Below are 144,179 nucleotides of genomic sequence, written 5' to 3' on the forward strand. Positions count from 1 at the left end.
TAAATGAAACACTTATGTGAAGCACTTTATATTACAAAAAACAATGAATGCAAGTTACACAAGTGTAACTCTTGGTTTTGCCTATTTCTTGCGGCGTTGTTTCCTAGAATCTTGCATTACTTTTTTTCATTTATAATGAAACACTTAGTAGAACTCTGTATTGAAGCACTTGCCTTGATAAAAAGAATAGTGCAATGTATTGCATCATTACACATTTGCTGTTATATCTTATTCAATGTTTGCTGTTTTATTCATTCACATTAGACACACTATCTGATGATCAAATGTGCGTAAATCACAGAAAAAAAGGTTATTTCGGGGGAAAAAGGAGTTCATAGGGCCCTAATAAAGGGCCTTACTGCCAAAATCCTGAATAATCCCTTTAAACCACATTAGGAGACGTTTTGGGTGTAGTTACCCTTTAACCATGAAGAGTCTATGCCTGGGGGGGTTCTACTAAGCAATATAGAATTGTTTTATGGTCATACTAAGGTTATTTTTGATATTTCATTTGGAATTTTAAAACCCCTTATAGTATCAAAAATATCTATATTTTTGTTATATGTATTTAACTCCTTATTTTTGGCACTAAACAGTCCCTTATCCCTTTTTTAAAACTGGTACCGGGGACTTTGAGATGAGCAAAACAACCGACATGTACATGTTTGTGAGAGTCTCACTTTTGCACAGAACGGTCATATTAGTGTGTAATCCAAACTATACGGACGCTCCAGACAGAAGTTGGCAGATCGGCTGTACCGACTTCAGATGAGTTCCAAGACGCTCCAGACGATTTTGTGAGAATACTGATTTTAATGATGTTTCATGGTCTGACAAACACCACTCTAGCTCTGCGAAATAGGCAGATGCAGTGAATTGAGACGCAGCCAATGCAACAAAAAAAAGACAGACTACATGACCAAAAGTATTTGGACACCTGCTCGTCGAATATCTCATTCCATTAATATGGAGTTAGTCCACTGTTTGCTGATATAACAGCCTGCAATGTTCTGGGAAGGCTTTCCGTTTGCCACAAAGTCCCGTCATTGGAACTAAGGGGCCTAGCTCAAACCATGAAAATAAGCCCCTGACCATTATTCGTCCTCCACCAAACTTTACAGTTGGCACTATGTATTCGGACAAGTGTTCTCCTGGCATCCGCCAATCCCAGATGTGTCCAGTGAACTGCCAGATGGTGAAGCGTGATTCATCACTCCAGAAAACTCATTTCCACTGTTCCAAAGTCCAATCGAACTTTACACCACAAATGCCGACACTTGGCATTGTGCATGGTGATCTTAGGCTTGTGTGCAGCTACTCGGCCATTGCTCCCGAAGAACAGTTCTTGTGACGATGTTGCTTCCAGAAGCAGTTTGGACAGTTTAGAACTAGTGAGTGTTGCAACTGAGGACAACTAGGTGGTCCCATTCTATAAGCGTGTGGCCTATCACTTCTTGGATGAGCCGTTGTTGCTTCTAGACATTTCCACTTAACAATAACAGCACTTACAGTTTACTGGGGCAGCTCTAGCAGATTAGAAATTTGATGAAATTACTTATTGGAAAGGTGGTATCCTTTGAAGGTGCCACGTTGAAAGTCACCGAGCTTGTCAGTAAAGCCATTCTACTGCCAATGTTTGTCTATGGAGATTGCATGGCTGTGTGCTCAATTTTATACACCTGTCAGCAACGGGTGTGGCTGAAATAGCCAAATACACCACTTTGAAGGGGTGTCCACATACACAGAGCATTCGGAAAGTATTCAGATACGTTAGACTTAAATTAAATTCCTCAATCTACACACAAAACCACTGCAAAAAGAGGTTTAGAAATTTGTTCAAATTCATTAAAAACACAAATCTGAAATACCTTTTTTACATAAGTATTCAGACCCTTTGCTATGAGACTAATTGAGCTCAGGTGCAACCTGTTTCCATTGATCATCCTTGAGATGTTTCTACAACTTTATTGAAGTCCACCTGTGGTAAATTCTATTGATTATTTGGAAAGGCACACACGTGTCTATATAAGATCCCACAGTTGACGTGAAAGTTAGAGCAAAAACTAAGCCATGAGGTCGAAGGAATTGTACGTAGAGCTCCGAGACTGGATTGTGTCGAGGCACAGATATGGGGAAGGGCACCAAAAAAAATCTGCAGCATTTAAGGTCCCCAAGAACACAATGGCCTCCATCATTCTTAAATGGAAGACATTTGGAACCACCAAGACTCTTCTTAGAGCTGGCCGCCTGGCCAGCCTGAACAAATTGGGGAGAAGGGCCTTGGTCAGGGAGGTGACAAAGAACCCAATGGTCACTCTGACAGAGCTCTAGAGTTCCTCTGCGGAGATGGGAGAACCTTCCAGAAAGACAACCATCTCTGCAGCACTACCAATTAGGTGTTTATGGTAGAGTGGCCAGACGGAAGCCACTCAACAGTAAAAGACACATGACAGCCCACTTGGAGTTTGCCAAAAGGCAAGAAACAGGTTTCTCTGGTCTGATGAAACCAAGATTAAACTCTATGGCCTGAATGCCAACATCACATCTGGAGGAAACCAAGCACCGTCCCTATGGTGAAGCGTACTGGTTGCAGCATCATGCCGTGGGGATGTTTTTCAGAGCCCGGACTTCAACCCGATCGAACATCTCTGGAGAGACCTGAAAATAGCTGTGCAGCGACACTCCCCATCCAACCTGACCAAGCTTGAGGATCTGCAGAGAAGAATGGGAGAAACTCCCCAAATACAGGTGTGCAAAGCTTGTAGCTTCATACCCAAGAAGAATAGAAGCTGTAATCGCTGCCAAAGGTGCTTCAACAATGCGCTGGGTTAAGGGTCTGAATACTTATGTAAATGTGATATTTCTGTTTTTACTTTGTCATTATGGGGTATCGTGTGTAGATTGATGAGGGGCCTCTGCATGACTCCGGAGGCGCCGCAATTGTCATAACTGCCATTTGGAGCCAGCGACCAGATTTTTGGATGAATTGGCTTTTAGTCTAAATTAGTTCACGGAGATAGGGGCATATTTATTTTTATTTCAACCTTTATTTTTTAACTAGGCAAGTCAGTTAAGGACAAATTCTTATTTTATAATGACGGCCTCTGCATGACGCTGGGCCAATTTAACGCCCTATTGGAATCTCGATCGTGGCCGAGACACAGCCCGGGATCGAACCAGGAACGGCATTGAGATCCAGTGCATTAGACCGCTGCGCCACTGGGAGACACCACTCGAAAGTTTGGAAGTGTAAGTGTATACTCGTCTGACGTCATGATACTTTATCAGTAGTGTCCACCAAATTTGAGGGTTGAGGGGGGATAGGGTGTGTCTTAAGTGTTTAAGTATGACGAGTATTCACTTGTAGGGCGAGGGGGGAATAAATTATTTTTAAATGGACCGCCCTTGCCCGGACATTTGTCACTGTTAATCCCGCGATGATTGTGTTCTCAGCCACCGGTAGCTTGTGTGAGCTTTATATGCGCTACAGTCAATTATGATTGCATGTCTAATTATATTAACAATATAATTATTAATATGCCTACTGTATGATAGCTAGCAAATTAATTAGCTAACTAACGTTAGCCTGCCTAGTTACTTCTGAAGAAGGAAAAACTTTTATTTCTACAATTTCCAAAAGCTAACCAAACATTACTTTTATGAGTCTTTTGTGCATTAGTTGCACAATTTCTAACTTATTTACATTAGTTTTTACTTACACTTGTATGTTGACTACATGTTGAGGTTTTATGTTTTGGCATAATTTTCTTAGCGGATGTACAATCATCGCGAATTGAATTATGGGGCGTTTCAGGCCCTGAAGTGAACATAATTGTACACTCGCAAACTCCATTAAAAACGAGGGCTGAGTGGCTTACTTTGCATATTTCCCTTGCTTGGCTAATCATTTGGACCGACGACATATGGCCGAGGGGATACCCCCAAGGGCTGAGGGTTTAGGGCTGTCTACTTTGAGTTTGAAACGCAGTCCGAGTTCATATCCAAACCCCCAACCTCCCCATACACTGATCATCTTACGCTTTCATTTCCCTGAGTCCACCCCTCACCTTGTTTAGGCTGAGGTTGTTTTAACTCCCGTTTTGTTTTGCGACTTTGGGACCGTGAAAATCTCAATATTACTAAGTCCATTTAATTATTATTATTGCATGCCGGTAAACGTACACATTTTGTTGGCTATTAATTTAAGGCAATAAATTGGCTAGCCTAGCTCATCTGGTTAGTGGTTCAAATAGGCCGATTATTAGCTAACTACCGGCATGCTACGTGTAGGCTAACGTTAGATAGTCTCCCCCTTGACTGTGCCTCAATGCTGTGTGGGACGGCTATGCTAGCTAACGTTACTTCGCGTGGCAAAGAAGCCGTCCGCAACTCATCAAGCCCGTGGCATTTTAATGTGTACGGGATCCACACACCATCTCCATTAATTTACAGTCTCTTACCCGTGATATATTCGAACACTTCGGTGTCAATTTCGGGAAACTCGCTCTTCAGAATATCCACGTATGTCGCCATGATACACCGGCTCTTCCACAAGAACAGCGCATGTGCACACAATGTGCGTCAAGGCATGTCCGCAAACTATGCATTATGGGTATTGTAGTATTTAATGCGATTTTATGATCTCAGCTTTACCTCCCTCCACCTCTAATTTGTGTTTGTTCCCTTCACCTCTAATTTGTGTTTGGTTCCATCAACCTCTCATGTAATGACATCAACGTTCATTATAACTTAACTAATATAGATCACAGCCCGTCGTTTCGAATGGAAACAAATTAGTAATAGTTGGCAGAACAAGCACGAGCTAGCTAGATCCTATTGCCCCGTTCTCAACCCAGGTAAATACAGTTTCATGTTGGATATTCGCCTGTAGTTTTCCTTACTTCCACCAACAGCACTTAGGGACCGTCAACATAGTGACAAATCAAATTTTTCAAATTTCAATAGCTGTTTAACCATTACTCCTAACACTCAAAACTGGTTGTAGCTAACCTGATGGCATAGACACACATTGCACACCCTTTAGTTTGTCCATTTTCATGTCACAAGATTTTAAAGGAATTTTTCAAAATGTAGAATTTCAATAGCTCCTTGGTCATGTGACCTGGTGACTTCAAACAAGGTTCAGAATGTCCACTCAGTGGCGCTACACATTGCACACCCTTTAGTTTGTCTATTTTCATCTCACATAATTTTACATGAATTTTTCAAAATGTAAAATTTCAATAGCTCCTTGGTCATGTGACCTAATGTCCGCTGACAACCCTTCTATATTGCATACTCTTATTTGTGTACTGTAAAATCACGCGGCGTAAGTTAAATTTTTCATAGTTTCAAATTTGCAATAGCTCCTTGGTCATGACAATTGCACACCTAAGAAGCATACAGTGGATATACACCCATATTGCATAGCCTCTAGTCATGTATCTTCTATATTGTTGTACATTAATATTAGTTTGACAATTAGGGGGTTCAGTCCAGTGTTGTGTTTCCCCTTCTCTTTAATATTTATGTACAATAATTGGTAGTTCTAAGTACTTATTTTCCCCCCCACCACAGTATTTAACAGTGGTACACAATAGGAGAGAGACAGATAATATCTCCTTTTGTCGTTAATATTAACCATAAAGGAAAAGGGCAAAGTACGAGAGTCATGCTATTAATTGTCCAAAGCAGGGTTGGAGAGTGAGCTAGTGAGGTAGGCTGCAGTGGGTTTGCTGGTCAATACATATACTGAACATGTAACCATAGTAATGGTGGCCAGTAAATCAATGAATAAAAAGGTAATCTTGACAAATTAAACAGAAATTTTAGACCTTTAATCTTTTCCAACATGTCAACAGACACTTAACTTCAATTAAGTACAAAACATTTTACAGTGTTAACTTTCTCTTTATCCCTGGTTGAGGTACATTTCAGAGGCTCTTCAGTGTGGATGGGGTATAGCATACATTTTCAACAACAAAGACTGCACTTCCAGTTTTTGTTCTTTATTCTGTTGAACTCTTTTGTCTTCATTCCTAGGCACAGCACATGGAACCACCGTTGGCATGCAAAACATTCAATCTAAAACAAAACAAAGTTATAACACGTTATAAATAATATCAAATATCAATGCAGTATGACGAATTAGCCATCCATTGTATGATATCATAAATTGTCTTACATGCCGTCACTGTTGTCAAAAGATTATAAACATGTTAAATAAAGTTACAAACCCAGTCAGTCTTTGGGCCACATCCAGGTTCTTCATCAGGGGCACACATGAAGCAGTTGTTGGCTTTGTTGAACTCTGAAATCATAGGCATGAACTGAACATATGGCTCTCCCACACAACTACATAAAAAATAAAGAATTTACATTTACTTTGAATTAAATGTCATTACATACCAGACATTTTTAGTATATACTCAGCCATTTCTTTTCGCAGTTGCTCCATGTGTATTTGAAGCTTCCATATCAATTTGGGAGGGGATGTTGGGGAAGATCTGTAAAACTTCCTTGGTCATCTACACCAAAAAATAAAATAGAGTTTTTGACCTAATTGTCACATAACAGCTAAAAATTAATTATTGAAAATCTAACTATCAAACCTGCATTACAAAGACTCCACAGCTGAAGGTGTCCTGCTGCATGGTGTGAGTTATTTCCCCTCCTTTCCCCTTTATATCCGCCCAGTCGTCTTTTCATTGGCAGGATCTTCTCATTTTTAAGTATTGTCTTTTTTATGTAAAAATAATGGAATTCTGATTAGTTATAGGCAAATGTATAAACAAGCCAAACTTGTATGCTGTTTACCGTAATAACTGTAATCTAATAGGAATTTATTAGTATAGGTAATTTCCTTTATGCCCCATTCTACACACAGCCTAAATTATAGGCACTGAACCATTTACAGGACAATAATAAAAGTAGCATATCCAACCCTATCACATAGTGAAAAAATGTAGAGAGTTTGTAGACTTTAAGAAAAAAATATTAAGTGACAGTTTCATCAGTACGTGCTTAAGGAAAGTCATATCACAAAGATCACAGATGACAGTGCTCACCAAGTCCATGACAATAGAGAATGAATTGTAAGCACCAAAGTGTGTTTGTCAAAATAATATCTGAAAATGTCAGCTGTTGAACATAATACTTCTATTTGCTATAGCAATTTATGATATATGCAGTTGAGGAATATTCCATGTACCAACACTACATGTAGGATGGACATAAGACATTCCCACATACAGTATTTTAAAAATGTTTTATTTCACCTTTATTCAACCAGGTAAGCCAGTTGAGAACAAGTTCTCATTTACAACTGCGACCTGGCCAAGATAAAGCAAAGCAGTGTGACACAAACAACACAGAGTTACATATGGAATAAACAAACCTACATGCAATAACACAATGCAAAAGTCTATACACAGTGTGTGCAAATTAAGTAAAATTCGGGAGGTAAGGCAATAAATAGGCCGTAGTGGCAAAATAATTACAATTTCGCAAATAAACACTGGAGTGAGATGTGCAGAAGATGAATGTACAAGTAGAGATACTGTGGTGCAAAGAAGCAAAAACATATAAATAACAATATGGGGATGAGGTACTTGGATGGGCTATTTACAGATGAGCTACGTACAGATGCAATGATCTGTGAGCTGCTCTGATAGCTGATGCTTAAAGATAGTGAGGGAGATATGAGTCTCCAGCTTCAGTGATTTTTGCAATTCGTTCCATTCATTGGCAGCAGAGAACTGGAAGGAAACGCAGCCAAAGGAGGAATTGGCTTTGGAGGTGACCAGTGAAATATACCTGTTGGAGCGCGTGCTATGGGTGGGTGCTGCTATGGTGACCAGTGAGCTGCGATAAGGCAGGGCTTTACCTAGCAAGGACTTATAGATGACCTGGGGCCAGTGGATTTGGCGACGAATATGAAGCGAGGGCCAGCCAACGAGAGCATACAGGTCGCAGTGGTGGGTAGTATATGGGGCTTTGGTGACGAAACAGATGGCACTGTGATAGACTGCATACAATTTGCTGAGTAGAGTGTTGGAGGCTATTTTGTAAATGACATCGCCGAAGTCGAGGATCGGTAGGATGGTCAGTTTTACGAGGGTATGCTTGGTAGCATGAGTGAAGGATGCTTTGATGCGAAATAGGAAGCCAATTCTAGATTTCATTTTGAATTGGAGGTGCTTATGATGAGTCTGGAAGCAGAGTTTACAGTCTAACCAGACACCTAGGTATTTGTAGTTGTCCACATATTCTAAGTCAGAACCATCCAGAGTAGTGTTGCTAGGTAGGTGGGCAGATGCGGGCAGCGATCGATTGAAGAGCATGTATTTAGTTTTACTTGCATTTCAGAGCAGTTGGAGGCCACGGAAGGAGAGTTGTATGGCATTGAAGCTCTTCTGGAGTTTAGTTAACACAGTGTCCAAAGAAGGGCCAGAAGTATACAGAATTGTGTCATCTGCGTAGAGGTGGATCAGAGAATCACTAGCAGCAAGGGCGACATCATTGATGTATACAGAGAAAAGAATCGGCACGAGAATTGAACCCTGTGGCACCCCCATAGAGACTGGCAGAGGTCCGGACAACAGGCACTCCCATTTGACACACTGAACTCTATCTGAGAAGTAGTTGGTGAACCAGGCGAGGCAGTCATTTGAGAAACCAAGGCTGTTGAGTCTGCCGATAAGAATGTGATGATTGACAGAGATTGACAGGGTCCTGATTGTCTAGCCCAACTGATTTGTAGGGGTCCAGATTTTGCAGCTCTTTCAGAACATCAGCTATCTGGATTTGGGTGAAGGAGAAATGGGGGAGGCTTGGACAAGTTGCCATGGGGGGTGCAGAGCTCTTGACCGGGGTAGGGGTAGCCAGGTGGAAAGCAAGGCCAGCCGTAGAAAAATGCTTATTGAAATTCTCGATAATCGTAGATTTATCGGTGGTGAGAGTGCTTCCTACCCTCAGTGCAGTGGGTAGCTGGGAGGAGTTGCTCTTATTCTCCATGGACATTACAGTGTCCCAGAACTTTTTGGAGCTTGTGCTACAGGATGCACATTTCTGCTTGAAAAAGCTAGCCTTAGCTTTCCTAACTGCCTGTGTATATTGGATCCTAAACTTCCCTGAAAAGTTGCATATCGCAGGGGCTATTCGATGCTAATGCAGTACGCCACAGGATGTTTTTTGTGCTGGTCAAGGGCAGTCAGGTCTGGAGTGAACCAAGGGCTATATCTGTTCCTGGTTCTACATTTTTGAATGGGGCATGCTTATTTAAGATGGAGAGGAAAGCACTTTAAAAGAATAACCAGGCATCCTCTACTGACTGAATGAGGTCAATATCCTTCCAGGATACCTGGGCCAGGTCGATTAGAAAGGCCTGCTCGCTGAAGTGTTTTAGGGAGCATTTGACGGTGATGAGGGGTGGTCGTTTGACTGCAGACCCATTACGGGCGCAGGCAATGAGGCAGTGATCGCTGAGATCCTGGTTGAAGACAGCAGAGGTGTATTTGGAGGGCAGGTTGGTTAGGATGATATCTATGAGGGTGCCCTGTGTTTACGGAGTTGGGGTTGTACCTGGTAGGTTCCATGATAATTTGTGTGAGATTGAGGGCATCAAGCTTAGATTGTTGGACGGCCAGGGTGTTAAGCATATCCCAGTTTAGGTCACCTAACAGTACAAACTCTGAAGATAAATGGGGGGAAATTAATTCACATATGGTGTCCAGGGCACAGCTGGAGGCTGAGGGGGGTCTGTAACAAGTGGCCACATTGAGAGACTTATTTCTGGAAAGGTGGATTTTTAAAAGTAGAAGCTCGAACTGTTTGGGCACAGACCTGGATAGCATGACAGAACTCTGCAGGCTGTCTCTGCAGTAGATTGCAACTCCACCCCCTTTGGCAGTTCTGTCTTGGCGGAAAATGTATAGACATACATAGAGGCATTTTTCAGCTATGATTTTACCATTCAGAATCCAGAATGGATATGACAATGGGGCCAGCACAGGATGTAATACACCCTTACAACAATCTACTTTTTGATCTTCCTGACTTCTTATCTGGTAAACTGTTACTGTGTGTCAAGAAAAGAGCCCCAATTAGGGGTTAGTGTACTCCAGTAGAAAAGGGCTAGTTTAGATTAAAAACTATTGCCCTGTGTCCCTGTTCATAGGGGCATGAGAGACTGGTCAGTGGTAGAATTGAGTTGGCACTTTATTGGCCCAAACACCCATAGACAAGGTTAAGGTTACTCATGGACAGTAATTAGTAATAAAAACATGTTTGCATTGATGCATTGTGTCTTCTAACTGTCCAAGAATAGGATCCAAAGTGTTAGGAAATATTTTTTCCCATAAATACAAAGGAGGATGTCTCTCCTCATACCTCTGGCACTTTAGTCAGACTGCCAGACTGTGCACCACAGAGCCAATCAGGAGAGAATACATACAGGTCAATGGTGCCAATTGAAAGTCAAGGGGTGTGTCTGTGCCTTTTGGGTTCCTCTCTCTTTACAGAGAACCCCTGTGGTTCAAGTCTGCTCTGCGCATGTCTGAAAGTGACAGAGCCAGCAGCCAAGAGTTTTTCACAGTATGTCATAACAAAGTATTACACTTATGAATGTATGTAAAATGCTAATATGTATTAGATCCAGTACAATGGAATAACTAAGACCTGAATTTGAATGCAGCGTGTTCCGATTCCTCTCTCTCCTTCTGTCCAGCAGGGTCAACCAAAAACACTTGGCCTGATGGTTCATGCAGATACTGGGGAAGCAATATAGAAATGTATTGATCCCTTAAATTATTTTACTATTAAATCATTCAAATCACAACCCTCATACCTCTTCACAAAAATGTACCTAAATCAATTTTGGAAAAAGGATTTTGCTCACAAAAGACATAGGAATTTATTTTCCCAGTTAGAAACAGTAGGCCATGCATCAATTAACTATTTTCATCAGAAAAACGAACCCTCAAATACAATATTGCATTTTGTAAATTGTCTGCAGGTGGCTTGTTGTGAATGCACTCAAATATCAAGTCAAGATCAGGTTATGTAAACTGGGTTCTAATACTCAACGTAGATTTGTCTTAATGTACAGTATATGAAAGTGATGCTATGAAAAGGATTCTTCCACGTTATCAAGCTCACTGTGACTGACAAATCACTGCTTATTACTGTGATTAAAAAGAGCATATGAAACATTGTTTTTCATGAGGCCTACCTGTGCGCCTTCCTTTAAGCACCTCTGTTCGAACACCTCTCCTGTCCTTGATCCATTCCACAAACAGCCATTTGTGGATCTTTTCAGTGTCCGTGTGAAATATATATATTTTTTAAACACCCATGTAAAATGAAGGCCTGCAAAGCTTACATATTTAAGTCTAATAGCATGAGATGAAAGTAGACAAACATCAGAGTGTGCAATATGAAGGTATAGTCAGTGGACATTCTGAACCTTGTTTGATGTCAGTAGGTCACATGACCAAGGAGCTATTGAAATTCTACATTTTGAAAAATTAATGTAAAACCATGTGAGATGAAAATGGACAAACTAAAGCAGGGGTGTCAAAGTCAAATGGACGGAGGGCCAAATAAAAAAATCAGCTACAAGACGAGGGCCGGACTGTTCGAATGTTCATTGAAAAATTTTTAAATGACGCATATAGTCTAGTGAACCTAATTGAACCTACTGAAAACCTAACAAATATATTACAATATGATCAGATAAATAAAGCAATATTTTCTTATGGCTCTGTCAGTAATCTTTAATTTTCAACAGACACAAAAGACAAATTTCCTTTATATAAATATCCCCATAACATGAACATTAAATGAAAGAAACCGGTATTCAAGGCACCATCAGTAGACTATATTTTCTATTTTAGCAAAAGTGGGCTAAATTTACTTCAAAGAAAAAACAATAATAGCAATTTTCTATCATCCACTCAACTGAAATATTTTTAAAATATAATTGGATTGAAATACAAAAAAATAAAGTGCAAAAATCTATTAATCAAAAACAACACTTTGTTTAAGGAGAAGTAACATGCAGTGAAAACAAATATTACATTTTAACTTTTAAACTTGAACTGAGTAAAAACTCTAAATATGTGATTGCACAGTAATGTTCACTTGTTTGAGGTTGAGGGTGATACTTGGTGGTGTCCCATCTTTTCCACAAGTTCATCAATGTTCGGGGTAAGGCTCTGAGCTGAAGAAATCCTCAGAATTGAGTGGAGGTGTTCAGCAGTAAGTCGACTTCTGTGTGATGTTTTGTTCAGGTTCATCAAAGAAAACAGTTGTTCACACAGGTATGTGCTGCCAAACATAGACAACGTTTGAGCAGCCTGGATGCGCAGCTGGGGCATTGTGCCGGGGAGGAAACGGGCGAACTCCGCAGCACCCACTGCCGCATATTTTGCCCTCAGTGCATCATTGCATTGGAGGTCAATCAACTCCATTTGGAGGTTTGGTGGTGAGCTTTCCACGTCAACAGCAAATGGGTTACCGAGCAGTTCCAACCTGCTTTTTTGTGCTTCAAAGTCAGCAAATCGGCGTCGAAAGTCAGCGGCAAGCATACCTATTTTATCAGCCAACTGTGTGCTCGGGAACGCACTGGTAGAGAGCTTCTCTTTCATGGTCTGGCAGCTGGGAAAGTGGCTCAAATTTTCTTTCCGCATCTGCGTCTCCCACAGAGTCAGTTTGGTTTTAAATGCCTTCACTGTACTGTACATATCAGAGATGACACGATCCCGACCCTGCAGCTGCAAGTTTATTGCATTCAGATGACTCGTAATGTCACACAGAAAAGCCATTTCACACAGAAACATTTCGTCTCGGAGTTGTGTTGTGTCTTTCCCTTTGCTGTCCAAGAACAGACAAATCTCCTCACGAAGCTCGAAACATCTTTGAAGCACCTTTCCCTGGCTTAGCCATCGCACCTCTGTGTGATAAGGCAAATCACCATGCTCCGTTTCTAACTCCGTCAGAAATGCCTTGAACTGGCGGTGATTCAAACCTTTGGCTCTGATAAAGTTAACTGTGCGCGTGATGATGCTCATTACATGCTCCATTTTCAAGGCTTTACCGCACAACGCTTCCTGGTGTATGATACAATGATAAGCTGTCAGCTCACCTGTCGCGTTTTCCTCTTGCATCTTTTCCCGTATCTTCGCCACCAGTCCGCTCCTGTGTCCACACATCGCAGGTGCTCCGTCGGTTGTCAAACCCACGAGTTTTTCCCAAGGCAGCTCCATCTCATTTACACATCTTGACACCTCTTCATACAAATCATGCCCCGTAGTTGTGCCATGCATAGGACGTAAAGCCAAAAACTCCTCTGTCACGCTTAGGTTGGAGTCCACTCCGCGGATGAAAATTGACAACTGGGCAATGTCAGAAATGTCGGTGCTCTCATCCACAGCCAAGGAATATGCAATAAAATCTTTTCCCTTTTTCACAAGCTGCTCTTTTAGATTGATGGACAACTGGTCTACTCTCTCGGCAATGGTGTTTCTGCTCAGACTCACATTTAAAAAGAGTTGCCTTTTTTCTGGGCAAACTTCGTCACAAACTTTAATCATGCAGTTTTTGATGAAATCCCCCTCCGTAAATGGCCGGGCTGATTTAGCGATCTCTTCTGCCAAAATAAAACTGGCCTTTTGTAGCCTTTGTTCCATGTCCATATTCTTGTTTTTGTCCGCGTGTTTCGTTTCATAATGTCGTCTCAGATTATACTCTTTCAGTACCGCCACACTTTCTCCACACAGAAGACACACAGGTTTTCCAGCTACCTTCGTGAACATATACTCCGACTCCCACCTTGTTTGAAACCCCCGGTTCTCAGTATCCACCTTCCGTTTTGCCATTTTTGATGGGTATCTGAAAGTTAATTTTACTGTGATGCTGACGACTGCTGTGCCAATAAATATTGAAATGAAGCAGCCTACTGCTCGGTGCGTCACCTTTGCATTGTGGGAAATGTAGTATTGGTGCGTGTAAAAGATCTGCGGGCTGCCGGCTTGCTGCGGGCCGGTTCTAATAATAAATCAAGATCATCCCAGGGGCCGTAAAAAACCTTCTTGCGGGCCGGATGTGGCCCGCGGGCCTTGACTCTGACATATGTGAACTAAAGGGTGTGCAATGTGTAGGCCCACTGAGTGGACATTCTGAACCTTGTTGGAAGTCACTAGATCACATGACCAAGGAGCTATTGAAATTCTACATTTTGAAAAAATATTTTTAAATCTTGTGAGATGAAAAATGGACAAACTAAAGGGTGTGCAATATAGAAGGGTAGTCAGTGGACATTCCGAACCTTGTTTGAAGTCACCAGGTCACATGACGAAGGAACTATGGAAATCTGAATGTTTAAAAAAAGTTTGTACTTTGTTTACGCTCCTTAACTAATACAACTTGGAATACAAAATGCTGCTCACATTTGCACATGTTTATTATTAATGTCCAGATCTTGAAAATAAGACCTGTGCAATTGTAGCGGGTCTCTTATGTAGCACATGAGAACCAAGAAATGAAAAGCGACACCACGGCTGTCTTTTAGGCTTTTATGTTGATCTGCCATAGTATTGTGAAAAGACAGGACAGGAACACATCAGTCTCCAATGTACCATCTGACAACTTGTTCTACACAGGAGCATGAAGAAAGGTAAAACACATATCCTGTCTCACATCCCCAATACATTGCTAGGTGCTTTCAGTGTTGACAGTACCAAAATACAACAACTCATGTACAAAAACACTGCAACATAAACAAGTTACAACGTGAAATCGCCTCTATTCCATTCAGACCGTAGAGGACCAAACTACATCTCCCATAATGCAACGCCAGCACCAGTCGGCCGCTCAGCTAACCGTCTGCATCACAGAAAGGCATGCTAGCTAGCAACAGCAGCACTTTTAGCACTCTGTAAACTATATTAATAACAACAATAAAACTCTGAAAGTTACATGTTTCAATAGTCTCACACTCCCTTATAACAATATCCATGGCATTAACCTTGGGATGTTTTATTTATTTCACATTATGGACTTCTACAAAGGAGTAATCTGCAACACATAGCTTTCTCTCAGTGTTTTCTCTGACTGAGGAGAACGGGAGCTACGGGTAGTGCCAGGGTGTTAGTAGGAGACACAAGCACCCTGATGAGAGTCCAAATACAGTGCCTTGCGAAATTATTCGGCCCCCTTGAACTTTGCGACCTTCTGCCACATTTCAGGCTTCAAACATAAAGATATAAAACTGTATTTTTTTGTGAAGAATCAACAACAAGTGGGACACAATCATGAAGTGGAACGACATTTATTGGATATTTCAAACTTTTTTAACAAATCAAAAACTGAAAAATTGGCCGTGCAAAATTATTTAGTTAATACTTTGTAGCGCCACCTTTTGCTGCGATTACAGCTGTAAGTCGCTTGGGGTATGTCTCTATCAGTTTTGCACATCGAGAGACTGAAATATTTTCCCATTCCTCCTTGCAAAACAGCTCGAGCTCAGTGAGGTTGGATGGAGAGCATTTGTGAACAGCAGTTTTCAGTTCTTTCCACAGATTCTCGATTGGATTCAGGTCTGGACTTTGACTTGGCCATTCTAACACCTGGATATGTTTATTTTTGAACCATTCCATTGTAGATTTTGCTTTATGTTTTGGATCATTGTCTTGTTGGAAGACAAATCTCCGTCCCAGTCTCAGGTCTTTTGCAGACTCCATCAGGTTTTCTTCCAGAATGGTCCTGTATTTGGCTCCATCCATCTTCCCATCAATTTTAACCATCTTCCCTGTCCCTGCTGAAGAAAAGCAGGCCCAAACCATGATGCTGCCACCACCATGTTTGACAGTGGGGATGGTGTGTTGCTTTTACGCCAAACATAACATTTTGCATTGTTGCCAAAAAGTGCAATTTTGGTTTCATCTGACCAGAGCACCTTCTTCCACGTTTGGTGTGTCTCCCAGGTGGCTTGTGGCAAACTTTAACCGACACTTTTTATGGATATCTTTAAGAAATTGCTTTCTTCTTGCCACTCTTCCATAAAGCCCAGATTTGTGCAATATACGACTGATTGTTGTCCTATGGACAGAGTCTCCCACCTCAGCTGTAGATCTCTGCAGTTCATCCAGAGTGATCATGGGCCTCTTGGCTGCATCTCTGATCAGTCTTCTCCTTGTATGAGCTGAAAGTTTAGAGGGACGGCCAGGTCTCGGTAGATTTGCAGTGGTCTGATACTCCTTCCATTTCAATATTATCACTTGCACAGTGCTCCTTGGGATGTTTCAAGCTTGGGAAATCTTTTTGTATCCAAATCCGGCTTTAAACTTCTTCACAACAGTATCTCGGACCTGCCTGGTGTGTTCCTTGTTCTTCATGATGCTCTCTGCGCTTTTAACGGACCTCTGAGACTATCACAGTGCAGGTGCATTTATACGGAGACTTGATTACACACAGGTGGATTGTATTTATCCTCATTAGTCATTTAGGTCAACATTGGATCATTCAGAGATCCTCACTGAACTTCTGGAGAGAGTTTGCTGCACTGAAAGTAAAGGGGCTGAATCATTTTGCACACCCAATTTTTCAGTTTTTGATTTGTTAAAAAAGTTTGAAATATCCAATAAATGTCGTTCCACTTCATGATTGTGTCCCACTTGTTGTTGATTCTTCACAAAACAATACAGTTTTATATCTTTATGTTTGAAGCCTGAAATGTGGCAAAAGGTCGCAAAGTTCAAGGGGGCCGAATACTTTCGCAAGGCACTGTATGTCCTTAAAAAATGAATAAAAACGATTATCTATGTATCTCTCCATGCCCCGTCTCATGTCCTCACCCCATTCTCTCCTACCTTCAATCATTTCCACATCTACACTTGGTTTCGGAAACAGCCATGGAGGAACGTTCCCCAATGCAATTGCCAGCCCTATCTCGCTCTCCCCCAGTCCATATTCTACAACTTTCTGCTCAATTGTTCACCCGTACGCCCTCTGCTTACCCACTCCTCGCAGGATGTCCTTTTGAACTCCCTTTTAACCTCGCCAAGTACGCTAATCCAAGTTTGTCCCACCTTATTCTCAGTGGCAGTTCCCCACTATCCACCTGCAATGCCTCAACAGGTGTCGTCCTGAAGGCACCCACACACAATCTCAGGGCCCTTGACTGTATCCTATCGAGGCGCTGTAGTACCGTTTTGGCTGTCGATTCATATACAAAGCACCCATAATCCTTAAAATGACCTGATCAATGCCCCAATCATATTCTGCCACTGAGGTTCAGCACCTTCCTACACTTCCATGTAAGACTCTCATCAAACCACATATCTAAATACTTAAACTCAGACACCATACCTATATCAATATAATGTATTTATAAAGCCCTTCTTACATCAGCTGATGTCACAAAGTGCTGTACAGAAACCCAGCCTAAAACCCCAAACAGCAAGCAATGCAGGTGTAGAAGCACGGTGGCTAGGAAAAACTCCCTAGAAAGGCCAGAACCTATGAAGAAACCTAGAGAGGAACCATGCTATGAGGGGTGGCCAGTCCTCTTCTGGATGTGCCAGGTGGAGATTATAACAGAACATGGCCAAGATGTTCAAATGTTCATAGATGACCAGCAGGGTCAAATAATAATAATCACAGTGGTTGTCAAGGGTGCAACAGGTCAGCACCTCAGGAATAAATTTCAGTCGGCTTTTCATAACCGATCGTTCAGAGTATCTCTACCACTTCTGCAGTCTCTAGAGAGTTGGAAAGAACAGGTCTGGGACAAGTAGCAAGTCCGATGAACAGGTCAGTGTTCCATAGCAGCAGGCAGAACAGTTGAAACTGGAGCAGCAGCATGGCCAGGTGGACTGGGGACAGCAAGGAGTCATCAGGCCAAGTAGTCCTGAGGCATGGTCCGAGGGCTCAGGTCCTCCGAGAGAGAGAAAGAAAGTGAGAAAGAGAGAAAGAGAGAGAGAATTAGAGAGAGCATACTTAAATTCACACGGGACACCGGATATACAGTGGGGCAAAAAAGAATTTAGTCAGCCACCAATTGTGCAGGTTCTCCCACTTAAAAAGATGAGAGAGGCCTGTAATTTTCATCATAGGTACACTTCAACTATGACAGACAAAATTACAAAAGAAATCCAGAAAATCACATTGTAGGATTTTTAATGAATTTATTTGCAAATTATGATGGAAAATAAGTATTTGGTCAATAACAAAAGTTTATCTCAATACTTTGTCATTGCCAACAAAGGGTATTTAAAACAGAGGTCAAACGTTTTCTGTAAGTCTTCACAAGGTTTTCACACACTGTTGCTGGTATTTTGGCCCATTCCTCCATGCAGATCTCCTCTAGAGCAGTGATGTTTTGGGGCTGTTGCTGGGCAACACGGACTTTCAACTCCCTCCAAAGATTTTCTATGGGGTTGAGATCTGGAGACTGGCTAGGCCACTCCAGGACCTTGAAATGTCCTGGTCCCTTTGCAGAAAAACAGCCCCAAAGCATGATGTTTCCACCCCCATGCTTCACAGTAGGTATGGTGTTCTTTGGATGCAACTCAGCATTCTTTGTCCTCCAAACATGACAAGTTGAGTTTTTACCAAAAAGTTATATTTTGGTTTCATCTGACCATATGACATTCTCCCAATCTTCTTCTGGATCATCCAAATGCTCTCTAGCAAACTTCAGACGGGCCTGGACATGTACTGGCTTAAGCAGGGGGACACGTCTGGCACTGCAGGATTTGAGTCCCTGGCGGCGTAGTGTGTTACTGATGGTAGGCTTTGTTAATATGGTCCCAGCTCTCTGCAGGTCATTCACTAGGTCCCCCCGTGTGGTTCTGGGATTTTTGCTCACCGTTCTTGTGATCATTTTGACCCCACGGGGTGAGATCTTGCGTGGAGCCCCAGATCATGGGAGATTATCAGTGGTCTTGTATGTCTTCCATTACCTAATAATTGCTCCCACAGTTGATTTCTTCAAACCAAGCTGCTTACCTATTGCAGATTCAGTCTTCCCAGCCTGGTGCAGGTCTACAATTTTGTTCCTGGTGTCCTTTGACAGATCTTTGGTCTTGGCCATAGTGGAGTTTGGAGTGTGACTGTTTGAGGTTGTGGACAGGTGTCTTTTATACTGATAACAAGTTCAAACAGGTGCCATTAATACAGGTAACGAGTTGAGGACAGAGGAGCCTCTTAAAGAAGAAGTTACAGGTCTGAGAGAGCCAGAAATCTTGCTTGTTTGTAGGTGACCAAATACTTATTTTCCACCATAATTTGCAAATAAATTCATTAAAATCCTACAATGTGATTTTCTGGATTTTTTTTCTCATTTTGTCTGTCATAGTTGAAGTGTACCTATGATGAAAATTACAGGCCTCTCTCATCTTTTTAAGTGGGAGAACTTGCACAATTGGTGGCTGACTAAATACTTTTTTGCCCCACTGTAACAGACTGATCCTACCCCCCTGACACATAAACTACTGCAGCATAAATATTGGAGGCTAAGACAGGAGACAGGCTGAGCCATTCCCACCTTTAACCTTCCTCCTAGAAAATACCAAGCAGGACTTGGCCACAGACATCCTAAAACCTTACGTTAGCGACCAATCTTCCACAGCTTCTTGAATCTTCCTCATCACATATATCACATTCCCACCTCTCTTCCATACAGCCCCATCATCAGCATACAAGATCACACTCACCCCCTGTCCCACCTTTTTATATATATAATCTATCATCAGGGTGTACAACACCAGACTAACCATACTTCCCTGAGGAGTATCATTGTCCACTTCAAACCTCATTGACAATTCTGACCCCACCCTCACCCGCATGACCCGATCAAACAGGAAGTCCATGATCCAGTTATACAGACATCCCCCAATGCTCAACTACCTATCCCTCCACATGGTATCGTAAGCTTTCTCAATGTCCAAATACACAACACTCATCACCTCTTTTATCGTCAGGGCCTTGGCCATCTCTGTACTAACTGTCACAAGGTCATCCATGGCAGACCTCCCTCTACTGAACCCACTCTGTGCTACGCTCAACAAACCCCTAACTTCCAAGATATACAGTACATCATCCTACTCACTATCATCTATTCCATCAACTTACACATATTGGATGTCAACGCGATAGGCCTATGACTGCCCGGCCATCGGGATCTTTACCTGTTTGTGTACAAACGGCAACACTGCATGTTTCCACCCAGCAGGTATCACCCCAGTCCTCCACACCTAATTATACAACCCTAACACTGCTTCCAACACACTGTTCGGTGCATGCTTAAGCATCACATAACACACCCTATTTTCTCCAAGAGCAGTCCACCTGCATCCCTCCATCACCCTTGTCATCTCATACATAGAAAACTCTGCATCCATAACTTTTCCTAACCCCCCCCCCTTTTTTTTAAACGTCTCCTTGCACCTTTAACTTTTCCCTACGATCCTTTTGCTCTCATCACACAGGTGCTCACATCTATGAACCGCTGCAAATGCACCACAAAATATGTTATCAACAATCAAAGCCAACACCGTCTGATTACCCCATAGTTGCCTATAGGTAGTTTTTTTTTCTTCTGTGGATTTTTTCATGGTGGTGGTTGGATCAGAGACGGAAGGTCTAAATCCTACCCAATTGTCTCGTCTCCCTAAGGAAACAAAATACATAATTAAATACTACATCCCCTGAAGATTTCCCAAGCAGTTCACTTAATTAATCTCGGCTCTTCAACCCCATTACTCCTCAAATTTTATAACAAATAAAATTAAATGTTATTTGTCACATACACATGATTAGCAGATGTTAATGCGAGTGTAGCGAAATGCTTGTGCTTCTAGTTCCGACAATGCAGTAGTAATATCTAACAAGTAATCTAACCTAACAATTTCACAACAACTACCTTATACACACACAAGTGTAAAGGAATGAATAAGAATATGTACATAAAAATATATGAATGAGTGATAGCCGAACGGCATAGGTAGGATGCAGTAGATGGTATAGAGTACAGTATATACATATGAGATGAGTAATGTAGGGTATGTAAATATTATATAAAGTGGCATTGTTTAAGGTGGCTAGTGATACATTTATTACATAAATATGGCAAGATGCAGTAGATGGTATAGAGTACAGTATATACATATGTGTCAGAGTTGTGTGTATAGGTGGCAGGGAAGTCAGGCGCAGGAGAATCAAACTTAGTGGAATGGAGTTATTTAATGACTTTAAACAAAACATAACTCCAAAACTAATAATAATATAAAACAAAGTGGGTACGAGGACCCGTCGCACACCAATACAAACAACACGAAATCTGAACAACAAACAATGTCTGACAGAGACATGAGGGGAAACAGAGGGTTAAATATATAACAGGTAACATGGGATACACATACACATACACATATATAACATGGGATTGAAACCAGGTGTGTAGGAAGACAAGACAAAACCAATGGAAAATGAAAAATGGATCAATGATGGCTAGAAGACTGGTGACGTCAACCGCCGAGCGCCCCCGAACAAGGAGGGACATCGACTTCGGCAGAAGTCGTGACAATATGAGATGAGTAATGTAGGGTATGTAAACATTATATAAAGTGGCATTGTTTAAAGTGGCTAGTGATACATTTATTACATCAATTTTTCAATTATTAAAGTGGCTAGAGTTGAGTCAGTATGTTGGCATCAGCCATTCAATGTTAGTGATGGCTGTTTAACAGTCTGATGGCCTTGAGATTGAAGCTGTTTTTCAGTCTCTCGGTCCCCGCTTTAATGCACCCGTACTGACATCGCCTTCTGGATGATAGCGGGGTGAACAGGGAGTGGCTCGGGTGGTTGTTGTCCTTGATGATCTTTTTGGCCTTCCTCTGACATCGGATGGTGTAGGTGTCCTGGAGGGCAGGTAGTTTGCCCCCGGTGATGCGTTGTGCAGACCTCACTACCCTCTGGAGAGCCTTTGCGGTTATGGGCAGAGCAGTTGCCATACCAGGCGGTGATACAGCCCTACAGGATGCTCTCGATTGTGCATCTGTAAAAGTTTGTGAGTGTTTTTGTTGAATAGCCACATTTCTTCAGCCCCCTGAGGTTGAAGAGGCGCTGCTGCGCCTTCTTCACCACGCTGTCTGTGTAGGTGGACCATTTCAGTTTGTCCGTGATGTGTAAGCCGAGGAATTTAAAACTTTCCACCCTCTCCAATACTGTCCCGTCGATGTGGATAGGGGGGTTATCCCTCTGCTGTTTCCTGAAGTCCACAATCATCTCCTTAGTTTTGTTGACGTTGAGTGTGAGGTTATTTTCCTGACACCACACTCCGAGGGCCCTCACCTCCTCCCTGTAGGCCGTCTCGTCGTTGTTGGTATTCAAGCCTACCACTGTAGTGTCATCTGCAAACTTGATGATTGAGTTGGAGGTGTGCGTGGCCACGCAGTCGTGGGTAAACAGGGAGTACAGGAGAGGGCTGAGAACGCACCCTTGTGGAGCCCCAGTGTTGAGGATCAGCGGGGTGGAGATGTTGTTACCTACCCTCACCACCCGGGGGCGGCCCATCAGGAAGTCCAGGACCCAGTTGCACAGGGCGGGGTCGAGACCCAGGGTCTCGAGCTTAATGACGAGTTTGGAGGGTACTATGGTGTTAAATGCTGAGCTGTAGTCGATCAGCAGCATTCTTACATAGGTATTCCTCTTGTCCAGATGGGTTAGGGCAGTGTGCAGTGTGATTGCGATTGCGTCGTCTGTGGACCTATTGGGGCGGTAAGCAAATTGGAGTGGGTCTAGGGTGTCAGGTAGGGTGGAGTTGATATGGTCCTTGACTAGTCTCTCAAAGCACTTCATGATGACGGAAGTGAGTGAAACGGGGCGGGTCAATTTGCTCATTTACCTTATTCTTTCTTGGGAACAGGAACAATGGTGGCCCTCTTGAAGCATATGGGAACAGCAGACTGGGATAAGGATTGATTGAATATGTCCATAAACACACCAGTCAGCTGGTCTGCGCATGCTCTGAGGACGCGGCTGGGGATGCCGTCTGGGCCTGCAGCATTGCGAGGGTTAACATGTTTAAATGTTTTACTCACGTTGGCTGCAGTGAAGGAGAGCACGCAGGTAGCGGGCCGTGTCAGTGGCACTGTATTGTCCTCAAAGCGAGCAAAGAAGTTGTTTAGCCTGTCTGGGAGCAAGACATCGTGGTCCGCGGCGGGGCTGGTTTTTCTATTGTAGTCCGTGATTGACTGTAGACCCTGCCACATACCTCTCATGTCTGAGCCGTTGAATTGCTACTCTACTTTGTCTCTATATTGACGCTTAGCTTGTTTGATTACCTTGCGGAGGGAATAGCTACACTGTTTGTATTCGGTCATGCTTCCGGTCACTGTCACGAGAATTTCTATCTCAATGTTCTAAATTAACTATTTTATAACTCTATCTGTATACTGGAGGTTGTAAAGCTCCAGTTGTAAGAAACAGACATATTCCCAGCATACAAAGGATCAGATCTTTATTCAGAGAGCGCTCTGCCCCCCTAGTGTAGAGCAAGTCTTTTTATACACACACACACAATTTCTTATCATAAGCTTCTCCCTGCTTAGAAAGGCAGTATTTTCCCACCACCCCCATACATAGTTATCTCGTCTCACAGTTGCACCCCGCTTGCATAGCTACAAAAGAATACAATGCCCTAGTTATAATTCTTACCAAGCTACACACATCATCAGATTATATTCTTATGATTCTAACACATTTCACACAGTTATACAGGTTCGGGTTGGAATATCTTAGTCACTACCTTAAACATATAAATTATTCTATCAGTCACCTTGCCCTGATTAAAAGCAGTGGTTCGCGCTTTCAGTTTTGCGCGAATGCTACCATCAATCGATGGTTTCTGGTTGGGGAACGTTTTAATAGATGGTGTGGGTACAACATCACCGATGCACTTGCTAATAAACTTGCTCATCGAATCAGCGTATTCATCAATGTTGTTGTTCGACCTTATGCAGAACATATCCCAGTCCACGTGATCGAAGCAATCTTGAAGCGTGGAATCCGATTGGTAGAACCAGCGTTGAACAGAGCTGAGCGCGGGTGCTTCCTGTTTTTAGTTTCTGTCTATAGCCTGGGAGCAACAAAATGGAGTCATGGTCAGCTTTTCCGAAAGGAGGGTGGGGGAGGGCCTTATATGCGTCGCAGAAGTTAGAATAACAATGATTTAGTGTTTTGCCAGCCCGGGTCGCGCAATCGATATGCTGATAGAATATAGGGAGCCTTGTTTTCAGATTAGCCTTGTTAAAATCTCCAGCTACAATAAATGCAGCCTCAGGATATGTGGTTTTCAGTTTACATAGAGTCAAATTAAGTTCTTTCAGGGCCGTCGATGTGTCTGCTTGGGGGGGAATAAACACGACTGTGATTATGATCGAAGAGAATAGCTCTCTTTCCTTCCCATATTTCTGGCACTGAAATAGAACATTTTCCACTGGTCTCCCGAATGGCACAGTGTTCTAAGGCACTGCATCGCAGTGCAAGAGGTGTCACTACAGACCCGGGTTCGATCCCGTGCTGTATTACAACTGGCCGTGACTGGGAATCCCATAGGGCGGCACAAAATTGGCCCAGTGTAGAGCGAGTTAGGGGAGGGTTTGGCTGGGGGGCTTTACTTGGCTCATTGTGCTGTAGCGACTCCTTTTGGTGGCCGGGCGCCTGCAGGCTGACCTCGGTTGTCAGGTGAACCTTGTTTCCTCCGACAGATTAGTGTGGCTGGCTTCCGGGTTAACCAGGCGGATGTTAAGAAGCGTGGTTTGGCGGGTCATGTTTCGGAGGAAGCATGACTCAACCTTCGCCTCCCGAGCCCGTTGGGGAGTGTCAGCGATAAGACAAGATCGAAACATATCGAAAAACGTGTTCCATTGTCTCCATCTCCTCCTGACAATGAACACCCTCCCAGTCGGATGTTTCTTCGCCAATTTCAATGTACTATTGAGCGTTCTGGGTCCCAGTCTCAGCCGTGTGATTACACTTCTCTCTCGGCCTGATGACCTCCCTGACCCAACATTTTCCTGAATCTTAAACAGGTATCTTCCCTTTCCCTCCCTTTTCCACAACAACTCTTGCCATTTGTTTTAACCACTGTTTTTATCAACCCCTTGACTTCTCCTTTACTGATTGACAATTCCATCTTAACAATAGGATGTTTAAGAGCCTGCTTGGTGATACCATTCACCTCCTCCTTCCCTTCTACTCCCACATGAGCTGGTACCCAGAGGAACATCACAAATACTGTCTCACCCTATATAAGCACTGAAAAACCACATACAATTCATCCTGTCAAAAATATATTTAAGCTCATCACTGCTGTACAGGAGTTGGGGCAGGTGACTACTCTGTCTGGCCTCACCTCCTCCACCCAATCTGCAGCCAAGAGTATGGCCTTCAACTCCATTGTGTAAACAGGTAAATTATCCGTTTCTCTTTTTGTCACTGCCACCTTAAACACAGGATGCATCAGTTTTGTTCCTAAACAACCAACCCGTAACTAGAATCCGTGTTCATTGAGGTCATTTACAAAATTAGACTGATTGGCCAGATGGTGGCGCTATAACAAGAGATTGAAAATGCTTAATTTGACAGGTCAAGGGCCTAACCCCGTTTGACCTAAAGTCATTAAATTTGGTAGATGTGTTCCTTGTGAGGTAAGGGACCAATGTTCCAAAGACCAGGGACCAATAAGGTTCGCCATGATGAATTTTCCGCCATTTTGAATTTTGTGAAAAACACTTAAAACGCTACCAAAGATTTTTACAACTGTTCTGTCTGTGACGGTACTCTTCCAGCACCGAATGTCCGATCTGCACGAAAGTTTTCACACCCCGTGACTTTTTCCACATTTTGTTGTGTTACAGGCTGAATTGAACATTTATTCACCTTTGATTTTTTTTGTCAATGGCCTACACACAATACCCCATAATGTAAAAGTGGAATTATGTTTTTTGAAATGTTAACAAAAAAAATTAAAAGCTGAAGTGTCTTTAGTTAGTAGGTATTCAACCCCTTTTTAATGGCAAGCCTAAATAAATTCAGGAGTAAACATTTGCTTAGCAAGTCACATAATGAGTTGCATGGACTCTGTGGTGTAATAGTGTTTAACATATTTTTGAATGACTACCTCATTTCTGTACCCCACACATACAATTATCTGTAAGGTCCCTCAGCTGAGCAATGAATTTCAAACTGAAGTGCAACCACAAAAAAAAGACTTTGATATCCTTTAGAACAGTAGCCTCGGTTTTTCTAATGACTGCCTTGCCTGGTTCACCAACTACTTTGCAGACAGAGTTCAGTGTGTCAAATCGGAGGGCATGTTGTCCGGTCCTCTGGCAGTCTCTATGGGGGTGCCACAGGGTTCAATTCTCGGGCCGACTCTTTTCTCTGTATATATCAATGATGTTGCTCTTGCTGCGGGCGATTCCCTGATCCATCTCTATGCAGACGACACCATTCTGTATACTTCTGGCCCTTCCTTGGACACTGTGCTATCTAACCTCCAAACGAGCTTCAATGCCATACAACACTCCTTCCGTGGCCTCCAACTGCTCTTAAACGCTAGTAAAACCAAATGCATGCTTTTCAACCGTTCGCTGCCTGCACCCGCACGCCCGACTAGCATCACCACCCTGGATGGTGCCGACCTAGAATATGTGGACATCTAAAAGTACCTAGGTGTCTGGCTAGACAGTAAACTCTCCTTCCAGACTCATATCAAACATCTCCAATCTAAAATCAAATCGAGAGTCGGCTTTCTATTCTGCAACAAAGCCTCCTTCACTCACGCCGCCAAACTTACCCTAGTAAAACTGACTATCCTACCGATCCTCGACTTTGGCGATGTCATCTACAAAACAGCTTCCAATACTCTACTCAGCAAACTGAATGCAGTTTATCACAGTGCCATCCGTTTTGTTACTAAAGCACCTTATACCACCCACCACTGCGACCTGTATGCTCTAGTCGGCTGGTCCTCGCTACATATTCGTCGCCAGACCCACTGGCTCCAGGTCATCTACAAGTCCATGCTAGGTAAAGCTCCGCCTTATCTCAGTTCACTAGTCACGATGGCAACACCCACCCGTAGCACGCGCTCCAACAGGTGTATCTCACTGACCATCCCTAAAGCCAACACCTAATTTGGCCGCCTTTCCTTCCAGTTCTCTGCTGCCTGTGACTGGAACGAATTGCAAAAATCGCTGAAGTTGGAGACTTTTATCTCCCTCACCAACTTCAAACATCTGCTATCTGGGCAGCTAACCGATCGCTGCAGCTGTACATAGTCCATCGGTAAATAGCCCACCCAATTTACCTACCTCATCCCCATACTGTTTTTATTTATTTACTTTTCTGCTCTTTTGCACACCAGTATCTCTACCTGCACATGACCATTTGATCATTTCACTCCAGTGTTAATCTGCTAAATTGTAATTATTCACCTACCTCCTCATGCCTTTTGCACACAATGTATATAGACTATTTTTTTATTTTTCTACTGTGTTATTGACTTGTTTATTGTTTACTCCATGTGTAACTCCGTGTTGTTGTCTGTTCACACTGCTATGCTTTATCTTGGCCAGGTCGCAGTTGTAAATGAGAACTTGTTCTCAACTAGCCTACCTGGTGAAATAAAATAATACAAATAAAAACATGGGCAAGTTATTAATTACACTTTGTATGGTGAAGCCTAGTGGTTAAGAGCATCAGGCCAGTAAAGGAAAGGTCACTGGTTAGAATTTTGCCATTCTGCCCTTGAGCAAGGCAGTTAATCCACAACAACAACTGTTCCATGGGCACCGGTGACGTGGACGTCGATTAAGGCAGCCCCCCGCACCTCTCTAATTCAGAGGGGTTGGGTTAAATGCAGAAGACACATTTCGGTTGAATGCATTCAGTTGTGCAACTGACTAGGTATGCCTTTTCCCTTTCCCAATACACCCAGTAACTACAAAGATAAAGGCGTCCTTCCTAACTCAGTTGACCGAGAGGAAGGAAACCGCTCAGGGATTTCACGATGAGGTCAATGGTGACTTTAAAACAGTTACAGAGTTTAATGGCTGTGATGGGAGGAAACTGAGGATGGATAAGAAAATTGTAGTTCCTCCAAAATACTAAGCTAATTGACAGTGAAAAGAAGGAAGCATGTACATAATAAAAATGTTCCAAAACATGCATCCTTTTTGCAACAAGGCACTAAAGTTATACTGAAAAGAATGTGGCCAAGCAATTCACTTTCTTCCCCCTGAATAGAAACTGTTATTGTTGTGGCAAATTCAATACAACACATTACTCTGTGCCAATCTCCATATTTTAAAGCATAGTAGTGGCTGCATCGTGTTATGGGGTATGCTTGTAATCATTAAGGACTGGGGAGTTTTTCAGGATAAAAATGTAACGTAATGGAGCTAAGCACAGGCAAAATCCTAGAGGAAAATCTGGTTCAATCTGCTTTCCACCAGACACTTTGGGAAGAATTCACCTTTCAGCAGGAAAATAACCTAAAACACAAGGCCAAATCTAATCGAATAAATAATACACTGGAGTTGCTTACCAAGAAGACAGTGAATGTTCCGGAGTGGCCGAGTTACAGTTTTGACAAATCTACTGGAAAATCTATGGCAACTCCTGAAAATGGTTGTCTAGCAATGATCAACAACACATGTGACTACTTATGTAAATGAGATATTTCTGTATTTCAATACATTTGCAAAAATGTCGAAAAGCATGTTTTCACTTTCTCATTATGGGGTATTGTATGTAAATGGGTGAGAAAAAAAATATTTCATCCATTTTGAATCCAGGTGGTAAAACACAACAAAATGTGGAACAAGTCAAAGGGATATGAATGAATGAAAACTTTCTGAAAGCATCTATGGACAAAGGTCTCTCAAAACACAATATTTTCCAGACTTGTACCTAAAACAACATCATTCGTGGGGGTCAACATGTTTACTGTTGACCAATAATAATTCACATGGTCTGGCACATCAATGCATATAAATCAGTCAAGGATATTCATATTGTAACAAAATTTGGTGCACATGTTGCAAACACTGTCAAGACTCAACAAGATTCATATCGACCACATGGTGGCGCATGGGCACAAGCAAGGGCACAGAGTGATGAAATTTTGGCTAACATACTCAGGGATGATTCTAGCCCACCTACGAAATATCTCAGACACCACTGGCCTGATTTTGACTAAACGATGTTGACTAAACGTCTTGTCATAGAGATCCATCATTTACAAAATTACACTGAGTGGCCCAACGGGGGCTCTGCATCATTCGTGGGGGACAACATGTTTACTGTTGCCTTGTTTTTTATTAACTTTGTAAACATTGTCTTATTGTGGTTATTCTCATTGATCATTTGAGCACTGACTGATACCTGTTGAGTGAACTCTGTATTGTTGCAATACAATTAATTAGTGCTGTGGTGGGATAGTGGACAGTTCAGTGGAGGATGTTTTTATGTTTTGTTTGTTTGTTTTGCTCTTGAATGTGATTTGACCTTGTTACCTTTTGGATTATAAAAGTTTCAACCAATCTAGCTGTTTTCATTAGTGGTTAGGCAGACCAATGGTTGGTCAGATACACTTGCATTGTTGGGCTATAGTATCATTATAGGTCATGACCTAAGTACTATTGCTGGGGTTCTCAAACGTTTCCTTTCTGAGGCCCACTACTTAGTTAGATTTATATTATGGTTCTTCTGTTTCATCTCTGCTTTTTCAGGGACCCCTGTAAACAACTCCTTTGGGCCCCCTATTGAGAACCACTCAATAGACATATTTTTTAGGCTATGAAATGCCTAATGATAGCCTAGTGACAGTGACAAAGTTCAAAGTAACATTCACACAAGATGATTGTGAGAGTAAAATCCAAATCAGTCAGGAACGTCACACCAAGGGTAGATGATGTCATTCATATATCATTACTTTGAAAGTATGGATGGGATGGGGAGAGCTTACATTTGTATTATCACTGCGCATGGCCAATTCCCAAACTAGCCTCTCCCTCTACGACGCTTCAGTCTGCCCTCACATTCTGCGCTTGCGTATTATCAACCTAGCGGCTGCAGAGTAGGGAGAATCGGTGGGAGTTAGCTAGGTGTGTAATGGCGGCTTCGGTGTTGCTGTCTGCGGAGAACACCGGACCGACTTTTGCGGTCGGCAATTCTGGAGTGGTCGGGTCTCCCGGTAATGGAGTAGGGGCACCGGGTCCTGCGTCTTGGAATCGGTCTCTGGACAGGGCATTAGACGAAGCCTCGGCAACTGGTTGTCTCAACCTCAGCGGCAGGAAACTGAAGGAGTTCCCGAGGAGCGTCGCCAACCACGACCTCACAGACACAACTCGGGCCGGTGAGTGGGGATCGAGACTCGCGCAGTAGAATATATGGAAATGTTTATAATAAACCCGAACAGGCACTTCGACGATGGCTGTGGGTATCTAGCTAGCCAGCATAGGCTCGAAAATAGACTTGTTTTGACTTGGAGTAGCTACCAAGTCAGCCTGCTAGCTAACGTCACGACACTGTCCGGCCAACATTAGCAAGCTAGCTGACGTTAGCCAGCCAGCTAGCGAGGGTCCAGACGTCTCCAGACAGCGGAGTTGGTCAACACTGGTTTGAATGAGTTACATTTTCTGATGAACGATGTTGCTTGTTTTGGCTGCTAGCAAACTATTTAGCTAATTTAGTTAGCTTACTATTTGCTTTGGGAAGTTGGCAAAGTATCGCTCAACTAGCTAACGTATTAAGCATGTCGCTATGTAACAATGCTCCTGTTAATTTGGAGAGCTACTCAGCTAGCTAACGTTAGCGGTAACCTTAAGTTAGAGAACTGGCTAGCTAGACCATAACGTTAGTTATTTGACGATTGGCTAGTTACCTAAGTTATTTACTTGCCAGCCTAACTTTCGTCAGCTCATGTTTTCATATGGATGTAGTTATAACATGCTTATAACATGCTGACAATACATTCCCAGGCACACTCAAAACGTTATAATACGTGGCGCGAGAATTGACAGATTTTCACCCTCATGGAATGTGATATGACTCTTATCAAGAACCAGTTTAGTCACCATTACCTGTTTTTGCAGGTAACTCGTGGCACAGAAAATGAGGGAGGGAATGCGGTGAACTATTTGTTCTTGTTTGTGATACGATGTTCATCTTTGGCATGGTGCATTGCATCGTCCCTCGCAGCTCAAATGAGGTGGACAGTCATTTGAGGGACTGTGGCAGGCCTGGGGTTGGGCTTTGACACGATGTCGCACATTCCTGAACTCGCTCCAGGCTGTCACTAACGGCCACTAAACACACACGACATGTATAATTTGGATGGCTCATGCCATACCAGTATTTCTGGCAAATATCATTTTCCCCATTTCACGTTTTTTTCTCTGTCTCCTATGGGCATAATGAATGCAATAATTAGCCTCTTATGAGATTTTTTTTTCCTCCCCAGGACCCTTACACAGACCCCTACCCCACACACACTTGCAGGGGTTGACTCATAACCCGAAGTCCCCTCAATTATATCCATGGGCCAGGTGGCTTTAGGGTAATTAAAGTGGAACTGACATTATTTTATCAACTTAATCTTATTAAAATCGGTTCATATACACACCAAGAATAATGACACTTAAAAAAAATATATAAATATATATTTTCTGACAAGGGAGCACTTAGATATGGTCATTATCATGTTTTCATAAATTCTTACAATGTTTGGGAATTACCTATACTAAGACATTTGTGAAAATTCTATAGCAATATAGAGTGGGGAAACAGCCTTGCTTTTGGACAATGAATAGCCACTGCAGTAAATAAAACCTAATAAAAACATCTCTCTGGTCCAGCACCGTAGTCTACGCATTACCTGTGTACCATAGTAGGCTATAGTAGGCCTTTATGCAAACAAGCCATTTGCCACAGGCCTGGGATAATTCACTTCGATCTGGACTGTGTGTTTACAGGCAGTTGCAACAGCGTGACTTTAGATAATTAGAAATCATTCGCCAAAAGCTACAAAATACACCTGAATGGATTTCTGCAAATACCAGGGGAGTCCCTTACATTTGGCAACTTTACAGTCCTTTTGAACAAACAACCATGAAAAGGCAGGCTCTCTTCCTCAGTTACAGTGGGGCAAAAACGTATTTAGTCAGCCACCAATTGTGCACGTTCTCCCACGTAAAAAGATGAGAGGCCTGTAATTTTCATCATAGGTACACTTCAACTATGACAGACAAAATGAGAAAAAAAAATCCAGAAATCACATTGTAGGATTTTTTAATGAATTTATTTGCAAATTATGGTGGAAAATAGGTATTTGGTCACCTACAAACAAGCAAGATTTCTGGCTCTCACAGACCTGTAACTTCTTCTTTAAGAGGCTCCTCTGTCCTCCCCTCGTTACCTGTATTAATGGCACCTGTTTGAACTTGTTATCAGTATAAAATACATTTGTCCACAACCTCAAACAGTCACACTCCAAACTCCACTATGGCCAAGACCAAAGAGCTGTCAAAGGACACCAGAAACAAAATTGTAGACCTGCACCAGGCTGGGAAGACTGAATCTGCAATAGGTAAGCAGCTTGGTTTGAATAAATCAACTGTGGGAGCAAATATTAGGAAATGGAAGACATACAAGACCACTGATAATCTCCCATGATCTGGGGCTCCACGCAAGATCTCACCCTGTGGGGTAAAAATTATCACAAGAACGGTGAGCAAAAATCCCAGAACCACATGGGGGGACCTAGTGAATGACATGCAGAGAGCTGGGACCAAAGTAACCAAGCCTACCATCAGTAACACACTACGCCGCCAGGGACTCAAATCCTGCAGTGCCAGACGTGTCCCCCTGCTTAAGCTAGTACATGTCCAGGCCCATCTGAAGTTTGCTAGAGAGCATTTGGATGATCCAGAAGAAGATTGGGAGAATGTCATATGGTCAGTTGAAACCAAAAAATTACTTTTTGGTAAAAACTCAACTCGTCATGTTTGTAGGACAAAGAATGCTGAGTTGCATCCAAAGAACACCATACCTACTGTGAAGCATGGGGGTGGAAACATCATGCTTTGGGGCTGTTTTTCTGCAAAGGGACCAGAACGACTGATCCGTGTAAAGGAAAGAATGAATGGGGCCATGTATTGTGAGATTTTGAGTGAAAACCTCCTTCCATCAGCAAGGGCATTGAAGATGAAACGTGGCTGGGTCTTTCAGCATGACAATGATCCCAAACACACCGCCCTGGCAATGAAGGAGTGGCATCGTAAGAAGCATTTCAAGGTCCTGGAGTGGCCTAGCCAGTCTCCAGATCTCAACCCCATAGAAAATCTTTGGAGGGAGTTGAAAGTCAGTGTTGCCCAGCAACAGCCCCAAAACATCACTGCTCTGGAGGAGATTTGCATGGAGGAATGGGCCAAAATACCAGCAACAGTGTGTGAAAACCTTGTTAAGACTTACAGAAAACGTTTGACCTCTGTCATTGCCAACAAAGGGTATATAACAAAGTATTGAGAAACTTTTGTTATTGACCAAATACTTATTTTCCACCATAATTTGCAAATAAATAAATTAAAAATCCTCTACAATGTGATTTTCTGGATTTTTTTTCTCCCATTTTGTCTGTCATAGTTGAAGTGTACCTATGATGAAAATTACAGGCCTCATCTTTTTACGTGGGAGAACATGCACAATTGGTGGCTGACTAAATACTTTTTTGCCCCACAGTATGTACATCCACAAGATAAAAATGAATGCTAGCCAGAGCAAGGTGTGCTAAAATCTAACGAAGTAACATCAGATAAACCCTTTCAAACTTTTTCAGCTAGTTGTCCGTCAAAATTTCACTGATGAACGATGTGGAATTGTAGCCTACGTGTCCTTCTGCAGCTTGCCTGCTCCCAAGCCAGCTGGCTAAAGTTCTTGCTAGCTAGCTACTTCGACACATGAGAGAAACCTCACTCTGACCATTTTACTCGCCCTAGATGAGTTGGTTAGGCTGTTTGTCATGAACTCTCTCGATAACATGTAAACGATTACTTTTTTGCCTATGTTTACTGACATCGGTCATATTCAGTGGGTGTTGTGCATTTGTAAATTCATCAGTTATTCTGTGTTCTGGCACTCAGTGCTCTGAAATTGGAGTAGCGAGCTCGATAGCCAGAGTGAATTTGCAAACAAGATGCTAGCTAACTGGAAAAGTCTTTCAAGTTCTTCCTAGCTAACCAAATGACTCTTGCATCTCTAGCTGTGTATAGCCACAGAAAAACGATATCACTTGCCCACTCCTCCAATGACAAGACATCTTCCTAGTAGCTCCAGAACCAGTCAAAAGTTTGGATACACCTACTCATTCTTTATTTTTACTATTTCCAACATTATAGAATAATCGTGAAGACATCAAAACTTTGAAATAACACATGGAATCATGTAGTAACCAAAAAAGGGTTAAACATATCAAAATATATATTATATTTGAGATTCTTTAAAGTAGCCACCCTTTGCCTTGATGACAGCATTGTACACTCTTGGTATTATCTCAACCATCTTTGTGAATTAGTCACCTGGAATGAATTTCAATTAACAGGTGTGTCTTGTTTATTTGTGGAATTTCTTTCCTTAATGCTTTTGAGCCAATCAGTTGTGTTGTGACAAGGCAGGGGTGTTATACAGAAGATAGCCCTATTTGGTAAAAGACCAAGTCCACATTATAGCAAGATCAGTCCAAATAAGCAAAGAGAAACAAAAGTACATCATTACTTAAAGGCATAAAGGTCAGTCAATATGGAACATTTCAAGAGCTTTGAACGTTTCTTCAAGTGCAGTTGCAAAAACCATCAAGCACTATGATGAAGCTGGCTCTCATGAGGACCGCCACAGGAAAGGAAGACCTAGAGCCAAGTTAATTCGTTACCAGCCTCAGATGGGCTCTGTGTTCTTAGCTTGGTACATAAATAGATACGCTAGCCTATTAGACACATTATTACTGACTTGTGATAATTTCCCTTGCTAGTCAGATTTAATTTATATTCCCAGCCTTAATTACTTTCATCCGTTTTTATCCAAAATATTGAGTCAGTGAAACTCAAACTGTGAATCCCGAATGGAGGCAGTAAGCAATGTACCGGGCCAGCTTTGATTTAGTGTACGTCATGGAATGTTGAGTCAAATAGAACCTTCAGTACCAGTCAATAGTTTCGACACAGCTACTCATTCAAGGGTTTTTCTTTATTTTTACTATTTCCTACATTGTAGAATAATAGTGAAGACATCAAAACTATGAAATAACACATATGGAATCATGTAGTAACCAAAAGTGTTAAACATATCAAAATATATTTATTTGAGATTCTTCAAAGTAGCCACCCTTTGCCTTGATGACAGCTTTGCACACTCTTGGCGTTCTCTCAACCAGCTTCACCTGTAATTATTTTCCAACAATCTTGAAGGAGTTCCACATATGCTGAGCACTTGTTGGATGCTTTTCCATCACTCTGCTGTCTAACTCATCCCTAACCATCTCAATTGGGTTGAGGTTAGTGGATTGTGGAGGCAAGGTCATCTGATGCAGCACCATCACACTCCTTGGTTAAATAGCCCTTACACAGCCTGAAGGTGTGTTTTGGGTCATTATCCTGATGAAAAACAAATGATAGTCCCACAGCGCAAAGATGTGTATCGCTGCAGAATGCTGTGGTAGCCATGCTGTTTAAGTGTGCCTTGAATTCTAAATAAATCACTGACAGTGTCACCAGCGAAGCACCATTACTTCTCCATGCTTCACGATAGGAACCACACATGCGGAGATCATCCGTTAACCTACTCTGCTCTCACAAAGAAACAAAAATCTCAAATTTGGAGGACCGATATCCACCGTTCTAATTGCTCATGTTTCTTGGCCCAAGCAAGTCTCTTCTTCTTATTGGTGTCCTTTAGTAGTGGTTTCTTTGCAGCAATTCGACCATGAAGGCCTGATTCACCCAGTTTCTGAACAGTTGATGTTGAGATGTCTTACTTGGGCTCCCGAGTGCCGTCTAAGGCACTGCATCTCAGTGCAAGAGGCGATACTACAGTCCCTGGTTCGAATCCAGGCTGAATCACATCCGGTTGTGATTGGGAGTTCCATAGGGCGGTGCACAATTGGCCCGGGTTTGGCCGGGGTAGGCTGTCATTGTAAATAAGAATTTGATCTTAAACGACTTGCCTAGTTAAATAAAGGTTAAAAAATATATTTTTTGTTGGACTCAAACATTTATTTGGGCAGCAATCTGAGGTGCAGTTAACTCAAATAAACTTATCCTCTGCAGCACAGGTAACTCTGGGTCTTCCCTTCCTGTGGCGGCCATCATGATAGCCAGTTTCACCATAGGGCTTAATGGATTTTGCGACTGTGCTTGAAGAAACTTAAATTTCCCGGATTGATTGACCTTCGTCTTAAAATAATGCTGGACTTTCATTTCTCTTTGCTTATCTGAGCTGATCTTACCATAAAATTGACTTGGTCTTTTACCAAATAGGGTCATCTTCTTTATACCATTCCATTTGTGAAATATATTTCCTTCTTAATGCATTTGAGCCAATCAGTTGTGACATGGTAGAACTTTTAACAAGGCACACCTTTGAATTGAAATTAATTCCAGGTGACTACCTCATGAAGCTGGTTGAGAGAATGCCAAGAGCTGTCATCAAGGCAAAGGGTGGCGACTTTGAAGAATCTAAAATATAATTTGATTTGTTTCACACTTTTTTTTTAGTTGCTGCTTGATTCCATGTGTTATTTCATAGTTTTGATGTCTAAACTAATATTCTACAATGTAGAACATAGTACAAATTAAGCAACGCCCTGGAATGAGTAGGTGTCCATACTTTTGACTGGTACTGTATTTGTAAAACCTCTTTATAAAGTGTGTTTTGTAGCGTAAACTATGAATTTGATATTTTTGACTGATATTATGATTCTGTTTCATATATGCAAAGTAGTTAAAATGCTGTCAGTTCCACTTTTATAGCCAAAAGAGAAAACAATACCTTTTAAACAAACCAGAAATGTTTTGTTCTTGTGCAATTTATATCTATAGGCTTTTCTTAGGCTATATTTAACGTAAAAAAAATTATCTGGCATTAGTGCGTACATCTCTAAGCTTTAGGGCCTATAACCGTGCGCATGTTAAATAACCTACACACCAAATGCTTTGGGGAACAGCAGATAAAGTGAACATCGTCCACGTCGGAAAATAATCTGAGTTTAATTGAAAAACAGTAACGTTGCAAAATGGAGAGTTGAAAGTAAAGAGAAGGGAGGGACAGAAATTGTTTGGGAAAGTAGTAAAAGAGGATGATGCCAGTCCCAGCTATCTTACATGTGATGATTGTGAGGAGCTATACAAATTTGACAGTCACAAGACCGGGACTTCAAATAGGCCTATGGCAGTAGCCTGCTGTTCAGAGGTTAAATGGAGTCTGAAATCTGGACACGGACTGTAGGTCTATAACCTCTCACAGCCTTAATATTAACTCCTGTAGAATTAACCATTTATTGCAGTAAAATTATACACCAAATGTAGATAAGATTGGGACTTGGGAACAAGAGGTCGACCGATTATGATTTTTCAATACCGATACCGATTGGAGAACCCCAAAAAATCTGATTACCGGTTAATCGGACGATTTTATAAAACAAAAATCGGCCGATTTTTATACCATTTGTATTTCATATACCTTTGACTATTGGATGTTCTTATAGGCACTTTATTATTGCCAGTGTAACAGTATAGCTTCCATCCCTCTCCTCGCCCCTACCTGGGCTCGAACCAGGAACACATCGACAACAGCCACCCTCGAACCAGCTTTACCCATCGCTCCACAAAAGCTGCAGCCCTTGCAGAGCAAGGGGAACAACTACTCCAAGTAGTGACGTTTGAAACGCTATTAGCGCGCACCCCGCTAACTAGCTAGCCATTTCACACAGGTTACACCAGCCTAATCTCGGGAGTTGATAGGCTTGAAGTTATAAACAGCGCTGTGCTGGTGAAGAGCTGCTGGCAAAACACACGAAAGTGCTGTTTGAATGAATGCTTACGAGCCTGCTGCTGCCTACCATCTCTGTCAGACTGCTCTAACAAATATAAAATCATAAACTTAATTATAACATAATAACACACAGAAATACGAGCCTTTGGTCATTAATATGGTCCAATCTGGAAACTATATATTACGAAAACAAAATGTTTATTTCAGTGAAATACGGAACCGTTCGGTATTTTATATAACGGGTGGCATCCCTAAGTCTAAATATTGTTGTTACATTGTACAACCTTCAATGTTATGTCATAATTAAGTAAAATGGGAGCTTGGGAAGTTGAGTCTTAATTTGATCAAATTACACTTGTGTGAAACTCACTGTTTGCCAGCTATATATCTCATAACTATTAAGTTAATTATCTAAGATGTGCCAAATGCATTCTCTCCAGCTGGGTTTTGCTAATGTTTGCTCAGTGGCTAACGTGAGCTTGCAAGATCAAGCTTCCTGGTAACGGCAGCAGAGACATACCCCTCCTGGATTGAGATCGCTGCTGCCTAATATTTGTTTTGTGCGTGCTGCAAACTGTGTTTTGAGATACTTCATAACTTTGAGTTGGGTTGTCTGTCCTTGTAGTGAATGTTTGCATGCTCTCGTTAGCAATTGCCTAGCATCTGCTGAGAATACCTTAGTACTTCTTAGCATTTTGTTAGCATTCTGGTAAGGGATGTTTTTTGGCCTTTTATTTATTTGAAATTAAATTGCACCCCTTGTGTGCACTACCGGTAATACCGTAAATCCCAGGATGGCACAGGCACGGTATGAAGATATGGAAATCTGGTTAACACCCAACCAGTAGCGGTTATTTGCATAACCTTATTTCTATTACAGCATGTTGGATGACTCATTCCATTCACCCAGTTCAATGTAATAATGACAGGTTTAGGCTACTACATGATATTCAAATTTTCCCTATACCTATCATGAGGTTGCTACAACCAAGCATATGAAAAGTTTACAATGTAGGTGCACACAGGTCGAGAGAAATTTGAAATGACACATGGACAGACGGTGACATTCAATACCGTCTTGCACACACTTCCCTGCATCTAGCTGATATAGGGTGTAATCATTAGTCCAACAGTTGTAAATGAGAGTTTCTATTGGACAAATTCAGGTATGTTTATCCCTGTTTTGTTCTGTTTGCTTCTGTTTAAGAAACGTTTTTCAACAGGAACAGTGGAATGAATACACCCCTGATCACAAGCAAAGCATCTATGCACTCTCCTCCTCAACTCTTCGCTTGTGGACTTCAATGCACAACACATCAACTGTATGTGACCAGGCTCAAAACCCTTTCCAAGCCAAACCATATCATAACTTCAGCACACAGCCTACATCGTTGTAACCATATTAGCTAAAGTAATGTCTTAGTCAACATAGCTAATAGCACTAAAGTGTTAGTCAACCCATACAATCATGCTGTGACAGTGTAGTCAGTAAACAGTTACACTGGCATGCCCCGGTGGCAATAAATTAGGAAAACCAAAAGCTTACCTTGACTTGGAAGAGTTCCAGTGTTGTGTTGAATAGTCATATCCAACTAGCTAACATGGCATCCCCCTGTTTGAGCAGGGTGTTTCAGTAGGCTGAACTAGTTAGCTGTTTTTTTTTCTCACTTTCAATCCCTCTATTTCTCTCTTGCTTCTTCTTAATTTTGGAAGAAATTAATTAGTTCAAAACTGTTCAATGAGTGATCTCTTTTGAGTCAACTACTCACCACAATTTGCACACTGCAGTACTAGCTAGCTGTAGCTTATCCTTCAGTACTAGATCAATTCTCTTATTGTTTGATTGGGTGGACAAGATGTTAGTTCATGCTGCAAGAGCTCTGATAGGCTGGAGGACGTCCTCCGGAAGTTGTCATAATTACTGTGTAAGTCTGGAAGGGGGTGGGAACCATTAGCCTCCTAGGTTTCGTATTGAATTCAATGTACCCAGAGGAGGACAGAAGCTAGCTGTCCTCCGGCTACACCATGGTGCTACCCTACAGAGTGCTGTTGAGGCCACTGGTAGATCTTCTTTGCAAAATAGTGTTTTTCATTATTTGGTGGCTTGATTATATTTAGAATAGTTGTATCTTTTATTTAATGTTTTACAATACATAAAAAAAGAAAAAAATGATGGTCCTCCCCTTCCTCCACTGCACCCAACCCTAGTATGTTCTACATTTTGGGAGATGAAACATAAAAAAGGTATTGTTAGAAAGGTTTAGTTCAAGTCTACGATATGTCTTTTTGGTGTCAGAATGGCCTACCTGTTGGACCAAACCTAAAATGTAAATAGCTAGTTTAAATGGCTCGTTGTCAGAGAGGAAGAAGTCAGCTTTCGTCTTTGTTGTTGAGAGGCAGGAGGCGCTTGGTGTCTGCGAGTCGGAAGGTGCTCACAGCACAAAATGAGAGAAGGAGACAAGGCCAAAAAGACGGAACGCTTATAAAAATGCAGTAGAAGCATTTGGAACATGCCGCTAAAACATGCGTTCAAATGAATTTGATATATTGCCATCCCTAACTGTATAGAGAGAGCGAGACAGAGGGGGTATACATGTCCTTGTCTGACTAAGTCTGTAATGCTCTTGCCTGGGCGCTCCACTGATCAGTGTTGTCTGTGTGCACTGACTGAGGAATTGGAGCGTAGTCAATGCAGTGTGTATGTGCCCTGCCAGTTTGGCGATGCTTGGGGGCTACATCCAGACACAGTTCACACTGCCAGACCCTTACAAAGGAAAAGAGGAAAACGGAGATCGAGAGTGAGACCTGACTTGGTTAACTTGGCAGAGGCCTCTCTTGTTGTTCTCTCTCCCTCTGTTTTGTTCCGCCAGACCCATGTCTCTGTGGCCAGTCCACACCCGGTTATCTAAGGCAGGAGCTCACTGGAAGAAATTAAAGGGGAACTGCACCCACTCATTTGGTATAGTTTCTTTTGGCTTTCTCAAGAAATGCTGGCTGCCGTGACAAGCCAAACGTGAGTTGGCTTGGGGTTGTGATTTGTCAGTGTTTCTTTGGTGAATACTTGCCACCACCAAGACACACCCAGTATTCATATAAAGAGTAGGCTACCCTGTAAATTAGTCGTATTTAAAAAGGTTCTGCTCACTTCTGCAGCCATATAAAGAGTAGGCTACCCTGTAATTAGTCGTATTTAAAAAGGTTCTGCTCATTTCTGCAGCCATATAAAGAGTAGGCTACCCTGTAATTGGTCATATTTAAAAAGGTTCTGCTCATTTCTGCAGCCATATAAAGAGTAGGCTACCCTGTAATTGGTCATATTTAAAAAGGTTCTGCTCATTTCTGCAGCCATATAAAGAGTAGGCTACCCTGTAATTAGTCGTATTTAAAAAGGTTCTGCTCATTTCTGCAGCCATATAAAGAGTGGGCTACCCTGTAATTGGTCATATTTAAAAAGGTTCTGCTCATTTCTGCAGCCATATAAAGAGTAGGCTACCCTGTAATTGGTCATATTTAAAACGGTTCTGCTCATTTCTGCAGCCCTATAAAGAGTAGGCTACCCTGTAATTGGTCATATTTAAAAAGGTTCTGCTCATTTTTGCAGCCATATAAAGAGTAACAAAATTGCATGACAGGCTATATGTGCTCGGCCATGCGTTGAATGTTCTTTTTTTGTGAACAGTGATTGAGTTAGTTTAAATTATGACTATCCAATCTACTCTTCACATTATGAATAGTTGGCTGTCTTATGCAAGTCAGCATGGAATGCATTATTTTAAAGGTGCATTTTTCTGTTGAACATTTGCTTCCCCCAACTTGAACACACCACCTACGCATAGACTAATGATTTTGTTTGTTACTGGTCTTGTTTGTTGAGGAAAGGTAAATGTGGACAGTTATTCTAACATCTTCAAAGTACCCGGTAAGGACACACGTCATTGCATCCTCGACTTCCGTCTCCTATTAAGATTAATTACCATATTCTTAATGTCATTTCTGTCACTCTGAACACGCCCTGATCAGGTTATGCACCCAATGCATATGGGACCGGTCAATTTCTCAAATGTCCGCCGCTACATTTTCAGAATGGAAACTTCTGATGCCTAGTTACCTTGCCCCTATTCATATCTACAGTGCCTTGCGAAAGTATTCGGCCCCCTTGAACTTTGCGACCTTTTGCCACATTTCAGGCTTCAAACATAAAGATATAAAACTGTATTTTTTTGGGAAGAATCAACAAGTGGGACACAATCATGAAGCGGAACGACATTTATTGGATATTTCAAACTTTTTTAACAAATCAAAAACTGAAAAATTGGGCGTGCAAAATTATTCAGCCCCTTTACTTTCAGTGCAGCAAACTCTCTCCAGAAGTTCAGTGAGGATCTCTGAATGATCCAATGTTGACCTAAATGACTAATGATGATAAATACAATCCACCTGTGTGTAATCAAGTCTCCGTATAAATGCACCTGCACTGTGATAGTCTGAGGTCCGTTAAAAGCGCAGAGAGCATCATGAAGAACAAGGAACACACCAGGCAGGTCCGAGATACTGTTGTGAAGAAGTTTAAAGCCGGATTTGGATACAAAAAGATTTCCCAAGCTTTAAACATCCCAAGGAGCACTGTGCAAGCGATAATATTGAAATGGAAGGAGTATCAGACCACTGCAAATCTACCAAGACCTGGCCGTCCCTCTAAACTTTCAGCTCATACAAGGAGAAGACTGATCAGAGATGCAGCCAAGAGGCCCATGATCACTCTGGATGAACTGCAGAGATCTACAGCTGAGGTGGGAGACTCTGTCCATAGGACAACAATCAGTCGTATATTGCACAAATCTGGTCTTTATGGAAGAGTGGCAAGAAGAAAGCCATTTCTTAAAGATATCCATAAAAAGTGTAGTTTAAAGTTTGCCACAAGCCACCTGGGAGACACACCAAACATGTGGAAGAAGGTGCTCTGGTCAGATGAAACCAAAATTGGCAAATTTGGCAACAATGCAAAACGTTATGTTTGGCGTAAAAGCAACACAGCTCATCACCCTGAACACACCATCCCCACTGTCAAACATGGTGGTGGCAGCATCATGGTTTGGGCCTGCTTCTTCAGCAGGGACAGGGAAGATGGTTAAAATTGATGGGAAGATGGATGGAGCCAAATACAGGACCATTCTGGAAGAAAACCTGATGGAGTCTGCAAAAGACCTGAGACTGGGACGGAGATTTGTCTTCCAACAAGACAATGATCCAGAACATAAAGCAAAATCTACAATGGAATGGTTCAAAAATAAACATATCCAGGTGTTAGAATGGCCAAGTCAAAGTCCAGACCTGAATCCAATCGAGAATCTGTGGAAAGAACTGAAAACTGCTGTTCACAAATGCTCTCCATCCAACCTCACTGAGCTCGAGCTGTTTTGCAAGGAGGAATGGGAAAAAATGTCAGTCTCTCGATGTGCAAAACTGATAGAGACATACCCCAAGCGACTTACAGCTGTAATCGCAGCAAAAGGTGGCGCTACAAAGTATTAACTTAAGGGGGCTGAATAATTTTGCACGCCCAATTTTTCAGTTTTTGATTTGTTAAAAAAGTTTGAAATATCCAATAAATGTCGTTCCACTTCATGATTGTGTCCCACTTGTTGTTGATTCTTCACAAAAAAATACAGTTTTATATCTTTATGTTTGAAGCCTGAAATGTGGCAAAAGGTCGCAAAGTTCAAGGGGGCCGAATACTTTCGCAAGGCACTGTACCTCTATAACTCCAGTATCTCTGCACATTGTAAATATGGTATTGGAACTGTCCCTGTAGGTTGCTTACTTTCTTGTGTTTTTGTTTTACCTCATGTTATTTTTGCTACATTGATATTGGTTACCGATTGTTTGGGTTTAGAACTTGCAAGAAATACATTTCACTGTGCATGTGACATTAAAACTTGAAATCAGTGAAGGGAAGTGAGTAAGTGTGCACACTTTGGGATGAAGGAGAGAGAATTTGGACTTAGCCCATATTTCTGTCATTGGGCATCTTTCGGCGTGGTTGTCTCTGGTCGGAGGGAGAGCCTGGCTGGGGTAGGAAGCAGACACCGTTGCGGAGAGCAGCAGCTTCCTGTATCCTGGATCCTCACACAGCTGCAGGGGATAAATATAGACGACTTGGCTGGGATTGCCATCGGGATACAGCAACACTCACTGCACAGTATTACTGAACAATATGTGACACACATACAGAAATACTTGCTCGCAGATGATCACAAACTCCTGAAAAAGCTATCCCTTTTTTCTGTCTGTGGCCCAAAATGTTGGGATATACTGGTCAAGTTAACAGGTAGTTAGCTAGCTAATAAGGTAACATGACGGAGCAAAGTGTAAACAAATGGTTAACAACGTGCAAGTAGTTTTAGAACTGCCCACGGCATGGTTTATGAATGGAAAATGCGGTCCCGGCGATCCACTATAGGAAGATAAAAAGGAGCTAGGAGGCTCGCTCAGCATTACTTATTTAGTACAAGAAGAGCTGCTTAAAGATACTGAGGCCTTTGCTCTGACTGGAGGGAGAACGCCCCTTTATCTGTCAGCTTGGTGGCTATTTTCAGACATCACGGGTGTGTGTGACTGTCTCTGTCTGTGTGTGATGGAAATTGTCTTTTGTGTTGCTGTCTGTAACATAGGCCTACTCTTATTTAAACACCCAACAAAACACATTTAGTCAGAATGAGTGGTCTATTAAAATACCTGTAGTTATAAAATACTACTGTAGATAAGTTTTCCAGCATTCACCCCGAGTTCTTATCACAGTATTACATCACGATAAGCAGTGGAGAAAGTAAAGACCTATGCTTGGGAATAGGATAGCAAAATCACCAAATCATATCTTTAACGTATGTCTTCACTGTACCATATTTTTATGCAGCTAGCGTAACACTAAGAAACAACCAGCTTTTAGGCTAGCAAACAGAGTGGACTCAGAAGCTATGTGGATTGAGGGAGGGGATAGGGGTTGAATTTGGCTTTACAGCTGCTGTTCAGGGATGTTTTTTTGTCAGATATTTAGTAGTGATTGGCGTTTGAAAGAATGTCTGTGTTGGAGTACTCTCTTGAAAATAATTTTGAGTACTCGTGTTAGCGTGAAACAGGGCTGAAGGTATTTACAGTATTGTTGTTCCTTTTACTGGTTCTGATACAGCTGAAAGTAAAAATAACAATTTCACTGCATTTCACATACTCCACAGGCAATAAGCACATCTGTTTGATATTCCGACAGTGTTTATAAATGTAACCTGCTAATTGAGTGGACTTGTACATTTAGTATACTTGTATTAGATTATTGGCAAACCAAAGCATTTGTGATTTCTATAAACAATTCTGATTTACACTTTTGAAAGGAACAAACTAAAATAAATCTGTTTTATTCGTTAAGGACATTGGCCATTTAGGCCTACAGAACACATGGTAAATGTAACTGCTGTGCAGGGTTTTGAACAGCACCCTTTACAGGGCAGTGTCCCCAGTCACTGTCCTGGGGACACTGCCCTGTAAAGGGTGCTGTCCATCAGTTGAGTGACAACCGATGTCCTTACAGATCCCATGGCACTTGCCACGGGAGTATGTGTTCGGCTGGGCCCAAATGTCCTGAGTTTTATTCATTAGTGCATACCAAGTTCAAGTAATCACTCCTCGTTTCAGTACAATTTCTTCTATTTGGTACCGAGTGAATACAACCCTGGCTAGATCCCAACACAGCCTTTCTTGCTGTTGAGAATGTGTTCTTAACCAACTTCAGTCTACCGAACGGCCCTAACACTAGGACACCTACAGGTGTGAAAACAAAACCAGCAAAATCACCTGCTCAAATAAAGGGTTGAATAAATGAAATAAACTGTGGCGTGACGTATATGTCTCTCTCCCCTTGTTTAGATCTGTCCCGTAACCGTCTGCCAGAACTGCCCGTGGAGGTGTGTATGTTTGTTTCTCTGGAACACCTTAACCTCTACCAGAACTGCCTGCGCTCACTGCCCGAGAGTCTTCTCAATCTCCAGGCCCTCACCTACCTGAACATAAGGTAACGGGCGTGCACACACACCAGTGGTGTAAGCTACTTAGTTGCAATATACAGAAATTGCTATGCCAAACCAGGAACTATTTTGGTTACCCCCCCCCCCCCCCAAAAAAAAATACAAAAACTAATAATACAATCTTGGACCCGAGATGCAAAAACTCCCAAATGCAATTTCCCAAGAAGGAAGTTAGCCCACCAAAATAATACAAAAGTATCACCTCGAGTGAAATTTGTACAATGAGCTTGATGAATAAAATACATCAACAGTACAATAGACTTCGATATCGGCTATGTATCCTTGTAGGGTTGCAAGGGTCTGAAACCTTCTGGTAAATTTCCCATGGGAAGTTCAGCCTGGAAATTCTGGGAATTTTGCTAAAAAAGTTAGCTTATAACAGTGATTTTTTTGCGTGTGGGATACACAAGGCAATTCTAAATCTTGTGGCATATTTTGGTTAAACTCCCCAGTTCAAGGGAATTACAACCCTCTGCATGCACAGTGCATTCTTTCATCACATGTGCAGTGCACTCTTCCATCACATGTACAGCTGATTCTCAAGCTCTTGCGCACTAATGAGATGCTATTGAGCCCACACTACTACACTGTCTGCGCAAAGGACTACATGCTTTCTGGTAAGTTTTGATTACAATACTGGGCGGGGTGAATATATTTTATGACATGCATGATTTTTTGTTAAATAGTAGCCTACAGCAAAGTGTGTTTAAATAATTTTTAACTTGTTAACAACTTCTGCTAGTTAGTTTTTGCTACCACTTGGGGTTTAGCTTGCTTGAGCCTATTAACTGAGGATTGTTAATTCACCTGTTTCCATACATGTTTAATTTTTAAACAACTCCTTTGTAAGATAAATGTATTCTCTAATTGCTCAACTATTTATCTGTACATGGAATGATGTATTATATATATATATATATGTGTTTTTCTAATCTTTACAGGAAAATGCCACGGGCACTATCTGATGTGTGGAGACATTTCGCTGCAGCTAATGTAGAAGGAAAAGCTGTGTACATTTGCAAATACTGTGCCAAATCATATGTGAAGAATGCAACAAATATGCAGAATCATCTGGCCAAGTGCATAAAGTTCCCTCAGCGCTCACAACAAGCAACCTCTGACAAAAGTATGTCTACTTCTATTTGAGGTGAAAATGATGAATCAGACACCTTACCGATAGCAACAGCTCATGGTCCTCCTGGAATCAGAAGTTTTCCAGAAGTATTTTTTTGAGTCAATGGTGGAACGTAGTAAGAGAAATGCTGATTAATGTCTTGCTCAAGCTGTGTATGCAGGTTCACCTCTGATCCTCACAGGTAATGTGTGTTGGAAGAGATTTCTGAATGTTCTTCGTCCAGCGTGTACACCCCTCCAACCAGACATGCTTTATCTACTAATTTAATGGATGCAGAGTTCAAGTGAAGGTCAAGCAAATCATAGTGCAAGCAGACTATATTGCAATCATCTCTGATGGGTGATCGAATTTTCGTGGGCAAGGAATAATTAACTACATCATCTCCACCCCTCAACCAGTATTCTACAAGAGCACAGACACAAGGGACAACAGACACACCGGTCTCTACATTGCAGATGAGCTGAAGTCAGTCATCAAATACCTTGGACAACCGAAGGTATTTGCACTGGTGACAGACATAATCCTGATAGGTATTAGTCTGGTTTCTTCAGTAATGACCTTAGTGATCACTTTTTTACCGCCTGTGTTAGTAATGGCTGCTCAGTGAAACGACCTGTCCTGATTTGTCATAGATGCTTGCTAAAAAACTTTAATGAGCAAGCCTTCCTTCATGAACTGGCCTCTGTAAAATGGTATAGAATCAGCTTGATCCCCTCAGTCAAAGATGCTTGGACCTTCTTTTTTTATATTTTCAGTGGTATTGTTAACAAACACGCCCCCATAAAGAAAATGAGAATTAAAAACAGGTTCAGGCCCTGGTTCGACCGTGATCTTGCAGAGCTACTCCACCTCAAATTGCATTTGGCAAAAGGCTCGGCACACGCATACTCAGGCTGACTGGCTCACATTCAGGCAAATGAGAAATAAGAGCACTCAGGCTATACGGAAGGCCAAAGTTAGTTACTTTAAGGAGCAGTTCTCTCTCTGTACAAGAAGTTGTACAAGAAGTTCTGTAAAACAGTTAAAGACCTGGAGAATAAAACCCTCCTCACAGCTGCGCATGTCCCTTAAAGTTGATGATGCGGTTGTTACTGACAAGAATCGCATGGCTGAGTTCTTTAATCACTACTTCATTAACTCAGGATTCCTATTTGACTCAGCCATGCCTCCTTGCCCGTCCAACATTTCCTCATCGGCCACCCCTTTTAATGTGACTATCCCCGATGCTTCTCCCTCTTTTCCCCTGCCCTGCAGGCAGTCACGGAGTCAAAGATGCTAGAGGAGCTTCTTAAACTTGACCCCCAAAAAACAGCTGGGTCAGTTGGTTTAGACCCTTTCTTCTTTAACCTTTCTGATCTCCCCATCCCGGATCCGGGATCGTGAATACAGACTCAAGCTCATTACCATAACGCAACGTTAACTATTCATGAAAATCGCAAATGAAATGAAATAAATATGCTAGCTCTCAAGCTTAGCCTTTTGTTAACAACACTGTCATCTCAGATTTTCTAAATATGCTTCTCAACCATTGCAAAACAAGCATTTGTGTAACAGTATTGATGGCTAAAGTAGCATTTAGCATTAGCATTCAGCTGGCAACATTTACACAAAAAAACAGAAAAGCATTCAAATAAAATAATTTACCTTTGAAGAACTTCAGATGTTTTCAATGAGGAGACTCTCAGATAGCAAATGTTCAGTTTTTCCTGAAAGATTATTTGTTTAGGACAAATCGCTCCGTTTTCTGCGTCACGTTTAGCTATGAAAAAACCCCTGTATCCAGGATTGTGTAAATCTATCAGCAAGCTCATTAGCATAACACAACGTTAACTATTCATGAAAATCGCAAATGAAATGAAATAAATATGCCATCTCTCAAGCTTAGCCTTTTGTAAACAACATTGTCATCTCAGATTTTCAAAATATGCTTCTCAACCATAGGAAAACAATCATTTGTGTAAAAGTAGGTAGCTAGCGTTAGCATTTAGCGTTAGCATTTAGCGTTAGCATTAGCGTTAGCATCCAGCACGCAACATTTCAACAAAAACATAAAAGCCTTCAAATAAAATCATTTACCTTTGAAGAACTTCTGATGTTTTCAATGAGGATACTCTCAGTTAGATAGCAGATGCTCAGTTTTTCCAAAAAGATTCTTTGTGTATTAGAAATAGCTCCGTTTTATACATCACATTTGGCTACCAAAAAAACCCGAAAATTCAGTCCTCAAAACGCGAACTTTTTTCCAAATTAACTCCATAATATCGACTGAAAACATGGCAAACGTTGTTTAGAATCAATCATCAAGGTGTTTTTCACATATCTCTTCATTGATATATCGTTCTTGGACACATGGTTTCTCCCCTATATCAAATGGAAAAGTACAAGCAGCTGGCAATTGCGCACCGAATTCCACGCAGGACACCAGGCGGGCACTTGGAAAATGTAGTCTCTTATGGTCAATCTTCCAATGATATGCCTACAAATACGTCACAATGCTGCTAAGACCTTGGGCGAACGACAGAAAGTGTAGGCTCATTCCTTGCGCAAGCACAGCCATATAAGGAGACAATGGAAAACAGAGCTTCAGAAATTCTGCTAATTTCCTGGTTGATGCATCATCTTGTTTTCGCCTGTAGAATGAGTTCTGGGGCACTTACAGACAAAATCTTTGCGGATTCTGAAACTTCAGAGTGTTTTCTTTCCAAAACTGTCAAGAATATGCATAGTCGAGCATCTTTTCGTGACAAAATATCGCGCTTAAAACGGGAACGTTTTTTATCCAAAAATGAAATAGCGCCCCTAGAGATCTAACAGGTTAAGGTTGCTTGCCCCTATGATCGCCAAGCCTAACTCCAACCTTTTTAATCTGTCTCTCCTCTCTGGGCAGGTTCCCATTGCTTGGAAAGCAGCCATGGTTTGTCCTTTATTTAACTTCTTGGCGCACCCATCCCGTTAGCGGGATCATTTTCGTCAACACCCGCTTAATTGCAGTGCGCCAAATTCAAATTAAATGACCAAAAATATTACATTTTCATGAAATCACAAGTGCAATATAGCAAAACACAGTTTAGCTTGTTGTTAATCCACCTGGCGTGTCAGATTTCAAAAAAGCTTTACAGCTAAAGCAAACCAAGCGTTTATGTAAGGACATCTCTCTCAGCAGACAAAACATTAAACAGCTAGCAGCAAAGTAAATTGGTCACGAAAGTCAGAAAAGCAATCAAATTAATCGCTTACCTTTGATGATCTTCGGATGTTTGCACTCTCGAGACTCCCAGTTACACAATAAATGTTCCTTTTGTCCCATAAAGATTATTTTTATATCCAAAATACCTCCATTTGGTTGGCACAATTTGTTTAGTAATCCACAGGCTCGAGCGGTCACGACGGGGCAGACAAATTCCAAATAGTATCCGTAAAGTTCGTAGAAACGTGTCATACGTTTTTTATAATCAATCCTCAGGTTGTTTTTACAATAAATATTTAAACCGGACCATAGCTTTTTCAATAGGAGAGAGAGAAAATGTCTGCTCCAAGCTGTTGCTCATGCAAAACTCTGCTGGCTCCCAGCCATCCACTGACGCGATGTGTCGTTCTCGCTCATTTTTCAGGAATAAAAGGCTGAAACTATGTCTAAAGACTGTTCACACCATGTGGAAGCCATAGGGAAAGGAATCTGGTTGATATCCCTTTAAATGGAGGGAAGGCATGCAATGGAACAGGGAGCGTTCAAAATAAGAGGCACTTCCTTGTTGGATTTTCCTCAGGTTTTCGCCTGCAATATCAGTTATGTTATCTTGTTACGGAGGTGGTCCCTGCACAGGGACAGCTCAGCGGAAATTTCAGAGCGCCACCTATAGTACTCGAGTATAGTACTCAATAAATATCAAACTTTCATAAAAATACACATGCAAGGTACTGAATTAAAGCTACACTCGTTGTGAATCTAGCCACCAAGTCAGATTTGTAAAATGCTTTTCGGCGAAAGCATGAGAAGCTATTATCTGATAGCATGCACCCCCCAAAATACCAGCACGACACGTAAACAACAGATTTTGCGGTAGCCGGCGCTACCCAAAACGCAGAAATAAAATATAAAACATTCATTACCTTGGACGAGCTTCTTTGTTGGCACTCCTATATGTCCCATAAACATCACAATTGGGTCTTTTTCCCGATTTAAATCCGTCATTGTATACCCAAAATGTCATTTGCTGAAGGCCAGTCTGATGCTGCAAAAAGCCCATTTACAAGACGCAACGTCACTTTTTAAAATGACAAAAGTCGCCTATAAACTTTTACAAATCACTTCAAACGACTTTTCTAAACCAACTTTAGGTATTAATAAACGTTAATGATGTATCAAATTGATCACGGGGCGATCTGTATTCGATAGCAGCAAGTCTGGAAATCATCGTCCATTTTTTCAGTTTCACAACATACTGTGGTGCGCCTCAAGAAAGGAGGGGCTTATTCGTGTTGTAACCAAGGATAAATAAATCAGAAAATGACAGCAATGGCGACATCGTGTGGAAGCTGTAGGTGTTTACAGGGGGTCCTTTTTTAGGTCGCCTTAAACAATACATTGAATGGCGGACAAATATTTTTTTTTTGTTTTTGGTAAACAGTTTTACCAGGGATTTTTACTCCTAAACACGTTCTGTTATAGCCACAGACCCGATTTAACCAGTTTTAGAGACTTCAGAGTGTTTTCTATCCACACATACTTATCATATGCATATACTATATTCCTGGCATGAGTAGCAGGACTTTGAAATGTTGATGCGATTTTTAACAAAAAGCTGCGAAAATTCGCATCATCCATAACAGGTTATACTCACAGACAATATTTTGACAGTTTTGGAAACTTGAGTGTTTTCTATCCTAATCTGACAATTATATGCATATTCTAGCTTCTGGGCCTGAGAAATAGGCAGTTTCATTTGGGTATGTTTTTCATCCAAACATCAAAATACTGCCCCCTACACTCAAAAGATTAAAGGGGGAGATCAAGCTGATCCTAACTGTTATAGGCCTATTTCTATTTTACCCTATTTATCAAAAGTGTTGGAAAAACTCAACTGACTGGCTTTCTTGATGTCTATAGTATTCTCTTTGGTATGCAATCTGGTTTTTGCTCAGGTTATGGATGTGTCACTGCAACCTTGAAGGTCTTCAATGACGTCACCATTGCCCTTGATTCTAAGCGAAGTTGTGCTGCTATCTTTATGGACTTGGCCAAAGCTTTTGATACGTTAGGCTAAGGAGTATTGGTGTCTCTGAGCGGTCTTTGCCCTTGTTTGCTAACTACCTTTCTCAAAGAGTGCAGTGTATAATGTCAGAACATCTGCTCTCTCAGCCACTGCCTGTCACCAAGCGAGTCCCCAAGGCTCGATCCTTGGCCCCACGTTCTTCTCAATTTACATCAACAACATAGCTCAGGCAGTAGGTATCGCTCTCATCCATTTATATGCAGATGATAGTCTTGTGCTCAGCTGGCCCCTCCACAGATTTTGTGTCGTATGCTCTACCACAAAGCTTTCTTGGTGTCCAACAAGCTTTCTCTACCCTTAACTTCTTACAGATCATTGGGACGCTAGCTTCCCATCTCGACAACATCTGGTGAAATTGCAGCGCGACAAATTCAAATTACAGAAATCGTAATATTAAACATTCATGAAGATACAAGTGTCATACATCATTTAAAAGCTTAACTTCTTGTTAATCCAGTCGCTTTGTCAGATTTCAAAAAGGCTTTACGGCGAAAGCACACCATGCCATTATCTGAGGACAGCGCCCCGCACACAAAAGCATTACATACATTTTCCAACCAAGCAGAGATGTCACGAAAGTCAGAAATAACAATAAAATAAATCACTTAGCTTTGAAGATCTTCATCTGGTTTCAATCACAAGGATTTCAGTTACATAACAAATGGTCCTTTTGTTCGATAAAGTCCTTCATATCCCAAAAAAGTAAGTTTCATTGGTGCACTTTGCTCAGTAATCCACCGCTTTCCCTCGTTCAAAATGCATACAAATGAATCCCCTAAATTACCAATCAACTTCTTCCAAACATATCAAACAACATTCCTAATCAATCCTCAGATACCCTAATATATAAATAAAAGATCAAATTTAACACAGAGAATACCGGAGACCATTACCGGAGATAAATAACGAAGTGCACACCCTCACCGGAACGCGCAACAAACACTACAGCCAAAATGGGTGCCACTTAGCAGAACTACAAATTCTAGCTAATTTTTCAAAAAACAAGCCTGGCTCTTTCTAAAGACTGTTGACATCTAGTGGAAGCCCTATGAACTGAAATCTTGGAGGTCTTCCTTTTATATTCCCATTCCCAGCCATTATAATCAGTGGTGAGCTGGGGGAAAAAAATACTTAATGGATTGTCCTCGGGTTTTCGCCCGCCAGTTCTGTTATACTCAGACATTATTTTAACAGTTTTGGAAACGTTAGAGTTTTCTATTAAATTCCACCAATTATATGCATATCCTAGCTTCTGGGCCTGAGTAACAGGCAGTATTCTTTGGGCACCTCATTCATCCAAACTTCCGAGTACTGCCCCCTAGCCCGATGAAGTTAACCTTGTTCTGAACACCTCCAAAACAAAGGTCATGTGGTTTGGTGAGAAGAATGCCCATCCACACAGGTGTGATTACTACCTCTGAGGGTTTAGAGCTTGAGGTAATCACCTCATACAAGTACTTTCGGAGTATGGCTTGACGGTGCACTGTCCTTCTCTCAGCACATATCAAAGCTGCGGGCTAAAGTTACATCTAGACCTGGTTTCCTCTATCGTAATCGCTCGTCATTCACCCCAGCTGCCAAACTAACCCTGATTCAGATGACCATCCTACCCATGCTAGATCTCTTCATTCATAGACTCAATCATGGACACCTACTGACAGTTGTGGCTGCTTTGCGTGATGTATTGTTGTCTCTTTCTCCTTGTCCTTTGCTGTTGTCTGTGCCCAATAATGTTTGTACCTTGTTTTGTGTTGCTACCATGTTGTGTTGCTGCCTTGCTATGTTGTCTTAGGTCTCTCTTTATGTAGTGTTTCTAGAGGTCGACCGATTATGAATTTTCAACACCGGTACCGATTATTGGAGGACCAAAAAAGCCGATGCCGATTTATAAAAAATATATTTTTTAAATGTATTTGTATTTTTATTTGTAATAATGACAATTACAACTATACTGAATGTACACTTATCTTAAATTAATATAACACATCAATAAAATCAATTTAGCCTCAAATAAATAATGAAACATGTTCAATTTGGTTTAAATAATGCAAAAAACAAGTGTTGGAGAAGTCGAAGTGCAATATGTGCTATGTAAGAAAGCTAACGTTTCAGTTCCTTGCTCAGAACATGAGAACACATGAAAGCTGGTGGTTCCTTTTAACATGATTCTTCAATATTCCCAGGTAAGAAGTTTTAGGTTGTAGTTATTATAGGACTATTTCCCTCTTTACCATTTGTATTTCATTAACCTTTGACTATTGGATGTTTTTATAGGCACTTTAGTATTGCCAGTGTAACAGTATAGCTTCCGTCCCTCTCCTCGCTCCTCCCTGGGCTCGAACCAGCAACACAACGACAACAGCCACCATTGACGCAGCGTTACCCATGCAGAGCAACTACTAGAAGGCTCAGAGCGAGTGACGTTTGAAACACTATTAGCGCGCACTAACTAGCTAGCCATTTCATTTTGGTTACACCAACCAGCCTCATCTCCGGAGTTGATAGGCTTGAAGTCATAAACTGCGCAATGCTTGATGCACAACGAAGAGCTGCTGGCAAAACGCACGAAAGTGGTGTTTGAATTAATGTTTACGCGCCTGCTTCTGCCTACCACCGCTCAGTCAGATACTTAGATACTTGTATGCTCAGTCAGATTATATGCAACGCAAGACCCGCTAGATAATATTGAGTAATATCATCGACCATGTGTAGTTAACTAGTGATTATGATTGTTTTTTTATAAGATAAGTTTAATGCTAGCTAGCAACTTACCTTGGCTTACTGCATTCGCGTAACAGGCAGTCAGTCTCCTTGTGGAGTGCAATGAAAGAGAGCCAGGTCGTTATTACGTTGGACTAGTTAACTGTAAGGTTGCAAGATTGGATCCCCCGAGCTGACAAGGTACAAATCTGTCGTTCTGCCCCTGAACAGGCAGTTAACCCACCGTTCCTAGGCCGTCATTGAAATCATGTGTTCTTAACTGACTTGCCTAGTTAAATAAAGGTATAAAAAAAAATTGGCGCCCAAAAATACCGATTTCCGATTGTTATGAAAACTTGAAATCGGCCATTCCGATTAATCGGTCGACCTCTAGTTGTTTCTCTTGTCATGTGTGTTTTGTCCTATTTGTTCTTTTTTAAATGTATTTTTAATCAAAGCCCCTGTTCCCGCAGATGTCTCTTGCTTTTTGGTAGGCCGTCATTGTAAATAAGAATTTGGTCTTATTAACTGACTTGCCTAGTTAAATAAAAAATGGCTGCTGCAAACGTGAAGGCTGCTTGGTCTAAAGTGGAGGAGTACTACCCTCAGGTCATACCCATTGGCTGTGCTGCTCATGCATTGAATCTGCTCCTCAAGAACATCATGGATGGCATGGAAAACAAAGGATACACTACAAGGAAATGGTTAGGTATGTGAAGGGTCATCAAGTTATAGCAGCAATCTACCTCACCAAGCAAAGTGAGAAGAATAAGAGCACCACATTGAAGCTGCCCAGCAACACCTGTGTGGTGTTTTCATCATGTCTGACAGTCTCCTGGAGGGGAAGGAGTCTCTCCAAGAAATTACCATATCACAGTCTGCCGATATGGACAGCCCCATCAAGAGGCTCCTCTTGGATGATGTATTTTGGGAGAGATTGGTAAGCAGCCTGAAACCTATAGCAGTAGCCATTGCATGGAATGAGAGAGACAATGCCATCCTGTCTGATGTTCAGACTCTGCTTGCAGATGTAAGATAATAAATCTGTACTGCTCTATCCAATTCACTGTTCCTCCAAGCAGAGGAAACTGCAGTTCTGAAATGCACCAAAAAGTGTGAAGACTTCTGCCTGAAGCCCATACACTCCGCAGAGTACATGTTGGACCCCAAGTATGCTGGCACAGAGATCAACAAGGCCTATGGTTGTCATGACTACCATGTCTCGATGAGGCTGGGTGAGGGCAAGATTCTTGGCAGTCTGGTTAGGTACACTTCCAAGCAAGGGCTTTGGGATGGAGATGCAATATGGCAGTCGTGCCAACATATTTGGGGCGGCAGGTAGCTTAGTGGTTAGAGCATTGGACTTGTAACCAAAAGGTTGCAAGATCAAATCCCCAAGCTGACAAGGTAAAAATCTGTCTTTCTGCCCCTGAACAAGGCAGTTAACCCACTTGAAAGTAAGAATTTGTTCTTAACTGACTTGCCTAGTTAAAAAAAAAAATCTCATCAGGTGGAAGGGACTTTGTGGATCTGCATCATCCTCCAAATCCCACCATCATCAGCCCCCTCAGAGCGCAACTGGGCCTTGTTTGGGAACACACACACACACACACACCAAAGCTGACCAATACAAGAGTTGATGGTAAATATATCAAATGAAAAAAATAATCTACATTTTAAAATTGTATTAGTTATAATTTGCATATATTCCCATTAATTCCCATGGAAAGTTTTTTACACTTCTGAATATTCCCCAAAATGTGCAACCCTAATCCCGCCTATAGTTTACTAGTGTGCACTCAACTCTATTTTTACCCCTTTTCTCACACATTTTGTGGTATCCAATAGTTTTTTTGTTTTTTTGCATATTTTTATGCCTCAGAACAGACAATGATGCACCCAAACTAATTGAGGACTTATTTTATAAGATTGAACTCCCTATTATTTCCGAAGAACAGAGGTCTCCTTAATGCTTAATGCTTCCTTAAGGAAAAGATGTTTGCAATTGAGAATTTGCCAAATGGTAGGGCCTTTAGGACCAGACAGGTTTTGTAGTGAGTTCTATAAGGAGTTCCAAGGCCTGATCCTTGAGCCATTGCTTGATATGTTTAACCACTCATTTTCAAATGACTACCTCCCTCAAACTCTGAGGGATGGTAACATATCACTTATTCTCAAAAAGGGGAAATTGCCCAGAGTCTTGTTCCTCCAACAGACCTTATTGCCCTTCTGTACATGGATAGGAAATGTCTTTCTAAAATCCTAGCCACACGACGAGTGGACTTATTGCCACACATCTGACAAAATGGTGCCGACAGGTAGGGCTGCCATGATTCTAGTTCAACTTTTTTTATTTCTTACATTATTAGCCCATAAAATTGTATTTTACATACAGCCGAGAATAACTTTTGAATATCAGAGCGGCGGTACCTCACCAGCATTACGACCAGGAATACGACTTTCCGGAATCTGATCCTTTGTTTGTACCCCACAGGGCAATTGAACTGATTCCAGAGGCTGACCCAAAACACCGCTGGCGGAGGAGGGGTAGTCGACTTCTAGTCCGACTCGGGAGGCGAGCACACCGCCCACCGCTTCCGAGTATATTACTCAATTTTATTAAGTGTCTGGATAATAAAGTTGACGATACTCTGTTTCATGGAAACATGGCTCTCTCAGTTCTTTGTGAAGAGAGGAATACATATCTTTCTGGGAAGAAGGGCGTGGGTGTATGTTTTATGATCAACTACTTATTGTGTGATTGTGATAACATACAGGAACTCTAGTCCTTTTGTTCACCTGACCTAGAATACCTCACAATCAAATGCCGACCGTATTGCCTCCCCAAGAGAATTCTCTTTGGTCATAGTCACAGCCGTGTAGATTCCCCCTCAAGCCGATACCACGACTGCTCTCAAGGTACTTAACTGAACTTTTTGCCAACTGAAAACCACATATCCTGAGGCTGCATTTATTGTAGCTGTGGACTTTAACAAAGCTAATTTGAGAAAAACACTACTGACGTTCTATCAAGACAATGACTAGTACTTGAGCTGCGAAAACACTCGACCACTGCTACTCCAATTTCCGGGATGCATACAAGGCCCTTCCCCACCCTCCCTTTGGCAAATCTGATCACGACTCCATTTTACTCTATAGGCAGAAAAGCAATCAGGAAGTACCTGTGCTAAGGACAATTCAATGCTGATCTGACCAATCGGAATCCACGCTTAAAGATTGTTTTGATTACGTGGACTGGGGTATGTTCCAGGTTGCCTCTGATAATAATATTGACAAATACACTGATACGGTGAGTGAGTTTATCAGGAAGTGTATAGGAGATGTTGTACCCACTGTGACTATTAAAACCGTGGATAGATGTCAGCATTCGCGTAAAAACGAAAGTGCGAACCATCTAATTTAACCATGGCAAGGTGACTGGGAATATAGCCGAATACAGTGTAGTTATTCCCTCCGTAAGACAATCAACATGCAAAACATCAGTGTAGAGACATATTGGAGTCACAATTCAACGGCTCAGACACGAGACGTATGTGGCAGGGACTACAGACAGTCACGGACTACAAAGGGAAAACCCAGCCTCATCGCGGACACCAATGTCTTGCTTCCAGACAAGCTAAACACCTTCACCCGCTTTAAGGATAACACTTCCACCGACGCGGCCCCCTATCAAGGACTGTGGGCTTTCCTTCTCCGAGGCCAATGTAAGACATTTAAGTGTGTTAACCCTTGCAAGACTGCCGGCCCAGACGGCATTCCTAGCCACGTCCTCAGAGCTTGCGCAGACCAGTTGGCCGGAGTGTTTGAAAATGTCCGGAATCTCTCCCTATCCCAGTCTGCTGTCCCCACATGCTTCAAAACGTCCACCCTTGTTCTTGTACCCAAGAAAGCAAAGTTAAATTAACTAAATTAAAATAGCCTCATAGCACTCATTTCTGTCATCATGAGGTGCTTTGAGAGACTAGTCAAGGATCATATCACCCCTACCTTACCTGACACTCTAGACCCACAGACGATAGATCCACAGACAATGCCATCGCACTGCCCTATCCCATGTGGACAAGAGGAATACCAATGTAAGAATGCTGTTCATTGACTCTCGCTTAACATTTAACACCATAGTACTCTCAAAGCTCATCATTAAGCTTGAGACCCTGGGTCTCAACCCCGCCCTGTGCAATTGGCTTCTGGACTAATTGACGGGCCATCCCCAGGTCGTGAAGGTAGGAAACAACACCTCCACTTCGCTGATCCTCAACACTGGGGCCCCACAAGAATGGGTGCTCAGCCCCCTCCTGTACTCCCTGTTCACCCATGACTGCGTGGCCATGCACGCATCCAACTCAATCATCAAGTTTTCAGATGACACAACAGTAGTAGGCCTGATTACCAACAATGACGAGACAGCCTACAGGGAGAAAGAAGGTGAGGGCCCTGGGAGTGTGGTGCTAGGAAAATAACCTCTCACCCAATGTCAACAAAACATAGGAGCTGATCGTGGACGTCAAGAAACAGCAGAGGGAGCACCCCCGATCCACATCGGGATTGCAGTGAAGGTGTAAAGCTTCAAGGTCCTCGGCGTACACATCACGGACAAACTGAAATGGTCCACCCACACAGACTGTGGTGAAAATGTCTTTTTTTGAATATTTTGAGAGGTTGCTGAAGAAATTTGTCTCGGCACCTAAAACCCTCACAAACTTTTACAGATGCACTATTGAGAGCATCCTTTTGGGCAGTATCGCTGCCTGGTACGGAAACTGTACCACCCGCAACCTCGGGGCTCTCCAGAGGGTGGTGCAGAATGCCCAGCGCATCACCGGGGGCAAACTACCTGCCCTACAGCACCCGATGTCACAGGATTCCAAAAAGATCATCAATGTACAACTTAAATCATTACATGTACAACATATACAGGCACCCTAACACATTTATCGTCTTGTTCCAAATTACAAAGGCACTGATCTAATGTTCTTTAAGAAATGGAAAAATAATCGAATTAACGGACATATACACACACAACTGTGCTACATCAGTGTTGTCATCAATAGCCAGGGAAAAATGCTCAGCCTGATTGAGCCCCTCAAGAACAATCCTATGCACATCATCCACCAGTGCATGGACGTGGCGGCCTGCTGTTGATGCAGACAGGGGCACCTATTTGACAGTCTCAATTATGCTATCCATAGACTTGTCCGTAGCCAATTCCACCAAAGCTGTCACCATGCACTTTTTAAACACCTCCACGTCTGTGATGGGCATGTTGTGTTGGGTTAGAACCCAGGACGCTTTTAATGGAGGCACTTGTGACCTGTTGATGAGTCAGGTCACAAAGGAGGATTCTTCTTCTGTGTGTTAACTCTTACATTTTTCTACATCATGCCTCTCTCTGGAGTGGGAAGACCACTGAAAGTACCATGCTTAGATGCATAATGATTTATGAGATTGAATTCTTTTCAAACAACATTTTTGTTGCAAATAACCCACAGACTTGGCATTGGGGGTTATTTTTATTCTCCAATTTTTGATAGTTGAGATTAAAATTTCATCTGGCTAGTTATGGATTGGCGTTCCGTCAACAGGACCGTTGTAAATCATGCAGCGCCTTGTCACGATCGCAGATTTTAGAGAAACAATACATGTTGGTACGTATAAGTGTCTTATATCGGCTGAAAGCTTAAGTTCTTGTTAATGTAACTTCGCTGTCCAATTTACAGTAGCTATTCGAGCGAAAAAATGCCATGCTTTTATTGTTTGAGGAGAGCTCCTAACAACAAAACTTTTCACCGCGATATGTTTGATAAATTCACCTCTGAAGGTGAAATGTGTACTTACATTCTGAAATCTTGCTCTGATTTATCATCTGAAGGGTCCCAGAGATAACATGAAGTGTTGTTTTGTTGGATAAAATAATTTTTCATATCCTAAAAAGGTCCATTTTGCATGCACCATAGATTTTGAATTTCCACCCGTTCTATATGCAAAGAAAGGAATCTGAAAATCTAACCCTAAATGTTGTTTCAACCAGTCAAATTACATTCGTGTGTGTATTCCTCAGAGATCCTAGAACGTAACCAGACTTCACTGTATGATTAGTGGTGTAGTATATCCTATAGAACACCATATCTGGTCAGAAAGCAACGCCTTCATGGCACGCCGATGACGCAGGCAGTCTTCACCTGAATGACTAAAACTGTGTCAAATAAGCACCAACCGGGGTCAAACAGCGCTAGCTAGATCGCCAATGAGCTGGGCTTTATGGGAGCATCCGGAAACCCTGTGTCTGTTGTAAAATGTAGCTACTAACCTTGTGCGACAGCGTACCTTTTCCTTTTGGGCAAAAGTTATGAAGTTATGAAAACTGGTGTTGCAAATGTTGAACTTATAATATGGCTACTAATACTGGAAAAGCTCAATCAAAGTCCAAGTATACAGATTTGACGATATTCTTTCAGAAAAATGTAATATGAATGAAAATGTCTCCTCTCGATTTGCCCAAATGTACCTGGGTGACTTCACACTAAATGTCATGTAGTTCGTTCATTTGCATTTAAATAAAAAAAAAAAATTATCTTTGTATTTTCTTCTACCAGATCTATTGTTATATTCTTCTACATTCCTTTCACAATTCCGCATTTCAGTGTTTCAAATGGTACCAAGAATATGCATATCCTTGCTTCAGGGCCTGAGCTACAGGCAGTTAGATTTGGTTATGTCATTTTAGGCAAAAATTGAAACCATTCATCCCTTAAACTTCAATTTTTATTCTCCACCTTTTGATGTTTGAGATTAAGATGTCCTCTTGCTAGTAAGCTAATTGCTTTTAACGAATGTTGATGTTAAAGTATTGTTGACTTGTTTTTCCCCACCAATGTATTCAAAATAATAATTGAATAGAGACATTGGTGATTTTGAGTGAAATCGGATCGAAATTATTGGCATTGAATTTATGTTCTAGTCAGAAGTGTTAAAAATGTAGTGTAGGTCTATTAATTGTGCTAATATTGTATGCTAATTATGTTCTGACGTACCGACTATTAGCTCAGAAAACATTTGGCCCGAGGCCAAACCTAGTTGATGAACGAACCCTGGTGTTGAGCGTCATTGTACCATCTAAAACCACTGTGAAATACACTACAAAAGTATGTGGACACCCCTTCAAATGAGTGGATTCTGCTATTTAATCTCAGTGACTTATAACATGGCACCGTCATTGGATGCCACCTTTACAACAAATCAGTTTGTCAAATTTCTGCCCGGCTAGAGTTTCCACGGTCAACTGTAAGTGCTTTTATTGTGAAGTGGGTACGTCAAGGAGCAAAAATGGCTCGGTCGCAAAGTGGTATGCCACACAAGCTCACAGAACAGGACCACCGAGTGCTGAAGCCTGTCCTATGTTGTAACACTCACTACCGAGTTCCAAACTGCCTCTGGAAACAACGTCGGCACAAGAACTGTTTGTCGGGAGCCTCAAATGGTTTTCCATGACTGAGCAGCCGCACAAGTGTCGCCTGGAGCGGTGTAAAGCTTGCCTCCATTGGACTCTGGAGTGATGAATCACGCTACCTGCCCCAATGCATAGTGCCAACTGTAACGTTTGGTGGAGGAATAATGGTCTGTGGCTGTTTTTCATGGTTCGGGCTAGGCCCCTTAGTTCCAGTGAAGGGAAATCTTAATGTGACAGCGTACAATGACATTCTAGACGATTCTGTGATTCCAACATGGTGGCAACAGTTTGGGGAAGGCCATTTCCTGTTTCAGCATGACAATGCCCACATGCACAAAATGGGGTCCATACAGAAATGTTTTTTTCAAGATCAGTGTGGAAGAACTTGACTGGCCTGCTCAGAGTCTGAGTGTTTGTGGCCCCCTCTGTCCATAAATAAATAAAAATGTAAAGAACATTGTGCTGTCTGGTTTGCTTAATATAAAGAATTTGATATATGGCTTTTACTTTTTTTAAATTATGTCAGAGTACTTTCTCCACCACTGTACTTAAGTACATTTACAACCAGATACTTTTAGTCAAGTAATACTTCACTAGGTGACTCGCTTTTAATTGAGTCATTTTCTATTACTTTTACTCAGGTATGACAGTTGAGTACTTTTCCCACCACTGACACTAACATACCTGAACATATGGTGATAAACACAGAGTGAACTCTGATGGACACATCTATTTACAAATTTGACATAACACTTGTACACTTAACCATAGAAAGACGGCCTATGCATGCATATTACACACACCTGTGTGAAGATGTGTCATGCCTTAAACAGATGGTCAGCATCCCAAAGGCACCCTATTCACTATACAAGTAGTGCACTAAATATGGAATAGTGTGTCATTTGAAACAAAACCATGTTCATTCTTAAACTAATATTAAAGCGATCTGTTTTGGGCATAGAGAAACATCACAGCATATCTGATTAACAGGTTTGAAAGATTTTTGGTCTGTAACATCAACCTGTTTGGTAGGAAGTGTTCCCAGACAATAGCAAAAGAATGTCAAGAACATCATTGGAACATTGTAACTTTGTTTAATAATAATCAACATTTGCAATCTTGCCAGTACACTTAAAAAAACATCCGTCACAACTATTTGAATGGACATAAATCTACTAAGCTTTAGTCAAAAACCTCTCTTACATTTTCTCTCCGCCCTCTCTCCTGTTGGTCTGTTTTTCTTTCATCCGGATTTCAGTCGAAACCAGTTGTCGACCCTGCCCAGCCCGGTGTGCAGTCTGCCGTTGAAGGTCCTGATTGCCTGTAACAACAAGCTTGTCTCCCTTCCCGAAGAGCTGGGCCAACTACTACAGCTCACAGAACTGGTCAGTACAGACACACACACACAGTTAGGGCTTAATTGACCGTGGGTTTTAGTGTCAAAACCACCATGTTGATTTGCCTGTTTTTACCCCCTTATTGGTAGTCTTTGTGTTGTGGTTTGATTACTGTTTAACCAGGTCATCCTTTCCTCTCCTCTCTCTCTCATCCCTCTCTCCAGGACGTGAGTTGTAATGAGATCCAGACACTCCCTCCTCAGGTTGGTCGACTGGACTCGCTGCGAGACCTTAACATCCGCCGCAACCACCTGGCCCGCTTGCCCCCAGGTCAACACACACTCAACCACCTGGCCTGACGCAGTGTCTGCACTGCTCAACACACACACACACCAGTGGCGCGCAGTGCTGTTTAAGGGGATGATTTCTTTTTATGAGCATGGCCTTATTTCTATGACAGCATGTTGGATGACTCCCATTCATATTCCATTCACCCAGTACAACGTAGGTGCACACAGGCTGAGAGAGAATTTGAGGTGACTTTGAATACCGCTTTGCACACTTTTGCCAGCATCTAGCTGATATAGGGTGTAATCATTAGTCCAACAGTTGCAAACAAGGTTCTATTGGAGAAATTCAGGTATGTTTATCCCCGTTCTGTTTAAGAAACGTTTTTCAACAGTATCGGTGGAATGAATAGAGTTCACTCTCATAACAGCCACGTTGTATTCTTCTTCGCTTGAGGACTTCAATGCACAACAAATCAGCTGTATGTGACCAGGCGAGAGAGAAACTTTCCAAGCCAAACCATATCATAACTTCAGCACACAGCCTACATCGTTGTAACCATATTAGCTAAAGTAATGTCTTAGTCAACATAGCTAATAGCACTAAAGTGTTAGTCAACCCATACAATCATGCTGTGACAGTGTACAGTCAGTAAACAGTTACACTGGCAGGCCCCGGTGGCAATAAATTAGTAAAACCAAAAGCTTACCTTGACTTGGAAGAGTTCCAGTGTTGTGTTGGATATTCATATCCAACTACCTAACATGGCATCTCTCTGTTTGAGCAGGGTGTTTCAGTAGGCCGAACTAGTTAGCTGTTTTTTTTTTTCTCACTTTCAATCTCTATTTCTCTCTTGCTGCTTCTTAATTTTGGAAGAAATTAATTAGTTCAAAACTGTTCAACGATTGTCTTTCTCTCTTTTGAGTGGGGTGGGGCGGCAGGTAGCCTAGTGGTTAGAGCGTTGGACTTTTAACAAGGTAAAAAAAAAAAAGCTGACCAGGTAAAAATCTGTTGTTCTGCCCCTGAAAGAGGCAGTTAACCCACTGTTCCTAGGCCGTCATTGAAAATAAGAATTTGTTCTAGTTAAATAAAGGGAAAATAAATAAAACTGCAGTGCTAGCTAGCTGTAGCACTAGATTCATTCTCTGATCCTTTGTTTGGGCGGACATGTTAACTGCCCCTGAAAGAGGCAGTTAACCCACTGTTCCTAGGCCGTCATTGAAAATAACACACACACACACAAAAGTATATTTTGAAATAAAAAAAATAATCTGGCATGTTAGCTTGACAACACACGCCCCTTTTTTGGGCGCATATCCATTAACACTGAGTATACAAACCATTAAGAGCCCCTGCTCTTTTTATGAAATATGACACCTGGTGAAATCTGATCCCTTATTGATGTCACTTGATAAACTCACTTCATTTTAATTTTTTTATTTTACTAGGCAAGTCAGTTAAGAACAAATTCTTATTGTCAATGATGGCCTAGGAACAGTGGGTTAACTGCCTGTTCGGGGGCAAAACGACAGATTTGTACCTTGTCAGCTCGGGGGTTTGAACTTGCGACAGTTCCGGTTACTAGTCCAACGCTCTAACCACTAGGCTACCCTGCCGCCCCTCAGTGTAGATGAAGGGGAGAAGACAGATTTAAGGATTTTTAAGCCTTGAGACAATTGAGACATGGATTGTGTATATGAACCATTCAGAGGGTGAACGGGCAAGACAAAATATTTAAGTGCCTTTGAACTGAGTATAGTAGAAGGTTCCAGGTTTGAGAGTCAAGAACTGCAGCGCTGCTGGGTTTTTTATGCTCAACAGTCTCCCGTGTGTATCAAGAATGGAAGCATTGGAGACATGGACTCTTTGGAGACACCAGGGGATTAAAGTTAACCTGTGTGTCCTATGTCCATACAGAGCTGTCTGAGTTGCCCCTGGTGCGTCTGGACTTCTCTTGTAACAAGGTGATATCCATCCCTGTGTGTTACCGCAACCTGCGCCACCTACAGAGCATCGTGCTGGACAACAACCCACTACAGAATCCACCTGCACAGGTAACACACGGACACAGTCTGACTATACAAACACACCTTTTGCTCCTAGTCAGTGACTAGGATACACACTCAGCTTGACAAAACAGTTGACCTGCACCACACGTGTTAATATAACCTAGTGAAACTGTTCCTTCTATTGTCTATCATGTGTTTATTTTCCTGTCATTCCCAGATTTGTATAAAGGGGATGATCCATATATTTAAGTATCTGAACAATGAGGCCAGCAAGACTCCACCTGAGCTCCCAGACTACGACAGGAGACCCCTCCCCTTCGGATCCTGGTGAGACACACTTGCACACACACGCTTCCACTGCCAATAATAAGGCAGAAGCCAGTCCTGGAAGCAGCTGTGTGCAGAGGAACAGCTGGAGAGAGGCAGAAAGAGGGGGCACTCTTTCCTCTACATCTCCCTGCCCCTGTCTTTTTCTGTCAGTATCTCTACTTTTATCTCTCCCTCATCATTTTTATATTTTGTGCTCTACAATCGCTCTTGCTTTCTCAGAGCCCTCTGTAGATGTTAAAAGGTACTTTACTAGAAACTGTTTGGGGAGGAGAGATAGAAATTGAGATCAATGGGGAAGTGAGGGAGTGTTAAAAAGAGAAGGTGGAAAGGTGGGTAGAGTTTGAGGGGAGCACAGCTGAAAGAGGGAGTTGAGAATGGGAGGTACCATAACAACAACCTTGCAAACACTCAGAAATACAAAATGAATCATGCTCACTGGATCCCAGGGGTGTATTTACTAGAAACCAAGCAGGTCAAAACAGGGAGGGACCAACCTGAATTTGTCCAATAAGAAAACTCTACATGTCCTTGCAAATAATTTTCCAATTCAAAAAGTTCTGCGACAGGTGGGTGTTGTGGACATTCTTACACAGGGACACTCAAAGTCAAACTTAAATTAATCATTGCTTATTATCCGCGCGCTGGAGAGGTTCCAACGAACTTGATGCACTATAGTGAACGTCTGTCAGGAGCACTAACAGGCCAGTCCCGTTTAGTTCCCTTATATAGGCATATTTCATAGAGTTAGTTCCGGCATTTCTGGCACCGTCTCCTATCTTAACTTAAAGAACATGTTCTGGGCGTTCTGCCAAATAGTTTAAAGGAGGAGGTCATGACAGCCCCTCATATCTTTACCAGGCACAGGCAGGAACCAAGTAATGTTTATGACACCAAAGACAAGATGCACAAAGTAACATTTCCTTTACATAAGCTAACCAAGCAACTCACAAGTTTATTTATCCAGACCTGCATTGTCACTCTAGTAGTTTTACACACACACCTTTCCCTTCAGTCACATAATAAACTCAGCAAAAAAACAAACCTCCCTTTTTCAGGACCCTGTCTTCAAAGATAATAAGTAAAAATCCAAATAATTTCACAGATATTCCTTGTAAAGGGTTTAAACATGCTTGTTTAATGAACCATAGACAATTAATGAACATGCACCTGTGGAACGGTCGTTAAGACACCAACAGCTTACACACGGTTGGTAATTAAGGTCACAGTTATGAAAACGTAGGACACTAAAGAGGCCTTTCTACTGACTCTGAAAAACACTAAGAAAGATGCCCAGGGTACCTGCTCATCTGCGTGAATGTGCCTTAGGCATGTTGCAAGGAGGCATGAGGACTGCAGATGAGGCCAGGGCAATAAATTGCAATGTCCGTACTGTGAGACGCCTAAGACAGTTCTACAGGGAGACAGGACAGACAGCTGATAGTCCTCGCAGTGGCAGACCACGTGTGACAACACCTGCACAGGATCGGTACATCCGAACATCACACCTGCGGGACAGGTACAGGATGGCAACAACAACTGCCCGAGTTACACCAGGAATGCACAATCCTTCCATCAGACTGTCCCCTATAGGCTGAGAGGGGCTGGACTGAGGGCTTGTAGGCCTGTTGTAAGGCAGATCCTCACCAGACATCACTGGCAACAACATCGCCTATGGGCACAAACACACCGTCGCTGGACCAGACAGGCAAAAAGTGCTCTTCACTGACGAGTCGTGGTTTTGTCTCACCAGGGGTGATGGTCGGATTTGCGTTACACCGAGGCATGTGCTCTAGAGCGGGATCGATTTGGAGGTAGAGGGTCCGTCTGGGTCGGTGTATCACAGCATCATCGGACTGAGCTTGTTTTCATTGCAGGCAATCTCAAAGCTGTGTGTTACAGGCAAGACATCCTCTTCCCTCATGTGGTACCCTTCCTGCAGGCTCATCCTGACATGACCCTCCAGCATGACAACGCCACCAGCCATACTGCTCATTATGTGTGTGATTTCCTGCAAGACCAGAATGTCAGTGTTCTGCCATGGCCAGCGACGTGCCCTGATCTCAATCCCATTAAGAACATCGGGGACCTGTTGGATCAGAGGGTGAGGACTAAGGCCATTCCCCCCAGAAATGTCTGGGAACTTGCAGGTTGCCTTGGTGGAAGAGTATGGTAACATTCTCACAGCAAGAACTGGCAAATCTGGTGCAGTCCATGAGGAGGAGATGCACTGCAGTACTTAATGCAGCTGGTGGCCACACCACATACTGACTGTTACTTTTGATTTTGACCCCCCTTTGTTCAGAGACACATTATTCCATTTCTGTTAGTCACATGTTTGTGGAACTTGTTCAGTTTTAGTCTCAGTTGATGAATCTTATGTTCATACAAAATTTACACATGTTAAGTTTGCTGAAAATAAACACAGTTGACAGTGAGGACTGTTTCGGAAAGTATTCAGACCCCTTCCCTTTTCCCCCATTTTTGTTACATTACAGCCTAATTCTATAGCGTATTAAATAAATGTTTTGCCTCATCAATCTACACACAATACCTCATAATGACAAAGCGGAAACGGTTTAGAATGTTTTGCAAATGTATTACAAATAAAAATAACAAAATACTTTTTATGTAAGTATTAAGACCCTTTGTTATGAGATTCGAAATTGAGCTCAGGTGCTTCCTGTTTCCATAGATCATCCTTGAGATGTTTCAACAACTTGATTGGAGTCCACCTGTTGTAAATTCAATTGATTGGACATGATTTGGAAAGGCGCACACACCTGTCTAGGGTCCCACAGTTGACTCTTCCTAGAGCTGTCTGCCTGGCTAAACTGAGCAATCGGGGGAGAGGGCCTCAGTCGGGAAGGTGACCAAGAACCCGATGATCACTCTGACAGAGCTCCAGAGTTCGTCTGTGGAGATGGGAGAACCTTCCAGAAGGACAACCATCTCTGCAGCACACCGCCAATCAGGCCTTTATGGTAGAGTGGCGAGATGGAAGCCACTCATCAGTAAAAAGCACATGACAGCCCACCTTGAGTTTGCCAAAAGGCACCAAAAGAACTCTCAGACCATGAGAAACAAGATTCTCGGGTCTGATGAAACCAAGATTGAGATCTTTGGCCTGAATGCCAAGCGTCACATCTGGAGGAATCATGTCTATATCCCTGCCATAAAGACCTGATTGGTGGTGTTGCAGAGATGGTTGTCTTTCTGGAAGGTTCTTCCATCTCCACAGAGGAGTTCTGGAACTGTCAGTGATCATCGAGAACTTGGTCACCTCCCTTCTCCCCCGATTGCTCAGTTTGGCCAGGCGGCCATCTCTAAGAGGAGTCTTGGTGGTTCCAAACTTCTTCCATTTAAGAATGATAGAGGCCACTGTGTTCTTGGGGACCTTCAATGCGGCAGACATTTTTTATTACCCTTCCCCAGATCTGTGCCTCGACACAATCCTGTCTCGGAGCTCTATGGACAATTCCTTTGACACTATGGCTTGGTTTTTGCTCTGATATGCAACTATGGGGCCTTAAAAAGACAGGTGTGTGCCTTTCCAAATCATGTCCAATCATCCAATCATGTCCAATCAATTGAATTTACCTCAAGTGGACTCCAATCAAGTTTTAGAAATATCTCAAGGATCATCAATGGAAAGAGGATGCACCTTAGTCACACACACAAGATGGTCAGGCAACTGGGTAAGACACATACACACAAGATGGTCAGGCAACTGGGTAAGACACACACACACAAGATGGTCAGGCAACTGGGTAAGACACACACACACAAGATGGTCAGGCAAAGGGTCTGAATACTTATAAATACATTTATGTTTTGCATTGTCATTATGGGGTATTGTGTGTAGATTACAGAGGAATGTTTTTTTTTTATTTAGTCCATTTTAGAATGAGGCTGTAACGTAATAAAATGTGGACAAAGTCAAGTGGCCTGAGAAGTTTCCAAATGCACTGTAGATACTATCGCTGTCCCCATTCTCTGACAGACAGACATATCCACTCCTCAGTGACACAAACCGTACCTGGGTCAAAGGACTTCCTTGATTTTGCACTTGTACTGCAACTCAATAAATTGCTTTGTTTCAAATGATTGTGTTTTGCTTTTAGTGTTTTGTTTCCTGTTGATATATTGTGTATATAGGTATGTTAAGTGTAATGTTGTTCATTGATGTGTTCAGATGAGCAGGGCTCATCTGCAAAAGAAACCGTGATCTCTGCATGACTCCCTGCTTAAGTAAAATAAAAGTAAAGCGCAGCCCAAGTGTTTGAAAGCATTTGATGTTGTGTTTTGACCCACGTCCTGTTCTTAAGGTGATCTTATTTTCTGTACTCTTAGTGTGGAGGAGCTATACCCTGACCGGCCGTACGGCGCACTGGACTCTGGCTTCAACAGCGTGGACAGTGGAGACAAGAGATGGTCAGGCAACGAGGTGAGAATGAGCACACACACACACACAAGATGGTCAAGCAACGAGGTAAGGCACAGACACACAAGATGGCCAGGCAACTGGGTAAGACACATACACACAAGATGGTCAGGCAACTGGGTAAGACACACACACAAGATGGTCAGGCAACTGGGTAAGACACACACACACACAAGATGGTCAGGCAACTGGGTAAGACACACACACACAAGATGGTCAGGCAACTGGGTAAGACACACACACACAAGATGGTCAGGCAACTGGGTAAGACACACACAAGATGGTCAGGCAACTAGGTAAGACACACACACAAGATGGTCAGGCAACTAGGTAAGACACACACACAATATGGTCAGGCAACTGGGTAAGACACACACACACAAGATGTTCAGGCAACTAGGTAAGACACACACACACACACACAAGATGTTCAGGCAACTAGGTAAGACACACAAGATGGTCAGGCAACTAGGTAAGGCACACACACACAAGATGGTGTCGTGTCTTTGGCTATGCCGGATAAAGTGATATGACATGCTATTCTATAAAATAATTTCTCCGTAGTTAATATTACCTGATTTGAGCTAATCATGTACAGTGCCTTGCGAAAGTATTCGGCCCCCTTGAACTTTGCGACCTTTTGCCACATTTCAGGCTTCAAACATAAGGATATAAAACTGTATTTTTTTGTGAAGAATCAACAACAAGTGGGACACAATCATGAAGTGGAATGACATTTATTGGATATTTCAAACTTTTTTAACAAATCAAAAACTGAAAAATTGGGCGTGCAAAATTATTCAGCCCCCTTAAGTTAATACTTTGTAGCGCCACCTTTTGCTGCGATTACAGCTGTAAGTCGCTTGGGGTATGTCTCTATCAGTTTTGCACATCGAGAGACTGACATTTTTTCCCATTCCTCCTTGCAAAACAGCTCGAGCTCAGTGAGGTTGGATGGAGAGCATTTGTGAACAGCAGTTTTCAGTTCTTTCCACAGATTCTCGATTGGATTCAGGTCTGGACTTTGACTTGGCCATTCTAACACCTGGATATGTTTATTTTTGAACCATTCCATTGTAGATTTTGCTTTATGTTTTGGATCATTGTCTTGTTGGAAGACAAATCTCCGTCCCAGTCTCAGGTCTTTTGCAGACTCCATCAGGTTTTCTTCCAGAATGGTCCTGTATTTGGCTCCATCCATCTTCCCATCAATTTTAACCATCTTCCCTGTCCCTGCTGAAGAAAAGCAGGCCCAAACCATGATGCTGCCACCACCATGTTTGACAGTGGGGATGGTGTGTTCAGCTGTGTTGCTTTTACGCCAAACATAACGTTTTGCATTGTTGCCAAAAAGTTCAATTTTGGTTTCATCTGACTAGAGCACCTTCTTCCACATGTTTGGTGTGTCTCCTAGATGGCTTGTGGCAAACTTTAAACAACATTTTTTATGGATATCTTTAAGAAATGGCTTTCTTCTTGCCACTCTTCCAGAAAGGCCAGATTTGTGCAATATACGACTGATTGTTGTCCTATGGACAGAGTCTCCCACCTCAGCTGTAGATCTCTGCAGTTCATCCAGAGTGATCATGGGCCTCTTGGCTGCATCTCTGATCAGTCTTCTCCTTGTATGAGCTGAAAGTTTAGAGGGACGTCCAGGTCTTGGTAGATTTGCAGTGGTCTGATACTCCTTCCATTTCAATATTATCGCTTGCACCGTGCTCCTTGGGATGTTTAAAGCTTGGGAAATCTTTTTGTATCCAAATCCGGCTTTAAACTTCTTCACAACAGTATCTCGGACCTGCCTGGTGTGTTCCTTGTTCTTCATGATGCTCTCTGCGCTTTTAACGGACCTCTGAGACTATCACAGTGCAGGTGCATTTATACGGAGACTTGATTACACACAGGTGGATTGTATTTATCATCATTAGTCATTTAGGTCAACATTGGATCATTCAGAGATCCTCACTGAACTTCTGGAGAGAGTTTGCTGCACTGAAAGTAAAGGGGCTGAATAATTTTGCACGCCCAATTTTTCTGTTTTTGATTTGTTAAAAAAGTTTGAAATATCCAATATATGTCGTTCCACTTCATGATTGTGTCCCACTTGTTGTTGATTCTTCACAAAAAAAATACAGTTTTATATCTTTATGTTTGAAGCCTGAAATGTGGCAAAAGGTCGCAAAGTTCAAGGGGGCCGAATACTTTCGCAAGGCACTGTAAATGTAATTAACTAGAGAGTCTGGGCACCGTGAAATAATATTTATAGAGCTGTTTTCTTCCGAATAAACTCTTAAAGACCTAGTAATATTTTACATCAATAGCAGTCAATATTAATCGTCACCTTAATTCTGTCTCATCTGAAAGTTGTAAATTCTTGGTTACCTGCACGAACCCTGGCTAACAAGTTGAATCAGCAATACAAAATTGGGTTTAATTATTTATTTACTAAATACTTAACTAATCACACAGAATGACATATACACATAATTAATCATAACTGTTTACAAATTACGTCGTAAAGGAAAACGTCCCTAGCGGGCGGGACATATGACAGCTGGTTACACAAAAGAAAAGGGGCTGGGGTTGAGTGAAAGAGCGGGAAGAGGGGACACAGGGAGAAGCTGTGCTATCGTAAATACACTATCTGATGCATTCTAAATTACCACCCATTTGGTAAAGGAAAATGCAATAAATATTTACTCTGAGCTGCCCTTCGGAAGGTTGGTTGTAGATGGAAGGCCATGTTGCCCAACCGAGTCCTTTGTCCTTTGAAGATACTCTGTCTGTTCCTTCCTAACCTGCGTTTGCAGCTGCTGTTGCTAACACAACGGCTAGGAGGTATCACTTCTGTAGTGAATAAGAGTTCAAAGTTCATACCATTTGCAACGAAAGCTCACGCTGATGTTGGCTTCATTCTGTAGTTATTTTCTGAACCATTCTGACATCGGACCGTCGTCCTCTCATCCTTGGAACAGCAGGTTACATTGTCGTCAAGGCTTTATATAGGAAGGGAGAGGAGGGCATGTTTGAAAAGTTTTATAGCCCATGTCCCTTCACATGGGCGGGCCACTGATTGAGCAGGGCCCTATCTTACATTTTAGATGCTAAAATCACATTTCATCCCATCACAAATTATTTCATATTCAAACGTTTAAATTGAACAACAATTCCATGTGAATCTGATAACTCTGATGAGTAGACTTTCCACTGTAGAGTTTGTCATCTTATCATTGATGAGAATGTCAGTTCGGTTGTCATCTGAGACATCATATTCATTAAGTACCACCGCATATGTTCAATTGGTCGGATTACCAGAATATAGTTAATTTCCCCCCATCTTCTGATGTTCCCAGAATCTCTATGTTAACCAAGGGTTTTGCAAATGTAACATCAGTAGGGTAGAGAGAGGAAAAAGGGGGGGAAGAGGTATTTATGACTGTCATAAACATATCCCCAGGCCAACGTCATGACAGTAGACAACTGCTTGGTGTAAACCTGGGTTCCAAGCTGTCATGGTAAAAACATATTGATGCAATGGTAGCTAAGATGGGGAGAAGTCTGTCCGTAATAAAGCGCTGCTTTTCTTTCTTGACATTGCTATCAACAAAAGTCCTACAGGCCCTAATTTTGTCACCTGGACCAGTCATATGGTCAAGTGGTGGTCAAGCAAATATGGTCAAGCAAATTACAGTTGGCCCAGAACAAAGCAACATGTCTGACCCTTAAATGTACACAGAAAATGAACATCAATGATGTGCATGTCAACCTCTCCTGGCTCAAAGTAGAGAAGATACTGACTGCATCAGTACATGTCTTTGTTAAAGGTATTGACATGTTGACCACACCCAGCTGTCTTTTCAAACGACTAGCACACAGCTCAGACACCCATGCATACTAGACATGCCACAACGGGTCCCTTCACAGTCCCCAATTCTAGAACAGACTCCAGGAAATGTACACTACTCCACAGAGACATGACTACATGGAACTCTTTTCCATATCAAGTTTTTACATGTAATGACACCGCTGAAGGTTCTTAGTGCGTCCCAAATGACAGACGGACTGAGTTCCAAGCGGTCAAAACCATTACATTTTAAGACAGGAGTGTCTCCAAAGCTGTGTTGTCGCTAATTGTCAAAGATGCATTATGTTGCATTACAAGCGCAAAACATTTAACAAAGATGACAATTATGACAACTGTGGTGATATACATTATCCAAAATTCCATAATCATCACAGCCCGACACCACACACGTGCACACGTCAGTTATCATGAATGGAAACACAAAGGTTCTATGATTGCAAGGTAGTGTAATATTTCAGTTATGTTGAAGCTAATCTCTCCATTCATGTGTTTATTCCTCTCCCATCCATTTTCGCTTTCATTCCTTGTGTACCTACAGCCCACAGATGAGTTGTCGGACCTGCCACTGCGTGTGGCAGAGATCACCAAAGAACAGAGACAGCGGAGGGAGAGGGAGGAGCACAGGACAACTGGCTCCCATCCTGTTACCAACGGCACATGTGAGAATCAAGGCCTGTCTGTGTGTGAACTGTACTCTAGTGTATCTCCAGTATTATTCTATGGTTTTCTAGCTTGGGAACCAGTCTGTTGGTTTAGCATGTCTCTCCCTGCCACTCCTTGTCATGCCAGACTTTTTGGCATTTGACACGGAGTACAAGGAGTGGAATGGTAGCACAATGGGCCTGGATTTCAGGCTAATAATATTATACATCTGTGGAAATATACACTGAACAAAAATGTAAATGCAACATGCCATGTTTCATGAGCAAAAATAAAAGATCACAGAAATTTTCCACACGCACAAAACGCTTATTTCACTCCAATTTTGTGCACAAATTTGTTTACATCCCTTTTCGTGGGCATTTCTCCTTTGCCAAGATAATCCTTCCACCTGCCAGGTGTGGCATATCAAGCAGCTTTTTTTGAAATATGTAACTTTCACACATTAACAAGTCCAATACAGCAAATGAAAGAAAAATATCTTGTTAATCTACCCATCATGTCCGATTTCAAAAATACTTTACAGCGAAAGCACCACATATAGGTCATAGCCAAGTCGAAAAAACAGCAATTTTTCCAGCCAAAGATAAGTCACAAAAAGCAGAAGATCTTCAACAGATGTCACTCATAGGACATCATGTTACACAATACATGTATGTTTTGTTCGATAATGTGCATATTTATATCCAAAAAGCTCAGTTTACATTGGCGCCTTACGTGCAGTAATGTTTTGATTCCAAAACATCCAGTGATTTTGCAGAAATACTCATAATAAATATTGATAAAAGATACCATTGTTATTCACAGAATTAAAGATAGACTTCTCCTTAATGCAACCGCTGTGTCAGATTTTTTTTAAATTACGGAAGAAGCATAATCTGAGAACGGAGCTCAGAACCCAAAACAGCCAGAGGAATATCCGCCATTTTGGAGTCAACAAAGTTAGAAACAACACCATAAATATTCACTTTGATGATCTTCATCAGAAGGCACTCCCAGGAATCCCAGGTCGACAATAAATGACCGATTTTTTTTCAATTAAGTCCATAATTTATGTCCAAATAGCCACTTGTTGTTAGCGTGTTTTTTATTTGATTTTATTTCACCTTTATTTAACCCGGTAGGCTAGTTGAGAACAAGTTCTCATTTGCAACTGGGACCTGGCCAAGATAAAGCGTAGCAATTCGACACATACAACAACACAGAGTTACACATGGAATAAACAAAACATACAGTAGAACAAAAGAAAACAAAAAGTCTATATACAGTGAGTGTAAATGAGGTAAGTTAAGGAAATAAATAGGCCATGGTGGCGAAGTAATTGCAATATAGCAATTAAACACTGGAATGGTAGATCGGCAGAAGATGAATGTGCAGGTAGAGATACTGGGGTGCAAAGATCAAAATAAATAAATATATATTAGTATGGGGATGAGGTAGTTAGGTAGATAGATGGGCTGTTTACAGATATGCTAAGTACAGGTACAGTGATCTATAAAATGCTCTGACAGCTGGTGCTTAAAGCTAGTGAGGGAGATGTGAGTCTCCAGCTTCAGAGATTTTTGCAATTCGTTCCAGTCATGGGCAGCAGAGAACTGGAAGGAAAGATGACCAAAGGAGGAATTGGCTTTTGGGGTGACCAGTGAGATATACCTGCTGGAGTGCGTGCTACGAGTGGGTGCTGCTATGGTGACCAGTGAGCTGAGATTAGGCGGGGCTTTACCTAGCAGAGACTTGTAGATAACCTGTAGCCAGTGGGTTTGGCGACGAGTATGAAGCGAGGGCCAACCAACGAGAGCGTACAGGTCGCAATGGTGGGTAGTGTATGGGGCTTTGGTGACAAAATGGATGGCACTGTGATAGACTGCATCCAGCTTGCTGAGTAGAGTGTTGTAGGCTATTTTATAGATGACATCACCGAAGTCGAGGATCGGTAGGATGGTCAGTTTTACGAGGGTATGTTTGGCAGCATGAGTGAAGGATGCTTTTTTGCGATATAGGAAGCCGATTCTAGATTTAATTTTGGATTGGAGATGCTTAATGTGAGTCTGGAAGGAGAGTTTACAGTCTAACCAGACACCCAGGTATTTGTAGTTGTCCACGTATTCTAAGTCGGAGCCGCCCAGAGTAGTGATGCTGGACGGGCGAGCAGGTGCGGGCAGCGATCGATTGAAAAGCATGCATTTAGTTTTACTTGCGTTTTAAGAGCAGTTGGAGGCCGCGGAAGGAGAGTTGAATGGCATTGAAGCTCGTCTGGAGGTTAGTTAACACAGTGACCAAGGAGGGGCCAGAAGTATACAGAATGGTGTCGTCTGCGTGGAGGTAGATCAGAGAATCACCAGCAGCAAGAGCAACATCATTGATGTATACAGAAAAGAGAGTCGGCCCGAGAATTGAACCCTGTGGCACACCCATAGAGACTGTCAGAGGTCCAGACAACAGGCCCTCCGATTTAACACACTGAACTCTATCAAAGAAGTAGTTGGTAAACCAAGGGAGGCAATCATTTGAGAAACCAAGGCTGTCGAGTCTGCCAATAAGAATGTTGTGATTGACAGAGTCGAAAGCCTTGGCCAGGTCGATGAATACGGCTGCACAGTAATGTCTCTTATCGATGGCAGTTATGATGTTGTTTAGAACCTTGAGCGTGGCTGAGGTGCACCCATGATCAGCTCTGAAACCAGATTGCATAGCGGAGAAGGTATGGTGGGATTCGAAATGGTCAGTAATCTGTTTAACTTGGCTTTCGAAGACCTTAGAAAGACAGGGTAGGATAGATATAGGTCTGTAGCAGTTTGGGTCTAGAGTGTCACCCCCTTTGAAGAGGGGGCTGACCGCGGCAGCTTTCCAATCTTTGGGAATCTCAGGGGGTGCAACAATTTTGGCAGATCATTTTAGAAAGAGAGGGTCCAGATTGTCTAGCCCGGCTGATTTGTAGGGGTCCAGATTTTGCAGCTCTTTCAGAACATCGGCTATCTGGATTTGGGTAAAGGAGAAATGGTGGGGGCTTTGGTGGGTTGCTGTGGAGGGTGCCGGGCAGTTGACCGGGGTATGGGTAGCGATGTGGAAAGCATGGCCAGCCGTAGAGAAATGCTTATTGAAATTCTCAATTAAGCGGATTTATCGGTGGTGACAATGTTTCCTAGCCTCAGAGCAGTGGGCAGCTGAAAGTTCAGCCCAGTAATCCATCTTCATGAGGCGCAGGCACTTCATCCAGACAAAATCTCAAAGTTCCGTTACAGTGCTTTAGAAACATGTCAAACGATGTATGGAATCAATCTTTAGGATGTTTTTAACATAAAATATCAATAATGTTCCAACCGGAGAATTCCTTTGTCTTCAGAAAAGCACTGGAACGAGAAGTAACTCTGTTGGGAGCGCGCATCATGAGACCGAGGCTCTCTGCCAGACCACTAACTCAAAGAGGTCCCATGAGCCCCTCCTTTATAGTAGAGTCCTCATTCAAGTTTTTAAAGATGGTGACATCTAGTGGAAGGCCAAAGAGTTGAAACTACAAACCTCAGATGTCCCACTTCCTGGTTGGATTTTTCTCAGGTTTTAGCCTGCCATATGAGTTATGTTATACTCACAGACATCATTCAAACAGTTTTAGAAACGTCAGAGTGTTTTCTATCCAATACTAATAATAATATGCATATATTAGCATCTGGGACAGAGTAGGAGGCTGGGCACACTATTCATCCAAAAGTGAAAATGCTGCTCCCTATCCCAAAAAGGTTAAACATCATTACACAGGTGCACCTAGTGCTGGGGACATTAAAAGGCCACTCTAAAATGTGCAGTTTGTCACACAACACATTGCCACAGATGTCTCAGGTTTTGAGGGAGCGGGCAATTTTCATGCTGACTGCAGGGATGTCCTCCAGAGCTGTTGCCAGATAATTGAATGTTAATTTCTCTCCAACGTTGTTTTATAGAAATTGGCAGTACATCCATCCGGCCTCACAACCGTAGTCCCCGTGTAACCATGCCAGCCCAAGGCCTCCACATCCGGCATCTTCACCTGAGACGAACCACCCGGACAGCTGATGAAACTGTGGGTTTGCAGAAGCGAAGAATTTGTCAGAAACTGTCTGAAACCGTCTCAGGAAAGCTCATCTATGTGCTCGTCATCCTCACCATGGTCTTGACATGACTGCAGTTCAGTGTCATAACCGACTTCAGTGGGGAAATCACCTTTGATGGCCACTGGCACGCTGGAGAAGTGTGCTCTTCACGGATGAATCCCTGTTTCAACTGTACCGGCAAGACAGCGTATGGTGTTGTGTGGGCGAGCGGTTTGCTGATGTCAATTTTATGAAAAGAGTGCCCCATTGTGGCAGTGGGGTTATGGTATGGGGAGGGAAAAGAGGTCAACAAACACAATTGTATTTTATCAGGTCATTTTAATGCACAAAGATACTGTGACGAGTTCCTGAGACCCATTGTCATGCCATTCATCCGCCCACATCACCTTATGTTTCAGCTTGATAATGCACTGCCCCATCTCGTAAGGATTTCGACGCAATTCCTGGAAGCTGAAAATGTCCCAGTTCTTCCATGGCTTGCATACTCACCAGACGTCACCCATTGAGCATATTTCCATCCTCTGGGTAGACGTGCACGACAGTGTGTTCCATATTCAGCAACTTTGCACATCATTGAAAAGGAGTGGGACAACATTCCACAATCAACAATCAACAGCTTGATCAACTCTATGCAAAGATGTCGCGCTGCATGAGGCAAATGGTGGTCACAGCAGATACTGACTGGTTTTCTGATCCACACCCTTACCTTTTTATTTTGAAGGTATCTGTTACCAACAGATGCATATCTGTATTCCCAGTCCTGAAATCCATGGAATAGGGCCTAATTTGATTTCAACTGACCAATTTCCTTATGAACTGTAAATCTTAGAAATTTTTGCATGTTGCATTCATATTTTTGTTCAGTGTTAATTCGACATCTTTCGTCATCTTTACTTTGAACTGGTGGTAATCTATCTTTCTGTTGTGTCTGTCTGTAGTAGAGGGAGACCTGGAGCAGATAGACTTTATAGACAGTTGTGCAGGAGAGGAGGAAGAGCAGGGTAGGAGAGGAGAAGTAGCAGAAACCATCAGCCTCAGTTCCCAGTTCATGGCATACATCGAGCGCCGCATCACTGGAGAGGTGAGTGTGTGTGTGTGATATAAAATAGAATATATGCCATTCATCAGAGTCTTTCATCCAATGGGACATGTTTGTATGGGTGACCCCAGTGGGAATCACTCACCCGTACAAGCGCCATACTCCGCCAACTGGACCAACTGTGTGTGTGTTCATGAGTGCGCTTGTGCGTGAGACTGGCCAGTGAGTACAGGACTGTATGTAGAAGGCTGCGGGCCTGTTCATCACGACAGAACAGTATGCCATGTTTAATTCAACAGAAACGGCCTCCCGAGTTGCGCACCAGTCAAAGGCACTGCATCGTTGTGTTGTGGCGTCACTACAGCCTGAGGTTCGATGACCGGGAGTCCTATAGGGTGGCGCACAATTGGCCCAGTGTCGTCCGGGTTAGGGGAGGGTTTGTTGGTGGGCTTTACTTGGCCCATCGCGTTCTAGCGTCTCCTTGTGGCGAGTCAGGTGCCTGCAAGCTGACTTCGGCCGTCAGTTGAACAGTGTTTCCTCCAACAGATTGATGCAGCTGGATTATGGGTTAAGCGAGCGGTGTTAAGAAGCGAGGCTTGGTGGGTCATGTTTCGGAGTACTTATGACTCGACCTTCTCCTTTCCCAAGCCCGTTGGATTTGTAGCGATGAGACAAGATCACAATTATACATCATGAGGGAGAAGAAAAAAAAAATAATAATAATAATTCAAACGAAACTACTGTTCTGAATGACCAGTTGAAGAACCTGATTATGGTGACCAGGAAGCGGTAGTGTATGGTGTGCTGCATGAGTTTTGCAATTTGTATTGATCAGGCCACACTCTCCAAACAGGAGCAAACGTACCTCCAAAAGGCTGTTGAAGAATGGTGCGCATCGTTTTAGGGAAACGTGTCAATCAGGGCAAGTCTTCACACAACATAGTAAACATTGAACCAAACTGAACACACTCCGTCTGTGTGTGCGCGTTGGTGGTGTGTGGAGTTACAGCGAGATCGTGGCTGGTGTATTGATGACTGTCTCTTTGTAGAGCTCTCCAGTCAAGTCCAACTCCTCCAGAGACTCAAGGACAGACGACCCGAGGCGACACAATTCTCTGCAGAACAGGTAGGAAGACGTGTGTGTACACACACCCGAATTTCTTGTAACTTGACCTATAGCAGTGTTGTATGTGACGTATAACACTCTCACACAAACACATGAGCCAATCTCTATTGCAGATTCTCAGCCTGTGTTACTGTCGTGTCTCTGTTTGGTTTTTAACAAAACAAATTAACTTACCAAATGACTGTGCTCAACAGACCATACAGTCTCCAGTCTAAATATAGATCCCTAATCTAATCTGTATTTAGTTAGATCACACATCTAACCCCCTCCCTTCCTCCCTCTGTCTCCCACCCACCCCCCTCCCTCAGGACTGTCCATGATCCAACCTCTTCTACCTCTCATAATCAGGTAACCCGAATATGTCTAAATGCTGGGTACAGCTTCCAATACTGTTTATTACTACGTAATTACTACCATGTTTTTAATCTTGATGTATTGAGTCTAAATGTTGATACCGCCTCTTTTCAACTCCGCTTTTCTCTTCCTCGTTCCGCCTCCTCTCCCTCTGTTTCCCCCTATCTTCCATTCTTCATCTTTCTCCTCTCTCTTGGTTTCTCTCCTCTCGCTGTGTTTCCTTCCCCTTCCTCTCTCCCCCCCTCCCTCTTTGTGTTCAGAGAGGGTCAGGGGCTGGGGTTGGTGCAGGTCCGAGCGTGGAGCGCGTGCGGAGGATGGCCCAGTTGGCCGCCCTGCGGTACGAGGAGGAGAGGCAGAAGCCACGCTCAGTGCAGCGGGACGCCGTCATGACCTACGTCAAGGTTCCTCCGACTACTATTCAGTTTTATTGTTGATTTATGTCTTGCTCTTGTATCTCTGTTAGTGGTGGATTTAGTGGGGGAGTTGGTGGAATGTTATTGGAGTTTACACTGATGCTGTGTATGTCTGCAGTAGCCTTATGTTTAAAAATGTTAAAGTAAAAGATAAATATGAATGGCCTCAAATGAATGACATTCTCTAGCGCTTTTTCTAAGTAGACCTGTTGGAGAGCATTGTGTATGACTGAGACTGGTCTCTCGGTCTCCACAGCACAAAGTGTCTCAAAGTCCTACCAAGCTGAGTCCCACAGAGAACGAGGTGAGTCCACACACTGCGCTCTCTAACTCGCTCTCGCTCTCTCTCACCTCTTTCCTCTGTTTTCTCTCACTCTAAAGGTCTCGCCATGCTGAGTTAATGTATGTGTTGGCATGAAAGGTTCTAGAAAAACAACAAAAAGCACAAGTTTTAATACAATTTCACAAGGGCTCTCTGTTAACATGACCACGCATTTTCTTCAGCAGTCATGTCCGGTGTTCATTCCCCCCATGAATTCTATGTCATCCCCCTTTCAATTGTCCTCCATTAATCCTCCACCTCACCCCACACACACACACCCCACACACACACACCCCTCTCTTTTGCTCCTATTGTGGTCTAGTGCCTTCCTTCACACTCCCTCCCCTTCAGTTATACCATCACTGATTCTTGAGGGTAAAGACAAAACATCTACGACCCCAGCAATGTATTGTCGTTTAACAATAACAGTAAGGCGTCTTTTTTTGTGCCTACTTTAAAATAGGCAGAGCTCTAGACTGCAACCATTTAGTCACATCTTGCGACCCTTTAACCTCGCCTTGCGAGTTACGTTTTTTAGTGGTCGCACATTCAACCTGAACATCCTCAATCAAAACGTCATATTTTATAGGAGGATAAAACCATGAATTTGTTAAACAATAAAGTGCATTACCCTCATCATGTCTGCCCTGCTGCTGGTACAGCCTGTTTCGTTGGGGCACTCGCTCTACCCCCTTGTGGGCTCGTTCTACCCCCTTGTGGGCCTCTTGTGATTGTATTACATTGCAATATGCATATACGGGGAGCAACTAGTTGTCCACATTAAAGAGAGGAGGGTCTGAATGCGGTACAGATGACATTATTGTGGGAGCACCTTTTCTCAGAGTATGAATTGGGTTTGAATCCTAAGCAACCTGCATGCACATTGTTTGAAGTACAGTAGACTAACATAGCTACTGTAGTAGGTCAAAACTGTGTGCTAGAAACCTGTGGTAGAGCATGGGGTGGGGAAGGCATTGTGTTGCTCATATTAATCATTTTTTGGCTTCAGACCAATGCCTACGTCTCACTTCAAACAGTTTTTAATTTCCATGTTTTTTTTACACTTTAGGTGATTGTCCAGCATGACACCAATACAAATAAAGTAAAATTACACAGAGACAAATGGCAACCAAAGTAATGTAGTTATTAGTAATTATTTCATATTAACAGCTTATTTTCTAGAGGGAGATGAAAAAACAGAAACCCATTGAAGCCAATATGGAGTAAACTCTTTTAACAAGCCAATCGAGAGAGCTCCTGGAAAATACAGAAATAATCAACATTATTTATTTACTTTCATTATTGACTGTCACATTAGGTGGCTCGGAGAGCAATGACACAAACTGCTCAGTGTTCTGCGCCAGCAGAGGGCCTGTGCTACTTCTCCCCCTGACATCCTGGTCATCCACCTCGGTGGAAACGACTTGGGATACGCCAAGGGGACGGCACTGGTGCGACACATGCAGAGATTTACAGATGGTCATTTGAATGTTTCCCTGGACAACGGTGGTCTGATATCGCACAGCGGAGAAGCTGGATGTCCCAGTGGGACCAGAGGTGTATGGAGGTGGCCTGGCGCTCAGTCAATCAGCAGGGAACACAATCCGCCACCCCACCCTGGGATGAAGGAGTGGAATGCATCTGACGGAAGAGGGCAATGACGTATTCCTTGAGTTGGTCTCAAGTCTACACCATTCCCTCCATAGTAGCAAGATGGAGAACGGTGCAATTGCAGTCCATAATTCGGGGCGTTCCTGCGTATGGGCATTCCTGCATCTTTAAGGCTCCCGAGTAGTGCAGCGGTCGAAGGCACTGCATCTCAGTACTACAGACACCCTGGTTCGAATCCAGGCTGTATCACAACCGGCCGTGATTGGGGGTCCCATAGGGCGGCCCACAATTGGCCCAGCGTCGTCCGGGTTTGGCCGGTGTAGGCCGTCATTGTAAATAATAATTAGTTCCGCCTAGTTAAATCAAGGTTTCATTAAATCTGAAGGAATCTCTCATACTTCTATTGGTCCATTTTTAAGCTGGGACTCGGGGACACAGGCGGGAGCGCTCCAGTACAGTAGGTGGCGGGAATGCACTACCATCACGTTGGATGCCAACTGCTGATAAACCCCACAGAAGAGGAGGCACAGGCGACATTGCCGTTAGCTAGCTAGGAGACTGTCCTTCGCCCCCGAAAAACTCAGATAATACTTGTATTTCCCTTTTGACGTAGACAATCGGGGGAAATCCCGACTGCAGAAACCAATGGGATGCTCGGGGTGGGCCGCAATCTCACACTATTGGCAAGACGCTCGCAGTAGTAGACACCACTGTCCCTGTCTGTTGCCACATTGGCCTGCAAGCATAAGTAACTAAACTTGCTTGTGCACACAGCAGGGTGAATAAAAGAGAACAGCTCGAGAACGGCAGACTTTCCTGTAAATATTCTGTAGGGAACAATTTGGTGGTGGAGTAAATTAAAAGAAAGACATTTAAAGTAGCATGGAGAAATTCATATGTAACAGCCATTTTGTTATTCATTACGTCATTTACTACAGTGGACTGCATGAAATAGATGAAGGATAAACAACATGTAAAGTAGGTTGTAAGAGCAGGTCAAATCTTTCCGTCATAAAAAGCATATTCAAATCCGTAGTAATCCTCAGAGGGGAATTGTGACCGGATTGTATTGACCAGACAGGCATGTGTAGGCACTCTGTCCCTCTTTCCCAAGTGACATCTTGCTAATAGCAAGTCAATCTGTAATGACTGAAACATGCATATTGATTATTAAGTTGCCTAGTTAAATAAAATAAAAGTGTGCCCTTATTGTAAGAAATTCCTGATGTCCTTACAATAGAATGCTTATGATTGTAAAAGTAATCAGAAGTATGGTAATAAGAAAATAGCTAATTATAGATGGAATGGATTCAAGGTAGCCTACAAATAACAGACATTGAAAGTGGATTGTGTCACAATCTATAAAATGTTTCACAAACGCTCCTGTCATTACAGTAACCAGCAAACAACTATCTTGTCAACTTGTGGGCGACACAATTCACCAGACTTCACGTAGTAATTTAGCTGGCTAGCTTTCCTAGCAAACAAACACACTGCCTCTGAGTAGTTTTCCTTGATATTCATTGACGTTTATAACATCTCCACGTTCACCCAATCGATACACATCAAAATGATCAAACAGTGCAGTGCCAATGTGGGATAATCTGTAATTTAGCTAGCTACTTCCTTACTAGCTAACTAGCTCTTCTAAAATGTAAATAATGCGTAGTAACGTTACGGTACCTGCTGTCTATAGGGCGCTCCAAACCTTCGACCTGTCCATCCTTCAGGCATAGCATGGCCACCTCCAAAAGGTCTTGCTCTTCACTGAGCATGCTGAATAGCCTGTGATTAACATTACAAGGTTGTTGTCCTGGTCCACCACCGATACCCATGTCATGTCAGGCTGCTTCTTTGCAACAGATCTACTCTGACAGTGAGCATGGCGGCGACCTACATTTTACAAGTACTTATGAGGTGTTTGGCAAAAATCTAATATTTTGCTTTTCTGGCATTTAAAAGTTTCCTTTTGCTGTATATCGTTAAATACATACAGTGCATTTGGAAAGTATTCAGACCCCTTCCATTTTTTCCCCACTTTTTTTTAACGTTACAGCCTTATTCTAAAATTGATGAGGAAATGTTTTCATTTGATCAATCTACACACACTACCCCTTAATGACAAAGCGAAAACGTGTTTTTAAAAATGTTTGCAAATGTATAAAAAAATGTAAACATTTACCTTAATTACATAAGTATTCAAACACTTTGCTATAAGATTAGAAATTGAGCTCCGGTGCATCCTGTTTCCATTGATCATCCTGGAGATGTTTCTATAACTGAATTGGAATCCACCTGTGGTAAATTCAATTGATTTGGAAAGGCACACACCTGTCAATATAAGGTCCCACAGTTGACAGTGCATGTCAGAGCAAAAACCAAGCCATGAGGATGAAGGAATTGTCCATAGTTCTCCGAGACAGGATTGTGTCGAGGCACAAGGATACCAAAAAAGGATACAAAAAATATCTGCAGCATTGAAGGTTCCCAAGAACACTGTGGCCTCAGTCATTCTTAAATGGAATAAGTTTGGAACAATCAAGACTCTTCCTAGAGTTGGCCATACTGAGCAATCGGGGGAGAAGGGCCTTTGTCAGGGAGGTGACCAAGGACCCGATGTTCACTCTGACAGAGCTCTAGAGTTCCTCTGGGGAGATTGGAGAACCTCCCAGAAGGACAACCATCTCTGCAGCACTCCACCAATCAGGCCTTTATGGTAATGGCCACTCATCAGTAAAAGGCACGTGACAGCCTGCTTGGAGTATACCAAACACACCTAAAGACTCTCAGATCATGAGAAACAACATTCTCTGGTCTGATGAAACCAAGATTGAACTCTTTGGTCTGAATGCCAAGCGTCACGTCTAGAGGAAACCTGGCACCATCCCTACGGTGAAGCATGTTGGTGGCAGCATCATGCTGTGGGTATGTTTTTCAGCGGCAGGGACTGGGAGACCAGTCAGGATCAAGGGGAAAGATGAACGGAGCAAAGTACAGAGACAGACCCATGATGAAAACCTACTCCAGAGCACACAGGACCTCAGACTAGGGCAAAGGTTCACCTTCCAACAGGACAATGATCCTAAGCAGACAGCCAAGACAACGCAGGAGTGGTTTTTGCACAAGTCTGTGAATGTCATTGAGTGGCTCAGCCAGAGCCCGGACTTGAACCCAATCGAACATCTCTGGAGAGACCTGAAAATAGCTTTGCAGCTAAGAATGCGAGAAACTCCCCAAATACAGGTGTGCCAAGCTTGTAGCATCATACCCAAGGAGACTCGAGGCTTTAATCGCTGCCAAAGGTGCTTCAACAAAGTACTGAGTAAAGGGTCTGAATACTTACGTGAATGTAATATTCTTTGTATTTATTATAAATTTGCAAACATTTCGAAACGGTTTTTGTTTTGTCTTTATGGGGTATCATGTATGTTTGTAGCCGGTTCTGGACCGCAACCTTTCTGCGTTGTGTTCTGGTGAGGTGTAGTTGGAAGGGAAGGACACAATTCTGCCGGTTGTCTTTTAATGACTGCATAGAATGGATACAAATGCAAGGCAAACTTTAATGCTGCCATCTGGACTCCCACACACAAGCATATTTGCCTCTCCTCATCACGTTTTGAGCAAACTCTACATGAACAAAAAATGAATTGTACAAAATGTACATGTTAATATTTTCTAAAGACTCACATTTTCGTTTTATAAACGTTGTACACCAATACATCCAACAATTTGCAATTCAGTGCCAAATATTTATTGGAGTGTACCTGAGGCATACTAATGAGGCAGCAACGGCATTTTTGACATGACCGGACAGGTAACAAAATGAACAATAGCTAACTTAACACAAACAGCAGGGGTACAAACTTCACAACCCAGTGCTTACATTTGAATATAAAAATTGATTTTGACAAAACAGAACTATGCTCAATTTTATCTCTGGGACCCTCAGGATGACAAATCGGAGCAAGATTACTGAATGCAAGTACATTATATTCCTTCAGAGGTCAACGTATCAAACCAGTTGCCATGATAAAAGTTCTGTTGTTGTGCGCACTCCTCAAACAACAGAATGGTATTTTTTCACTGTGATAGCTACTGTAAATTGGACAGTGCAGATGAACAATAATTTAAGCTTTCTGCCCCCCAAAAAACATGTCTATGTCCTGGAAAGTTGGATGTTACTTACAACCAGGGACATCACTAGATATTCATGGATAGGGGGGCTAAGCTTATTTTAGGGGGGTCTGGGCATACTCCCCCAGGATTTGTTTTAAAGTCTCCAAAATGTGTTTTCATCATGTATTTTTAGATAAACAACGGGTGTAAAATCGATCAAAATAAGGTTATTTTTGGACAAGGTTGGCTAAAGGTATACCGGTCTCAGTTTGTGTTTGACACTGATCTAATATGACTTACTTAATTTCTTTATTTGGATAGAATAAAAGTCCACTCTGTCCTCATCCATCAAACAACAACAAAAGGCACAAAAATGGCTGAATATTCTAGCCAAAATACTTTTTGGATGTTATTTTGAGAGAGAGACATGCAAGGTCATATTATACCACTAGAAATATTTAAGTTAAACCCTTTTGTTAATTGTTGCTCAAAATCCATAGGTCTTTGCAACGCACTTTAGGCCTGCTATACCCCTCTCATTTGGAGTTGCTATTGCAACTCATTTGCTATCGGTTGGGCATCAAATGACTTGATTTCTGCTAGTGCTAGTAAACACTCCTTAACTGTTCCCTCTGTTACATACCGGACACACAGAGCCAACTGTTCAGACTGCCCATCCCTGTCCTCATCCGCCATAATGGCATACATTCCAGACTTTGACATCGCAGAGACCATGGCGTCCGTAATCTCTTGAGCACAGCATTCGATCATGTCATTCTGAGATTCTGGAGAGAGAGATGTCGCGTTTGATGGAGTATTGTACCTTTGCAGGAAAGGGTTAAACTCCTTCAAAAGCTCCATACATTCAAGAAAGTTCCCTCTATTTGTGCTTTCACTAGATTCATCATTGGCACGGAAAGAGAGTCCCTGTCTTCCTAACATTGAGGTGACCGCAACAATTCTCCTCAGATACTCCCTTCTCTCTGCAATATCACTATCACTAGCACCATGACTGCTAGTTGCCTGGTAGCTTTGCCATGCCACAACACTGTCTCTGTGTTTGTGCCATTTCATGTTTACCCGAAGATAAACAAAGCTTTTTCCAATTTTTGCCATTACTGACTTTTCCACGAACTCTACATGGAAAGTAGAAAGCTGCGTTTTTTGAACAGAGTACTCTACCCAATTGTATTTCTCAAACCAGCAGTGCTGAAATGCCCTTTTCTGTGTACCAAAACCTTAGTGTGGGTAGCTATTCAGCTTCACTTGTCTAGGCCCAGTATCTTTATCCCCTAAATCGTTCTCATTTCTGGAAGGAGTTGTCCCTCCCTCCCTGTCTGGATCTTTTTGTTGCCCCTCCCTCCCTGTCTGGATCGTTTTGTTGTCCCTCCCTCCCTGTCTGGATCTGTTTGTTGTCCCTCCCTCCCTGTCTGGATCGTTTTGTTGTCCCTCCCTCCCTGTCTGGATCTGTTTGTTGTTCCTCCCTCCCTGTCTGGATCTGTTTGTTGTCCCTCCCTCCCTGTCTGGATCTGTTTGTTGTTCCTCCCTCCCTGTCTGGATCTGCTTGTTGTCCCTCCCTCCCTGTCTGGATCTGTTTGTTGTCCCTCCCTCCCTGTCTGGATCTGCTTGTTGTCCCTCTCTCTCTGGATCTGTTTGTTGTCCCTCTCTCTCTGGATCTGTTTGTTGTCCCTCTCTCTCTGGATCTGTTTGTTGTTCCTCTCTCTCTGGATCTGTTTGTTGTCTCTCTCTCTCTGGATCTGTTTGTTGTTCCTCTCTCTCTGGATCTGTTTGTTGTTCCTCTCTCTCTGGATCTGTTTGTTGTCCCTCTCTCTCTGGATCTGTTTGTTGTTCCTCTCTCTCTGGATCTGTTTGTTGTCTCTCTCTCTCTGGATCTGTTTGTTGTTCCTCTCTCTCTGGATCTGTTTGTTGTCCCTCCCTCTCTGGGCATGCTTGCTCTCTCTCACTTATACAGCTCGCATGTTGATCTCCGCCTTGCAGAGAATTCTCTCTTTCTGCAAGACCCTTTAAGTTATCATGAACATAATTTATTTATGCCTAACAAAAGTAAGACATGCTGTACACATTTAACTGAAAGCTTAAACATTTTTTCTCACTAACCTTCATCAGACATGCTCCCTCAGCCCTGTCAGCCTCCAGCTTCTTTCCCTCATTCGTGTCTGCTGTGTTTTTCCATGTATTGTTATTAAACTCATATTTACAATAACTCGAGGCTTAATAGGTGATTAATCTTAGTCTTAATTTGTGTGAACTGGTCAAATCTTAATTTCTCACCGGATTGGCCTTCGGCAGAGGTGCTGGCACTGCCTCTCTTGAAGAATTTCTGTATATCCATCTGACGTTAGTCGTTAGCTAGCCTACAGTTGAGAAATTGAGGATAATACAATGACATTGTTAGGGACAACTGTCACCTTTTCTACACATGACCCACTGAATTGTTTTGCAATGGCCTACCGAATGAAAGCAATTGAGAATGAAAAGACATGTGCATGATTTTACGTGGACACAGATCCAGTAGAGTTAACCTCTGAAGGATCGGACCCTTTTTCTTCTTCAATTTTCACTTAAAATGACTTACCCAAATGTCACTCAGGCGTGAAGCAAGGACATGCATGTTCTTGATATTATTTGAAAGGAGACAATTTGAAGTTTGTGGAAATGTGAAATGACTGTAGGATAATATTTTTTTTTACTGAACCTTTATTTAACTAGGCAAGTCAGTTAAGAACACATTGTTATTTACATTGAAGGTCTAGGAACAGTGGGTTAACTGCCTTGTTCAGGGGCAGAACAACAGATTTTTACCTTGTCAGCTCTGGGATTCAATCTTGCAACCTTCCGGTTACTAGTCCAATGCGCTAACCACTAGGCTACCTACGCCCCAAATATAACACATTAGATCTGGTAAAAGATGATACAAAGAGAAGGGCCACAATGTATTATTCCAGCCCTGGCGCAATTTAGATTTTGGCCACTAGATGGCATCAGTGTATGTGCAGTTTTAGACTGATCCAATCAACCATTGCATTTCTGTTCAAAATGTTGTATCAAGACTGCCCAATTGTGCCTAATTGGTTTATTAATAACTTTTCACGTTCATAACTGTGCACTCTCCTCAAACAATAGAATGGTATTATTTCACTGTAATAGCTACTGTAAATTGGACAGTGGCGTTAGATTAACTTCTTGACGCACCCATCCCGTTACCGGGATCATTTTCATCAACATCCGCTGAATTGCAGCGGGCCAAATTCAAATTAGATGACTAAAAATATTTAATTTCATGAAATCACAAGTGCAATATAGCAAAACACAGCTTAGCTTGTTGGTAATCCACCTGGCGTGTCAGATTTCAATAAAGCTTTTCGGTGAAAGCATACCAAGCGTTTATGTAAGGACATCTCTCTCAGTAGACAAAATATTACAAACAGCTAGCAGCCAAGTAGATTGGTCACAAAAGTCCGAAAAGCAATAAATTAAATCGCTTACCTTTGATGATCTTCGGATGTTTGCACTCACGAGACACCCAGTAACACAATAAATGTTCCTTTTGTTCCATAAAGATTATTTTTATATCCAAAATACCTCAATTTGGTTGGCACATTTTGTTGAGTAATCCACAGGCTCTTGCGGTCACAACAGGACAGACGAAAATTCCAAATAGTATCCGTAAAGTTCGTAGAAACATGTCATACGTTTTTTATAATCAATCCTCAGGTTGTTTTTACAATAAATAATCAATAATATTTCAACTGGACCATAGCTTTTTCAATAGGAGAGAGAGAGAAAATGTCTGCTCCAAGCTGTTGCTCATGCAAAACTCTGCTGGCTCCTAGCCATCCACGATGTGATGTGTCGTTCTCGCTCATTTTTCAGAATAAAAGCCTGAAACTATGTCTGAAGACTGTTCACACCTTGAGGAAGCCATAGGAAAAGGAATATGGTTGCTATCCCTTTAAATAGAGGGAAGGCATGCAATGGAACAGAGAGCTTTCAGGAAAAATAGCACTTCCTTATTGGATTTTCCTCAGGTTTTCGCCTGCAATATCAGTTCTGCTATACTCACAGACAATATTTTGACATTTTTGGAAACTTGAGTGTTTTCTATCCTAATCTGACAATTATATGCATATTCTAGTTTCTGGGCCTGAGAAATAGGCCGTTTCAATTGGGTATGTTTTTCATCCAAACATCAAAATACTGCCCATATCAGATATGTCTATGTCCTGGAATTTTCTTGTTACTTACAACCTCATGCTAATCGCAGTACCCTACATTAGCTCAACCGTGCAGAGGGGGACCCACCAATCCTGTGAAGGTTAATGAGTGAGCGACGACGGACGTAGTCAATATAACTGTGTTCAGCACATTTGAAATGTTAAGTGACCGAACGCAGAAAGGGGGGATATCAGCACATAATGAAACCTCTTACAATATTAGATTATGACACCTCCCTAAAACAGGTTATAGGCTACTCTGCACCGCTTAGTCAGAACAGTAACGTTAGGCGAAATTAAGAGGGGGGGGGGTTGGGGAAGACGCACACAGCCACTCCATTGAATAGCAGGCTAATGTTACTGATTGCTCTGCTGATTCCTTCCAAACCACTCATTGTTAAATTTGCGATTTTCAACGTGTTGTGTAATATTAATGTCCAATAGTCGTTGAGTACCGATACGTTTTTGTTATTCATTATTTCTCTTCATATGACAAGGATTAAAAAGGATTTGCCACTAGATTGTCGACTTGATTTATGATGATGACTGTTAGCTAAGACTTTGAAAGTAAGATGTTGACATGATCAGTCCAATCAAAGCTACTGTACAAATAACGTGATATGACGTAATTTCTGTGGCCAATGACCTTGAGCCTCCTTGGATGGACACTTCTAATATACATTTTCTAGCTCTAACTTTAGACTTGTACTGTCCCATGAGTGGTAGAAAACTGAGTCTACGCAACGCTCTGTATTTTCTGCTGGCCCGCCCCACCACCACAGAAAGCCCTGAGCTAGGCTGAAACACCTGCATTTTGGAGCTGCCTTACTCAAGAAAACAAAAATGAGACCAAGTTTGTATGGGGCTTTATGAACTCAATGAATGTTTGTTTTTATTTTTTATTTTAAATTGTTTGAAAACTGATGTGGCAGGTATTAATGCCAAAAAAACAAGCAAATCAGCCCCACATGCCCTGAATGACGGGCCGCCACTGGATACCTTATACGTTTCATTAACGGTTGCACCTACAAACTTATTCAATCCGAAAGGTGGCAAGTCTGATGCTCATTTTATGGACGCTGTGGACTCGTATGAATCCAACGTCTAGAATTTGAGCTATGTTTTTGAAAAAATTGTCTGACGACCCTAATGCTAACGGTCAAAAACCCGGTATAGTGGTTCACGCCAACGGCCGGACAAATCACGACCAGAGGCGTGGAGTGTGTTGTGTACCGCCAACAAGTTAATTAGCTAATTTTCATCGACATTGGTGTCATATTGGTTTAGATATGATGGTATGTAAATTTGAATGTAACATTGAGCTTCAACCAATGCATATACTATAACCCAATAATATTAGAGCACATCAAGACAAAAAAAACATCTGAATTCTGGAGCCCTATAGTGACAGTAAAATATAACAAAAGTAGCTTAATTGTCAACCCAAAATTCCTGACCATCACTGGTTTAGGGTTGTATATCACCGTATTTTTTTATCATACATTCCTGCTTGGACATGTTAGATGTAGTAACTTATTTACTGAATGCCATCTCTGTAGTCTGATACTAATTAATAAAGCATTGTAAATTATTTTAGAATGACTTAAGATGCTGACTCAAATGTATTCTGTTGTGGGACGCTGCACAATTCTTTTGGGGGGGGTGCCACCACATCATGTGCTGGTGCCACCAACTAAAAATGTTTGTGCCACCAGGGGAAAGTGTTAGTCTATAGCCCTGGCTATATATCCTAGCGATCTCCCCCTCACCCCCTCTCCATCCTCACCTCCTGTCTTCCCTGTGTGTTCTTGTCCTCATTCCCCCTCTTCCACTCCTCCCTGCCAGAACGCGTACCCCTCCAGGCGTTCCACCCACACGGACGACTCGGCCCTCTTCATGGTAAGGCCCCGTTGCTGTGCTCCCGTTCTCTTCTTCCCTAAGCCAACAAGTGTGCACTACTTCACTCTCTCCACTAATTTTAGAACAGTGGTCAATTTAGATTTTTACATCAACAAATGACCATAAATTCATTGCATTTTCATCTCTTATCAAAATGAAAAGAAACCAATAAATACATGTATTTTTCGAGGTATCTTTTTCAAAAACGTATCATTCCATACAATAATCTGTCATGTTAATTTAGAAATAATACTTGGCGACCCCATCTGCAGTTCCCGGTCGGCCACACAAGGGCTCTCGACCCCGACTTTGAATAACACTGTTTTAAAAGGGAGCAACTGGGGAAAGAAATATGGGAGCCCATGGCATGCTTACACCAATCTAAACCTGTTCTGGGGGAATTTTTTTATATATATATTTTTTAACAAAAATTCATCTTTGTGCTTCTAAACCCTTGTGGCGGAGTAAACAAGTGCCCACGTTAGGAAAACAGTAGGAAATGGGAACACAACCTGTGTCTCACCTGCTCTCTAACCACCCTCTCTCTACCCACCTGTCAACACCCAATAACCTTTCATAGTCCTCCCCCTCCATCTCTAACACTCTTGTATACTGTTTGGTTATATAGCTAAACACATTCACACGAGAATGAATCTATGGACTTTCAGGTAACTGCCCAAAAAAAGGAAACGTGAGTAAATGAGGTGCCTCCACACACATGTGGTTCCTGAGTTAATTAAGCAATTAACATCCCATCATGCTTAGGGTCATGTATAGACATGCCCAGTTGCCCATTATTTTGACTACCATGGTTAGATGAGATCTTGATGACTTTGAAAGAGGGGTCTCAAAGGAGCATACAGAGTTTAAAGGGTGTTTATCTCAGTCACCAGATCTCAACCCAATTGATCACTTATGGGAGATTCTGTAGCGGCACCTAAGACAGCTTTTTCCAACACCAAATGATGGAATTTCTCATAGAAAAATGCTGACTCATCCCTCCAATAGAGTTGTAGACACTTGTAGAATCTATGCCAAGTTGCATCGAAGCTGTTCTGGCAGCTCGTGGTGCCCCAACGCCCTACTAAGACGCTTTAATTTGGAGTTTCCTTTATTTTGGCAGTTACCTGTGTTTCGTCATATGCCTGTGTGGAAATCTGTTTTATTGATTGCATCTAACAATCTGTTGGTCAGTGAGCGATGCGTTCCGCAATTCACTGCCACTGTAAAACAAGTGGCGTTTGACATCATTAACTGGGTTGTGTTCGTTACGCACCAAATGGAAGAAAGCGGATTGAACTTCCATGTGGGACTAGGATAAAACTCACATTTTCATTTTCTGTCAAGTGCCCTAATGAACACAACCCTGGGTATTATAACTTTTTCACAGTAACGTTCCTCCGACCCAAACTCTACCCCTCTGGCTCACTTTTCTCTGAGCACAGTACGGTGTAATCCAAGAATCAGCCTGCTTTTGTTACACATGGCTTATTTACAGCCTGGTTTGGCGTGACTTGTCGAGCTAACCATGCCCCTCGGCTCACTTAAAATGTTTATTTTACAACAAAAACTTCAAGTAGTTAGAGCACTTTCATGACAGTCCTTCGTCTTGAAATGTTTAAACTGTTGACATGCACAATTTGTGACTGTCAACTGTAGACTAATGAACAAAATACACATATTTTTTTGTATAATGTCCTTTTAAAAGGGGGCTGGCATCAGATACCTAATCGGGTGCATGGAAGGAAAATGGAAATATCTTCACCAGCATGGTATGGTTTGGGTCAGCACGGTCGTGTGAAAACGCTGTTAGTTTAGTTATGACCTGCTGCTTGGTTCTGGATTTCAGCTGGCTGTTGGAATCCTTGCCTGTCCCCTTGCTTTCTGACTTTTTCACTAACCTGTTCCAGAGACAAGGGTTGTGTCCCAAACGGCACCTTATTTCCTATATAGTGCACTACACTTTACCAACGCCCGTAGGGCACAACAAATAGGTCACTTTTTCCTGGTTCATTGTAGCTTACACCTGTCCTGGCTTAACTCCTCTTCTCCTCCTCCACTTCTTTCTCTTCTGATTCCCCTCTTTCTGTATGTTTATTTTCTGTCTCTCTCTCTATCTCCCTTCTCCGGCTGGTTCACTGTTAGAGCGAGTACCAGCCTCGCATGGTGTTTGAGATAGACACTGACACCAACACCATAAAGAGGAAGCCTGGCACTCACAAGCAGGTGAAACACACCTTTGGTTACAGTCCTACACATATACACATTTGACTTGTTTCACATGCACATTTAGGGAGCAACTATGTGTACACAGCATACACACAGTCGCACATTGTTGCAGCACAGCAATGCATACAAACAAACAAACCAACCAAGTCATAGGCACTTAACCCAAATTGCTCCTTTAATTCGCTCTAGATAAGAGCGTCTGCTAAATTACTGAAATATAAAATGATATACGGGCTGTCTGCAAACATACCATCCCACACATACATGCACACAGTTGTTGTTTTGTGGCCTGTATCTGCAGCATGCTGTGTGTGCACTGTGCTTTACTCAATTAACAGAACAGTACTCCATTTTCTATCTCTCTCTGCTTATAAATCTCTCCATTATTCCACGTCTCTTTTTATTTTCCTTCACACTTCCTTGTTACTCTTTCTCCTCAATTGTCATTTTATTTTATTTTTAAATCCCTCAATCACCTGTTGCCATTCCTTCCCTCGTCTCTCTCCTTATTTCTCCTTTTATTTTTGTCCTCCTGCACTCTTTCTCTCCAACCACCTCCCCCCAGTCTCTTACTGTGTCTGGGATGTCCATAGATGGGTGTCTCTCCTATCCTGCCGATATTGCCCCAACTTGTCTACTGCAGGTACTGCAACCTTGCACGTCGTCTTTTCAGAGCAACCTCCCTTTTCTGTCTCTCTCTCTCTTTATTTCCTTATGCTTTGGATTTTGGAGCATGCTGTTAAACACTGGTCCAGGGCCAGTTTAGTGATGGTTAGAGTTTGGCTCGTGCATGTGTGGTGCGCTCCCCTGTGCAAAGTGTGTGAGCTACACTTGTGTGAGCTACACTTTGGCTGTGGATGAGGTGAGTTTCCCCTGCATAATGGAAACGCGTTGAGCACCTATTAGGAAAGCACTAGGTGTCTATAAAATAAGCTGACCCTAAGGGGCCACTCTACCTACCTGCAGCCAGAGAGTCTGCTCCATGGCTCTATGCCCACAGTCCACCCTCTTCTCTGTAACAGTTGCCCATCTTTGATGTAGTGGTAAAAGATAGGTTTGTTAACACCAAACAGTAAAAGATTAATGCTAATCCTAACAGCGCTAATGTTGGTGTCAAAAGGTGCTCTCGTGATATTTGCGGGCCTTTACTCTCCCTCATTACATCTCTGGTGCTGACAGAGGCGTGATATATACCTGAGTATTGTTGAGAGAACTGTATGTGCATGAATGCCGGAGTTTCACTCCTGACACCAGTTGAAAGTGGGATGAAATGAACCCTCTCTCTCCCTCTGTTTGCTCTCTGCCGGGACTTGACTGGCCACCCAGCAGGGCGAGGATCGCTGCTCCTCCCTGTCTCCCACAGGTAAGACACCAGTCACACTATTCCTGCTGCCCTTCACTGCTAGGTGCAGCTAGTCCCATTGGCTTCCAGGGAAACCAGAGTGTAAATGGCTGTGAACGAGAGCAGCTTCCAACACACCCTTCCCTTCTCCTTACTCATTTTCTGTATCCCAAATTGACTACAACTCCCTAGACGTTCCTGTGGATCTGAACGGGTTTTATAACACGCCATATTCACTCTACCACTCTCCCACCTGCTCACTTCCTGTTCTGCTTGCAGCCCTCCAATCACCTTCTTACCCCGGCCCTGTTACTCCGCCCTCCTGCTGTGGACCCGCCCAGCGGCCGGACAGCTTCTTGTTTCGCCTCAGCCAGAAGGAAGAGCAGAGGAGAGGTATGTCACTGGATCACAACCTCTGGAATTTGGCTGCATGGCCTGGGAGCTTTCAGAAGAGAGTGCTGGTACCTCTTGAGTGTGCAATGCGCATGTCGCAATTGAGTGTCATGTGACATTGCTCTGGTAACTAGCTGGGCTGATAGACACGTCTGGATGGGATCCTGCACAGTCACTGAGCGATACTGTGGATTGTCAAACAAAATAGATGCTTCACACCCTTAGAATTCATTTGGGGGTAGGGGAGGGGGGGTAATAGTATTAGATGATTTTGCGTATGGAAAGATTTCTATGTTTTAAATAGGGGAGGGGATATTGTCGGCTTTTGTTTTGACTTATGTATGCTGGTCTGCTCTGTTGGTTTTGTGATCCCATCTATGACTTTGATTTCTGTCTGTCTATAGGTCAGAGTTTTGTCTGTTTGGTTCAGTGACTAACATGCATCTGTGGCTTATAGTTTCGTAGCTCAGTTTTTTGTTGGTTTTGTTCCGACTCTCTATTACATCAAGTTCCTTCTGTTGCTGTAGTTCTATCTGCTGTAGTTTGCCTTCTGGATTGTTTTCCAGCCGTCTGGTCATGCACTTGTATCCGTAGAGCTGGACTTTCCTCGTCTTCAGGATCAATGTTTAGCACCCATTCTGCTTTCACCAGCTTTTGATCTTGTGTGTGTATGTTTGAGCCTGTCTGGTTCTGCCTTCCTCGCCAGGTAATGGTGCCGCCCCCAGGCCAGAGCCTGAAGATGTGACCCCTACCCAGGCTCAAGGCCCCATGGGAGAGGAGGCTGCTCTGGTGGAGCAACTGCGGAAGGTGAACAGATTCTCCCCCCCTTTTGAACAAGCCATTAGGGCCTGGAGTTTCTACTGGGTTCCTTGGCCCGTATTCATAAAGCATTTCAGAGTAGAAGTGCTGAACCAGAATCAGTCTTTCCTTTCAGATCGTAATGAGTACAATTATATGAACACGGGGACCTGATCCTAGATCGGCACTCCTACTCTCAGATGCTTCATGAGCCCGGGTCAGATCACAAGGTCAGGAAAAACTCCAGTCCCGACATGTGCTGATCCCCCTGTAATTGTGTCCTGCTCTATTTTGTAGAACATAGAGTCGCGTCTGAAAGTGTCCTTGCCAAGCGACCTGGGAGCAGCACTGACCGACGGGGTCGTCCTCTGCCATCTGGCAAATCACGTGCGGCCACGATCCGTACCCAGCATCCATGTGCCCTCCCCTGCTGTGGTGAGTGTTTGTGTGTTTGCGCACTTTGTGCGTGTGCTGTGCGTGCAAACCATGTGTGCATTGGTGAGTCAGTTTTAGAATATCAGTTTTAGAATACATTTTGTCAGTGTGTCTTTCTGTCAGGAACACTACACTTCAAGCATATCAATACAACAATGCTACTTTTTTTGCATTTGGGTTATGATCAGACACTGCTTACATCCCAAATGGAACCCTATTCCCTATATGCTGTGACATAGCCATATAGGCCCTGGTCAAAAGTAGTGCACTTGACAGGGAATAGGGTGCCATTTGGGACACAACCGCTGTCATTTTGCTTACCATTGTCCCCGTTCTGTCTCTGTCCATCAAGCCCAAACTGACGATGGCCAAATGTCGGCGGAACGTGGAGAACTTTCTGGAGGCGTGTCGCAGGATCGGGGTTCCACAGGTAAGACCTTCACACTAGTTGAATAAAGGACTGGCATACTCAACTCACTAGTCTTCATGCTAAAACGTCTGTGTGTTTGTGATGGGTTAGAAAAAGCATATGATCCAAGAGAACCTTTACTGACTGACTGTTCTTCAGATTTTAATTTGCTAGCAGCAGGCAGTGACCTCAACAAATTAATGAAATACCTGAAGGCTATTTTCAGACAGTGCAGGTTTTTCTCTTCTATCATAAGATGTTTTGTTCATAGTAGGGAGACAGACTCCCTCTACTACTCTGCTTTTTGTATCAACAACAGTTTAGCCTACTTCTCTGTCCCTGCTGTTTATCAGTTGACTCCAGCTAACTCAATTGACAAACGGGCAACCTGCATAGCTTTAATAGCTTAATAACAGTGACTTTCTCTCTCTCTCTTTCCGTTCCTCCGCTTCCCTCTCAAATGCATCTTCCATCCAAACACAAAACTCCCCTATCTGTGTGATCTTATCCTTTGCCCCCCCCCCCCCCCCCCCCCCCACCCCACCTAACCCCTTCCTCCACCATTCTCTTCCCCCACTTCACCTCCCGTGGGACAGGAGAGGCTGTGCACAGTGGAGGAGGTTCTGGATGGCCGGGGAGGCTGTGTTTACGGGACGCTGGGGGTCCTGCTCTCCATGGCTCCTCCCCCCCTCCTAATGCCTTCACCTCCGGCCCAGCTGGCAGGCTTCGCCCTCTTCTATCTGTCCATCATGTCTGTACTGTGTGCCCTGTATTGCCACCTGGTGCCCCACCTCTGAACTGTGTCTGGACAACACAATCCCTTCCTCACATTCCTCATCCCACAACAAACGGACTCTCTACCACTTGTGCACACACACTATCTCAAACACACACCACTCGCACTCCTCTGTGCTTCTCATTTCATATTGCGGTGTTTTCCATCACTGCAGCATTATCTATTCAGACACAGCAGTCAGCAGAACTCAACAAGGGAAAAACACAAGAATGAGTGGACCACTCCCTCTCTGTCCCACTCTGCCTTAACAAAGAGGAGCGCTCGCCACTGCCTGGTTTCCCATCCACTGAAACGGGCACAACTCCATATGCCAAATACCATATAGTAGGTTTTATCTTTTGTTGTTCCAGTTGTTTGTTGGGGAAGGTTACTTGCGTCTCCTCAAGGAGTGGAAAGGTGGACCTTCGATGCTCCCTCGTTACCCTTCTGTCATGTACTGGCACTCCCCCCATTTGAGAGAGACAGCGAGACCCTGGAGGTGGCTGTGTTGTCACTGAACTGTCCGCTACTGTACCTACCTACTGAACCTCCGTCTGTGCCTTAAGTTTGTCCGCCTGCCAACATGTGTGTTTTAGATGGAACATTCCCACCCGAAGCCACTTCCATTGCACTAATAACATCAATCAAGTCGGAGTGCTTGTCCAATGTAGCCTACGTGCTGCTTCCTCCCTCCTCCTGTCCCTGAGAAGAACCAACCACAAGTAATCTGACTAATCAATGCCGAGCGCTTCTCTTCTCTCCTGACTCTAGTACAGCTTAGCCTAAGCTGCAAAGTCAGTCTGAAGTTTTAGCCTAATCAAGAGAGCAGGTCGGCGAGGGTTATGTTAGCCTTTGAGTCTTTGCTGACGCACAATCAAGTTTCCGACCGGAACCCTTTTTATTTCCTTGACTGTCTGTGATCCAGCCCCCCTCTGTCATAATGCTCATTTTGTGGCTCCGGGGAGATGTTTCCGCTAGATACAGATCTAGGATCAGCTACACCTCCCCAATCCTAACCTTTAAAGAGGAACTGAAACGCTCAAATCACCCTACATTTTACAAGGTATGTAACCTTGTTGAAGGTGATGTTCTGAAAATACTTTTCAAACATAATATGATAGATTCGTAGAGTGCCTAGCACAAGCTTCTTTTAAAAAAAAACGTTATTTAACTTGGCAAGTCGGAGAGATATACCTGCTGGAACGCGTGTTTCAGGTGGGTGCTGCAATGGTGACCAGCGAGCTGAGAAAAGGGGGGACTTTACCTAGCAGGGTCTTGTAGATGACCTGGAGCCAGTGGGTTTGGCGACGAGTATGAAGCGAGGACCAGCCAACGGGAGCATACAAGTCGCAGTGATGGGTAGTATATGGGGCTTTGGTGACAAAACGGATGGCACTGTGACAGACTGCATCCAATTTGTTGAGTAGGGTATTGGAGGTTATTTTGTAAATGACATCGCCGAATTTGAGGATTGGTAGGATGGTCAGTTTTACAAGGTATATTTGGCAGTGTGAGTGAAGGATGCTTTGTTGCGAAATAGGGAGCCAATTCTAGATTTAACTTTGGATTGGAGATGTTTGATGTGAGTCTGGAAGGAGAGTACAGTCTAACCAGACATCTAGGTATTTGTACTTGTCCACATATTATAAGTCAGAACCGTCCAGAGTAGTGATGTTGGACGGGCGGGCAGGTGCAGGCAGCGATCGGTTGAAGAGCATGCATTTAGTTTTACTTGTATTTAAGAGCAATTGGAGGCCACGGAAGGAGAGTTGTATGGCATTGAAGCTCGCCTGGAGGGTTGTTAACAGTGTCCAAAGAAGGGTCAGAGGTATACAGAATGGTGTCGTCTGCGTAGAGGTGGATCAGAGACTCACCAGCAGCAAGAGCGACATCATTGATGTATACAGAGAAGAGAGTCGGTCCAAGAATTGAACCCTGTGGCACCCCCATAGAGACTGCCAGAGGCCCGGACAAAAGGCCCTCCGATTTGACACACTGAACTTTCTATCAGAGAAGTAGTTGGTGAACCAGGCGAGGCAATCATTTGTGATACCAAGGCTATCGAGTCTGCCGATGAGGATGTGGTGATTGAGTCGAAAGCCTTGGCCAGGTCAATGAATATGGCTGCACAGTATTGTTTCTTATCGATGGCGGTTAAGATATTGTTTAGGGCGTTGAGTGTGACTGAGGTGCACCCATGACCAGCTCTGAAACCAGATTGCATACCGGAGAAGATACGGTGGGATTCGAAATGGTCGGTAATCTGTTTGTTGACTTTGCTTTCGAAGACCTTAGAAAGGCAGGGTAGAATAGATATAGATCTGAAGCAGTTTGAGTCAAGAGTGTCCCCCCCTTTGAAGAGGGGGATGACCGCAGCTGCTTTCCAATCTTTGGGAATCTCAGACGACACGAAAGAGAGGTTGAATAGGCTAGTAATAGGGGTGGCAACAATTTTGGCAGATCATTTTAGAAAGAAAGGGTCCAGATTGTCTAGCCCGGCTGATTTGTAGGGGTCCAGATTTTGCCGCCCTTTCAGAACATCAGCTGACTGGATTTGGGAGAAGGAGAAATGGGGAAGGCTTGAGCGAGTTGCTGTGGGGGGTGCAGTTCTGTTGGTAGGGGTAGCCAGGTGGAAAGCATGGTCAGCCGTAGATACAGTGGGGCAAAAAAGTATTTAGTCAGCCATCAATTGTGCAAGTTCTCCCACTTAAAAAAAGATGAGAGAGGCCTGTAATTTTCATCATATGTACACTTCAACTATGACAGACAAAATGAGAGAAAAAAATCCAGAAAATCACATTGTAGGATTTTTTATTAATTTATTTGCAAATGATGGTGGAAAATAAGTATTTGGTATATACCCTTTGTTGGCAATGACAGAGGTCAACCGTTTTCTGTAAGTCTTCGCAAGGTTTTCACACACTGTTGCTGGTTTTTTGGCCCATTCCTCCATGCAGATCTCCTCCAGAGCAGTGATGTTTTAGGGCTGTTGCTGGGCAACACAGACTTTCAACTCCCTCCAATGATTTTCTATGGGGTTGAGATCTGGAGACTGGCTAGGCCACTCCAGGACCTTGAAATGCTTCTTACGAAGCCACTCCTTCTTTGCCCGGGTGGTGTGTTTGGGATCATTGTCATGCTGAAAGACCCAGCCACGTTTTATCTTCAATGCCCTTGCTGATGGAAGGAGGTTTTCACTCAAAATCTCACAATACATGGCCCCATTCATTCTTTCCTTTACACGGATCAATCTTCCTGGTCCCTTTGCTGAAAAATAGCCCCAAAGCATGATGTTTCCACCCCATGTTTCACAGTAGGTATGGTGTTCTTTGGATGCAACTCAGCATTCTTTGTCCTCCAAACACGACGAGTTGAGTTTTTACCAAAAAGTTATATTTTGGTTTCATCTGACCATATGACATTCTCCCAATCTTCTTCTGGATCATCCAAATGCTCTCTAGCAAACTTCAGACGGGCCTGGACATGTACTGGCTTAAGCAAGGGGACACGTCTGGCACTGCAGGATTTGAGTCCCTGGCGGCGTAGTGTGTTACTGATGGTAGGCTTTGTTACTTTGGTCCCAGCTCTCTGCAGGTCATTCACTATGTCCCCCGTGTGTGTTGCAGGAATTAAATTCCTCTGTTTTAATACCCAATTCAAATTAAACACTCTGTCAATTCATAAGAATTTGTATGACTCTTATTAGTATAAAATGGACAGAGCCCAGGCTTAAAGTCAATCAGCAGCGTTTATTCACGAGAGTACTGCCCATTACACATTTTACCACAGGTTATAAACTGAAAATGACGGCATTAGTTTTAGTACTAGCCCGTGTCATCTCCGCTCCAATACAATGGCTGTATGGTTCTCACATCGTCTCTCCCTATTAAGATAATATACAGTGCCTTGCGAAAGTATTCGGCCCCCTTGAACTTTGCGACCTTTTGCCACATTTCAGGCTTCAAACATAAAGATATAAAACTGTATTTTTTTGTGAAGAATCAACAACAAGTGGGACACAATCATGAAGTGGAACGACATTTATTGGATATTTCAAACTTTTTTAACAAATCAAAAACTGAAAAATTGGGCGTGCAAAATTATTCAGCCCCCTTACGTTAATACTTTGTAGCGCCACCTTTTGCTGCGATTACAGCTGTAAGTCGCTTGGGGTATGTCTCTATCAGTTTTGCACATCGAGAGACTGACATTTTTTCCCATTCCTCCTTGCAAAACAGCTCGAGCTCAGTGAGGTTGGATGGAGAGCATTTGTGAACAGCAGTTTTCAGATCTTTCCACAGATTCTCGATTGGATTCAGGTCTGGACTTTGACTTGGCCATTCTAACACCTGGATATGTTTATTTTTGAACCATTCCATTGTAGATTTTGCTTTATGTTTTGGATCATTGTCTTGTTGGAAGACAAATCTCCGTCCCAGTCTCAGGTCTTTTACAGACTCCATCAGGTTTTCTTCCAGAATGGTCCTGTATTTGGCTCCATCCATCTTCCCATCAATTTTAACCATCTTCCCTGTCCCTGCTGAAGAAAAGCAGGCCCAAACCATGATGCTGCCACCACCATGTTTGACAGTGGGGATGGTGTGTTCAGCTGTGTTGCTTTTACGCCAAACATAACGTTTTGCATTGTTGCCAAAAAGTTCAATTTTGGTTTCATCTGACCAGAGCACCTTCTTCCACATGTTTGGTGTGTCTCCCAGGTGGCTTGTGGCAAACTTTAAACAACACTTTTTATGGATATCTTTAAGAAATGGCTTTCTTCTTGCCACTCTTCCATAAAGGCCAGATTTGTGCAATATACAACTGATTGTTGTCCTGTGGACAGAGTCTCCCACCTCAGCTGTAGATCTCTGCAGTTCATCCAGAGTGATCATGGGCCTCTTGGCTGCATCTCTGATCAGTCTTCTCCTTGTATGAGCTGAAAGTTTAGAGGGACGTCCAGGTCTTGGTAGATTTGCAGTGGTCTGATACTCCTTCCATTTCAATATTATCGCTTGCACAGTGCTCCTTGGGATGTTTAAAGCTTGGGAAATCTTTCTGTATCCAAATCCGGCTTTAAACTTCTTCACAACAGTATCTCGGACCTGCCTGGTGTGTTCCTTGTTCTTCATGATGCTCTCTGCGCTTTTAACGGACCTCTGAGACTATCACAGTGCAGGTGCATTTATACGGAGACTTGATTACACACAGGTGGATTGTATTTATCATCATTAGTCATTTAGGTCAACATTGGATCATTCAGAGATCCTCACTGAACTTCTGGAGAGAGTTTGCTGCACTGAAAGTAAAGGGGCTGAATAATTTTGCACGCCCAATTTTTCAGTTTTTGATTTGTTAAAAAAGTTTGAAATATCCAATAAATGTCGTTCCACTTCATGATTGTGTCCCACTTGTTGTTGATTCTTCACAAAAAAATACAGTTTTATATCTTTATGTTTGAAGCCTGAAATGTGGCAAAAGGTCGCAAAGTTCAAGGGGGCCGAATACTTTCGCAAGGCACTGTATGACCGAGCCAAGGTCAGCTTGTAGATAAGCCTTCTAGCCAGTCTGGCTATAAGTTCATTCATTTCTACCATGGTAAAGACAGTCATTGTTCTAATTCTTGATTATATTTACACACATTATATTTAGTACTGGGATTAAAAAGAAAATTCATACATATACAGTGACATAATAGTATTCTGATTAGTCAGTCCTGATTGAAATGTATACATAATTAGTCATTATTGATAAAATATTCCCTTAACAGTGTGGTTCTGGGATTTTTGCTAACCGTTCTTGTGAACATTTTGACCCCATGGGGTGAGATCTTGCGTGGAGCCCCAGATCGAGGGAGATTATCAGTGGTCTTGTATGTCTTCCATTTCCTAATAATTGCTCCCACAGTTGATTTCTTCAAACCAAGCTGCTTACCTATTGCAGATTCAGTCTTCCCAGCCTGGTGCAGGTCTACAATTTTGTTTCGGGTGTCCTTTGACAGCTCTTTGGTCTTGGCCATAGTGGAGTTTGGAGTGTGACTGTTTGAGGTTGTGGACAGGTGTCTTTTATACTGATAACAACTTCAAACAGGTGGCATTAATACAGGTAACGAGTGGAGGACGGAGGAGCCTCTTAAAGAAGAAGTTACAGATCTGTGAGAGCCAGAAATCTTGCTTGTTTGTAGGTGACCAAATACTTATTTTCCACCATAATTTGCAAATAAATTCATAAAAAATTCTACAATGTGATTTTCTGGATTTTTTTTCTCATTTTGTCTGTCATAGTTGAAGTGTACCTATGATGGAAATTACAAGCCTCTCTCATCTTTTTAAGTGGGAGAACTTGCACAATTGGTGGCTGACTAAATACTTTTTTTGCCCCACTGTAAATGCGTATTGAAATTCTCAATTATATTATTTTCTAACTGCCTGTGGATATTGGTTTCTAGCTTCTCTGAAAAGTTGCATATCACGGGGGCTGTTCGATGCTAATGCAGAACGCCATAGGATGTTTTTGTGTTGGTTAAGGGCAGTCAGGTCTGGAGAGAACCAAGGGCTATATCTGTTCCTGGTTCTAAATTTCTTGAATGTGGCATGCTTTTTTAAGATGGTTAGGAAGGCATTTAAAAAATAACCAGGCATCCTCTACTTACGGGATGAGATCAATATCCTTCCAGGAGATCAATATCCTTCCAGGATACCCGGCCAGGTCGATTAGAAAGGGCTGCTCGCTGAAGTGTTTCAGGGAGCGTTTGACAGTGATGAGTGGCGGTCGTTTGACCACTGACCCATTATGGATGCAGGCAATGAGGCAGTGATCGCTGAGATCTTGGTTGAAAACAGCAGAGGTGTATTTAGAGGGCAAGTTGGTTAGGATGATATCTATGAAGGGGCCCGTGTTTACGGCTTTGGGGTGGTACCCGGTAGGTTCATTGATAATTTGTGTGAGATTGAGGGCATCAAGCTTAGGTTGTAGGATGGCTGGGGTGTTAAGCATGTTCCAGTTTAGGTCGCCTAGCAGCACAAGCTCTGGAGATAGATGGGGGTCAATCAGTTCACATATGGTGTCCAGAGCACAGCTGGGGGCAGAGGGTGGTCTATAGCAGGCGCCAATGTTGAGAGACCTGTTTTTAGAGAGGTGGATTTTTAAAAGTAGAAGTTCAAATTGTTTGGGTACAGACCTGGATAGTAGGACAAAGCTCTGCAGGCTATCTTTGCAGTAGATTGCAACACCTTACACCCTCCCCCCGTTCTATCTTGTCTGAAAATGTTGTAGTTAGGGATGAAGATTTCAGAATTTTTGGTGGTCTTCCTAATGGCTTCCTAGTGGCTTCTAATGTTAACATGCATAAAACCAAGGCTATTACGGTTACAGAAGTCATCAAAAGCTCCTGGGGAATAGGAGTGGAGCTAGGCACTGCAGGGCCTGGATTCACCTCAACATAAACAGAGGAGGAGTAGGATAAGGGTGCGGCTAAAAGCTATGAGAATTGGTCATCTAGAACGTCTGGAATAGAGAGTAAAAGGAGGTTTCTGGGGGCGATAAAATAGCTTCAAGGTATAATGTACAGACAAAGATATGGTAGGATGTGAATACAGTTGAGGTAAACCTAGGTATTGAGTGATGATGAGAGAGATATTGTCTCTAGAAACATCATTGAAACCAGGTGATGTCATCGCATGTGTGCGTGGTGGAACTGAAAGGTTGGATAAGGTATAGTGAGCAGGGCTAGAGGCTCTACAGTGAAATAATCCAATAAACACTAACCAGAACAGCAATGGACAAGGCTTATTGACATTAAGGAGAGGCATGCTTAGTCGAGTGACCTATTCAGATAGCAGCCGATAAGACAGCTAACGATTAGTGGGCCGCAGATGGGCGTTCAGGTAACATCGCGATGGAGGGGCCAGTTGGATAACTCCCTCGGGCAGATAACGTCTGTAGTCCAGTCGTGAAGTTCTGGTGGGCCTCCGCATCGGCAGTAAAACGGGTCCGGATAGGTGACTGATGGAACTCTTCAGCTGGCTAGCTCCAGAATAATTGATGTTTGCTTCTTTACCACATTTGACTTAATAAAATGTTTCAGTTCGTCTTTAACCATTAGTAGAGAAAACTGACCCACGATCAGTGTCAGGATAAGACTGGACTGCCTTCAGAAAGTATTCACACCCTATGACTTTTTACAAATTTTGTTGTCTTACAAAGTGGGATTAAAATGGATTTAATTGTCATTTTTTTGTCTACGATCTACAGAAAATACTCTGACAAAGTGGGGGGGGGGGAATTATGAAAAATCAAACCCTAATCTTGATTAGGTAAGTATTCAATACATAAGTCCAATGCTTGTTAGAATCCCCTTTGGCAGCGATTACAGATGTGAGCTCTGTGAAATTGGATGTTGATCATTCGTAGACATCCATTTTCAGGTTTTGCCATAGATTTTCAAGCAGATTTAGGTCAGAACTACAACTATGCCACTCAGGAACATTCACTTTCTTCCTTGTAAGCAACTAAAGTGTAGATTTGGCCTTGTGTTTTAGGTTCTTGTCCTGTTGAAAGGTGAATTTATCTCCCAAGTTTTCACCTGTGCTTAGCTCCATTCCATTTATTTTTATCCTGAAAACTCCCCAGTCCTTAATTATTACAAGCATACCCATAACATGATGCAGCCACCACTATGCTTGAACATATGTGGAGTGGCACAGAGTAATGAATGCATTACAGAGTAATGTATTCAGGACAAATTGTGTATTGATTTGTAATTTTTTATGCAGTATTACTTTAGTGCCTTGTTGCAAACAGGATGCATGTTCTGGAATATTTTTCCGTACAAGCTTCCTTTTCACTGTCAATTAGCTTAGTATTGTGGAGAAACTACAATGTTGATCCATCCTCAGTTTTGTCCTATCACAGCCATTATTAAACTGTTTTAAAGTCACCATTAGGCTCATGGTGAAATCCCAGAGCGGTTTCCTTCCTTCCTGGGGCGTTGTGTGTTAGGAAGGTCACCTGTATCTTTGTAATGACTGGGTGAATTGATGCACAATCCAAAGTAATTAATAACTTCACCATGTTCAATGGGATATGTAATATCTGCTTTGTTTTATTTTACCCTTCTACCAATAGGCGCCATTCTTTGCGAGGCATTGGAAAATCTCTCTGGTCTTTGTGGTTGAATCTGTGTTTGAAATTCACTGCTCAACTGAGGGACAGATAATTCTGTGTGTGTGGGGTACAGAGATGAAGTAGTCATTTAAAAATCATTATCAACACTATTATTATACACAGTGAGTTCATGCAACTTAATGTGACTTGTTAAGGACATTTTTACTCCTGAACTTATTTTAGGCTTGCAATAACAAAGGGGTTAAAGATATTTCAGACTTTTATTTATTTTGACATGGGGCATTGTGTGTAATCAGTTTTAAATTCAGGCTGGAACACAACAAAATGTGGAAAGTCAAGGGGTGTGAATAGTTTCTGAAGGCACTGCATATTGCAATGAGTGCTCTTATACTGTTCTATAGACAAAGCACATATTCTGAGAAAGAGCGAGCAAGTGACTCTGGGTTTGTTCCAAATGGAACCCTATTCCTTAGAGTGTACTACTTTTGATCTGAACTCTATGGGCCCCCTGGTTAAAAGTAGTGCGCTCAATAGGGAATAGGTTGCCATTCGGGCAGGCTGCGTGTGTAGTTTATTGTTGGTCTATGCTGAATGACAAGGAGTAATGTCTCCTTTGGCTCTCAAGAGCGGTGTGTATGTTCTCTGTGTCAGTGGTCTGTTTGGTTAGAGGATGTGTCGATCTCTACTGTTGTTGACCTTTCAACTCTTTCCCAGAGCTCCTCCTTTCACAATAAAATCAACCAAATATTTGGTGTTACTTCCTTTCTCTCTGCAGTCTGTCTTCTCTCTGCGCTACTTTAGATTGTGTTACCACATTTTCTCTCACTCACTCACACCTGTATTTGCTCCTGTGGGATATGTTGTTCAGTGGGTATCTCAGTGCACCAGTCCCTACTTATTGTAATCACACCTCTGCTCCTTTTCCATGCTCTCCTCAAGGTCATGCCTTTGGATCCCATTCACCTTTTTCATGCTCTCCTCAAAGTCATGCCTTTGGATCCCATTCACCTTTTCCATGCTCTCCTCAAGGTCATGCCTTTGGATCCCATTCACCTTTTTCATGCTCTCCTCAAAGTCATGCCTTTGGATCCCATTCACCTTTTCCATGCTCTCCTCAAGGTCATGCCTTTGGATCCCATTCACCTTTTCCATGCTCTCCTCAAGGTCATGCCTTTGGATCCCATTCACCTTTTCCATTATGTTGCGTTTGATGTCTTTACATTTTTGTTGATGATGATTTCTGTTATCTTTTGGTGGTGGTTTTTGATATTATTATTTACCCATCCATTGACATATCCATTTTTGTTCTCCCCTCTCCTGTTTTCCATCCTCCTTTTGCCTTGCGTGTGTGTTTCTGTGTGTGTGCGTGTTTTTATGTATGTGTGTGCATGTGCTCTTCGTCTGGCCTCAGACCCAGCTGTGCCTGCCCCTCCACATCCTGGAGGAGAGAGGGCTCCCCCAGGTGGCCGGGACGGTGTGTGCGCTCCTGGAGCTGGCCCCGCCCAAACACACAACTTCCCCCACCACGACCATTACTACCCCTCTGGCAATTTAGTGCAGCGGAGTTCCACATTCACTCTCATGGATGGACAGACACAGGACCCACTCTCTCCCTCTCCGAGGGTATGTTACATGACTTTCCCTCTCGACCACCCCTGGCACAAGGGTGTGAAGAGAAGACACCCTAAAAAATGCTACCCCATTTTCCCCCAGCCTCCTCAGCCATACAGGGGCACCCCAGCCTTCCCAGACAGGTCTTCCCCAATGGAGAGAGAGAGAGGGAACACAAGTAGGTAAAAGAAAGGGTTGACTGTCTTTCCCCCAGTGTCCCCACACAGACTGCTTATGACTTGCAGCCTCTAAAGAGAGACAGACAACCAAGATTGTTCCAGACAAACGGTCAGTTGGACGGCAAGGAAGAGGGTTCTTTTTTTTTCTAATATTAGTCAGTTGTCTTCTCTCACTTTTCTCTCCATCCTCCTTTTACTGATGTACACCAGGGATTGTTTTATTTTACACCATTACTATTATTATTGCATCTCATTTCTCATATTCATTTTACTGTCACATGTCAGATCCTTGCAGGTCAGCGGGGTCAGGTAGGGGGAAGGGTTCGGAGACTAGGAACTTGTCGGTTGTCTAAGTAACACAGTCATGTGAGCAACAGTCACGTTGATGCTGCCAACACTTACAATGGCTGTTATGAAATGAACCCGTCTTCTCCATTTTTTTATTGTGTGGTCAAGTCACAAGCTAGCTGATTCAAAAGCGATGCTGGAGTAGAAAGAGAGAGGGAGCTCTGGGAATCTCTGTTTTATTCTTTCTCACAGTGTTGTGTACAAATATATACTGAGTGAACAAAACATTAGGAACACATTCCTAATATTGAGTTGCACCCCTTTTACCCTCAGATCAGCCTCAATTCGTTGGGACATGGACTCTAAAAGGTGTCAAAAGCGTTCCACAGGGATGCTGGCCCATGTTGACTCCAATGCTTCCCACAGTTGTCAAGTTAGCTGGATGTCCTTTGGGTGGTGAACCATTATTGATAAACACGGGAAACTGTTGAGCATGAAAAACCCAGCAGCGTTGCAGTTCTTGACACTCAAATCGGTGCGCCTGGCATCTACTACCATACTCAGTTCAAAGGCACTTAAATATTTTGTCTTGCCCATTCACTCTCTGAAAGCCACACATACACAATCCATGTCTCAATTGTCTCAAGGTTTAAAAATCCTTATTTAACCTGTCTCCTTCCTTCATTTACACTGATTGAAGTGGATTTAACAAGTGACATCAATAAGGGATCATAGCTTTCACCTGATCAGTCTGTCATGGAAAGAGGTGTTCCTGATGTTTTGTACACAGTGTATATGGGTCATTATACAGAAGTGGTGCAAATTGGGGGTTGGAAAAAAAATTGCATTTGTATCCTATTTTCCCCAAACTTTCTGCACACGTCATCCAACATATGTCTGGGAGATATATATACATACACACACACACACACTACTCACACTTTGTATTGCATATTTGAAATCTTTACCTTAACACTAGATGTCATTTCTGGAACACAGTGTAAAAGGGAGAACCAGCACAGTAGTGATAATTTTGATTAACCTTATTACACATTCATTTGAGAAATATTTGCATACCAAATTAACAAAATAACCTGTTTCAGTGTCAATAGAGGACTCCGATGGATATAATTTGTTTTAGTATAGACGTTGCTATTGAGGGCTTCAACCATTTAAAAGTAGTGAACTGGGTGTGTATTCCTATGGGTTCGGAGTTCAGCCAATGATCAGACAGCATTGTCTTCTTCAAATTGAAAACCAAAGACGAAAGTAATATCAAGGAGCCAAGACCGATATTTATACCAGGACATTGGTCCCAAGATCCAGACCCAGTGAGTTGAGACGATGACAAATAAGTGTTTTATGGGGGGATCTCAGTCTGGCTTTCAACTTACTCCTTAAAGTCGTAGTAGTGTATTGCACAAGGTGCCATTTTGAAAGTGGATAGTGCAAAAGCAGTTTCTCTTGTCGTTGCAGACCTTAGAGAGCTGTCTATGTCAGAAATGTCCAGATCAACTAGCCCATGTCAGCTAAAATATTTTAGCAATGTTTTTTAGACTATTGATTTGCAGGAAATAGGATTTAAAATGGCAAAATGTTCTCTCAGCCAACAAGAGGGGTGTGAACAGTTTCAGTAATGTTCTTGTGCCACAGATGTTCCCCAATGCTGGAAGGGGGCCTGAGTAAAAAGTTTGGGAACCCCTGCAGTAGAGCATAGTACATTATAGACGTCTATGTTTTGGCTAAATCGATGCTAATGTTTGGGGTCTTGGATGGTTGGATCGCCCTGCTGGATATGCATCCTAATACTCTACACTTTTTCATAAAGTGTGGACTTGTCCCCTACCCACATGGTGGTCCTCTTGTAGCTCAGTCGGCAGAGCATGCCGCTTGCAACTTTAAAATGGAGATAGCCTCAATGGCACTGCCCATGCTGTCAGATGCCATAATGGCATAGATACAAAAACGAGAACTCTATATAAACATCCCTTTTTCAGGACCCTGTCTTTCAAAGATAATTTGTAAAAATCCAAATAACTTCACAGATCTTCATTGTAAAGGGTTTAAACACTGTTTCCCATGCTTGTTCAATGAACCATAAACAATTAATGAACATGCACCTGTGTAACAGTCGTTAAGACACTAACAGCTTACAGACGGTAGGCAATTAAGATCACAGTTATGGAAACGTAGGATACTAAAGAGGCTTTTCTACTGACTCTGAAAAACACCAAGAAAGATGCCCAAGGTCCCTGCTCATCTGCGTGAACGTGCCTGAGGCATGCTGCAAGGAGGCATGAGGACTGCAGATGTGGCCAGGGCAATAAATTGTAATGTCCGTACAGTGAAACGCCTAAGACAGCTCTACAGGGAGACAGGATGGACAGCTGATCGTCCTCGCAGTGGCAGACCACGTGTAACAACACCTGCACAGGATCGGTACATCCGAACATCACACCTGCGGGACAGGTACAGGATGGCAACAACAGCTGCCCGAGTTACACCAGGAATGCACAATCCTTCAATCAGTACTCAGACTGTCCGCAATAGGCTGAGAGAGGCTGGACTGAGGGCTTGTTGGCCAGTTGTAAGGCAGATCCTCACCAGACATCCCCGGCAACAACGTAGCCTATGGGCACAAACCCACTGTCGCTGGAAAAGACAGGACTGGCAAAGGGTGCTCTTCACTGACGAGTCGCGGTTTTGTCTCACCAGGGGTGATGGTAAGATTTGTGTTTATCGTCAAAGGGTTGAGCGTTGCACCGAGGCCTGTACTCTGGAGCGGGATCGATTTGGAGGCGGAGGGTCCGTCATGGTCTGTGGCGGTGTGTCACAGCATCATCGGACTGAGCTTGTTGTCGTTGCAGGCAATCTCAAAGCTGTGCGTTACAGGGAAGACATCCTCCTCTCTCATGTGGTACCCTTCCTGCAGGCTCATCCTGACATGACCCTCCAGCATGACAATGCCACCAACCATACAGCTCTTTCTGTGCGTGATTTCCTGCAAGACCGGAATGTCAGTGTTCTGCCATGGCCAGCGAAGAGTCCGGATCTCAATCCCATCGAGCACGTCTGGGACCTGTTGGATCGGAGGGTGAGGGCTAGGGCCATTCCCCCTCAGAAATGTCCGGGAACTTGCAGGTGCCTTGGTGGAAGAGTGGGGTAACATCTCACAGCAAGAACTGGCAAATTTTGTGCAGTCCATGAGGAGGAGATGCACTGCAGTACTTAATGCAGCTGGTGGCCACACCAAATACTGACTGTTACTTTTGATTTTGACCCCCCCCCCCCCCCTTGTTCTTTGACACATCATTCCATTTCTGTTAGTCACATGTCTGTTGAACTTGTTCAGTTTAAGTCTGTTATTGAATCGTGTTATGTTCATACAAATATTTACACGTGGTAAGTTAGCTGAAAATAAACACAGTTGACAGTGAGAGAACGTTTATTTTTTTGCTGAGTTTATATGGTGTCAATTGTTTTGGTTGTGACTGATTCGGACTTCAAAGAACCCCATAGCTCTCTTTCATTTGGACAGATGTACATCCCACCAAACATGTAATTAATGACACTAATTCAAAATAGATGATGATTTACCAACTTGCTCACTCATTTTCTCCAAAATGTCTGCAGATGGACTACTCACCATGTGGCCATGCTGGAGAAGGGTGCAATCCCATCACCTGGTGATACTTTTAGGGGTGTGGCTTAAGGTACATTAATTCTATTGTCTTTTAATGTGTGCGTTTCGGTAGTGACATCAAAAGGTGGGACAGCATTTTGTATAGAAAGATGTTTAGTGCAAATTAGATCAGTATCTTTCAATGTAATAATAGAACCATTCAAGATGTTCTATTGAAATAATAAAAACTACTTAAATGCTTTATTTTCAAACATGACGTTTAGGAATCGGTGTATGACAGCCAACTCAATAGAAATAGGTGTATAAAAAATGACTTTGTACTATATGAATTGAACTATATTTGTTATTGCCTTGGATTGAAATACAACATATCATGAAGTAAATAAAACATTTTTTTTATATATATAGTTTTTGGGGGGTGGGACTGCAATTTGCACCACTTCTGTAGAATCACTCGTATATAAAGCTTCAATTTATGTGTTTTGCCACAAGGAGTTGCAGTCTCGTGTAGCTACATGGATTGGACACCGCACCCCAGGGTGTACGTAGACACTGTCCCTAAGTGCTGTGCCAGGGCAAGTCAAATAAAAAGTTCTATAAGAAAACAAGCCTCTTAAAAGGTTTGTGTTTTGAGTGGGATTGGTTCAAGCTGATCCTAGACCAGCGTTTACAGGCAAGTTCTTCCTTGAGTGCAGCTCAATCAAGTCTCTTATCAAGGGCCTATGTATGGGCAGGTTGACTGACAGCATGACATCATAGCCTGCACCTTTGCATTTGTCTCCGTGTTTCTATCCTGAAGTAACGGTTCTTACTTATTATTGTCCACTCTAGTGATGAGCGGTTGGGGCCGGCCAGGGTCTGGGGCTAAACATACACTAACTTTGTAGAAAATAAAAGTCTGTTTTATTCTTGTATTTTTTTACAAACCACCTCATCACCTTCACAGTTGTGTTCAACATGGAGAGTTGAGACCATAGACAAGTAGTAGTGAATAGAACACTGTCTGCATCATGCACGGAACTCATCTTTTATCACTACATGTTGCTAAATTTGCATGAGATTAAAAGCGGTCTATAGATTTTGCTATTGACAGTGTTCAAGACACCCTTCCGATTCTCAAGTTGTTTTTAGTGTATGGTTCAATCATTTTTTTATGGACACAAATGTGGCTCTTGCTGCACACGTTGATAAGTTGGTCTGTTCATTAGGCGCCAAACAGAAGATAAAAAAACAGGGACTACCTGTTTTTGTCCAATAAGAAATTTTCATTTTTGTTATCCATTGCTAAAGATTTTCAGTTGCAGTGTTACCTACAGAAAGACAGGTTAACGGACTGACTCTTAGTTCTGAGGCAGACACAACCTCTCGTTCCCAGGGAGGGGGATGAGGGAGTGCTAGCCACAGAGCTGACAATAATACTGGTCAGGGCTGACCCGAGGACAACTGATTGAATGGGCTCTTGTTGGCAGATTCCCAGCCTCCCTTTTCAGAACTCGTAGTCTATCGAAAATCAAGTTAAAATGGTAATATCTCTATGCAGCCTACATAGCTTTTACTGTAAGGATGTGCATCGATGTAGGCTGGGATTCTGCCTACATAGCTTCTGAAGGGAAAAAAATATCATTGGTATGTTTTTACCATGAACTTTCTTTTGGATAGACTGAGTTGTGAAAAGGGAAGTTAAAGGTGTATAAATATAAATGTTTTGTATAGATATTTGAGTGTTTTTCCCCCCTGCCTGACTTGGACTTTCTCCAGCAGAAATCATGTGCCCCTACTGCTGGGTCTGGACCCTGTGACATTTGTACAGTAAAATAGATGCATTCCATTTGTTTACAAGTATGTACTACTTCCCACATACAGAGAGGACCTTTTTAATGACCGTAACATGGTCTTTACATTTTTACAGTTTGCTGAAATTGTCCCCGAAAACTGAATTATTTTCTGGAATTAATATTTGTATTTATCGTTCAAGTGCATTAATAAAAGTTTCCCATTTCAGTCTCCTGATTGTGCTTCTTTATTTCTTGCCCTTGTTAGACTGTAAGGACCTTGTTGGACTGTGAGGACCTTGTTAGACTGTGAGGACCTTGTTAGACTGTGAGAACCTTGTTGGACTGTGAGGACCTTGTTGGACTGTGAGGACCTTGTTGGACTGTGAGGACCTTGGTGGTAGTCGTATTCAAAATAGCCATGCCAACTTTATACTCTAGATCAAAGAAAAACAGCAGTTCTCATTGAATATATATTTAACTACAGGCCAAGTGTCGACTTCGATTGTCTGTAATCAGGAATTCAACACTAGTAACAAAAGTAACATGTCTGTATTGGGATCAATACTTTTTTGGAGTTTACTTTCACTGGAGCACCTGAAGCCTGAAAACTTAACTTTTTCTTTCCTTTATTGGACTTGGGCTACTTGCTTTTCTTACAGGGGCCCAGGCTGCGTCGTACTAACATTCCTCTCCACCGTGACTGGATCTGCAGGCGACAGACAGGGAATAAGACTGTTGGGGTGTAATAAACAAGAGGGGACAATTGTGACTTATTTTTTGCTTTCAGAGAATAAGAGCTGAAAATACTTGGTAGAGGGAACATGCAGTTGAAGTCAGAAGTTTACATACACTTAGGTTGGAGTCATTAAAACTCGTTTTTAACCACTTCTCACATTTGTTGCTAACAAACTATAGTTTTGGCAAGTCGGTTAGGACTTTGTGCATGACAACTCATTTTTTAGAGATTATTTCACTTATAATTCACTATCACAATTCCAGTGGGTCAGAAGTTTACATACACTAGGTTGACTGTGCCTTAAAACAGCTTGGAAAATTCCAGATGATGTCATTGCTTTAGAAGCTTCTGATAGGCTAATTGACATAATTTGAGTCAATTGGAGGTGTACCTGTGGCTGTATTTCAATGCCTACCTTCAAATTCAGTGCCTCTTTGCTTGACATCATGGGAAAATCAAAAGAAATCAGCCAAGACCTCATCATTGGGTCTGGTTCATCCTTGGGAGCCATTTCCAAACACCTGAAGGTACCACGTGTACTATTGTTTGTACAGATGAACAAGTATAAACACCATGGGACCACGCAGCCGTCATACCACTCAGGAAGGAGACGCATTCTGTCTCTTGGAGATTAACGTACTTTAGTGCGAAAAGTGCAAAACAATCCCAGAACAACAGCAAATGACCTTGTGAAGATGATGGAGGAAACCGGTCCAAAATATCTACAGTTGAAGTCAAAAATGTAATGAAATGTCAAAATAATAGTAGAGAGAAGGATTTATTTCAGCTTTTATTTATTTCATCACATTCCCAGTGGGTCAGAAGTTTACATACATTCAAGTAGTATTTGGTAGCATTGCCTATAAATTGTTTAACTTGGGTTAAACATTCCTGGTAGCCTTCCACAAGCTTCCCACAATAAGTTGGGTGAATTGTGGCCCATTCCTCTTGACAGAGCTCGCATGACTGAGTCAGGTTTGTAGGCCTCCTTGCTCGCACGCTTTTTCAGTTCTGCCCAGATTTTATATGGGATTGAGGTCAGGGCTTTGTGATGGCCACTCCAATACCTTGACTTTGTTGTCCTTAAGCCATTTGCCACAACTTTGGAAGTATGCTTGGGATCATTGTCCATTTGGAAGACCCATTTGTGACCAAGCTTTAACTTCCTGACTGATGTCTTGAGATGTTGCTTCAGTATATCCACATAATTTTCCTGCCTCATGATGCCATCTATTTTGTGAAGTGCACCAGTCCCTCTAGCAGCAAAGCACCCCCACAACATGATGCTGCCACCCCTGTGCTTCACGGTTGGGATGGTGTTCTTCAGCTTGCAAGACTCCCCCTTTTTCCTGCAAACATAATGCTGTTCATTATGGCCAAACAGTTAAATTTTTGTTTCATCAGACCAGAGGACATTTCTACAGAAAGTATGATCTTTTTCCCCATATGCAGGCTTTTTTTATGGTGATTTTGGACCAGTTGCTTCTTCCTTGCTGAGCAGCCTTTCAGGTTATGTCGATATAGGACTTGTTTTATCATCACAAAATAGATGGCATCATGAGGGGGGAAAGGTATGTGGATATATTGAAGCAACATCCCAAGACATCAGTCAGGAAGTTAAAGCTTGGTCGCAAATGGGTCTTCCAAATGGACTTTGACCTCAAGCATACTTCCATACTCCGACATCAACTGTAGCAACAATAAGCCGTTCATCTAAACAAACAAACAGTAACAGGAGGGAATAAAAATGTGGCATTGGTTATCCCCTTTGAATTCAGAATGTTTTTTTTTGTCAATAGTGTCATAAAATAAAAGATGAATTGCATAAAACACTGCACTGCCACTAGATGTGATGGGCTTTAAACCACACTTGTCTAGCAAGTAAACCTACAGTGCCTTGCGAAAGTATTCGGCCCCCTTGAACTTTGCGACCTTTTGCCACATTTCAGGCTTCAAACATAAAGATATAAAACTGTATTTTTTTGTGAAGAATCAACAACAAGTGGGACACAATCATGAAGTGGAACGACATTTATTGGATATTTCAAACTTTTTTAACAAATCAAAAACTGAAAAATTGGGCGTGCAAAATTATTCAGCCCCTTTACTTTCAGTGCAGCAAACTCTCTCCAGAAGTTCAGTGAGGATCTCTGAATGATCCAATGTTGACCTAAATGACTAATGATGATAAATACAATCCACCTGTGTGTAATCAAGTCTCCGTATAAATGCACCTGCACTGTGATAGTCTCAGAGGTCCGTTAAAAGCGCAGAGAGCATCATGAAGAACAAGGAACACACAAGGCAGGTCCGAGATACTGTTGAGGTCAGGGCTCTGTGCAGGCCAGTTAAGTTCTTCAACATCAATCTCAACAAACCATTTCTGTATGAACCTCGCTTTGTGCATGGGGGCAATGTTATGCTGAAACAGGAAAGGACTTTCCCCAATTTGTTGCCACAAAGTTGGAAGCACAGGATTGTCTACAATGTCATTGGGTGCGTGCAACTCAACATTAGGAAGATGCTCATAATGTTTGGTATACTTGGTGTACATTAGGCCTACTATGCTATTTATTCCCTAGTGTCAGTGCCCTGAACCGTATACTCCAGAGAGCAATGGGTTGAAAACATGCAGACCAGGGCTGTATTCATTCAGGCACACCATAGAAACACATTATGCAACGGAAAACAAATGAGCGTTTATTTTTAGAAAAGTCCAGGTGGTCCCTCCCTGTTTCAGTCAGTTTTTCCCTGTTTGGTGCCTAATGAAATCGACCCAGGCGATCTGTCCTCACCTTCTTGGCCAGCTCCTAGAGCTGGAAGAGATTGTTAGCCTTGTTGTTCCTCAGGTTGTTGATCTCCTGCTGCTTGTCGTCCGTGTCTCTCTCATAGCTCTCCATCCACACCTCCAGCTTCTCCCCCAGACTGAGCGGCACACACAAACACATTTTACCAGTTGTTGCAGCTTCACCTAACAGCCAAATATGGCTCTGCTGACGGCTGCTGTCCAATGTTCTGTGGTTCTGAATGTCTGATTTTGCTGTGATTTGATGGGTTGCTGTCCGTGGTGCTGAATCTCAGCGATGGCCGGTATTGCTCTAAACAAGGACTCATCAATTTCTTGTACGGCTCCCTCAATTCTCGTTTCTCGTGTACTTTTGAAAAAAAATCAATTATTGTTGTAAAGGTTGCCAACCCCTAAATAGGGGCTAGGGATTGATTTTGGGATTCGACTATCTCAATAAAATTCAACAGAAGTTTTAGGATGGCAGCTCAAATAACGTAATAAGTCACCCTACTACACCCAATATACAGTTCCAGTCAAAGGTTTGGACACCTACTCATTGAAGGGTTTTTCTTTATTTTTACAATTTTCTACATTGTAGAATAATATGTGCTATTTCATAGTTTGTCTTCAATATAATTCTACAATGTAGAAAATGGTTAGAAATAAAGAAAAACCCTTCAATGAGTAGGTGTCCAAACTTTTGACTGGTACTGTATATGTCACACAAGTTCAATTATTCTCATATTCACGAGTCATGCCAATTTCCAACCATCTCTGAGGAAAGTCTGCTCTTCTCCTCCAACCTCTCCTGCTGTAGCTGAGGACAGAGGAACAATGATTACGCAGATGCACATGTAGTGTTAACCGTCTCTGTACGGCCAAACCTCAGTTACTACAAAGTCTGTAGCCAAGTCACACCAAAGGCTCTGTTCAGAAACACCCCCAGGCACCTAGCCACTTGTGTAGATCTGAAAGGATGGGATAGCTACAAGAAATGTGTAGATATTTGCAAAAAAGCATTTAATAAACTCTGTTTAAATTTGAATGTGAGTTTGCATGACCTAGGTCTATCAGAAAACCAGGCCTGCCCATCTTGGTAGGTAGGCAGGCTGGTTGTTGCCCACTGATCAGCCAAAGGCTCATTATAGATTAGTATAAATCTTAAAGATCCAACTTTTTTTCAATTTTTGCCTAAAATCTAACTGCTTGTAGCTCAGGACCTGAAGCAAGGATATGCATATTCTTGATACCATTTGAAAGGAAACACTTTGAAGTGTGTGGAAATGTGAAATTAATGTAGGAGTATATAACACATTAGATCTGGTAAAATATAAAACAAAAAAGCATGCTTTTTTTGTATTGTATCATCTTTGAAATGTAGGCCTTAATGTAATATTCAGCCCAGGTGCAATTTAGATTTTGCCCACTGGAGTAGTGTATGTGCAACGTTTTAGACTGCTCCAATGAACCATTGCATATCTGTTCAGAAAGCTGTATCATGACTGCCCAAATGTGCCTAATTGGTTTATTAATACATTTTCAAGTTCATAACTGTGCACTCTCCTCAAACAATAGCATGGTATTCTTTCACTGTAATAGCTACTATAAATTGGACCGTGTAGTTAGATTAACAATAATTTAAGCTTTCTGCCCATATCACATATGTCGATGTCCTGGTATTTTCTTTGTTACTTACAACCTCATGCTAATAACATTAGCCAATGTTAGCTCAACCGTCCCGTGGGGGGGACACCGATCCCATTGAGGATAACAGAGAAATTGCGCAATAATCTGTACAACAAATCTTAACAGGCCCATGGGCCGCCTGCCATGTCACCTTTTTTATTTATTTTTGTGTCAATGTCAACCAGCCCACCCAACAACAAAAAAATTCCAGCCCATCTATATGCCAGATGGCCAATCCGCCCCTGCTTGAGGCGCTTAGGCTGCATTTAGACAGGTAGCCCAATTCAGATTTTTCGCCATTGGTCTTTTGTTTGCCACTAATTGGGCAAAAGATCGGAATTGGGCTGCCTGTGTAAACACAGCCTTAGGAGCTAGGGAATTATTCTGGACAGCGCCACAAAGACACACACACACCCTGATCTCATCCTCCAGATGCTTCTCAGTGTGTTGATCTTCTGTCCCTGGTACACCAGCAGCTCCGTGCTACTCTTCACATACTTCCTCTTCAGGCCAGTCTTAGCCTTCATCTCCTGTAGTTGGTCTTTCAAGTGGGCAGTAATTTCCTCCCGTCGCTAAAGGACGACATCAAGACAGTTTGCTCCAAATATTATTTAAGTTGCCAATCCTTTAATGCATTTACCCGAGATCGAGAAACAGAGAGGCTAATTCTCACCCCGATTTTCAAAGACATCAACATCTGACACCCTCAAGAAACTTCTCCCTGCAATACACACAGACCGCAATCAGGCCCAATGTGTAAGCGTGAGAAGTCTGACCCTATCATATCTATAAAGATATTCAAAGCAGAACAGAATGAGATGGCACAATCAACAAGTGCTGCCTTAAAATTAAATCTAAAAAGGGATTCAATTAGATTTTTTTCCCCCTACAGATCTACATAACCTACTCCACTTTTTCAAAGTAAAAGAAAATGATTGAAGATACCCCCTCAAAATGTTTTATCATACTTGGATAAGTCTTCACACCCCAGAGTTAATACTTGGTGGAAGCACCTTTGGCAGCCATTACAGCTGGGAATCATTTTCATTTTCAACTCTTAGGGCAACATCCACTGAGTGTACAAAACCTTAGGAACACCTGCTCCATGACAGACAGACTGACCAGGTAAATCCAGGTGAAAGCTATGATCCTTAATTGATGTCACCTGTTAAATCCACTTAAATCAGTGTAGGTGAACTGGAGGAGACAGGTTTAAAGAAGGATTTTTAAGCCTGGAGTCAATTGATACATGGATTGTGTAAGTGTGCCATTCAGAGTGTGAATGGGCAAGACAAAATATTTAAGTGCCGTTAAACAGGGTATGGAAGTAGGTGCCAGGCACACCAGTTTGAGTGTCAAGAACTGCAACGCTGCTGAGTTTTTCATGCTCAACAGTTTCCTATGTGTATCAGGAATAGTCCACCACCCAAAGGACATCCAGCCAACTTGACAACTGTGGTAAGCATTGGAGTCTACATGGGCCAGCATTCATACGGAACATATTCTACACCTTGTAGAGTCCATGCACTAACAAATTGAGGCTGTTCTGAGGGCAAAAGGGGGTGCAACTAAATATTAGGAAGGTATTATCCATTGTTTGTCAAAATTGTTCAAGCTCATTTTACATTTGGTTGGGAATCATTGATGGACAGCAATACGCAAACCATGTCTCTGATTTTCAAGCAAATTTGACTGAGGACTGAGAATAGACCACTTAGGGACACTCATCTCCTCTTGGATAGCTATTCTGGTGTGTCCTTGGCATTAACTTTTGTGTAATTGTCTTGCTGAAAAATACTATTTACTATCCCACGGTTAGTTTTTCCGAAGACTGAGGCGGGCTTTGCTCCTTTAATATTTTTTTTTTTCCTAACAATCTCCCCCATCTCTGCCGATGACAAGCATAACCATAACATGATGCTGCCACCACTACTTGAAAATAAAAAGGGTCTCACTCTGTGCTCTATTGGATTTCACCTAGCCTCGTTGAAAAACAGGCTTCCCTGAAATGGGAAGCCCATAGCACAAAATCAGCAAAGAAATTTAAAAGAAGTGCCAATGACGTTGAAAGAATTGTCTGTCCTGTTTGTAATAGAGCAAATTCTAGAGTTAGAACAAAAATATATCGCGGCTGTCTCGACCCCCAGAAGTACCAAATTAGTGTTTGTTGAAGAAAGCAGAGTCCGTCGAGACTAAGCCTATTCATGGACCCTGAGACATGATCAACCGCCAGATATAGGAATTCAATCGCTACAAGCACCATTTTTTGGTGCATCATCGGCTGTGATAACAACAAAAGTGATCACCGCATCATTAAAGTGCTCTACCTTGGAACAACATAGCTATCTACAGCTAACTTTTGTCACTGCAATAGGCCATATAGCTAGAGGTTGTTTGATTGTTATTAAACCCAGTATTAATCATTGCAAACTTCAGACTTCATATACAGTGGGGCAAAAAAGCCACCAATTGTACAAGTTCTCCCACTTAAAAAGATGAGGCCTGTAATTTTCATCATAGGTACACTTCAACTATGACAGACAAAATGAGAAAAAAAAAATCCAGAAAATCACATTGTAGAGGAATTTGAATCAATTTATTTGCAAATTATGGTGGAAAATAGGTATTTGGTCACCTACAAACACGCAAGATATCTGGCTCTCACAGACCTGTAACTTCTTCTTTAAGAGGCTCCTCTGTCCTCCACTCGTTAACTGTATTAATGGCACCTGTTTGAACTTGTTATCAGTATAAAAGACACCTGTCCACAACCTCAAACAGTCACACTCCAAACCCCACTATGGCCAAGACCAAAGAGCTGTCAAAGGACACCCGAAACAAAATTGTAGACCTGCACCAGGCTGGGAAGACTGAATCTGCAATAGGTAAGCAGCTTGGTTTGAATAAATCAAATGTGGGAGCAATTATTAGGAAATGGAAGACATACAAGACCACTGATAATCTCCCTCGATCTGGGGCTCCACGCAATCTCACCCCGTGTGGTCAAAATGATCACAAGAACGGTGAGCAAAAATCCCAAAACCACACGGGGGGACCTAGTGAATGACCTGCAGAGAGCTGGGACCAAAGTAACAAAGCCTACCATCAGTAACACACTACGCCGCCAGGGACTCAAATCCTGCAGTGCAAGACGGGTCCCCCTGTACATGTCCAGGCCCGTCTGAAGTTTGCTAGAGAGCATTTGGATGATCCAGAAGAAGATTGGGAGAATGTCATATGGTCAGATGAAACCAAAATATAACTTTTTGGTAAAAACTCAACTCGTTGTGTTTGGAGGACAAAGAATGCTGAGTTGCATCCAAAGAACACCATACCTACTGTGAAGCATGGGGGTGGAAACATCATGCTTTGGGGCTGTTTTTCTGCAAAGGGACCCGGAGGACGACTGATCCGTGTAAAGGAAAGAATGAATAGGGCCATGTATCGTGAGATTTTGAGTGAAAACCTCCTTTCATCAGCAAGGGCATTGAAGATGAAACGTGGCTGGGTCTTTCAGCATGACAATGATCCCAAACACACCGCCCGGGCAACGAAGGAGTGGCTTCGTAAGAAGTATTTCAAGGTCCTGGAGTGGCCTAGCCAGTCTCCAGATCTCAACCCCATAGAAAATCTTTGGAGGGAGTTGAAAGTCTGTGTTGCCCAGCAACAGCCACAAAACCATCACTGCTCTAGAGGAGATCTGCATGGAGGAATGGGCCAAAATACCAGCAACAGTGTGTGAAAACCTTGTGAAGACTTACAGAAAACGTTTGACCTCTGTCATTGCCAACAAAGGGTATATAACAAAGTATTGAGATAAACTTTTGTTATTGACCAAATACTTATTTTCCACCATAATTTGCAAATAAATTCATTATTTCTCATTTTGTCTGTCATAGTTGAAGTGTACCTATGATGAAAATTACAAGCCTCTCATCTTTTTAAGTGGGAGAACTTGCACAATTGGTGGCTGACTAAATACTTTTTTGCCCCACTGTAGGTAGACAAATGTTGCACAAGTCCTAGGCTCAAATTGTAGAATGCATTTAATAATATCTTTAGTTGATCAACGGTGACAATTTGTAGGCTAGATCATTTATACAGTTAGTGTTTTTATACAAAGTGTATGATTGCAAATGTATTGCATAATGCAGGACGAGTCGCAGAAATTATTATTTGATTTAAGGTCACTCTTACAACTATTTCTGGAACAAAGTCTTGGATACAAAGAGGTCATTTGGAAAGAATTGGTATGTCTTTAAGGTAATTCACCCAGAAAAATACCAAAGTATTTGAAGGAAGTTCCAGGTTCGTCACAAGTTGTTATCAAGCAAGCACTGAATATTGTGGGTGAAGAGTGTATAGGATTGGCCAGTAATAAGGTGGATTCAATATCGCAACAGTTCCTCAGCACTGAGAGTGTTCATGGGATAAGGTTTTAGATGAGTAAAAAAAAAAGTTTTTGCAATGTGTAAGCACTTTCTCCATGGCTGTGGCTACAGGAACAAGGAAGAGGCCTGACTGCGCAAATAACTGTACAATGGCCGTGGCAGGTGCCACCCTTTTAAGAGCATGTTTGAAATGTATGTGTGCACTAATGTTTCGTAATGCGCTTGTCATGCATCAAGATGGAATGCTTTGCACAACTATCCACGCTCGCTGTCTGTGTGTTCAGGAAGAGTACAATGACAAAATTTAAACAGATTGGCGAGTCATGGGATGAGAAATGTCTCCAGGGGAAGAGAGATATGGAGGGTCCAGGTCCAGACTGCAGGGAGTGTAGCTTGTCCTGACAACACAACGATGATTGAATGGCACGTACAGTGACTTATTCATGTCCCTTGACTTATTTTACATTTTGTTGTGTTCCAGCCTGAATTCAAAATTCCACAATACACACAATACCCAATAATTACAATGTGAAAACGTGTTAATTAAATACAGAAATATCTCATTTACATAAGCATTCACTCCCCTGAGTCAATTCATGTTATAATCTCTGGGTAACATGCTGACCACACCAATCGCATTACGTGTGCGAGTGTTGCAAAATAAAATGTACACATCAATCATGTCATCCAAACTCACGATCGTCTGCGTAGCCAGGTGCTAAAATAGAACTTGGTTCTAGTTTTTTTTACGCATGATGGGCTGCAAGTCCTGCCTCTCCCATCATCATTGGGGTTTAGGAGCATATACCCACGTGGGTGATTGAAAGCTGAACTGGCTTCAGTCCATTTGGTGGTGGTAATACACCTTAAAGTTGTGTCGTGTCTTTGGCTATGCCGGATTAAGTGATATGACATGCTATTCTATAAAATCCTTTCTCTGTAATTAATTTTACCTGATTGAGCGAATCATGTAAATGAAATTAACTAGAGTTGGGCACCACGAAATAATATTTATAGAGCACTTATCTTCCGAATAAACTCTTAAAGACCTAGTAATATTTTACATCAATAGCAGTCAATATTAATCGGCACCTTATTTCAGTCTCATCTGAAAGTTGTAAATTCTTGGTTATCTTCACGGACCCTGGCTAAAAATTTGAATCAGCAGTACAAAATTGGGTTTAATTATTTATTTACTAAATTCCCAACTAATCACACAGAATTACATGTACACAGAATGAATCATAGTGAATAAGAGTTCAAAGTTCTTACCATTCACAACCAAAGCTCACATTTCATCCCATCACGAATAATTTCATTTTCAAACATTTTAAATTGCACAACAATTCCATGTGAATCTGATAACTATAATGTGTTCAACTGGTTGGATTACCAAAATATAGTTAATTTCCCCCACCTTCTGATGTTCCCAGAATCTCTATGTTAACCAAGGGATTTTCAATAGTCCAGTAGGTTAGAGAGAGGAAAAAGGGGGGAGAGGTATTTATGACTGTCATAAACCAAACATTTTCTCGTCCTCCATCTCACTTTGACCAGCGCATGTGGCGGCGATCCCTTGAGAGTTAAGAACACTAACCTAATCCTCGGTTATTGACATCTGAGAAACTACTATTACCAATTACTCCACTTTCATTTTTATTTTTTATTTAAAAAAAAATAATAATAATTTTACCCCTTTTTCTCCCCAATTTCGTGGTATCCAATTGTTGTAGTAGCTACTATCTTGTCTCATTGCTCCACTTTCATTTTCAATAAATCGCAGACTGCCAGCCACAGTTGATACACTAAACATTTCCCAAAACGTCTCTTTTCTTTGGTAAATTAGTGTTAACGCAGAGGAGCTGTAGTGCCTTCATCGACTATTTAAGGGATAATACCCTCGAAGCCGGTGTTTGGATGATATATTCGTCTCGGCTGGCAAACTGTGCCAATATAACGTAAACTCACCCCATTCCGTACAAATGTACACAACTGCGACATTCATACGAGGCTGCAAAGAAAAATTATGGGACTGTAGCAACTGTGTTGACTTCAAAATCTGGGATGTGAACTATGTTTCTATTCAAGCGTTGATCAACATGGTAATGGCTCTATAATATTGGAGAAAAGTTCAAAAAACGGACCCTCCGTTACATCGTGACGTGTCATGTCGTAACGTACAGCACGCATAAAGCAACTATTTCTGTCTTACAATCTCTCTCCACCAGGTGTAGCACTTCTCATCGTTTAAAAACAAGAAATGGACAGTGACGGGGGTAGGGGGATAGATACCTAGTCATTTTTTCGTCATCATTGCATGCGATCATCATCCTCAAAGCCGCAGTTTACTTCTAAGAACACTTTAGCACTGCCCTAAAAACCCAATTTCAAATTCGACACAAACCTTCAAATAGGTATGTAATGACACGTTATATAAACTCTTTATAGTGATTTATTTACATTTTAGAGGCGATAAGGTGATAAGTTGGACAGATCGAGTGAAAAAAAGCAATTTTCCCACACAACTCCTCTCCTTCTCACTATCACGTATTAGTTTCGCTTCCCCACCTGCCATTTTTAAAAGACCCTATGGAGCTCATTGCCTTCTTGAATCATGCAGAAACGGGCATCGTGGAGGCCTCGGCATGGAATTTGTTGGAAAGGGGAGAAATTGTGCTTTACAATGGTATTGACATTACAGTTGATCTGGAAGTATTACGTTTTTTGGGCGCTAAAATAAGGTCAATTGTACGGACCAAGGCAATGTACAAAAGTGCGTGAGTTTACGTTATCCTGCAAACACCGGCTTCCGAGGGCATTATCTGTTTTATACAATGGGTTTCCAACATATTCAAATAATGATTGACATATTTTCATTAAAAGCTTTTTTTAAATGAATTAATTCATACTATTTCATACTTTGACGTGACTGTAAGTTGGCTAGCTAGCAAACAAAATATAGTCCCAACACAAATCTAGGGTTGCTACCCAAACTGGCTGGTCATTCCTGCTATCGGTCCGGTTGCTAGAGATGCGACCCTGTCGCTCAGTATCTATGAACGCGACCCAGTCGTTCGTTCTAAATGTTCCATACTGGAAGAGACATACAGCAAGGTTTATACAAATCTTCACTGTTAAACTAAATGTTAGTCTAAAATAAATGTGAGAATGTCTAAATGCTTTTTATAGTGAATATAAAGTGCCTGGCTGGGCTGATGAGACAGTGGATTGCACAGTCAGATAGAACAGAGTAAATATGCAGTTCATTCAAGCATGAGTTCATTTGTGGAATAGATACCTGGAATGTGCTTTTAACCAATCAGCATTCAGGATTAGACCCACCTGCTGTATAATTTGTGTATAGAGCAGAATTCAATTTCCCCCCCATTTTATCTTCAATGTTCAGCAATGTTGCAAACTAGCTAGCATATGGAACAACTTTCTACAAAATATTTCCTACCCGGTCGGTGACAGTGACGAACATGTACCACCAGACAGAAGACTTAATGGCTCTTCATGATTAATCTGATGTCTGCATTGGCTGTGCAGCATTTACAGTGATATGGCCTCTGCGTTGTGCCAGTAACCGAAAGGTAGCTGGATCATATCTCCGAGCTGACAATGTAAAATTCTGTCATTCTGCCCACAAACAAGGCAGTTAACCCACTGTTCCCCGGGCTCCGAAGACGTAGATGTTGATTAAGGCAACCCCCCGCATCTCTGTGATTCAGAGGGGCTGGGTTACACATTTCAGTTGAAGGCATTCAGTTGTATAACTGACTTGACTAGGCGGCGCTCCTAGTGGCCGGGGACTTTAATGCAGAGAAACTTAAATCCGTTTTACCTAATTTCTACCAGCATGTGCAACCAGAGGGAAAATAACTCTGGACCACCTATACTCCACACACAGAGATGCGTACAAGATCTTCCTCACCCTCCATTTGGCAAATCTGACCATAATTCTATCCTCTGGATTCCTGCTTACAAGCAAAAACTAAAGCAGGAAGCACCAGTGACTCGGCCAATAAGGAAGTGTTAAGATGACGCAGATGCTAAGCTACAGGATTGTTTTGCTAGCACAGACTGGAATATGTTCCGGGATTCTTCCGATGGCATTGAGGAGTATACCACATCAGTCACTGGGTTCATCAATCAGTGCATCGATGACGTTGTCCCGACAGTGACCGTACACTCATACCTCAACCAGAAGCCATGGATTACAGGAAACAACCGCACTGACCTAAAGGGCTGCCGCTTTCAAGGATTGGGACTCTAACCCGGACGCTTATAAGAAGTCCCGCTATGCCCTCAGACGAACCATCAAACAGGCAAAGCATCAATTCAGGACTAAGATTGAATCGTACTACACCGGCTCCGACGCAACATTCATATGGCCGCGGGGCCAAACGGATTACCAGGACGTGTACTCGGAGCATGTGCTGACCAACTGGCAAGTGTCTTCACTGGCATTTTCAACATGTCCCTGACTGAGTCTGTATTACCAATATGTTTCAAGCAAACAACCATAGTCCCTGTGCCCAAAAACACTAAGGTAACCTGCCTAAAGGACCACCGACCCATAGCACTCACATCTGTAGCCATGAAGTGCTTTGAAAGGCTGGTCATGGCTCACATCAACACCATTATCCCAGAAACCCTAGACCCACTCATATTGAATTGTTACATTTATATTTACTTTTTTTTATATACATTTTTTTTTTTTAATTACCTTAAATGCACATGTGTAATAGCATCCTTCTTTTTTTTACATTCATTTCAATTTGTGGGATGCTGCAATTTTGCAAATTGTTATGTATTTTTCTTTGATATGGTGCAATATTCTATTATGCTGTTCAGATTGTATTCATTTAGAATGGTTAGATTTATACGCACTTTGTTTATATACATTAAAAAGTTATACTTTAAATGCAAATGTTTAATAGCATTCTTTTTCATAACAAACCAATGCATTTTTAAATACATTGTGGTTAAGGTAGAGTATGTTTTCATTTAATAATTTAATTAGAATTGTTTTAACACCAATCATAGTCAAACTATCCCAAACTGTTTGACTTGAAAAAATACAAAACATGTTTTTTTTTTAAAGAGCCGTTTGAGAGCCAAGAGAGACGGCTCATTATGGTGAGCTGAGCCGAACAAGCTGGCTCACTGAAAAGAGCCGGAGTACCCATCACTATCATGCGCCTCTGTCGTCACCGACTACGTACATTTCCCAGCATTCCGTTCCGACTTCCTTTTCCTCCATTTTTCTTACAGTGCAGGTGAGAAATATAAAGAGTCAATTTTCTAAAATCGAAATGTCAACGTTATTAAGTCTACTTTGGGCATAAATGTACGTCATTTTAACGATAAATATACTTACGCTTGTCATGTAGTCTGGTTTTTGAGTCCGAGAGGGTGTGATGACAAAGATATAACTTGGATAGTTTTACGAAACTAATGGGCAAGCGCCGGACTGCAGGGATGAGGTTAACGAAATGCATCTCTAGTTAGCCTAAGTATTTCAATGTTAATTAGGATACAACAGTATTCCCTTATTTTGTGTGTTGGTGATTTAACGGACAAACACTACCACTGTGGCTAGTTAGCGACAGCCATCTAGACCCAATGAGATCTCGTCAATGTCTTAGTCTTTAACGTTTTTGTAGCTAGCTAACGTAAGATATGTAGTGTTCTAAGTTATCACGTTCACACCATACTACATTACATTTTTTCTCATTAGGTTTTTCCGTGCCTGGGAATAGACTCAAGATGCCAGGAAGGTGAGTAGCCAATGTTAGCCTACCACTAACGATACTGAGTTGTTTAGGGCTGACCCCATTTGGTTGATGGGCTGTTGGTCGACCGAGATTTCTTTAGTCAAGCATATTTTTCTATGGTGAACAAGACCCCTGTCTGATTCTCGCCTGTCTCATTGGACTAATGCATTGTGGGTGGCACAGGCCATCACTAAGACATGTGGTACTGAAATAGTATAGATTATGTAAAAAAGAATGGTGTAACATTAAATATTATTTTCTAACAAATGCACTTACCCAAACCGGACGCTTGTGCCAAATTTGATTTTGTCCCCCCACACCAAACGCGATCACAACATGCAGGTTGAAATATCAAAATAAACTGAACCAATTATATTAATTTGGGGACAGGTCGGAAACCATTCAATTTACGTAAGCTAATTTGTCTTGGGATATAAACGTTATTTTAAAATGAAATGCATAAAATCCTATACACTGACTATTAATCCACACATTAAACAGTCAACCGAATTGTTTCTAGTCAAATCTCCTTCCAGGCTTTTTCTTTTGGACATTATATGGCGATTGGCAACTAACTTGCATAAGGTGTATTACCACTACTGACCTCCATTCATCTTTCAGTCACCCACGTGGGTATAACCAATGAGGAGATGGCATGGGCGCAAATGCTTCTAAAAGCCAATAAGGAGATGAGAGGCAGGACTTGCAAGCGCGTTCTGCGCCACAAATAGAAGCAACCTCTATTTTTGCGCCTGGTAGGGCAGACGCTCGCGAGCAGTGTGTGTGCAATGATTGAAAAATATGTTTATGTTGATTTATTTTGCAAAACTTGCACACAGTGCAAGCAGTGTGATCAACACGTAATTGTCTAGGACAATTGAGGACAGTGGAAACCCCAATTTATTTATGTCTATAATCAATAGCCTAATGCTTATTTATTTAACTAGGCAAGTCAGTTAACCTCTCTGGGATATGTGGAGCGTTCCACCTGGCCAAAAGCCAGGGAAAATGCAGAGCGCCAAATTCAAATAAATGACTAAAAATCTAACTTTCATTAAATCACACATGCAAGATGGCAAATTAAAGCTACACCTGTTGTGAATCCAGCCAACATCTCAGATTTCAAAAGGCTTTCCGGCGAAAGCAAACGATGCAATTATCTGAGGATAGCACCTCCGTAAACAAAGAGAGAAACCATATTTCAACCCTGCAAGCGTGACACAAAACGCAGATATAAAAATATAATTCATGTCTTACCTTTGACAAGCTTCTTTTGTTGGCACTTAAATATGTCCCATAAACATCACAAATGGTCCTTTTGTTCGATTAATTCCGTCTATATATATATATATATATATATATATATATATATCCAAAATGTAAATTTATTTGGTGCGTTTGATCCAGAAAAACACCGGTTCCAACTTGCGCAGCGTGACTACAAAATATCTCAAAAGTTACCTGTAAAGTTTGCCAAAACATTTCAAACTACTTTTGTAATACAACTTTAGGTATTTTTTTTAAGTAAATAATGGATAAAATTGAAGACGGGAGGATCTGTGTTCAATACAGGAAGAAAACAAACTAGCTAGCTTTCTGGTCACGCTCCTCTATCTAACAGTACACTTCAAGTGACCCTCGTTCAAGATGGCCGTACTTCTTCATTACACAAAGGAATAACCTCAACCAATTTCTAAAGACTGTTGACATCCAGTGGAAGCGGTAGGAACTGCAAGAAGGTCCCTTAGAAATCTGGATTCCCAATAAAAACTAATTGAAAAGAGAATGACCTCAAAAAATAGAATCTGAATGGTTTGTCCTCTGGGTTTCGCCTGCTAAATAAGTTCTGTTATACTCACAGACATGATTCAAACAGTTTTAGAAACTTCAGTGTTTTCTATCCAAATCTACTAATAATATGCATATCTTCTGAGGATTATATAGCAGGCAGTTGAATTTGGGCATGCATTTCATCCGGAAGTGAAAATACTGCCCCTTGTCACCAAGTAGTTAAGAGCAAATTTTTATTTTACAATGACGGCCTAGCCCAGCCAAACCCTCCCCTAACCCAGACGAAACTGGGCCAATTTTGTGTCGCCGTATGAGACTCCAGATCACGGCTGGTTGTGATACTGCCCGGGATTGAACCAGGGTCTGTAGTGACGCCTCTAGCACCTAGATGCAGCGCCTTGGACCACTGCGCCACTCAGGAGGCCGAAAAGGTGCCTGGCTTTATAAGTCATCCAGTACCAGTCAAAAGTTTGGACACACCAACTCACTCAAGGGGTTGTCTTTATTTTTTACACTGTAGAATAATAGTGAAGACATCAACTATGAAATAACACATGGAATCTAGGGATGCACCAATATGACATTTTTGGCCGATATCTGATATTTTCCTTGACGAAAAAACAATGCCGATAACCGATATTGAAAATTTTAGCTGCCTTTTTAAGCATTCTAGTACAGTTAAATTGTTGAAACGCACACACTGACCAAAAAGTTATTTTGTTGGCATTTACGTACAGTTGAAGTCGGAAGTTTACATACACTTAGGTTGGAGTCATTAAAACTCGTTTTTCAACCACTCCACAAATTTATTTTTAACAAACTATAGTTTTGGCAAGTTGGTTAGGACATCTTCTTTGTGCGTGGCACAAGTGATTTTTTTCAACAATTGTTTACAGACAGATTATTTAACTTGCAATTCACTATTTCAGTGGGTCAGAAGTTTACAATACACTAAGTTGACTGTGCCTTTTAAACAGCTTGGAAAATTACAGAAAACGATGTCATGGCTTTAGAAGCTTCTGATAGGCTAATTGACATCATTTGAGTAAATTGGAGGTGTACCTGTGGATGTATTTCAAGGCCTACCTTGAATCAAAAGAAATCAGCCAACACCTCAGACACAAAATTGTAGACCTCCACAAGTCTGGTTCATCCTTGGAGCAATTTCCAAACGCCTGAAGGTACCACGTTCATCTGTACAAACAATAGTACGCAGGTATAAACACCATGGGACCACGCAGCCGTCATACCGCTCAGGAAGGAGACGCATTCTGTCTCCTAGAGATGAACGTACTTTTGTGTGAAAAGTGCAAATCAATCCCAGAACAACAGCAAAGGACCTTGTGAAGATGCTGGAGAATACAGGTACAAAAGTATCTATATCCAGAGTAAAACGAGTCCTATATTGACATAACCTGAAAGGCCTCTCAGCAAGGAAGAAGCCATTGGTCCAAAACCGCCATAAAAAAGCCAGACTACGGTTTGCAACTGCGCATGGTGCCCAAGATCGTACTTTTTGGAGAAATGTCCTCTGGTCTGATGAAACAAAAATAGAACTGTTTGACCATAATGACCATCGTTATGCTTGTAAACCGACGAACACCATCTCAACCGTGAAGCACGGGGGTGGCAGCATCATGTTGTGGGGGTGCTTTGCCGCAGGACGGACTGGTGCACTTCACAAAATAGATGGCATCATGAGGCAGGAAAATTATTTAGATATATTGAAGCAACATCTCAAGACCTCAGTCAGGAAGTTAAAGCTTGGTCATAAATGGGTCTTCCAAATGGACATTGACCCAAAGCATACTTCCAAATTTGTGGCAAAATGGCTTAAGGACAACATAGTCAAGATATTGGATTGGCCATCACAAAGCCCTGACTTCAACCCTATAGAACATTTGTGGGCAGAACTGAAAAAGCGTGTGTGAGCAAGGAGGCCCACTAACCTGACTCAGTTACACCAGCTCTGTCAGGAGGAATGGTCCAAAAAATTTTGGAGGGCTACCCAAAACGGTTGACCCAAGTTAAACAATTTAAAGGGAATCCTACCAAATACTAATTGAGTGGATGTAAACTTCTGACCCACTGGGAATGTGATGAAAGAAATAAATGCTGAAATGAATCCTTCTCTCTACTATGATTTTGACATTTCATTACATTTTTGACTTCAACTGTAGATATTTTGGACCGGTTTCCTCCATCATCTTCACAAGGTCATTTGCTGTTGTTCTGGGATTGTTTTGCACTTTTCGCACTAAAGTACGTTAATCTCCAAGAGACAGAATGCGTCTCCTTCCTGAGTGGTATGACGGCTGCGTGGTCCCATGGTGTTTATACTTGTTCATCTGTACAAACAATAGTACACGTGGTACCTTCAGGTGTTTGGAAATGGCTCCCAAGGATGAACCAGACCCAATGATGAGGTCTTGGCTGATTTCTTTTGATTTTCCCATGATGTCAAGCAAAGAGGCACTGAATTTGAAGGTAGGCGTTGAAATACAGCCACAGGTACACCTCCAATTGACTCAAATTATGTCAATTAGCCTATCAGAAGCTTCTAAAGCAATGACATCATCTGGAATTTTCCAAGCTGTTTTAAGGCACAGTCAACCTAGTGTATGTAAACTTCTGACCCACTGGAATTGTGATAGTGAATTATAAGTGAAAACAATCTCTAAAAAATGAGTTGTCATGCACAAAGTCCTTAAAATAAAATAAAGTGGTTATCCCAACTGTCCTAAGACAGGGAATTTACTAGGGCTAAATGTCAGGAATTATGAAAAACTGAGTTTAAATGTGGCCACGGTGTATGTAATCTTCCGAAATCAACTGTATGTCCCCATTACCAGTAAAACATAATTAAAACCTACTTCTTTCACTTACTTGCTGTGCTGTTCAGTCGGTTCAGTCTCAACCAGGATTTCATCATACATGTCAAGCAGTGAAGTTTCAGCTCTGTCTGTCTGTGGTCTCTCTTCCTCGGTGCACACTGTCACTGCATCCGTTTCCATCTTGTCCAGCTGTGTTTCAACATTTCACGTAAACCCGGCAACACAGTAGAGGCTCAGAGAATGCCACCGACTCGCTTGTTCACAGCCTCTACTCTATAGAGTACTTTTCCAAGTTAACCCGACTGTCTCTGTTGGCGTTCTTGTTGCAGGCGTTTCAATGCCATGACAGGGTATCGCGTCTGCTGCAGGCGCCGTTATTTCTCGAGTCAGTTGTTTGAATGAAGCTTGGCGTGTTGATGTTTCAAACATGTTCTCAAATGCAATTGAAAGGGCAGCAGTGGTATGAGAACCAGCACATTCTTGAGCATGCAATACAGCTTTCCTCAGTAGGAAATCCTCGTCGACCCACTGTGCTGTCAGACTCATAATGCTCATGGGGCTGACATCGCTGGTCCAAATGTCAGTTGTGAAGCTAATAGCAGTGATGCCCAAAGCAAGTAGCTCATGGATGTGCGTTTCAACAGTACTGTGTAACGCAGGTAGGGCAACATCTGAAAAATAGCGCCTACTTGCTAGTGTGTACCAGTGCTCGGCCATTCGGCGAAAGCCAACCTCATCCACGGCAGAGAACGGTTGATTGTCAAAGGCAATGATTTCCATTATCTTGGCGTTAATGGATTTCGCCTTTGCGTTGTCTCGCTGAAATGTTCTTACTTTTTCAAATGACTGCTGCACTTGTTGACTGCACGATCCACACAGCAGACATTTTTGGCTAGGTTAGGAATGCAGTGTTGCACGTGTCGCACTATATTTGCCGTGGCGTTATTAGGTCATGGGCCTACGTTATGTAAGTATGCACGTCAGCTTTGACATTGGTTTTGCCCATCAGCGTTAAACTGGACATCGATGTTGGCATTTTTAGGTAAAATTGTCCGTTTCTGATATGCTTACCGATATATTGTGCATCCCTTAAACAAATCTAAATATATTTGAGATTCTTCAAAGTAGCCACCCTTTGCCTTTGACAGCTTTCCACACTCTTGGCATTCTCTATACCAGCTTCACCTGGAAGGCAATTCCAACAGTCTTGAAGGAGTTCCCACATATGCTGAGCACTTGTTGGTTGCTTTTCCTAACCTCTGCAGTCCAACTCATCCCAAACCAGCTCAGTTGGGCTGAGGTCGGGTGATTGTGGCGGCTAGATCATCTGATGCAGCACTCATCACCCCTTGGTCAAATAGTCCTTAAACAGCCTGGAGGTGTGTCTTGGGTCATTGTCCTGTTGAAAAACAAATGATAGTGCCACTCAGCGTAAGCCAGATGGGATGGTGTATCGCTACAGAATGATGTGGTAGCCATGCTGGTTAATTAATTCCATGACAGTTTCACCAGCAAAGCACCCCTATACTGTCATACCTCCTCCATACTTCACGGTGGGAACCACTCATGTGGAGAGAATCCGTTCACCTACTGTCTCAAAAGACATGCCGGTTGGAACCAAAAATCTCAAAATTGGACTCGTCAGACAAAAGGACAGATTTCCACCAGTCTAATCAATCACATGTATGTATAAAGTCCTCTTTACCATAAGAACCATAAGAGTACATGGCCACATAAGGCCAGATTGTTCTTCATCATGTTCATAGCGGGCCAGCAGCATCAAATAATAGTGGTAGACAGTCATTGTAAATAAGAATTTGTTCTTAACGGACTTGCTTAGTTAAATAAGAGAGGAGTAAATGTCCATTGCTCGTGTTTCTTGGCCCAAGCAAGTCTCTTCTTCTTATTGGTGTCCTTTAGCAGTGGTTTCTTTGCAGCAATTCGACCATGAAGGCCTGATTCACATTCTCCTCTGAACAGTTGATGTTGAGATGTGTCTGTTACTTGAACTCTGTAGCATTTATTTGGGCTGCAATTTCTGAGGCTGGTAACTAATGAACTTATAGAGGATAAGAGTCTTCTGGGTCTTCTTTTCCTGTGGTGGTCCTCATGAGAGCCAGTTTCATCTTAGCGCTTGATGGTTTTTGCGACTGCACTTGAAGAAACTTTCAGAGTTCTTGACATTTTTCGGATTGACTGACCTTCATGTCTTAAAGTAATGATGGACTGTCGTTTGTCTTTGCTTATTTGAGCTATGCTTACCATAATATGGACTTGGTCTTTCACCAGATAGGGTCATCATCTGTATACCACCCCTACCTTGTCACAACACAACTGATTGGATCAAATGCATTAAGAAGGAAAGAAATTCCACAAATTAACTTTTAACTCGGCAGACCTGTTAATTGAAATGCATTCCAGGTGATTACCTCATGAAGCTGGTTGAGAGAATGCCAAGAGTGTGCAAAGCTGTCATCATGCCAAAGAGAGGTTATTTTGAAGAATCTCAAATATATAATATATTTTGATTTAACACTTTTTTTGGTTACTACATGATTCTATATGTGTTATTATAGTGTTGATGTGTTCACTATTATTCTACAATGTCAATTTTTTTGGAAATAAGAACCTTTGCATGAGTAGGTGTCCAAACTATCTACAGAAATAAGATGGATCTTGCTTCTGTTGCCTGTTTGAGTGTTTAGTAGCCTACTGGTTCTGTGGCAAAACGCCTAGGATAAAGCAATTTCACAGATTTGGCTGTTCAATCTTTGCTGTGTTGTAATAAAGGCTTTGCAAAATGTATTGTTGCCCCCATTACAACAGGCTGGTATCCTAGTTGTTAGAGCATTGGGTCAGTAACCGAAAGGTTGCTGGACCAAATCCCTGAGCTGACTAGGTAAAACTCTGTCATTCTGCCCACCCACTGTTCCCCTGTAGGCCGTCATTGTAAGTAAGAATTTGTTCTTAACCGACTTGACTAGTTTAACTTTTTTAATTTTTTTTGTAAATTTAGTTTCCACAACTAAGTCAAACATGTTTTTTTTTTTTTTACCTTTATTTAACTAGGCAAGTCAGTTAAAACCTGTTATGGCAAGTAGTTCCCCAAGGGGAACTCCACCCCCCCATTCAGCTGAAAAGGTGGTGCAGGGAATTCAAAAATATTCTTTAGAAATATTTAACTTTCACACATTAACAAGTCCAATACCTCAAATGAAAGAAACATCTTGTTCATCTACCCATAATGTCCGATTTTTAAAATGTTTTACAGTGAAAACACAACATATATTTATGTTAGACCACCACCAAATCAAAGGGAAAACGCAGCCATTTTTTCCAGCCAAAGATAGTCACAAAAGCAGGATTAGAGATAAAATGAATCACTAACCTTTTGAAAATCTTAATCAGATGGCATTCATATGACATGTTACACAATACATTTATGTTTTGTTCGATAATATGCATATTTATATCCACAAATCTCGGTTTACAATGATGCCATGTTCAGAACTACCTCCAAAATATCCGGAGGAATTATAGAAAGCTACGCCAGATAACAGAAATACTCATCATAAACTTTGACTAAAGATACATGTTCTACATATAATTAAAGATACACTGGTTCTTAATGCAACCGCTGTGTCAGATTTTTTTTTAAACGTTACGGAAAAAGCCTACCATGTTATACTCACAGACATAATTCAAACAGTTTTAGAAACTTCAGAGTGTTTTCTATCCAATAGTAATAATATGCATATATTAGCAATCTAGGACAGAGTAGGATGCAGTTCAATATGGGCACGCAATTCATCCAAAGGGAAAATACTGCCCCCTATCCTCAAGTTAAGAACAAATTCTTATTTTCAATGACTGCCTAGGAACAGTGTTCAGGGGCAGAACGGCAGATTTGTACCTTGTCAGCTCGAGGGTTTGAACTTGCAGCCTTCAGGTTACTAGTCCAACGCTCTAACCACTAGGCTACCCTGCCGTCGACATTACTGTGTTATAACTAATTTAGTGATATCCCATAATAACAAAGTGAAAACAGGTTTTTAGAAATGTTTGCAAATGTATTAATAAAAAAATATGCCTTGCTTACATACGTATTCAAACCTGAGACTCGATATTCATAGAGTTCCGAGACAGGATTGTGTCGAGGCACCGATCTGGGGAAGAGTACCAAAAAAGATTTGCCGTGTTGAAGGTCCCCAAGAACACAATGGCCTCCATTATTCTTAATTGGAAGAAGTTTAGAACCACCAAGGCTCTTCCTAGAGCTGGCCGCCCAGCTAAACTGAGCAATCAGTTGAGAAGGGCCTTGGTCACAGAGGTGACCAAGAACCCGATGGGCACTGACTGAGCTCCAGAGTTTGTCTGTGGAGATGGGAGAACCTTCCAGAAGGACAACCATCATTGCAGCTCTCCACCAATTAGGCCTTTATGGTAGTGGCCAGAAGGAAGCCACTCATCAGTAAAAGGCACATGACTGCCCGCTTGGCGTTTGCCAAACGGCACCTAAAGGACTCTCAGATCATGAGAAACAAGATTCTCTGGTCTGATGAAACCAATATTGAACTCCTTGGCCTGAATGCCAAAAGTTACTTCTGGCACCACCATCCTTACGGTGAAGCGTGGTGGCAGCAGCTGCAGGGGATGTTTTTCAGGGACTGGGAGACAAGTCAGGATCGAGAGAAAGATGAACAGAGCAAAGTACAGAGATCCTTGATGAAAACCTGCTCAGCCCCAGTCCTAAGGTTCATCTTCCAACAGGACAATGCCCTTAAGAACACAGCCAAGACAACGCTGGAGTGGCTTCAGGACAAGTCTCTGAATGTCCTTGAGTGGCAAAGCTAGAGCCCGGACAGAACACGAACCTGATCGAACATCTCTGGAGAGACCTGAAAATAGCTGTGCAACGACACTCCCCATCCAACCTGACAGAGCTTGAGAGGATCTGCAGAGAAGAATGGGAGGGACTCCCCAAATACAGGTGTGCCAAGCTTGTAGCGTCATACCTAAGAAGACTCAAGGCTGTAATCGCTGACAAAGGTGCTTCAACAAAGTACTGAGTAAAAGGGTCGGAATACTTATGTAAATGTAATATTTCACATTTCTAAAAACCTGTTTTTGTTTTTCATTATGGGGTATTGTGTGTAGATTGAGAGATGGGAAAAATGATTTAATCCGTTTTAGAATAAGGCTGTAATGTAACAAAGTGGAAAGGGCAAGGGCTCTGAATACTTTCCAAATGCACTGTAGGTCAAGCCCTATTGGTCATGTAAAGAGAGCAAGGATTGAGACAATAAATAATATTTTTTGTAAACCAATTTAAGGATTTCGATAACCAAAGAAACAAACTAAATGGCTTAAATTGTTTTAGCTAAAGCATAGCCAGCGCAATATACACTTGCTGTGGTGCCTTTTAGCTGCAGTAGGGAGGAGAACGAGACAACCTGTGCCAGTCACACAGGCACTCACCTTTTCTTTCTTTTTTAAGTGTGACCATTTGGCTTTTAAGTAATTTGTCCATTATCATTAATCAGTGTGCTTAAAGCATCAGACAAGCTTAGTGTATGTTTTTATTTTATTGAAACAGTGTCTTTTATATATATATATATATATATATTAAACATTTAGACCAATCGATTGGTCAATAGAACAGGACAACGACTGTCGACCAAGATTTTTTTGTTGCTACTAGACATATTTGCGAGTCAGTACTTAGCTTAGTAAGGTAAATGTTTCAAGCTAGTTTATACTGAATTTTAAATGTAGTTTGTTCAATTGTGAGTTGTTTGATTCTGCTGAGTGTTTAGGGTATATGGTTGACTGACTGCTGACTGGATTACTATGGCTCCAGGATGTGGGACTGATGATACACCGGTTGAGTGCTCTGGTTTATGTATTCTTTTAATATTTCAGACTGTGGAGCAAGGCCATCTTTGCCGGGTATAAGCGCGGCCTAAGGAACCAGCGGGAGCACACCGCCCTGCTGAAGGTGGAGGGAGTGTACACACGGGAGGAGGTTGACTTCTACCTAGGCAAGCGCTGTGCTTACGTCTACAAGGCTAAGAAGTAAGTTTTACATCTTCTGTTTCATTGCGAATTTCAACTAAGGACACGGTAGTTTTTTGCCAAAAAGACGGCTTTTGCGTTTCCACCTCCATGGCCTGCCTCCAGTGCGTCACATGGCCTCAGTGGACCTGCTTTGACTTGGGGCTGCTGGTACTTTCAGCTGGCGTTTACATGACATTTAAATCGCTATGTACAGTTTCCC

The 144,179-nt window shown here is 42.2% G+C and overlaps 3 protein-coding genes and 1 long non-coding RNA gene across 15 annotated transcripts in view; 2 read left to right on the forward strand and 2 right to left on the reverse strand.

Moving 5' to 3' along the window:
* The window catches only part of LOC110507328 (ATP-binding cassette sub-family F member 3), a 22,932-nt gene extending 18,389 nt beyond the window's left edge, over positions 1-4,543 (reverse strand). Inside the window, exon 1 of the mRNA XM_021587248.3 lies at positions 4,461-4,543. Within this exon, the coding sequence (XP_021442923.1) occupies positions 4,461-4,533 (73 nt within the window). The 5' untranslated portion in view covers positions 4,534-4,543. The remainder of the gene's footprint in view (positions 1-4,460) is intronic.
* Positions 4,544-30,145: 25,602 nt separating this feature from the next.
* Positions 30,146-118,125, forward strand: LOC110507330 (DISP complex protein LRCH3). 11 transcript variants are annotated; one of them, XM_036965678.2, is made up of 22 exons: positions 30,146-30,427; positions 46,030-46,174; positions 64,022-64,148; positions 64,325-64,430; positions 66,306-66,442; positions 66,615-66,724; positions 71,078-71,171; positions 75,572-75,692; positions 80,720-80,862; positions 81,870-81,946; positions 82,255-82,294; positions 82,561-82,701; positions 82,970-83,017; positions 94,843-94,896; positions 97,042-97,122; positions 97,691-97,768; positions 98,452-98,488; positions 98,747-98,860; positions 99,567-99,667; positions 99,956-100,093; positions 100,446-100,523; positions 111,812-118,125. In XM_036965678.2, the coding sequence occupies exons 1-22, from the start codon at positions 30,184-30,186 to the stop codon at positions 111,953-111,955; spliced, it is 2,358 nt and encodes a 785-aa protein (XP_036821573.1). In that variant the 5' UTR covers positions 30,146-30,183; the 3' UTR covers positions 111,956-118,125. The 11 variants fall into 11 exon arrangements, with proteins under 11 accessions (XP_036821573.1, XP_090080315.1, XP_036821572.1 ...); XM_090224189.1 differs by having other exon boundaries at positions 98,455-98,488; XM_036965677.2 differs by lacking the exon at positions 111,812-118,125 and adding an exon at positions 101,099-101,907.
* On the reverse strand, positions 48,969-49,475 carry LOC149971195 (uncharacterized). Its single transcript, XR_016492586.1, has 2 exons — positions 49,399-49,475; positions 48,969-49,028 (listed from the first exon to the last, which is right to left on the reverse strand). It is a non-coding gene; the product is annotated as an uncharacterized LOC149971195 (long non-coding RNA).
* Positions 118,126-132,604: 14,479 nt separating the features above from the next.
* rpl35a (ribosomal protein L35a) overlaps positions 132,605-144,179 on the forward strand; it is a 15,472-nt gene continuing 3,897 nt past the window's right edge. Inside the window, exons 1-3 of one of the 2 annotated variants that reach the window (XM_021587251.3) lie at positions 132,605-132,779; positions 133,241-133,280; positions 143,825-143,977. In XM_021587251.3, coding sequence (XP_021442926.1) covers positions 133,270-133,280; positions 143,825-143,977 — 164 coding nt within the window. In that variant the 5' untranslated portion in view covers positions 132,605-132,779; positions 133,241-133,269. Of the gene's footprint in view, positions 132,851-133,240; positions 133,281-143,824; positions 143,978-144,179 lie in introns of both variants that reach the window. The other variant, XM_036965101.2, reaches the window with a different exon arrangement.

This window comes from Oncorhynchus mykiss, chromosome 27 (genome assembly GCF_057628025.1).
Source record: "Oncorhynchus mykiss isolate SJ-2025 chromosome 27, ASM5762802v1, whole genome shotgun sequence".
Lineage (NCBI taxonomy): Eukaryota > Metazoa > Chordata > Actinopteri > Salmoniformes > Salmonidae > Oncorhynchus > Oncorhynchus mykiss.

Coding starts and splice junctions, on each gene's coding strand:
- LOC110507330 (XM_036965677.2), top strand. CDS start 30,184: ATGGCGGCTTCGGTGTTGCTGTCTGCGGAGAACACCGGACCGACTTTT. Junction 66,725..71,077: donor CCCCTCCCCTTCGGATCCTG/GTGAGACACACT, acceptor CTGTACTCTTAG/TGTGGAGGAGCTATACCCTG. Junction 97,123..97,690: donor AGCCTGGCACTCACAAGCAG/GTGAAACACACC, acceptor ACCTCCCCCCAG/TCTCTTACTGTGTCTGGGAT.